We start from the raw sequence: 144179 nt of genomic DNA on the forward strand, positions 1-144179 counted from the left end.
CACATTTAGACTCAAGTGCAGAAGCTGTAGGTGAAAAAATCATATTTTATCTGGTGCTCTGAGGTAAAACTGTAGAAAAATCGCTCTTTGCAATTATGAATTGTTCTGCTAAAGGAACAAAATGAAAAAACTCCAGCAGATGCATGTTTTACTCGCAGCCATCTTCCAGAAAGGCATTATAAATAATTGAGAAAGTAATTTAGTTATGGTTGCTTCACCAGCGTTTGCTGCTGGCTGAAAACAGTGTAACTTTTCAAGAATGGAGAAAAGCAGCTTTGTTTGCAGCAAGTAAGGTCAAGGTGTGCAGAGTTCCCTCCGAGTAAGTAAATCCTTCAATTAAAGGAAAATTTTTAAAATCACTCTAATGAGAGGTTAACTAAGAGCAAATGATAATGAGCTGCTTAAAAGGCAAATAAGCTGTCAGGCTTAATTACTTGTTGCTTGAAGAGACTATTAAATGAGCAGCTGTAATTTGAAAACTCGCAAAGCAAAAAAGATTTGTCGCAAACGTGAGGTTACGCTTCCATCGCCAGGGAGGAGACATCTGTGGACACCACAGCCTCCAGTTTAGAGAACAACTCGGGGTTGCTGTGGTTCAGCAGATCGAGCAAGACATAAGCAGGTAGCTGGGGGTTCAATCTCTTGCTGTTCCAATCTGCATATTAAAGTGCAAGATACTGAACTACAAGTTGCTCTGTGATGTGTTCAGGTGGTACATAGGGGATGACAATGTTGTTGCGTCAACATTGTCACAACAACATTGTCATCCCTTATGTAGCCGGTGTATCAGAAAAACTCAGAAGAGTTTTCTCCAAGCATGACATCCCGGTGCATTTCAGACCCAGCAACACGCTCAGACAAAAACTGGTTCACCCGAAAGACAAAACTCCAAAACACAAACTTAACAATGTGGTGTATGCTGTACAGTGCAGCGAGGAATGCCCAGACCTCTACATTGAAGAGACCAAACAGACACTTCACAAGCGCATGGCACAACACAGAAGAACCACCTCCACAGGACAAGACTCAGCAGTCCATCTGCATCTTAAGGATAAAGGACACTCTTTCGAGGATGCCAATGTTCACATTTTGGACAGAGAGGACAGATGGTTTGAAAGAGGAGTGAAAGAAGCCATTTATGTCCACTGTGAGCGACCATCTTTGAACAGAGGCGGTGGTTTACGACACCAACGGTCTGCCATCTATAATCCAGTTTTGAGATCCCTCCCCAGATGCCTTAACGCCCACTCACATCCTGGGCCATCTGACCTCAGGAATTCGCATGATAAGGTGGGGCCAGGTTTCACAATGAGCTCACCTGAAACTCTGGTTGATTGGGACCCACACCCAGTTTCACACCTTGGAAACTGGGTGTGGGCGATTAGAGGATCATCGATTAGAGGATCATCAGGGGGTCCTTTTGTCCCTCTGTGGGGGGATACTCCCACTAGGTTTAAATCTGGGACTCTCCACCATTTGACCTTAGAACTAAAGAAGCTTCTCGGATGAGAGGTGAAACGTCTTCAAGCAACTTAAAGAAGTCCAGACGCTTTTCTTTGCAAGCTCCTTTGTCTGCATTTAATGAAAAGGGAACTAAGGGAAGTTACTTGCCAGTCGCACCTGCCTGTCCTTCCTCCAGTGCTCCAGGTTATCTGAGGAACCCAGTGCAGTCTCTCTAAAAACCAGCAAGAAGCATGATTAAGATGTTCTAATTACACCTCCGAATATTCTGTAAATAAACTTGTTGACAGCAGCCTGTCTGGTTGTTGGATTGTGAATTTAGGGTCCAAAACTTTAGAGCCAACTTAGGCTCATGACAAGCCTAATGTTTGTTTCATTGAGCATTAATACTTGCAGAGCAAAAGCTTGTAGCTGTTGCTTTAAATGCACTGGAAATTCTAGGAAATACACTTATCTCTCTTGCCAAGAAAAGAGTAAATAAGCGTCGTTATAAATAACAATTTGTCCTCGGTGACTTGCCTGGTTAAAGAAAATAGATGAGGAAACCACTTGTGTGAAAACCTCTAAATCACAACACTCATGGCAGGGATTTAATATGTCCTCAACAAGAGCCGACTCAGTGAATATCGCTGTATTAACTAATTAACAAATCTATAAGCCATGTGAGAGGACAATAAGCCACAAAATCCATAAAAAACTGAACATCACTATGTTGTGCAAGAGCACTTTTCAAGTACTGCTCAAAGTACATTTGTGCATGACAGAGAGAGACACCAAGTGTGAGAGAGGCAGCAGTAGCAACCTGGTGTGCCTAGTGTGAGGATACTGTTACAGGCTCACAAAGTCCACAATAGGAAGTCAGTGGCAGGTTTGTCAGTGTGACGATCCAGGTGTGCCTCTAGCTGTATTTGTATAGCAAACATTTATTTAAACAAATATTATAACATTTGTATTCTGGGATGATGAACTTGAGCAGCAAAGTTTGCAGTGAAAAGAAGAAGTCTGAAAACAAAATTCAAGATCCCGAAAAGTCCTGCATGAACCTAAAACAGTGGCTGCATTGAACAGGCCTCGAGCCTAGAGACGGGTCCTTGATTATCTGGAAACCACCAATCAGTGGGGGAGAGCCTACATTCCCCAGCTCATTGGTGAGTGGTCACTGGGGATGAATCACAGTCATTCTGAAATGAATTGCTAAAGCCCAGTCATGCAGAACTTGAGACCGGTCAGTGACCTCCTTTGAGCCACAGGTCACCAGCAAGAAAACTATATCCCCCAACCTGTTGGTGCAACTTTTACTTTGAAAGCGAGAACAAAATGCTGCTTCATCTCCAACTGAATGGTGGGGAATATTTGATTTCTTATTGGTTTGTTAGCCCTTTAGAGTCATTGAACTTACATGTGAGTCACTGACCCACCCAGCCATCATGTGATTCTTACTAGTCGTTGAAGTCCCATGTGAGTTGTTGACCTACTCGGTCATTGTGTTAGTCATTAGGGTTGCATGAGTCAAGGTGTTGATGGATGGTAAGCTGTCTGCTGAAGGATGCTTAGTGACAGTTGTTCCGGCTTGAGGTAGATGCCTTCTATCACTCCTCCTTTGAATCTGCACTTTTCTCTGGCCAGTTTGTGTCCATTATTGTACTCAAATGAATGTTCTTTTGTCCCTGAGATGTAAGTGGACTGACCCGAAGAGTCAGTCCACTTACAGAGGGTTTTACACATTTCTCTACTGAAAAACCATGGCCATTCAAATAGCTGAAGAATCAATATATTCTGATGTTAAGTCATCTGTTAGAAACGGATGATCTTGGTGGTGAAAAAATCTCAGGAAAATACACCTGTTTTATTACAAACATTCAATCATGTAAAATTAATTGTCTTTGAACTGCATTTTCCTTGCTTACTGCCACAGTGCCACATGCATAAATAAAAGTGCACACACACAGTCACATTCACTGACATCCAAATATATTTATTTTTTACTGTTATTCAAGTTGCTTCAGATCTGTCACATTAATTTCTGTATTCCTGTAACAAAAAGCTTGATCTGATACTAAAGGGGGAAAAGGAACTACATATTCACAATACATAAGAGCTCTGTGTACACACTGCTGTGCACAGACAAACATAGGATTTTGAGTTCGCTACAGTTTTTGTTATGGTCTGATCTCAGGTCAACTCTTTTTTATGAGTTGGTCTTCCAAGGAGGGATGCCACTCTGTTCTACCTCATCTTTTACCTGTGAATAACAATAATGCACAATGATTGCTTGTTCTTCCTCCCCACTATCCTTGTAGGCACTCAGCTTATTCTTCATTATCTCGCAAGAATAAAATACCTGAAGTTTGTCTATTTAACATTACCTCTGTCATGTTTCTCAAATGGACTCAGGTGCAAACCAGGAATCCTTTGCAGGGAAACAGTGATTTTATTTACAGTATAAACACCAAGTGCAGATATATAAAATGTGCGGGGAGGGATTGCGGGGAGGGATTCAGGGCTGGTCCACACACACGCCTCTCTTCTCAGAATTCCTCTCCACTCTCCTCTGCAGCCACTCACACTTCCACACACTTCACCACTCTTCGCTCACGGGACTCTTGGGTTTATGGGGACAGGTCTAGGGAAGATCTATATACACAGAGACCTCAGTTAGCAAGAGGTTCAGAAACAAACACATGGATTCAGATTACAAGTGACGGATAGACTGACGCAGATTACTCAACAACCCGCAATCTTAAATAGGGCTCAGGATTACAGGAGATCAGCAGCAGGTACAATGATTGGAAACAGGTGCGTGGGCCAGAGGCGAGAGCTTGTGATGAGCACCGCCCAGGCAGAGGAGAGAGAGAGCACATACAAAACAAAACAAAACATATTGCCTAGCACAGGGGCAAACTTCAATCAATTAACACTGTCAGCATCTCTCTTTTATATGGATTTGTTGCTAATGCTGTTATTTTTGTTCCAGCATTTAAACATTTAGATAATGTTCTCTAGCTTTTGCTAATTGTAAAAATGGCAACGAATAGTTCATTCAGCAACCATAAAAGAAAGCCTTAAGATGTGCCTCTGTCATCTTTTGGTTCCTTCCCACTTCTGTAGCTGATTTAGACATTATACTGTATGATATACTAGCTTATGTCAATAAACTTCCATCCATCCGCTTATCCTTTTCAGGGTCGCGGGGGGCGCTGGAGCCTATCCCAGCTGTCATAGGGCGAGAGGTGGGGTACACCCTGGACAGGTCACCAGTCTGTCGCAGGGCCAACACACAGGGACAGACAACCATTCGCGCTCACATTCACTCGCACATTCACACCTAATGGCAATTTGGATTTTCCAATTAACCTATCCCCTCAAGCTGAATGTCTTTGGACGGTGGGAGGAAGCCGGAGTACCCGGAGGGAACCCACGCAAACACGGGGAGAACATGCAAACTCCACACAGAAAGACCCCGGCCTGATGTTGGAATTGAACTCAGGACCTTCGTGCTGTGCGGCAACAGTGCTAACCACGATTTTACAAATATGGCCTGCATGGGGGGGTATATCACGAAAAAGCCTTTGCTGTCCAACAAAAAAATACAGTTTGCCCTTGAAGGTAAATAGCACGCTCAGGACAAATGGATCAGTAGAAATATATGGCTGTTTTTTGGGTGAAGAGCTGTGAAGCACAGAGGTGAAAATGAAATTGTTTGATGTGGCTTTGCTACCTGAGGGACAAGCCAGCTAGCAGCCACTGAGTCAGCTATGAATTCTGGATCATGTCAAAGAGTGCTTGAAAATAATGAGAAGCTATCTGTCTGAAAACTGAAGTTGAACTGGAAATGGATCTTTCAACAGGATAATGATACTAATCATGGTAGCAAATCCACCAAGGCACAGCTCATAAAGAAAAAGAAATCTGAAATGTTGTGAAGTATTATTGTGGGGGGATCAAATGGGTGCTACAAGCATATAATACGCGCAATATATATATATATATATATATATATATATATATATATATATATATATGTGTGTGTGTATTTTTTTTTTTTTTTTTCCTTCCTACGATAGCCCGACGGGCAGGGCAGAGATAGATTTTGGTAGCCCGACTGGAAAAATCGCTAGCGTCGGGCTAGCGATTTTGCGAGCCCTGTATCTGATTGAGGAATCACTCATCTTTGGAAAAGACAGTTTATTACAGAGAAATGGCTCTTTCCAAAATAAAAGCTATACTATACGCTTCTTCTGGGCTATATTCTCAGCAGCATATTAAACATATCAGGTCCCCATAAGGAGAATCATGTGCTAACGGCTGTCTAAATAACTCGGTTTGTAGTTGTAAGTTTGTAGCATGCGTGCTTGTTGTTTTTGTCTGCTTCCACTTGTCTTTGCACTACGATGATGTCGGCGTAAATGTGCAGTCATATTCGTTGTGTTCCCACTAGTGCTGTCAGCGTTAATCTCGTTGAAATGACGTTAACGCCACAACACGGCAAATCTCCGTTAACGAGCTACCGCGGATCGCCCCGTGCATGGGGCTGGACGGCCAACGCGTTAATGAGCCAACTGCGCTAACACACTAGCTCCCACCCATGTAATTGAGCATTGCATGGCACATCCAACATACTGTTTTACTTTAGTCCATCACGCGCTTACCTTCAGGGTCACATGAAAACCAAAATAGTTCCAAACGCCAGATCTGAATGAGGGTGGGGGAGGTTCAATTTGCCATGTTGCAAGGAGAGCTTAACTTCTGTCTCGCTAGCTTGCCCTGCGCTCAGTGAATCTGCGTTCGACTACTCCGCCTAGGCTGCACTGTCGAGTGCAGATCCACTTCAGAAGGAAAGTAGATCAAATAAATTAAAAATGTTGTATTGTTCAATACATATGCGTACCGAACCGAAAGCCCTGTATCGAACGGTTCAATATCGATACGAATATCGTTGCACCCCTAATATATATATATATTTATTAGGGGTCTGTGCTGTCTGTGTTGAGCGCTCAGTGAATCTGCGTTCGACTACTCCGCCTAGGCTGCACTGTCCAGCGCAGATCCACTGAGCGCTCAACACAGACAGCATAGTCAGAAGGAAGAGCGCAGGGCAAGCTAGCGAGACAGAAGTTAAGCTCTCCTTGCAACATGGCAAATTGAACCTCATTCAGATCTGGCGTTTGGAATTATTTTGGTTTTCATGTGACGTATGACCCTGAAGGTAAGCGAGTCATGGACTAAAGTAAAACAGTATGTTGGATGTGCCATGCAATGCTCAATTACATTGGTGTGAACTAGTGTGTTAGCGCAGTTAGCTCGTTAACGTGTTGGCCGTCTAGCCCCATGCACGGAGCGATCGGCAGTAGCTCGTTAACGGAGATTTGCCGTGTTGTGGCGTTAAGGTCATTTCAACGAGATTAACCTGAAAGCACTAGTGGGAACACAACGAATATGACTGCACATTTACGCCAACATCATCCTAGTGCAAAGACAAGTCGAAGCAGACAAAAAAAAGCAAGCATGCTACTAACTTTAGCCGAGTCATTTAGACAGCTGTTAGCACATGATTCTCCTTATGCTGCTGAGAATATAGCCCAGAAGAAGCGGATAGTATAGCTTTTATTTTGGAAAGAGCCATTTCTCTGTAATAAACTCTCTTTTCCAAAGATGAGTGATTCCTCAATCAGATACAGGGCTTGCAATATCGCTAGCCCGACGTCCCGGAGCTAGCGATTTTTTCAGTCGGGCTACCAAAATCTATCTCTTCCCTGCCCGTCGGGCTATTGTAGGAAAAATATATGTCAATGCTTTTGCATTCTTTCAGAAATGTAGCTGGGTAATTATGTCATTGGCATCGGTGAGCCACTGTCAATATGTGACATATTGAAGTTGCGTTTGAATTTGCGCTTGTTTTTTTGCTTTCACTTTGCAATCTTGCGAACTGTGTATAGAGAGCGACAGCACTGATCTGTGAGTGATGATAATTTGTGCACCAATTCCTCTGACATCGTCTTATTAATCGTTAGCTTACTATGCAAACATGACAAGTGAAATCTCCCGCAGCAAGCTTAAACATGTGAGAGGTTGATCGCGCAGAGAATCGCTGAGCTTATGTGAGTGCGTGTCTAAAAGCAAAATAAGACAGGTCAGGGTGAAGAAGTGACAGCCAAAGAAAAGCTTACCACAAAACGGAGAAGTTATGACAAATCAGACTATAAGGCAAAAAGAAAGTGCAGCTTTATGGTTTCATGGACAAAAGAATTTCTGTGGCTGCAATATGATGAGCTAAATAACCAGGGCTGCACATAAGTGGTCCGCAGGTGCGCATTCGCTGTCAAAATAAAAAACACGCACAAGGGTTAGGGTTAAATTTAAAAACTGTACTTTTGAGTTAAAATATATATTTATAATTTTAATAAATGACAAATTAAAAAGGCATGAACATTTTTTTTGTATCGAAAAAATATCGAACCGTGACACCAAAGTATCGAACCGAACCGTGAATTTTGTGTATCGTTGCACCCCTAATATATATATATATCAAGTGCGGGATCTACCAAGGAGATGCTCTGTCCCCACTGCTGTTCTGCATAGGCCTGAACCCCCTCAGTGAGATCATTAACAAGACTGGCTACGGATACCGGCTACGGAACGGAGCAGTTGTCAGCCACCTCCTGTACATGGATGACATCAAGCTGTATGCCAAGAGTGAACGAGACATCGATTCACTGATCCACACTACCAGGCTATACAGCAATGACATTGGAATGTCGTTCGGACTGGAGAAGTGTAGTCGGATGGTAACAAAGAGAGGGAAGGTAGTCAGAACTGAGGGGATTGAACTACCAGAAGGCAACATTGCAGACATAGAGGACAGTTACAAGTACCTGGGGATCCCGCAGGCAAATGGGAACCATGAAGAGGCCGCTAGAAAGGCTGCAACCACCAAGTACCTGCAGAGGGTCAGGCAAGTCCTGAGGAGTCAGCTGAATGGTAAGAACAAGATCCGGGCCATCAACACATACGCCCTGCCCGTGATCAGGTACCCTGCTGGGGTAATAAGCTGGCCAAAGGAGGAGATAGAAGCCACTGACATAAAGACAAGAAAGCTCCTTACCATGCATGGAGGGTTTCACCCCAAGTCCAGCACCCTGAGGCTGTACGCTAAGCGGAAGGAAGGGGGCCGGGGACTGGTGAGTGTCAGCACCACAGTCCAGGATGAGACAACAAACATCCAAGAATACATTGGGAAGATGGCCCCAACTGACCGAGTGCTCAGTGAATACCTCAGGCAGCAGAAACCCAAGAAAGAGGATGGAGACGAGGAACCATCATGGAAGGACAGAGCCCTGCACGGTATGTACCACCGGCAGATAGAGGAGGTGGCTGATATCCAGAAATCCTACCAGTGGCTGGACAAAGCTGGACTGAAAGACAGCACAGAGGCACTAATCATGGCAGCACAAGAACAAGCTCTGAGCACAAGATCCATAGAGGCTGGGGTCTATCACACCAGGCAAGACCCCAGGTGCAGGCTGTGTAAAGATGCCCCAGAGACAATCCAGCACATAACAGCAGGGTGCAAGATGCTAGCAGGCAAGGCATACATGGAACGCCATAACCAAGTGGCCGGCATAGTGTACAGGAACATCTGTGCTGAGTACAACCTGGAAGTCCCGAGGTCAAAATGGGAGATGCCCCCAAGGGTGGTGGAGAATGACCGAGCTAAGATCCTGTGGGACTTCCAGATACAGACGGACAAAATGGTGGTGGCTAACCAACCGGACATAGTGGTGGTAGACAAACAGAAGAAGGCGGCCGTAGTGATCGATGTAGCGGTTCCGAATGACAGCAATATCAGGAAGAAGGAACACGAGAAGCTGGAGAAATACCAAGGGCTCAGAGAAGAGCTCGAGAGGATGTGGAGGGTGAAGGTAATGGTGGTCCCCGTGGTAATCGGAGCACTAGGTGCGGTGACTCCCAAGCTAGGCGAGTGGCTCCAGCAGATCCCGGGAACAACATCGGAAATCTCTGTCCAGAAGAGCGCAGTCCTGGGAACAGCTAAGATACTGCGCAGGACCCTCAAGCTCCCAGGCCTCTGGTAGAGGACCCGAGCTTGAAGGATAAACCGCCCGCAGGGGCGTGCTGGGTGTTTTTTTTATATCAACAAAAACCTTTAAAATTTAGGAAAATATTTCAGTTTCTTTGGGATGAACTTTTATTAATACAGGTTAGCCAAAGTGATATGTCATATGGCCAAAAAGTAAAATGTATTTCACAAGGTAAATCTTAAAACCTTATAATACAATAAAAATTTAAAATGCTTTCTTTCATTATTCATATATATTCATTTATAATACACATCTCTTTCCATTTCAATAAATTTTAAATCTCACAATCTCATCCACATAAATACTGCAAGAGGAATGAATGCTTGGGCATTGAAATAAATCCACGAGATTCTCCAATGCGCCAAGTACTGGCAAATATATGGAAATCACTCATTGTCTCCTGCCTTAATTACAAAAGCACACACAAAGTGGATGCCGCCAAACCAAGCATTTACACGTAAAGCTCTCTCAGGGATTTTTGTGTGCCAATTGTCTGCCTGCTGAACTCACAACCACCTCTGCCGCGTCCCTAAACTGCTCGTGGACAGTGCTTGTGTCTGCAAATCTCAGTTGTCACCCATAAGCTATTGTCATTCATGTATTCATATGCCTCTGCACCGAAAGGGATAAAAAGCTGGGTGGTAAGTGGGTGGCAGGGGGAATGCAGGGACAGGGATTGCAAAGCAATGGGACGACATGAAAAACGGGCTACACTTGAAAGTGACAGGATGTGACAGTACTAAGCTGTCAACATGCACCATATATAGGACAAAGGTATTACATCATGCTGCTTAATACAAATACAGTTTATAAGCTGTGAGGCCAAGTGATACAATTAGGACTGAGCACAGTGTTAAATTATTCACAGCAACACATAATTTAATGTTACTGATTGAATTCATGAATAAAATTTGTGGAAATGTGGTTTGTTAATGAACAGCAACTGCAACTTCCATTCAGACAACTGGAGAAGTTCAGCTTATTTATACATTTTTAGTCAAACAAATGCGCAGATTATGCATTATGTGCAGGATTCTATGGCTAATTAATGTCCATGTCTGGGATGAGTTGGTTCTCCGGGTAGGGGAGTTTAAGTATCTCGGTGATGCAGACGCTGTACTGATCTGTTGTGGTTCAGAGAGAGCTGAGCATGAAGGCAAAACTTTTAATTTACCGGTTGATCTACATTCCTGCCCTGTTGGTGATGGGTATTTGCTACTAACTGAAGGAATGAGATCACAGATAAGCAGCGGAAATGAGCTTCCTTCGAAGGCTGTCTGGGCTCTCTCTTCAATATTGGGTGAGCATTTTGGTTAATTTGGAAGGGCTCACAGTAAAGCCTCATCTTCATCCAACAGAGCCAGTTGAGGTGGTTGGATGTTACTAGGATGCCTCATGGACACCACTTAGGCCAAGCTAATTTCTCCAACTCATTCAGGGAGACATCAAATGAGCTGGAGGAGCACAAGTAAGATAAGATAAGATAACCTTTATTAGTCCCACACGTGGGAAATTTGTTTTGTCACAGCAGGAAGTGGACAGTGCAAAAGTTATGAGGCAAAAATTAGAATACAATAAGAATAAATACAGTACACAACTGTACAGAATAGAATAAAATAAAATACTATATACAGTAGAATAAAATAAAATAAATATACAATAAGATAAAAATAGAATACAAATACAAATACTATATATAACTGAGAAGTAGCTGAGAACAAGGACGACAATAGTCTAAGTTTCTGTTTTAACTGCTGCAGTTATAACTTAAATGCCATGTCCCATTTTTGACCCAGGGGTTTTGAGTTTTTGTGGAATCATTATGGTTTCTTTTTGATATTTTATGCTTGAGATTTAGATTTAGTTTTCCCTTGTGCTTTGTAGTGTTCGCCATTATGTTGTGTGTTTCACCTTAGTCTATGGTAGTGTATTTCCATGCCAAATTCCAGTGTTTCTTAGTTTGTGGTTGCATTATAAGTCTTTACTGTTAGTGTTTACTGTGTTGTGAGTCCTGCATTTCAATTCAATTCAGTTTAATTCAGTTTTATTTATATAGCGCCAAATCACAACTACAGTCGTCTCAAGGCGTCGTATCCCACATAGCAGACAGGTCTGGCCCGGATCTGGTGTCAAGCTGGCACTGATGGCTGACTTCTGGCATGGTAAGTGGTATGCCATCCAGATATGGGCCAGGTCTGACAATGATGGCACTATTTATGTTCCTATTTTCCTATTTTAGTTAGAAGACCCAAATGCCATGTTGCAATACTATACTGCTATGGTAGCCAACATTTCAAATGCAGGTTTGACAGGTTTGTGATTGTACACTTTATCCAAAACCTAGTGAGGGTTTACTCATGTTTACCACCAGGTGACTGTAGCTCAGATGGTAGCACGGCTCATCTAGAAATCGGAAGGTTGGTGGTTCGATTCCTGGCTTCTCCACTCTATATGTCAAGAGCGTGGATGTGTATGAATGTAGTTTGAAAGCACTCAGTTTAGAGAGATTGGGTGAATGTGGCCTGTTGTATAGAGCACTTTGAGTAATCCGGGAGAGTAGAAAAGCATTATATGAGAATCAGTCCATTCACTGTCTGACTAGAGTTTCGTCATGTTACTTTTGCATTATTATGTTCTGGCACATTGTTATTACATGGCTTGATTAAAGTACACATTAAGCTGACATCTGGGGTCAGAGCTGAAACTGTTCTGGGCCAGCACAGTGCCAGCAGTGTGTCTGCAACTAGCCTTGTGCTGGCCCATGTGTGGGCCCCCTCTGGCAAACCTGATCTGGGCCATCAAAGGGCCGTCATTTTTAGCGGTATGTGGGCCAAGTGTAAGCTCATTGTGTGGGCCAGTTCCAGGACATACCAATTTTGCTATGTGGGATATTGTAAGGTAGACCCTACAATAATACATACTGAGAGAAACCCAACAATCATATGACCCCCTATGAGCAAGCACACAGCAAATTCAAAAGTGTTAAATGTTTTGGTGTTAATAGTCTTCTTGCAAAAGTAGAGTTAATTTTACTCTAAGCAGAGTCACATTCTTTTAATGTAACTCTGAGGTGTAAAATGATAGTAGTTAAAATCGAGTGTTAAAAATGAGTGTTTCTATGTCAAATCTGGAGGTGTTACAATGGAAACATTAACTCTTGACCTCTTAACTCTGAACTCCTAGAGGGGCTATGACACCAATAGAGTAAATTCACAGACTCCGCCCCCAGCACGGCTCCAATCGAAGCTGAAGTGAAGCCGTTTCAGAACATTTTGTTCTACATATTTGAGTTGTTTGCCATGCTTGGTAAGTCATTTTTTCAAAGATTGTTTCAATTATTATTATGAGCTTTTACTTCTGTGGCTCTTTGGAGTTGAGACAAAGCTGTGTGAAAGGCATTAGCCATGTTGCTCGCTGATAGCATAATATTCTGTTTTAGCTAGCTGAAAGGTATTGTTTGCGGGCAAATACCACAGCCTTGAAAAAAGCTTGCATGTGAATTTTCAGTCAAACTTTTGGTCAAATACACCTAAAACAATGTCTAGAATGTGAAATGTTGGTATAATGGTGCTACTTGAAGCCTGAAAACAATCGCCCGTAAAAAAAAATAAAAATAAAAATAAGAAACACGAGCAAACAGCAGTAGCAGGCATCCTGACTGGGTTCTACGTTAGCATAGATCCCTCCAGAGTTTTGTGCACACGGTTTAGGTAAAAATTAAAAAGGTTGCGGTTTTACATTTAGTTCAGTATTACCTGTTGCCTGTGTCCTTGTCTTTTGGGAAAATACTTTACACAAGTAATGGCTCAAAGAGGATTCCTTTTTTTTTTTTTTTTACTGTGCTGCAATTGTTTACTGGATTATTTGTGCCATTAATTGGCGTCAACTAATTTTTAGTCAATCTCCGCACAGGATATGCTTGTGAAGATGGAATATGGGGGAGAGCAGAAGTGCGTTGAAGTTCCACAAAGGGATGAATGAAGGACATGCATATTGTATTGAAGAAATAAGTGATGAGAATGCTGTTATTTGCATTTACCATGTCAGACCTTTTGATAAACAAAATTCTAATGAAAGTGAGAACATGTATACTGTTACATCTTTCAGAAAATGTTTTGAAATTGTGGTGCACAGTTCAGAATAAATGTTTTTCAAAAACCATTGCATCTTTTTAGTAAATGTTTATTTCCAAAATAAATTTCTAGAAGTTCAGAACAGTAAAATTCCCGCTTTTTAGAATGAATTAGAAGATAACTCTTACGTAGTTAAACTAAAATACTCTTTGAGAGTTAATATATAAACTCTTAACACCAAGTGTTAAATTATCAACTCCAGACAGATTTGGTGTTTAACACTAAATCAGAGTTAACGTACCAACTCTCCAAAAAGAGTTAAATTAACACTCTCTGGTGTGGACCCATATAGACACTTTAATAGTGTTGAAATCAAATCCGACAGTGTTAATTTGGACATGCTGGATTTGCTGTGCACTTTGACGACAGTGGGAAGGAAAAACTCCCTTTTAACAGGAAGAAACCTCCGGCAGAACCAGGCTCAGGGAGGGGCGGCCATCTGCTGTGACTAGTTGGGGAGAGAGAAGGAAGACAGGATAAAGACATGCTGTGGAAGAGAGACAGAGATTAATAACAAGTACGATTTACTGCAGAGAAGTCTATTAACACATAGTGAGTGAGAAAGGTGACTGAAGAAGAAATACTCAGTGCGTCATGGGAATCCTCCAGCAGCCTAATTCATTTGGGTCCTACCCTACCACAGTGGAACCTGACACTAAACCCATATAAGTTGTATTAGTTGTCTAATTAGTTATCTGCTTTAATTAGAAGTCTTCCATGTGAGTTAATGCAATACCTGGAGTTTCATATGATTACCTACACGATCCTCATGAACATCCCCAATTTGGAAAGTTGTTGCTGTAGTTGTAAATTTGTACATTTTTCATAACTATTAATTGTTGCTGACACATCCAACAGTAAATCACAAACTATGCTTTTCTCCGGGATGAGTCTGGACATATATCACAGCTGTCAGGACATTTTTATTGTTGACTGCTCTAACTGTCTAATCATATCACTTTAATCAGTCAGAAAAATGGTTTCTTTTTCCCAGGTAGCTAGGTAATGGTAAAAATACATTTATGGTACCAGAGTTTCATCAGTAGATATGCAATATATGCACATAGACTGATTCAGTTGTTGATTTCTTAATGCATTTCAGCACTGGTTTTCTTCACTCACCTGTATCACTCATTATGGGTTTATAAACCATTCTGCATTTAATCATTAGTTATTATTTATCTCTGGCTCTCTTCCATATCATGTCTTTATCCTGTCCTCCTAACCTCACCCCCAACCAGTCATGGCTGATGGGCACGTCTCCATGAACCTGGTTCTGTGGGAGGTTTCTTCCTGTTAAAAGGGAGTTTTTCCTTCCCACTGTCGCCAAAGTGCATAGGGGGTCATGTGATTGTTGGGGTTTTCACCGTTTTCTCTGTATTATTTTATCTCACAATATAAAGCACCTTGAGGCAACTGTTGTTGTGATTTGGGACCATATGAATAAAATTGAATTGAATAATAATGTAAAACTGCTGTTTTGCCCTGGGAAACACTTCTTTGCACATAAATCTCTTAAGCGGTCAAGCAGGGTTATTTTCTTTAAGAATGTCAGGAACCGAGGTGTATTAATTGAACGAAACTAATAATATAACTTTAAAATGCATTCTGGTCTCCCACTGCAGACCAGGTTATAAAGACTTACATGTAAGAACAATTGGGTGGCACAATGGTGTGATGATTAACACTGTGACCTCACATCATGAGAGTCTTTGCTTTGAAATTGCCAGCCGGCTGGAGCCTTCTTCTGTCCTGTTTGGCCATCCCCTGTTCCCTCCATGCCCGAGTGAGTTCTGTCCATGTACTCCAGCTTCTACTCATGGTCCAAAGACATCCATGTCAGGTTAATGATTCTAAACTGGCCATTTGTGTGAATGGTTATCTGTACCTCTGTGTTAGCCCTTTGACAGCTAGGATAGGCTCCAGCCCTACTGCAGCTGTGAAATGGAAAAAGAGAGTTTCAAGATAAATCTGAACAAGCAGCTAAAGAATGCATTCTCACATTAGAATGGGTTGTTTTGCTACAATTACATTAGGTATTAATCACATTATATATTTCTCTTGATTCTTATTACTCCAGTCTGTGCTCCTTTGTGTAGGCTTCATAAATCAAACTTGTTATGAAAGACCTGAATGATGTGCATTTGTCATGCTTTTGGAGGCATTTCTTATCAGTTTTCAAAGGCAAAAATATGAAATTTACACTGCAGGAGAAGATCCCTGAGAAACGCCTTGTTAGTCTCAGCCTGAAAACAAGAGCTTTATACTTAGGTAATGCTTACTGTAATTGGCAACATTGCCGCAGAAGGTACGTAAAAGATGCCACAGAGATAATGGAACTTTTTTCAGTGTTGCTCGTAGCAAGGGCAGGTTGGAGGATTCAAGCAGGTGAAATCTGCACTTCTCCTGCTAATTCACATTCTAATGTTAATGTTTGCATCAGTACCCAAAATACATTTTCAAGAATGACTACTGATTTAAGTTCCTTAACTAATCTTGGTTGATACCAGTTTTCTCTGCTGCATGGTAGATCAACACAAGAATAAAGCCAGATTTTATGTACCAGGCTTATTTTATACATATCAGCAAATGTTTAAGACAGAGTCGTCAGATGTGGCTATCTCATCTGCCTTAATCACAGGGTGATGGTGCAAAACTGTCCAGAGAGCTTGAGTTGGTGTTGGGAAAGGTGTAAAAAAAAAAAAAAACCCCGAATAAATGCATAAAATGTGCATAAATGTAGAAATACACCTGAGTCAATTATGTAGCAGATTAATTTTTGAAGTCAGCTGATTTGCAAAATGAAGCTCTACGTATTTTATATTACACACATTGGCCACTTTGTTTGGTAGTTGTTGGACCAACTCACTGCATTTAGACATTGAATTGGGAAGAAAATATAACTGAGTGTCTTTCAACATGACATGGCTATTGGTGCAACACAGGCTGGTCGTCAACTGGGATTTTCTCATACAACAACCTAATGACCAAAAAAGAAAAATATATGAGTGAGCTGCAGTTCTTTGCAGGATTTTTTTTTTTGTGTGTTGATGCCAGAGGTCCGAGGAGAATGGTCACAGATGAAATGATGAGTGTTGATTTGTACTGCAATATTTGGATTGTATGCTGAGAATCTGGTTTTAGTCATTTGGTTCAGTTATTCTTACCAATTTTATTTGTATGAACTTTGTGTTTCTTTTTTCACTTGTGTTTATTTAAATGATCTGTGTTTTCAAAGATTCCAAAGTGGGTGAATATCCAATATGCTTCATTTCATTTTCTGCCCACTGTTGAGTGCTTTAATTATATAAGATATTTCAGCTGACATCAGAAAAACGTAACACTGTAAATTTGAAGTGTTTAATATCGAGCATTTTTGCTCATGTGTTCTCCAGTATGTGGTCTTTTACCACACGTTTGGGTAGGCAGGCTATAATCTGAAAACAAACAACTCTTTTTATAATGATGTATAGAATAGCTTTGGAAGTTCAAAGTTAAATAGACAATGTTTAAAAATGACATATTTATCTGAATGCCATGAATCTCTCTCTAGTGGTTTATTATTGAAAAACTGTCATTATTGGCAACTTCTTGAGAAACTCTAAGAAGACAGAATGTATTGTGTTTAGTTTCATATGTAAAGCTTAGTTGAGTATGTTCCACAGTAAGAATTGTGTGGGAGGTGTGAAGGTTTAAAAATAAGCTGTGTTTTCTAACTAAACGGCTAAATTGAAACTGTTAGAATCTCTATGAAAATGAGCCGTTCATCTGCTAATATAAAGTTAAACTGGAAGATTGAATTCTATTTTTCAAAATTGTATTTAATGTTGTGGGGTTTTTTGTCTTGTTTTCCTTTATTAAACAGGTACTGGTATGCCATCTGGACCATCTGCCTTTCCAGTATTCATTTCCTTCATAGCCACCTTTATTTCCCTCCTTACTAATTAGCTGCTCTTCATTATTCACAAGTTTCCTTCCATTCATGCTCCTCTCTCTCATTGTCTTCATTCATCAGCTGCTCAAACTACTCCTTTCATCTTCTCAGCATATTAACTCGTTAGGAGATTTTTGTCTCTGTCCCTAATCATTCTAACCTGATGCACACTCTTTCCATTTTGGTCTCTCTACCTGGCCAACAAGCTGTTTTCTCCTTCTTTAGTGTCCAGCCTCACACACAACTCAATATGAGCCTCTTCCTTTGCTACTTCCCTCTTTGCTCTATGCCTCCCAGTATTCCTGTAGACTTTCTTCATCTCCTTGACCATCCCACTTCTTTATTTATTATCATATTCCTATCCTATATTCCTATTCCACCGAACACCTTCTTGGCAGTTTCCCTCACTTGAGCTGTTTTCACCTACCACTCAGAGTTTTGCCTTTTATTCTTAACACCATACCTATCAAACACCTTGTCACCTACACGTCTACTGAAATTCACTCCAATCACCAGTCTCTCTTCCTGGGGACAATCTCTACCACTTCACCCAACTTACACCAGAATTCCTCCTTTGAATCACCTTGTTGTTGAATTGTGCTATACAAATAAACTTGCCTTGCCTTGCCTTGCCTTGCCTTTTCTTCTGGCATCCAGCCTTTATTATCTCCCTTCAACAATCAGCATCAAACCTTGGGTTACCAGCTACCAGTGTTGGGAAGGTTACTTTTAAAATGTATTCCATTACAGAATACATGCCCCAAAATGTATTCTGTAACGTATTCCGTTACGTTACTCAATGACAGTAACGTATTCTGAATACTTTGGATTACTTAATATATTATCATGCTTTTTACAACAACGTGAATGTACTATTGCTGTGATTTATTACTATTACTGAAGGTCCGCGACTCCGAACTGTAGTAAAGGGACCTCTGACTAATACGGCGGGGTCCCTGTCGGCTCGTAGCCGAAAAATAGCTTTACTTTGTTGTGTGGGTCGACTTTGCTAGCGAGAGACAAAGAGAGGCGTTGAAAGACTGCTCCAACGGAACTTATTGTTTTTGGAGGAAAACACGAACACGGTGTACAGTCGAGTCTTAATAGCTTACTTACAACTGGGCTCGTCAGGCACTCTTATTGGCTGAAGTGGTTATTATTATATTTACATGCTTCCAGCTCCCGTTTTTCCTCGATGACAACTCGTACCTTTCCACTCCCCTTTTTCTCCCTCCTCGCGCTCAGAGACCCATAACGTGTATGGCAGTCCATTCTCCCTGCAACACGGACTACACTGCCCATGATGCTACATTCTTTAGAGCTATAAATGGTAAATGGCCTGTATTTATATAGTGCTTTACTAGTCCCTAAGGACCCCAAAGCGCTTTACATATCCAGTCATCCACCTATTCACACACTGGTGCTACATTGTAGCCACAGCCACCCTGGGGCGCACTGACAGAGGCGAGGCTGCCGGACACTGGCGCCACCGGGCACTCTGACCACCACCAGTAGGCAACGGGTGAAGTGTCTTGCCCAAGGACACAACGACCGAGACTGTCCAAGCTGGGGCTCGAACCGGCAACCTTCCGATTACAAGGCGAACTCCCAACTCTTGAGCCACGATCGCCCAGAATGCTTGTAGCATTCTGCCTGTTAGCTTAGCACAACAACAGCAACAACGAAAAGGTGCTCTCTCACCCAGGAAACACACAGTCGCAGAGAGAGAGAGAGAGCGTCGCCCTGTAACCATGGCAACCGTAACGCTGCCGCCTGGAACAACAGAACGTAGCTGTCAAACAAAACCCAAACAGTCCTGACCCGCGACAAAATGAAACAGGAAAGTGCCGCAGTGTAATTTATTTCAACAAAGTAACTGTATTCTGAATACCACCTTTTTAAACGGTAACTGTAACGGAATACAGTTACTCATATTTTGTATTTTAAATACGTAACGGCGGTACATGTATTCCGTTACTCCCCAACACTGCCAGCTACAAACTCATTACCCTATGTAACCTTCACCTCAACAACACAATTAACATACTCTTTCTTTAAGGTTGCTCCTACTGCATTTTGCTTTTTCTGCTTCCTACCATTGTAGAACAATTTGAATCCAATTCCAGTGCTCCTGGCTTGGCTTGCCTTCCACCAGATCAACTGCACACACAAATACCTCTACCTTTCTTCTCTCCATCATATTAGCCAGCTCTCTTGCTTTACCAGGCATAGTGACTATATTTAAAGTCCCCACTGTCACAGCTTCACTCCTTCCTTTTCTTCTCTCATGCTGCCTCCGAATAGCCCTTCGACTGCTAATGATGGAATTACAATGATATTAGTACAGTCAATTTCTTATATTGTAACATTATCAACTGAATGATAACAAAGTTTGTTTGTTAGTTTGTTTATTTGTTTGAGGTTTTTTGTTTTTTTGGGGGGGGGGGGGGGTAAATTAAGATTTACTGGGGAAAAAAAACATTTTAAAGGAGAAAAATAATCCACTCTTTGAAATTGTGAGGCATTTATTTTTTCATTTAGTTTTTATTTCATTTTCAGTTCTGGACATGACAGCATGACCGCATGTACAATACAACACTGAACGAAGAGGTTTCTAGAGTAATTTCAACACATAAACACACTTTGCAAACTTTCCAAGCTATTAACATTTCCCAGTCCCTCCTCTCCTGCTTCCAGTTGAACATGTTTCTGTTAAAAGGGGACCTATTACTCTTACCAATCTTTTTTTGTTATCCTCATGCACAGATATAGCTTTGCATTGTCCAAGCTAGATTGTAGGGCATTTTATCTCATGTTTCTTTATGCTCCCTCCTTTCCCAGTTTCCTCTGATTGACCAGCTTTCAGAAGCCTGCAAAGGGGCATCCAGTGCCTTGTAAACATCCTTATTGTTCCTTTTGGGCATCAGCTGCCAATTTTTTTTAATATAAATTATTCATTTTCTCTTCAGCTTACAGCTTGAGCATTCTGCTTTCAGCGATTAATTTTATGTATGTTTGCCTAAGTATTTGATCCTTTGCTATACATGAACAACAAGCATTAATACATTACACATATGACATAAAGTAAGGCAAAGAATAACAGGTCCCCTTTCATTCTTAGCAGGTAGGTAAACTTCTGTATTGAACAACTATCTCCGACCATCTCATACCTTTGTTTCCCTGAAGGATCAGCTTTACATTATAGCATTCTTGCTAGCTATTAGCAAGGTTTTCACCAAACATTTGTGCTTTCTCTCTCTTTTTCACCTTCTTGACAGCTGGTTATATATTACACATGTAAAGCTTTAGTTTAGTTAAACATGAGAATGGTTGACCTCTAAGGCGCCGCAAAGCCTCTAAAACTGCTGCTGAGTCGCTACAGTAGTTGCTTTTGATTTGGTGAGTTTAAGAAGAAACTAGCTAAATATTCCCAACTAAACTGTTGCACTTTGTGCTGCAGAGATTTCAGGCAGATTCACATTTTCTGATATGCGCTTACCACCAGGCCTCAAACAAGCAGAATAAGTGGATGAACAGTCCTCACCTCTTTCATTAAAGCTCTCACATTAGTAAGTATATGAAGAGATATGGATTTTTGGGCCATTTATTGTACACGTTGAGGTTTTTAATTACATAGAAAAATTAAAAACTTGTGTTCCTTTCTCCTTTCTGTAGTATAAGAAAGTGTAGTGGGGGGAAACATTTACCCAGTTTACCCAAAACAGCACAATAATTAATTAACCTCCTAGGACCTGGTGTCCACATATGTGGACATCACATTTTTTTGTTGTCTAGACCAAAATATAAAATTTTGCTCTACAAGGGCCTGATATCCACTTACGAGGACGTTAGACTGCCACTGTTCTATCAAAATTTAAAGCGAATGTGCTCGTATGTGGATCTCATTTTTCTCAGAAACAAAAATCAGGCAAAAAAAAATCATGTAATTCTTTGTTTTTACATTCATCAGGTCCCAATGAGCCCAAATAGCAAAGAGAAAATATAAATGCATGCCATGAAAAAGTTCGGGTCTTAGGAGGTTAATGATCAATTATGTCATCCAAAAAACAATATTATACTTCATTTCCATTAAAACCTTTACTTGTGGCCAAATACAGGGAGTGCAGAATTATTAGGCAAATTAGTATTTTGTCCACTTCATCCTCTTCATGCATGTTGTCTTACTCCAGGCTGTATAGGCTCAAAAGCCTACTACCAATTAAGCATATTAGGTGATGTGCATCTCTGTAATGAGAAGGGGTGTGGTCTAATGACATCAACACCCTATATCAGGTGTGCATAATTATTAGGCAACGTCCTTTCCTTTGGCAAAATGGGTCAAAAGAAGGACTTGACAGGCTCAGAAAAGTCAAAAATAATGAGATATCTTGCAGAGGGATGCAGCAGTCTCAAAATTTCAAAGCTTCTGAAGCGTGATCATCGAACAATCAAGCGTTTCAATCAAAATAGTCAACAGGGTCGCAAGAAGCGTGTGGAAAAACCAAGGCGCCAAATAACTGCCCATGAACTGAGAAAAGTCAAGCGTGCAGCTGCCAAGATGCCACTTGCCACCAGTTTGGCCATATTTCAGAGCTGCAACATCACTGGAGTGCCCAAAAGCACAAGGTGTGCAATACTCAGAGACATGGCCAAGGTAAGAAAGGCTGAAAGACGACCACCACTGAACAAGACACACAAGCTGAAACGTCAAGACTGGGCCAAGAAATATCTCAAGACTGATTTTTCTAAGGTTTCATGGACTGATGAAATGAGAGTGAGTCTTGATGGGCCAGATGGATGGGCCCGTGGCTGGTAAAGGGCAGAGAGCTCCAGTCCGACTCAGATGCCAGCAAGGTGGAGGTGGAGTACTGGTTTGGGCTGGTATCATCAAAGATGAGCTTGTGGGGCCTTTTCGGGTTGAGGATGGAGTCAAGCTCAACTCCCAGTCCTACTGCCAGTTTCTGGAAGACACCTTCTTCAAGCAGTGGTACAGGAAGAAGTCTGCATCCTTCAAGAAAAACATGATTTTCATGCAGGACAATGCTCCATCACACGCGTCCAAGTACTCCACAGCGTGGCTGGCAAGAAAGGGTATAAAAGAAGAAAAACTAATGACATGGCCACCTTGTTCACCTGATCTGAACCCCATTGAGAACCTGTGGTCCATCATCAAATGTGAGATTTACAAGGAGGGAAAACAGTACACCTCTCTGAACAGTGTCTGGTAGGCTGTGGTTGCTGCTGCACGCAATGTTGATGGTGAACAGATCAAAACACTGACAGAATCCATGGATGGCAGGCTTTTGAGTGTCCTTGCAAAGAAAGGTGGCTATATTGGTCGCTGATTTGTTTTTGTTTTGTTTTTGAATGTCAGAAATGTATATTTGTGTATGTGGAGATGTTATATTGGTTTCACTGGTAAAAATAAATAATTGAGATGGGTATATATTTGTTTTTTGTTAAGTTGCCTAATAATTATGCACAGTAATAGTCACCTGCACACACAGATATCCCCCTAAAATAGCTAAAACTAAAAACAAACTAAACACTACTTCCAAAAACATTCAGCTTTGATATTAATGAGTTTTTTGGGTTCATTGAGAACATGGTTGTTGTTCAATAATAAAATTATTCCTCAAAAATACAACTTGCCTAATAATTCTGCACTCCCTGCATGGTAGTACTCATTCAAAAGCCATAATATCAAGTGGGAAAATGGTCATAAATAAATAGGCTAGTGATTAATTAGCATTAATATTAATGATAAGATCAATGATTAATGAATATAAAAATAAAATAAAATAATAGTAATAATAATACTGGCACCAGAAAAAGATGCCCTGAATGACTGAAGATGAACAAAAATGGAACCGAAATCCTTCCATTCGCAGTAGGTTAGCGGGTCTTCATTATTTAGCAGTCTCCATCAAAACGTTCACCTTAAATAAACTTAAAGACAGAATAATATGTACACAGAATTTATATTTTCAACATAGTTTTCCCACTAAAATGTCCGTCCCAGCTAGCGAACAAACAAAGCCACACAAAGAGCACAGGCACTTGATGTTCTTTTCAGGATGCAACAAAGCAGATGCTGCTAGTTAAACTGGAGTAAAAGGATGTCACCAAAAAGAAACAGTATTTTCTCCACTTCACATTCTGCAACCATGCACGAAGAATTTAAAGAAGACCTTTGAAAAAGACCTCTAAGCAAGGGCATGGATATTACTCAGCACATGACTCACACCATAATAAGATGAAGAGTGACAAACAGAAGATTAAAAAAAAAAAACAGGGAAAAAATAAAACAGATGGCACATACACTGTAACCACAGCCACTGATGCGACCACCCGGCCCTCCTCGAGGCTTAGCAGGTGCCAGTGGTGCTTACAGTGGTGTAGCTGAACTTGGACATTGAGGTCGCCATCGATGTGCCCATGGAGGTGGCGTTGATGCCGTCTTCCCCACCTTCCCTCCCACTGCACCAACAGCATTTGCGGCACAGACGGTTGCGACTGCAGCAGGCAAAAGTGGACAGCAGAGCCTTGCGAAAACGTGTGTTCATGAAGCAGTAAATGATGGGGTTGACACAGGCCGACGTGTAGGACAGGAGGTGGATGAAAGAGATGGGTGCTCCTGAGAGGGCTTTGGTGACAGACTTCATGTCAAAGGCTTTCCAGGTATTGACTGTGAACAAAGGCATCCAGCAGATGAAGAAGAGTGCTACGATCACCATCAGCATGCGGATGACGCGCCTCTTAGCCTGCAGCTTAGCCTCGGAGGTGTTGCTGCGGGCGCGCTCAGTCTTGACCTGCACGGTGCTAGATGAGGCAGAGAGGGTGGGAAGCTCCACAGAAGAGGAGGGCTTTTTGGATACCTGGATGTAGCAGCCATCATCATCGTCATTCGGCCCTGTCAAAGGTCTGTCTACACCATTTTTCTGGCCTGTAGAAGTACAGGGGGAAAGCGTAAGTTTGAGTCACCTTAAATCACGTGTCATTAACAGAAACAGGTGACACATGATTACAATACATTTTGGCTTCCTGCAGCTGACACAGCTGCAGACAGTTAGAAACACCCCACCTTCCCTCACTAACAACTGAAGTGGTTAAATTTCATAACACTGAACAAACCCTTTAGGAGGAATTTCAGGGGTCGATAAATCTCCCGTTTGAACAACATTTAAGTATTAAACAGTTATCATAAATGCTATCCTGGCCAGCACACGTTAACATTAGCTGTTTAGCTATACCGATATTTTGACACATAGCTTCAGTATGTCCAGAGTTTGGAGAACTAATTTCACTATTTGTTTATTAGTAGGTTCTAAAAATATATTCTACCTCATGATCTTTAACGAAATAATCATCAAAATCAAAGTAATTTGTAAAATTAATAAAATTGTGGCTAGGATAGGCTCCACCCCTCCCTGCAACCCTGAATTGAATAAGTGGAAGAAAATGGATGGATGGATGGATGGATGGATGGATGGATGAAATAACATTTCTAAACTTAATCTTAAATACTTATTTTGTTAAATCTTACCCTCAAACACTCTCCGTATGTATAACCCATGTGAACAAGAACTAGTCAACGGCGGGGATGAAGAACTCCCTTTTAACAGGAAGAGATGTCAGGCAGAAACCAGGCTTTCCTCTGATCTTAATCATGGATTAGCAGGTGTGTTTGGGTTTACTTCACATGCAGTTCTTGGGTGTAACGTTTCCAAAGTTAAGCATTAATGACATTAGATTTCTCAGTAGTGTAACAATATAACAAATTGCTTGGAGCACTTTAGCCTTCATTTCTGTTTGTTCACACTTCTACAGTGGAAACAATGTGGCAATGGCTTTGAAAGGTTCATTTCCATTCTTACACGCTTTCATCTTTTTAGAACATCTGAATGAAACACATTTAAACAAAATGACTGTGATGCCAACCAAAATGTAAAACCTGATTTGCAACGCACCGTCTGCTAGTGTCTGAAAATTGCATAATTATCCTGTAGCTTAAAATAACCCTAACCCAACTCTAAATGATTCAACTCCATGTGGAATTCCATGCAAGGATGGAAGTTTATTTTGCTACGATCTATTTTCTAATTTTATTTCAGTAATAAATTACCATCACTACTGAATTCTGTTTCACATGTTCCCCACCTTGATGAATCACACTCAAGACTGGACTCCATGGAAACTGGTGCTGCTGATACACACAGTTATAGCAGCAGTTATAATTGACTTAAAGTGACCGTATTTCAGCTATATCAGATATATTTTTTTCTGGTTCTGTTTAAATGGAGAATATCAGCCGCAAGACAACAACCCGAGTGGTTCCAAGGACAGTGGAGTATATTTTTGGATGGAACAAGTGCAGAACCTCCAGGTAGCAACAAAATATGTCATTCTCTGCTTGAGGCAGATTACACAAATGTCCCTTTGTATATGTGTAGAAATATTTATTTGCTGCTGTTGCCTGGAAATGACAGTGTGCTATCTAAGTGCATAACAATAAAACTCAAGTAGGCACATGTTTATTTTCACAATAGCATATGTCTTATATTTACTAGCCATTTATAGTCGGGGAACATTTACTGGCCCTTCTGATTGTTTCCTGCCTTCCACATGTAATTTATGGCAGCCCCATTTGGGTCTGGAGAAAGTGATTTTTCATCTTCACTACAAGTTAAATCAATGCAAACAACAATCCTTTCACAATTGGATTAAATGTATAATGGATCTCACCAGTTGCCTCCTTGCTCTGGCCCAGCTCAAACTGAATGCCCCGGTAGAGCTCTCTGGAGATCAGACCATAGGCTATACTCATCACCACTCCCGGGATAAAGAACAGAATGAGCAGCAGCAGCACGTACCTGAAAACAGCCAGAATGGAATAAAAGGGGTGTAAAAATCACAGATTTGCAACTAAATCAGTCCTCAAAGCTGAAGAAATCCAGCTGAAAAATTTGCTTGTGAGCGTAACTGTTTTTCTCTTTGCCTCTGTATTGCCATGCACATCCAGGAGATGGGCTAAAGGCCCTACAGATGCTCCTCCCAACAGTTATCTTTACCCCCTTTGCTTCTTAGCAAAATGTACTGCAGCATCTCAGGTCAGTTCTGCAGCTCCTCTCTGCAGACCATGACCCCCCTCAGCACCCTGCAGTGTAACCCGCCTTTACACTCTGTTTTTCTTTGAGCTGTTTACCTCTGGTGATACTCTTGATGCTGCAGCGTTTGTATATATCACCAGTAGTGGGGTTTTTTTGGGTTTTTTTGCCGCAGCCTTATTGGAAGACCAGGACAACAGTATGAAGTTTTAACTTACTTACTGTACATGAAGACCAACTGGCATAATAATTACTACAAATTCTTTCCTTAAACACCTTTTTGAGATGCATGACACAACAGGGCTTTGCACCATGCTTTTTCCAGTGTCAATATCCCAACATATGTAGATTAGAAGATCATAGTGTAGAAAGTACTGTTTTTGTTTTGTCATCAATCAGTACAAGTTTGAGGATCTTAAGACATGTCTGAAAAACACTGGAAAAATACAATCCTTAGTTTGATAAGTTGGCGCTGAAGAATCCTGTCCATGCAGGACTATGTCATCTGCATAAAAATGTATTTTATATGTTTAGTTTTGCTTTACTTAGAAAAATGTTTGCTAACAAAAAGACTATGATCACCTCTCACCCAGTAAAAACTTGTTCAAAAGACAAATTTCTCAGTTTCTCAACATTTTCTACAGGTAAAAGGCAAAAATATCAAATATTACAAGTTATAAAACTATCCATCCATTCTTACGGCCATGGGTGGTGTCTAAAACATTGCCAACCACTATACTGCCAGGTATAAAATATAGTACATTTGAGTTAAATCTTTTTGGTAGCTGTCTTTTTTTGTAGCTTCAGCACTGTGAAAAGATATTTGCCTGCTTCTTTATTTCTTAGTTTTTTGCACATTAGCCACACTAAAATATAAATCATTTCCAAAGCATCTCAATCTGATTTGACTCTGACTTTGACAAGGCCACTCCAAAACCTTCATTTTGTTTTTCAAACCATTCACACCATTGCTGATGTATTTCAGATCATTGACCCACTGTATAAGTGGGAGCACAAGTGCACTTGAGCTTCAGGGCATGAACTGATGGCTCGGTATTCTCCTTCAGGAGAATCATTTATATCATTGTCTGATAGAGAGCACAAATCATGGTTCCATCAATTATAACTAATTTGTATCAAGTCCTGAAGGAAGAAAGCAGCCCCGGCCCACTAGCACACTGCCACCACCATGTCTGACTGTTGGTGTGAGTTTTATGCCAAATGATGCATACGTCCCAAAAAGCTCATTTTTGGTTCTGCTCAATTTTTGTCTCACCAGTCCACAGAGTATCCCAGATGTTTTTTCCCCTCAAAGATGTGATTGAGTTCTTTTCAGTCAGCTGTGTTTTTCTTCTTAGAACCCTCCCATGAATGCCATTTTTGCTCAGATTCTTTCGTATTATTGAATCATGACCCTAACTAAGGCAAGTGAGGCATGTAGTTCTCTGGATGTTGTTCTGAGTTCTTTTGTGACCTCCTGGATAAGTCATCAGCGTGGAGTTGGAGTAATTTTGGTAGGGTGACGACTCCTGGGAAGGTTAACACTGTTTGAATTGTTTTCACTTTTTGGATTAAAGCTCTGACTGTGGTTCACAGGACTTAGAAATGGCTCAACAAAGCCTTAGAGATGTCTTTCCCTTTCCTCACTAGATATCAGTGGCGTGCTTTTCAGTTGTTTCTTTAGATTATGGCATGATGTGTTGCTTTTTGACATTTTTAGCCTATTTCGCTTTGTCAGACAGGTCCTGTTTAAATAGAAATCGGGCCTGGGTGAGGCTAGTGAAACTGAATCTCATCTCTCAGGTTTCAAAAAAATAGTGGATAATAGCAGTTAATTTATGACTTAAACAGGAAGTTAATTACTTTACCACCTCGGATCAGTTTGGTTTGGATAGTTTTTTTTTTCCTTAATAAATGAAATCATAATTTAAAAACTGAATTTTGTATTTACTCAGGCTATGTTTGTCTAGAATTTAAATTTATTTGATGATCTGAAACATTTAAATGTGATAAAAGGCTGCAACTACTTTTTCACACTGTTTCAACTACCATATTCAAACAACAACATATACATAATTCGGGGTTAAATTGAGCACAGTGCCACAGTGGTTTGCCTCACAGCAACAAGAGTTCAATTCCACTCTCCGGCCGGGGCTTCCTCCCACAGTCCAAAGACATGCAGTTAGTGGGGATAAGTTTATTGGAAACTCCAAATTGCCCATAGGTGTGAATGTGAGTGTGAATGGTTGTCTGTGTGTTAGCCCTGGATACGCGGCAGAGCCTGTTCTGAGAGGTACTGTAGCTGTAAAGATGAGATCCAACCTGTAGATACTATAAGGATAAAAGGTAGAATTTAGTGAGTGAATCTAATCAGCACCAAACTGTCTAGTACAGTATTATCACAAAATGAGTTTAGACCTACTTCAATTTGTTCTGCAAAACATTTCACAAAAACATAATTCAGCAGCACAGCATGCATAGATTCAATATCTGACTTAAAAACTTTAAAACGAATTAGAACAATGGATTTGGTGTGCAGTCCTAACTTTTGAAAATAACCTCTCATCTTCCTCTCCTGTGCGCAACACTAAGAGTGGGAAACTCAACATTCGCTAGCAGGCACGCTGTGCAACAAACTGCACCGACACAGTTTGTGTGTTTGGTCATGTTTGTCAAGCTGTTTGAAAAGTTCCAGTGGAAAGGACTTGGCACCTAAAAAAAATCCATTTATGCTTGCTTGTCTTCAGTAGCTCCTATCTGGATGCTGAGTATCATAGCATGACTTAAACGTTGTTTTTTTTACATCTGCACCATAAACGCATCACTGGGAAGAGAAGGCCAAATGAATGCACTGAAGATGTAAGCAGCCCGTGGGCTAACAATATTTTCTTATTACTGTGCAAGTGTTTCCATACCGCCGCGGGAAGCAACAAGAGTCTGCAGCACAAGTAAGAACTGGTCCATTTGACAGTCATTCGCATTATTAACCTGTCTACAAGATTCTATTGCTCACTAATTGAAGGGGCCAGAATGCCATTCTGGATCATTTCAGCCCAGTTTAACACTTGTTTATAATTGCAATGGGATTAAAAAGTCCCAAACACACTTATGTCTCAATCATGTCTAATACTCAGTACCCCAGAACTGCTAAACACAAACTAGCTGGAAAGCTGTCTTAAGTGAAGGGTAAAGTGACCTTAAACAGCTTGAATCAGACCGTTGATGAGTCGAATGAAAATTAGATAAATAAGCTACTAATGCTGTCCAGGTAGAAGCGTGTAGTTGTAAATGAGCATTTAGTACACATCAGCTGTTTGCTGCAGTTAGATAACTTGGTCATTTGAGATCAATAGCAAGAATCTCCACTCAAACCACTGAATAACGCCAATGATTTTAATTGTGTTCCACTTTAAACCAATGTGCGAGAGTTAAATATTAGAACTTTCTGTGTGGCTCTTATGCTGCTGATAAAAAAGGCTGTAAACTATTAAACCCAGAGTGTCCGGTTTGTATGTAAATGTGCACATAACATTTACAAATACAGTTAAAAGATTATCTAATTATTGGGGATGTTTTCAACTGATTTAGACTGGGTACACGAATGTTTTCTATTCACAGACGACAAAGAATACCAATCCCAGCTTTCTGCAGTGCTTAGATTGGTGGCACATCAAAGAAAAAGTTATGAACTGAGTGTAGAGCAAAAAAAAGAAAAAAGCAGAGCAAAATGTTGACAGAGGAATTTCTGAGTAGTGCAAAAAGGTTCAAAGGGCTTAGAGCCTCTGTCAGCTCTGTCACAGTATCTGACGGAAACCCCTCCGCACATATTCTGTGGAAGTCCTTCGACGCTCTGGAGCTTTGTTTGAAAGCTGCTGAGTTTTCCCACCTGGGACTGGAAAACCAGAGACTGTATTAGTGAATCGAATGAACGAATGTGTGTATTAGAGAGAGAGGAGAAGGTGGCGTGTACAAGTAAAGCAAAACACGAGCACGCACAAGCAAGGTAATAAATAAATGGACCGGCGCTGAGTAGATGCAGCCAGATCTCCCATTTGATTGGTAGTAATGAGAGAATGCTCTTCTTAACTGCCGGTGTCTGCGGTGCATCAGTCAGCACATAAAAGCGACAGCACACAGGAAGAGGCCATGTTTCATTCATTGTCTGATATTCTAATGTCTGCTTGGGCAACTCTCTGAACTCAGCACTTCTCATTAAAAATAAAAAAATAAATAAAGGCGTCTATCAGCTGGCAGTTTAATACTGTGGAAAATCTGTTAGACAAAAGCTGTGTGGAAGTGACCACGCGGGAGTGTGGAAACAGCATTTAAAAACAGCAGTAGTGGATCTGCGCTTGTTTTGCCTCAAAGGGAAAACCCAGATGGGTAGAGCTGAAGCAGAGGGAAAAAAACATGTTGAATATTCATAGCTACCTCTTTTCCCACATCACCTGAAAGCAACATGATTATCAAGCAGGAAAGATGCGTTTGGCTCGCATTAATCATCAAAGAAAATGATGGTGCATATGTCATAAATTTCTTTTGCACTTTTAATTTCCAGTCCTGTTCAGTCAGAGCTGGAAAGCACTAACTCAGCTAATAGTGCACCTGCTGGAGGGTCGCCACAAAGCAGGAGGCTCTTTTTTTTAATGTAAAAGGCTTTATTATTCAGACCAGAAAGTAAATGAGCAAAGCATAGCAGTGTTCAGAAAATAAAACACTGATTGGATTAAGTCAGACTACAGGTGTCACTCGCCTCTGTCAGTGCGCCACAGGGCAGCTGTGGCTACAATGTAGCTTGCTATCACCAGTGTGTGAATGTGTGTGTGAATGGGTGAATGACTGAATGTAGTGTAAAGCACTTTGGGGTCCTTAGGAACTAAGTAAAGCGCTATACAAATGCAGGCCATTTACCGTTTACAGGTGTTCACGGCGCCAAAAACTTGAAGGTTATCAGAAACGAACACGTGTAACAGCAGCAAGTAGTCGAGTCAAAAGTTCTCCAACTAAACTAAACAACCGACTCTATAAAGGAAGATTCTAACCTACATTTTTCAGGGTTCAACTTTTTATTTGCTCTGCGTGGCGTTTTGAAACCAAAAACTCTGATGTTATAATGACAATAACCGAGGCAATTCAATATTAATAGAAACCATTTTCCTAAAATGTAACTGCAGGTCACTCTGGTGACCCGTGTGCCCTATCTCTTGCCTAATGACAGCTGGGAAAGGTTTCAAGCAGTTGAGGAATTGGTTGGATGGTTTGATGGATGGAGGTCATAATAACAGCTTGCATTAATGACTCATTCAGTTGGATTCCAGGGAAGGAAATTAGAGGCAATTTTTAAAAAAACAAAACAGATAAACTGTAGAGTTATTTGGGCCAATAGACCCTGGCAGTAAATCCTAAAACAGATTTACAATGAAACAAAGAGCCCTTTTGAAATGTTTAAATGTTGCATTTACAATGCAGCACACAGTCATAAATGATCAAGGATTGTCAAGCTAATTTAATATTTGTGAATGATGCAAAATATAGTTTAAAAGCAAACATTTTCCCTCAAACGCATTCTCGCCCATGTAGGCCAATGTGATCAGTGAGCTGACGCTTTAGACTGGCCTTACCCCAGAATGCTGAAGTCCTGGAGTCCCAGATTTTTACTCATAACATGGCGTACGGATTTTCTTCACCATCAGTTACAGTGAAATATGCTGTGTTAGGCAAAAGACACCTGCTGCAGACAGATTATCTACAGGCACAGCACCGATGATGAGGCTGATGATGATTACTGTTTTGAGTGCATGAATCCTTTCAAGTAAGCACACAATATTTAGTCATATAGCACTTCACAGACAAGAGTCAAAGAGTGCTTTACAGTTTGCAGTGTTTTAAAGGTTAGAGTCACTAAAAATGTCTGGTATCATTACCATCTTGAGGGCTGTTTTTGGCAGTTTTCCCTTTGGGAATATTCTTCAAAAATACTTAGCATATCTCACGGCTCTTTATTTTTGCCCATTTATATACTATAATCGAACCCACAGAGGCTGGTGCTCCAGAAAACTTAACAAGCCAAATTTATTGCTTTTTAATTAGCACAACAGTTTTCAGTTGTGCAATCATGATCAATTTGGTCTTTCACGTGATCAAATAGCATTAGGGAACCCAATGTGTCACTGAAAAAAAGGAGTGATGGCTGTTTCTAGGCCTACACAGATTAAACCATTCAGTCATTAAACCATTAATGATTTTATAATGATTGATTACATCTGTCTGTTTTCTTAGCCACTCACTCAATCCAGGGTTGTTGGGGGTGGCTGGAGCGTGTCCCAGCTGTCTCTGGGCAAGACCCAGGGTATGTCCCAGTCAGGTTGCTAGTCCATCACAGGGCCAACACAGACACAAAGAAACCATTACAGCTGATGTAGCAGTTACATGGATGTCTTTGGATTGTGGGAGGAAGCACACGGAGAAAACCCATGGAAGCGCAGGGAGAGCATGGACGCTCCACACAGAAAGGCCCGGCCAGCTGGCAGATTCAAACCCTTGCTGTGAGGCAACAGTGCGAACAACTGTTCCACTGTGTCATAATCATTATTTTCCATTCACAACAATTTTGGTCAATTTAATTTTAAATTAGAGAAAAAAAATATGCTTTTCTTTCAAAAATGAGGACATCTGAGAATGATCCCAAGCTTTCCAGCAGTAGTTTATGTTAAGATCAAAAGGGGGCTCTTCAAAACTCTTCAAATGGCTACAAAGGATATTTGTTCAGCTTTATTTATATCTCAGATTTTAGTTGGACGATAAGGTCGAGAACTTAATACATCTTCAAATTGTCTCTAAGGTTGTGGATTTTAGCTGTATGGTTATGCATCTGAAAACTACTAAAACAAACAAAAAGAAGAATTAACAAATTAATTGCAAGAGTCATCTTTAAATAAAATTGTAAAATCCAGCTATGCTTTGCTTTATTAAGTCTGAGATAGAAGCAGAGATTGTACATAAAAAGAAATCCACCATAGTTTCACTGAGTAGGAAGTCCCATGGTGAAGCCTCCAGCAGAATTTATGGTACCACATTAGTCTATGTAGTTTTTGGCTCCCAGAGTGATGCCTGTGTGCAGAACTTAATCTGCCATTGATAATGTTTTGCGTTGGTAGAATGCTAACTGGTTGAAGAAGTGCTTGAACAGGAAAGGGAGTGACAGCGCACACCTTCATGAGGAAGAAGTGCAAAATGATAATAACGATCAACATATTACACTGGCTATAGTGAAGAGCTGTCATTATTATTAATACAGTTTCACGATAGAGAAAATCTGTTCTTTCGTGACTTTTATTCTGGCTGCGGCAAGAGCTAAATTGAAAGGCCAACAACAGAACAACAAGTTTTTTTGCAGTTGCATTGAATGTTAGATAGAAAGCACTTAGGCATAGAAAAGAGTGCCTTTATGAATAACATGCTTTGAGTGCTCTAGTAGAGTAGAAAAGTAATGTAATGTGAGAACCAGTCCATTTACCAATCACCTAAGTCACCTACAGATAGCTATTAAAAGGAATGCAGATGTGCAACACTAACATAGGCTTCTGTTTTAGACCCAAATCTTGCACTCGTTTATCTACTGAAAATCAGAGCTCTGATCTGAATAGTTGATCAGCTGTAATTTAGATACGATTTAGATGTATTTTAGGTCTAAATAAAGGTCCAACGCTGATAATGAAAAATCGACAGAGTCAAAGACACTCCATTCATAATGTTAGAACCATACAGTTTCCTTTTTAATGCAAAATGTTATCTGCTCAGATCAAAACGTGGAGTGAATAATGAATAAGATTAGTCATCGTTTCAGAGTACTTTTTGCAACTTTGTCAGTGAACATGATGTGTAAGTGCAAATATATACTTTGCTTGACTTTGACTTTTAACCACTTTATGGCTCTTTTATGGATCTCAACCTAAAAATGGCTGCTTCGGTGATTAGGTGTCCATTTCATCTAGCGAAAGCTAGATTGTGTTATCTCTTAGGAAGCTTTAACCCCTGACAAGGAATTAAAAGTTGAAATGCGCTTGTACTCTGTGACATGGAAACTTTTGACATCTGAGTCTTGATTGTCTTCTCCTTCCTCCTCCACCTCCTCACTGAACAGGCTAATTAACTGCTCTCCCACTGCCTCATCTTTCTCAGTGAAGCTTAAGAGCTTGATAGACAGTCAGAGAAAAGAGAATTCGTCAGTGTTCCACCACAAAAGGCTGTCAAAAAGAGAGAAAAAGAGATGTACAAGTTCTGGCCATGTTCATCTTCTTCTTCACTTTAATTGCACCATCGTACAGAATCCAAAGTTTTCACAGACAGATCTATAAAAATCCCTGAGTAGTATATCCCAAGAGGATTTAACGTGTCTTCTCTGAGGTGGTATCCATCTATTTGGGGGAGCTTTTGAACAAGAAAGCTGGTTTTACTGGCCTTTAGAGAGCTATAGATGAATAGATGAATTTCCTAACGTGGAGCAATCCAGACTGTAACGGCAAAAATCGGTTCTCTCTTGACCTTCTCATAAGATTTGCTCTTCCCTCTTTCTAAGCAAAGAGTAGGGAAAGAAGAAATTATTGCATTAATTTAAAAAGACAGTGAAATGATCACACTGAGGGTAGACACATTATCTGCAGAATATTTGTGTAATAATGTAGTTATTTCCTTTTTTTCCTAGTGCCTCCATTTATTGGTATAACCCCTGCTAAGCTACAAAAGTGATCCATCTCATATTGGCTCTCAACAGGAACTGCCTGCTCACTAATTTTGTCTTATAAAACTTTCACCTACTGATTTCATTCATTTTTCAAACACCCACTCCATAGCCACCTTAGCAACTTCAGCCCGGGGGCTCATTTCTAAAATGACAAGAATTTAAGAGCCTTCTCTTTTTTCATCCCTCTCACATTTCTTTCTGGCCAAAGAGAAAATCCACCAAACGCTTGGACACAGCAGCATTTATAACTGTGAAACTGATCACCAAATTAATTTCATTTTAAGCACCCTCACATTCTGTGAATCTGTTCAAAGGGTTAAAGTAGATTTGTACAAAGTTATCGTGTCAAGTTTGACTTCATTTTAAAATTAACACTTGCAGCTTGAAAGAAGAAATGTTTAAAGACAGTTAGACCTGACGGTTTTTAACAATAATGCTAAAGTACTGTCAGATTTGCAAACAAGCTAAAAACAAACAAACAATCCAGTTAGCAAGCTAGGGGGACTTTTCAAAAAGCGATTAAATTGTAAAAAAAAGTTCAAAAAATGTAACACTGTACTTTCTTGGCACCATAGAAATGTACTATGCACAACACTGGCTTTGCTCATAGGAGAAGAATTGTTTGAAGATAGAAAACAGGAGTTTATAATAGAAATGTGTCTCGAGCAGTGTTGGTCAAGTTACTTGAAAAAAGTAATCAGTAACTAATTACTGATTACTTCCACAAAAAAGTAATCCCGTTACTTTACTGATTACTTATTTTCAAAAGTAATTAATTACTTAGTTACTTAGTTACTTTTTAAAAACACTATTTACAACCTGAAGAGGTGATAAAGTGATAGATCTTTCAGCCCAATTCTACGTTTTCTGCATAATCCATCATACAAAATGTAATCAAATGGAAAAGTCTCTTTTTAAAACTTGTTTTATCAGCTTTAATCTTTCAACTTTATGCATCAAGCAAAAATTTAATTATATGCAACATTCTCTGACTTGAATAAATTAGTTTAACATTTAAACCTATTTTCTGCACATTCCAGCACATAAAATAAAATGTTTTTTGTGTTTACACTCACTCTTTCAAATAGATGCAAGTAAAACACAGCAGAAAATAAATAAAGTCAAAGACTCAGCGGTCCTGTTGCTCTATTTTCACCTGTAAAGCAGGACTGCGGTAGGCGGAGGTTTACCCTGGTGCAGGTGTGCCGCGGTCAGTTGAAGAATCCACGAGTTTCTTTGTGAATTTCCCATTATGTCATAGTGCACTCGGTGCTTGCTTGGAAGTTTAGGGGTTATTTTCGCAGTAAAAAGAAGTTTTCTTCCCACGCACGATGGACGCTAATGTTTTTGTCACTTTTTATGGAATCAAACTCAAAGTAAGGTCAGTACTTCCACGCTTTAAACGCTGCACGCTCATACTCTCTCCCACAATCGATATATGATCCACTGTTGATCTGCACACAGCTGTTGTCACTAACGGCGCACTCACTTACGTCACTGTCGTGAGACATTCTCGCAAAAAAATCACGGTTTTAGTAATCTAATACGGTTCTGCCCAAATAGCAAAATCACATTAAATTAATGTTGTTTTTTTCATCCAAATCATCATTATGGTCAAGATTGAAATCTCAATGCTAAATACATATCAAATCAAAGTTAAAATATTGATGAAACCTGACAGTGTAATAGTAATGCCATAGGAAAAATATTGATTCAAAGTTGTCCTGTTATAATTAGCTACTGAAAAGACTTTGATCTATAGTTGACCAGATTATACTGACAGGAGATGGATTTGTAGTTGACAGGAAAATTGTATTGAAATGTCATCAATTTATAGTCGAAAACTTGATTCCCAAAAAGTTGATTCTGCTTATCTGGACGCAGCGTTTTCAGTAAAAGAAACTTTTAGTTACTTCTTCTTGGTCACAAATGACATTCCACTTAATGTAAGTGAGAATCCAAGAATTTCCACACTTTTGGAAGCAAAGCCATGGAAACTGTATTCCATTTCCATTGCATTCATATTTTACTCACTTATCCCTGTCAAGGTTGTGAAGACATCACACCAAATAATTGTAATGCATGTGAAGTCTTGCTTTTCACAGACGCTGGCAAGAGTTTATCTATTGAGAATGGTAGATATTATTGCTTTAAAATAGCTGGCAGTCATCATTTCCAAACTAGTCATCCAGCCCACACAGATATTTTTTTCTTTACATAAAGATATGTCTGATAAACTGATTACAGACCATGCTTTTTTTCACCTATCTTTTATATTTCTTTCTCTGGCGGCAAATAGTTTAACATAACATGTTAATAAGCACTTACCAGGCCTGCTCAGATTGTGGATTGGGCCAGTCCAAGCGGCACATGCGGCCCACAGTACCATTATGCCTTGGGAAAGACTTGAGAGTGCTAAACACCGGATAGGGCACCATGATTAACAATGACACCACCCAGGTAGCAGCGATGACGCGATAGGCGTGAGATCGGGTCTGCCATGCACGGGATTTCAGTGGGTTACAGATGGCACTGTATCTTTCGATAGCAATGGCCACCAGGCTGAAGGTGGAGATGCTGACGGAGACTCCTGGAAGAGAAAATAAATGAGACTAAGAAAACATTTGCAAAGCCAGTCGACTCACTTCTTATACACAAAGAGACACATTGTTGCAAAATTTACATTCTACGTTCGTACTTCTCAATAGATAAATCATTTGGTTATCCTTCAGTTTGGACTCTCCACAAGATTCTCCGGGTGCCACCCTGAGATACCGAAAAACATCTGAACTGAACTAAAAGCATAAAGTGAAAAAGAAGGCAGACATATTTGTTCATTCATTTGACTGAAAACATGCTTTACTCCTGACTTTTAAGTGGCACACCTGGCAAAATCGCTCTACATCATGTTAAAATTGCATTTAACATTTTGTATTGTGCTGCTTAATTGGATCCCCTGTGTCCACAAGAGGAAAACATGAGAAAGAGAATATTACCTGAATTATTTTTATGACATAACCCATCCCCTTGGAATATCTCACAAAATGTGCCATCACTTTTACTCAGTATAACAAATATCAACCTGTTGACAAGAAACATGTCTATGTACTAATGGCACATTTTGGAAATAGAGCAGTACTAAGCACATACATTTAAGTCTAATATTTGCTCATCTTTTAGTTAACACTAACAAACAAATTGTTTGTTTAAACATGTCATAAGCAGCCGTGACTATTTACAGAGGAGAAAAGTATGTGAAAGAACACACCCTTGCAATACAAGAGCCTCCTAGTTCAAAGTCAAATAAATGTCAGGCTGCTCCATCAACAGTAGCAATGTGGCCCTGTTTTCTCTGGACCAAAACTGACTGATGGCAACAGTTCAGCCACAGATCCAACAGGATACTTTTCAATGCTGTAACTAAGTGCCAAACATCGCCCAGATTAGGTTTAAAGTCTCTGCTATCTGGATATCAGTCAGACTAGAAAGCCAATTTAACTTGTGGGCTTTAAGCACCCTTTTAGAAATGTGAATGCACTATGCACTTTAGACGTGAAGCATACAGAGCATAATTTATGTGATAACAATGTTACCAGTGATGCCATCTTCACTGCCTGGAGAGTGACATCGCTACCCAGACTGCATTCCAATGTAAGCAAGAACTTTAGCTTAGGAATGAAAGGACCTTTACAAGTCTAACAGGTTTTTGGTATGAGTTTTAAATAGCTGGTGTTAAAATCCAGGTTATGGTCACATTTTGTTTTAGACACATGGGAAACAGCAAAAAAGGCTAAAGGATGTTACATTTCAATTAAGTCTTGTAACGAGTGAAAATCAGCTAAACTCAAACTTTACCACAAAGCCTAACCCAGGTCACCAGAGACCTGGTGGATGTTTAGAGTTTACAATTCATTTCAACTTTATTTATACAATGCCTAATCACAACAACAGTTGCCTCAAGGTGCCTTAAATTGTAAGGTAGACCCTATAACACAACAAAGAAAGGGAGGCGACCCCCACGTGGGGGTGGGAGGGAGGCCTCCCATATTCAACGTGCTGGGACATGATGAGTTTGTTGTTGTTGTTGTGTGTATGTGTGGCTGGCAGCTGAAAAGCTGCAACTGGGGAAAAAAAGTGTGTCAAAAGTGTGAACTATGTGGTCGGGTCCGTCCTTACTCCCACAGACACAAACCAAGGCCAAGTTGAATTTGCAATAATCAGCTGAGGGGGAATGAAATAACTTGTTGTGTGTCTGTGCTCGAATTGTGAGTCCAGATGAGGCAAAAAGCACACGCACATACCTGTGTGTCACAAGCAGGAATAAATTCCCTGCGCTGAACCTCTGTTGCTATGAGAGGCAGCAACCTCAATCCTCCATTTCTTTGTCACGCAGCATATTAATCCCCATTCATTGTTCCTCCAGGACGGAAGAACATATCCTGCCTAAACCAGGGCTTTACGTTATCACTCATGGGAGGAAGTCATTCTGCATTCTCCTGTGAGCACGGTGCAACTCAATTTACAGGAACAATACTAAGCTTTTGAGTGGTGGTCAGAAACTGTTTCCCTTCATCCTTTGGTGCAGGCTTTTCCTGCAAACCTGTGATTAAAAAAAACCAAAACTGTGTTCCTTTCTATTGTGATAAGCTTTTCTATCTTATCAAAAGGTAAAAGATTAAGGATGTAAGTATATATTGAGTGAAAAACGCAAGGATTGAAACCCCCAGAGAAAAAAAAAGGGGAAACAGCAAGGATAGTTGGTGTTGGATTTGATGTGGATCTGATGGGAGCAGGGAGGAGCTGTATCTTATTCCTGCGCCACCAGAACAAAGGAGCTGACTGGCAAAGATATTCAACAACAAAGAGAACATCAGCTGCACAAAAAGACGTCTGAATGCCTTTTCTGTTCCATGAGCTGTAGAAAAAACAGTATTTCAGTTCTTTGCAAGACGGGTAACCTTTTGATTGCTGCTTCACTTGCATGAAACCTGAAGGGATAACAAAGCTGCCCCTTGATAATCAGGCAATCATTAGTCCAACCAAATCAGTAAACCCAGTGCAGTAAAAAGTATTTTCCCCTCCTTGATTTCCTAGTTTCTTGGTATATTTGTCAGATCATCAAACAAATTTTAACTCTAGACAAAGATATTCTGAGTAAGTACAAAATGCATTTTTTAAATATTATTGTAGGGTCTTTGCCTAACAGTATAAAGCACCTTGAGTTGACTGTTGCTGTGTGAAAAAGTACTTGCCTTCTAAACCTAATAGCTAGTTTTGCCACCCTTTACCGCAATAACTGCAACATGAGTCCTTCACATTGTTGTGGAGGAATTTTGGCCCACTCATCTTTGCAGAAGTCGAGCATTAAAGGCCAGTTGAAGGCCGTGGAGAAGCATAAGTCCGGTCTTTGACTTGGCCTTGGACAGAAACCTTCCAAACCATCCAGCTTTTGTCTCGTCAATCCACAGAACAATTTCCCGAAAGTTGTAGGGATCATTAAGGTTTTGTCTTTTTTCTTGTGTTCTTTTAAGTCAGCAGTGGTTTTCTCCTTAGAACCCTCCCATGGATGCCCAGTCTGCCCACTTTCCTTCTTATTGTTGAATCATGAACACTGAGCGTAATTACAGTCAGAATCAGAATACTTCATTACTTACTTCAGGGCCAAAGGTATAAGATAAAGCGGATATTTGAAAGAATACTCATCATGCAAAGCTCCTCTAGCAAAATGTAATCTTCCTTTTAATACTTGAACTTGATTTTTTATGACCCTCGAAAACTATATGAATAGTGAAATTATTATCCTAAATATGCAATGATTATTTGAATACTTTGGCTTAGCACGAGTGGGGGCATTCAGACTATAAGGTACTCCTCTCCCGTGGGGTGTGCAAAAATACCGCAGTGTAAGAAATGTGCGTTGCTTTGTAAAAACTGCAGTGCAGCTTGTTGATTTGGCCCATCGCTAATACTGTCAGACTCACATTATAACTGTAGAACATCTTCCTGCATCCTTAATTTTGTGTATATCATGGTTTTTGTAACAAACTACACTTTTAGTTAGAAGTCCTGTTTTTTCTCGTTTTGTTTCTTTGATGGTTTTTCCCCTACTCTTTTATCTGTTTTATCTGTTGACTTTACTTGGTTCACCCTTTTAGTCTTGTTAGTTCTTGATTAGTTCTTCTTGTGGTTTTTTTACTTTTGCCTTCCTCTTTTGTTCTTTTTCCACCCTCATCAGTGTTTGAGTGAGTTCACCTGTTTTTATTGCCTCTCTCGGTCTATGGTGTGTATTTAGTGTGTCTCAGTTTCCTCAGTCTTGGTCTGTTTCCCATTCCTTTTGTCTCCACTTTGTTTAATTCTGGCTTGCACCTTTTGGTAGCTCTACTTCTCTTTTAGATTTCTTCAAGTTTTTTGTTTTTCCAAGCACGTTTGTATAAGACCTTCTGTTTAAATACACAATCTTTGAAATTACTGGCAGCCTGTTGCCCTTTTGTCTGCTTTTGGGTGAGTCAGTGTGTAAATGTCCAGTTTTGTTTATTGATCTAAGCCTGAACAGCTACGCGTAGTGTCCAGTAGAGGGCTCTGTTGTTTAGTTAGCGGCAAGCTGCACTTCCAGCTCAGACCGGTTTTTGTGGCGCACATGTCCCAGTAGGCAGCTCTCAATGAAGCGTGAAGCAGCGTGATACCGGACTCTAGCAAAATTAACAATTTGCAGCCCTTGGAATGCGGAGCGAGGTACATGTTTTAAGTTGTATTTGTTTGCTTAACTGATATTTTGTTGTATTTTCTGCATTATTTGAGTTCATATTTGTAATAAGCGTCTAAGAAAATGTATTTTGTGTTTCTGTTTAGTTTTCACGGTGCATTGGTGCACCTCAGCACTGTTAGATTCTGAATGAATCTCAAAGTAAAAATTACTGCACCCGTCGAGGCTCTCTCTATTTCTTCCTTGGTCCGAGGGACTGCTACAGTGAAAACTCGATCGCTGAGTGAAGGCTACTTGCTAGCTCCCATGCCAGATGAGTGCAGTCCGTGCCACGAGGTGGGTCCGTGTGTCAGCTGTGAGATATTTCTACACCAGTCAAGATCATCTTTGCTTCGTCGCCTACCTCCCCTTTGAACTCTGATGGTTACTTTACGAAGGTGCAGGTATTATGCCCATTAAGGACTTTGCTGATAACAAAGTTAAAATGTCTGCACACTAATTCAGAGTTACTTGCCTTAAATATTTTTGTGGTTACAGCCTTAAAGGTATACTGCATTGCACTGAGTAATTACAATCTTTAAATTGTATGGTTTTATTCTTCTTGAAAGTAACGTATATCAGCGGTATTTACAGTTACATTTTGTCTAATATGTGGGTGCTAATCTGTTTATTTATGTGATGTAAACGTCTGATGTGAGCATTGTTTCCAAAAGTAACACTCACGTAAGTTTAAGTCCAGATGTTATCGCATAGAGCAACATACACATTGCAGTAACAAAATGTTGAACCCTGCTGAAGAAGCCGACGACTCAGAGCAACAAGGAGTAAGATCCAGCAATCGTGAAAGGCACTTAACCGAAAAGGGTAAAGAAATGCAGGAATATGAGGCAAAGAAAAATGAGAAGGCATTTAACAAAGCTTATGACACTTGGAAGAAGGCAGCTAAAGAAATCAGAACAAAGCTGAAAACTTTCTGCTCACCTGAAGAGCTAAACAATGCCAGTCATGACATAAGAGACAAGCACGTTGTAGTACAACAGCATTATGAACCCATTCGCCGCAGCCAATCCATGACGCCAGACATTGTTAAGCGAATGGATGCTTGTGCAGTGCTTACAACTGACATTTGTGAAGTTGTTGCTAAACGACAGGAAAATATCGATCAGCTCTTTAACGATCGCCTTGAAAAGGAAAGAGTACGAGTGATGTTAAACAAAAGGGACTATGGTTCTGTGTTTGGTGATACAAAAACTGAAACGTCGTTCCCAGAGGGTTCAGTTGCACGCTCAAAGGCAGATTCTACTGGCAGTCGTGAGGTGGAAGCAGAAGCTGAACTTGCAGCCAAAGTGGAACAAGCAAAGGCCACACAAGAAATATTGGCACAGGAAACCAAGATCAGCCAAATGGAAAATGAGTGGAAAATAAAGGAAGTGGAAACAAAGGCAAAGTTGGAGGAGGAAAAGACTAAACTTCAACAGTTAAAGGCAGACAGTGAAGTGAAAGTAGCAGCTGCACGAGTAAGAGCCCTTAGCGCTCAAAATGACATTGAAAGCCATGATCAAGTGTCCTGCTACAACTTAGAAAATTCCGCAAATCTCCCCAACAGCGCACCACGGCTCTCTTTAAATCCACGAGCACCAACATTTAGACCTCACAATACTACTCCAGAACGTGAAGAACTTAGCTTAGTTCAAGCCCTCGCCAGCTCTCTTACCCTAAACAGGCTTCCTGTACCTGAGCCCACCATCTTTAGTGGCGACCCCCTAAAGTTTATGGATTGGAAGGTATCCTTTATGGCACTAATTGGTGACAAACCTTTACCTGTGTGTGAGAAAATGTTGTATCTAAAGAGCTATCTTGCAGGTGAAGCACGAAAGGCAGTAGAGGGATATTTTTTCCGCAACAGTGAGCAGGCATACGCAGGCATTTGGAGCGTTTTAGAGGAAAGGTATGGCAGCCCATTTGTTATTCAAAGAGCCTTTAGGGCTAAACTCACAAAATGGCCTAGAATAGCTGCCAATGATCCTAAAGCACTGAGGGAGTTTGCAGATTTTCTCCAAAGCTGTGCAGAGGCTATCCCTCAAGTCAAAGGCCTAGAGATCCTTAATGATTGTGAGGAAAATCACAAGCTTCTAAGAAAACTGCCTGAGTGGATAGTGCAGAGATGGAGCCGCATTGTGGTGGAGGAGCTAGACAAAAGCCAAGACTACCCCAACTTCGCTCGCTTTACAAAGTTCATACAAAATGAAGCTAAAGTAGTTTGCAATCCTGTTGCCTCACCATTCCTAATAAACGAAAGGGCATCAGAAGAGCGGCACGTTAAAAGAGCGAAGGCACTCAGTACTACCATCCAACCAAAGTCTCCACCAATCCCAGTATCTACTTCTAGACCTAAACCCCCATGTTTGTTTTGCAAAGAAGAATCGCACGGCATAGCTAAGTGTCCTGCTTTTGCAGCGAAAACTAGTGATGACAAGAAAGTTTTCATTCAAGAAAATCGTCTCTGCTTCGGGTGTTTGAGAAGGGGTCATGTAACCAAAGAATGCAGAGGACGTCACTCCTGTAGTAAGTGTGGTCGGCGTCACCCCACCTGTCTACACACAGAAAGAGTGAATGAACCTAAAGAAAGGAAAACTGAGGATTCTAAATCCCCAGATGAAGGTGCAAACAAGGAAGTGCATAATGTTATGACTCATGTACTAACAAGGAAACCATCTTCCACATCCAGCATAGTACCAGTATTTGTGTCAGTTGCATCTGAGCCTGAGAAAGAAATACTTACATATGCCCTGCTTGATACCCAGAGTGACTCATCCTTTATTTTAGAGGATTTGGCCTTAGAACTAAATGTAGACGCCCAACCAGTGCAGTTAAAGCTTAGCACCATGACTTCCGTCGACACAGTCGTTGCAAGTAAACTTGCCAACAACTTACAGGTGCGTGGGTTTGATTCTGAGACTCGTGTCCAAATAGAACAAGCCTACTCTCGTGACTTTATCCCAGTTGACAAGTCTCATATCCCTACCAAGGAAACGGCACTTCAGTGGCCACACCTTGAAGGCTTAGCTAACAAGTTACAGCCATTACAGAACTGTGAAGTAGGTCTATTGATTGGTTATGACTGCCCATCAGCACTAGCCCCCCTAGAGATCGTCACAGGCAAAATAAACGAACCTTTCGCACAAAGAACCCTACTAGGATGGAGTATTATTGGTTCTGGTAATCCTCACCTAGACAGAGAAGGTAACCAGAGTTACGTGCACAGGATCACAGTCAAAGAAATGCCCATACCATCAGCCACAGATGTACTCAAAGTCCTAGAGACTGACTTTAATGAGAGAAACTATGAGGATAAGTATGTATCACAGGATGATGTTCGCTTCATACAAATCCTCAGTGATACAATAAAACAAAGACCAGATGGGCACTATGAGATGCCGCTTCCCTTCAAGGGCAATGATCCACCAGCGCTTCCCAACAATAAGAAGCTAGCCACAGTCCGACTGCAACACCTGAAGAAAAGGCTAAAGGCTGATAAACAGTATCATGAACATTACTGTTCCTTTATGAGAGACATTATCAGCAGTGGTGATGCAGAATTAGCCCCCCCTTTGTCTGAAGGCAAGACTGCATGGTACATCCCACACCATGGGGTATATCACCCGAAAAAACCAGCCAAGCTAAGAGTCGTCTTTGACTGTTCAGCAAAATTTCTCGGTGTCTCATTAAACGACACTCTTCTCACAGGTCCAGATATGATCAACTCATTGGTGGGGGTACTCTGTCGTTTCAGAAAGGAAAATGTAGCCATAATCTGTGATATCGAGAGAATGTTCCACCAGTTCTCTGTTTGTCCAGACATGCGCAACTATCTGAGATTTCTGTGGTGGCAGGATGGACAATTAGACAAAGAACCCAGAGAATACAGAATGGCTGTACATCTATTCGGTGCCAGTTCATCCCCTGGATGTGCTAATTTCGGCCTGAAATATTTGGCACAACAGTACAGAGCAGACTATCCTAAGGCCTCAGAGTTTGTTGAACAGAACTTTTATGTAGACGATGGTCTAACTAGTGTCCCATCAGTTAAAGAGGCACAAGAACTCATCACCGAAACACAAGCACTTTGTAGACTTGGCGGTCTACATCTGCACAAGTTCAACTCAAACCAAAGTGATGCGCTTTCCCAGCTGGAACCCTCAGACAGAGCAGACACCACAGAACCGCTCGATTTCAAACCTGACACAACAGCTGAAGGCCATGTGCTCGGCATCCAGTGGTCAATCAAAAATGACACTTTCAGTTTCAAAATAAACACTAAGGACCAACCTCCTACTCGCCGGAGCATACTGTCAGTGATCTCATCCCTGTACGACCCACTAGGGTTCGTAGCTCCCTTCACCTTAAGAGGCAAAGGTATCCTACAGGAACTGTGTCGCAGAGGCATTGAATGGGATGACCCCCTTCCTGACAACTTACGTTCACGGTGGGAGGACTGGAAAGATGGGTTGGAAAGACTAAAATCGGTTGCAGTGCCTAGATGTTACCACCCACCAGAACTAACAGACATTGTAAAGGTGGAACTGCACCACTTTTGTGATGCTAGTGATTTAGGATATGGTGCATGCTCCTATATTAGGTACCTCAGCAACGAGAAGGTCCACTGTAGTCTTGTTATGGCTAAGGCAAGAGTCGCACCTACCAAGGTGACAAGTATCCCACGATTAGAACTCTCAGCCGCAGTCACATCAGCCAGAATGAGCAGCATGCTAAAAGCAGAGCTTCAGATGTGCATTAATGAAGAGTTCTTTTGGACTGACTCCCAAGTAGTCTTAGCCTATATTAACAATGAGGCACGACGGTTCCACGTCTTCGTTGCCAACCGTGTTCAGTTAATTAGGCAAACTACAGATCCCAGACAGTGGCACTACATTGACACAGCTCAGAATCCTGCAGATTACGCCTCTAGAGGGCTCAGTGCATCAGAAATCATGTCAACATGTTGGTTGTCTGGTCCAAAGTTTCTGTGGGAACATGACATTTCATATGCACCCAGCCCCTCAGCTGTGTTGTTAGTAGGGGATCCAGAAGTCAAAGCAGTCAAAGCTCTCACAACTCAAACAAATGAACAAGACAATATCCTCAGCCGTTTGTCAAGGTTTTCAAGCTGGTCAATGCTCCTTAAAGTGGTTGCAAGGATAAAAAGATTGAGATCCAGCAAAGCCCAGTATGGAAACTTTGTAACAGTAGATGAACGGAAAACAGCTGCTGACACAGTAATAAAGCTCCTTCAGCAGCAGGCCTTTTCTCAAGAGATGGAAGTGTTGAAGGTGGGAGATAACCTTCTGAGTTCAAGTCCCCTGTTTAGAGTAGATCCAGTACTAGATCAAGGACTTCTCCGTGTTGGAGGAAGACTGAAGAAGTCAACACTCTGTCAGGGACTTAAGCACCCCATCATCCTCCCGAAAGACCATCACATTACAAAGTTGATCATTGCTCATTTTCATGCACAGATTTGTCATCAAGGTAGAAGCCAAACTCTCATGGAAATCAGATCGAACGGATTTTGGGTGATTGGTGGGAGCAAGGAAGTTGCAAAACTAATAAGTAAATGTGTTCAATGTCGAAAACTAAGACGTTCACCAGAAGAACAACGCATGTCTGAACTTCCAAAGGAACGAGTTGAAATCTCAGATCCTTTCATGTATTGTGGAATGGACTGTTTCGGACCATTTGTCACAAAACAAGGTCGCAAAGAGCATAAAAGATACGGACTCCTCTTTACATGTCTTTCCTCACGTGCAGTCCACATTGAGATGCTTGAGGATCTTTCTACTGACTCTTTCATCAACGCTCTGAGATGTTTCATCAGCTTAAGAGGAGCTGTTTGTAAGTTGTACAGTGACCAGGGTACAAACTTTATTGGAGCCAAAAATGAGCTAAGAGAGTCTCTTAAACAATGTGACATGGATGCCTTAGAAGCATTCCTTGCCAATAAACAGTGTGAGTTCGTCTTCAATGCCCCATCTGCTAGCCATGCCGGAGGTGTGTGGGAACGACAGATTCGAACCATCCGCAATGTTCTCAATGCCACCATTGCTCAATGCCAAGGCAGGCTGGATGACAGCTCTCTAAGAACTCTATTCTATGAGGCGATGTTTATAGTTAATGGTCGACCACTGAGCGTCGATGGAATCAATGATCCTAAATCTCCTGAACCTCTAACTCCAAATCACCTCATATTGATGAAATCAAAGGTTGCACTGCCTCCACCAGGAAAGTTTGTGAAAGAGGACTTATATGCAAGGAAACGTTGGCGCAGAGTCCAGTATCTCACTGAGCAGTTTTGGAGTAGATGGAAAAGAGAGTACCTTCTGAACATATCTATGAGACAGAAATGGCACCTACCACGTCGAAATCTTAAAGTCAATGACATAGTCATTATCAAAGAAGACATGCTTCCCAGAAATCAGTGGCAACTGGCTCGAGTGGTTGAAGCACCAGAAGAAGATGACGGTTTGGTCCGCAGAGTCAAGCTTCAAGTTGGCGATCGAGGCTTAATAAAGAAGCAGAGAACAGCACACAAACCTCACGTAGTTGAGCGACCTGTTCAAAAGCTTGTAGTTCTATTAGAAAATAACTAATTGATGTTTCAATCAATACTTTCACATCAGGCGTCTTTTGCGAAAGTTTATTGATGATGTATTTGAAATTGTGTTCGTTCTTGTAGTAATGTCCATATGTTAAAGCTGGAAATCATGTAAAGAATGTTGTTTGTTATACATGATTTGGTGGGAGTGTAAATGTCCAGTTTTGTTTATTGATCTAAGCCTGAACAGCTACGCGTAGTGTCCAGTAGAGGGCTCTGTTGTTTAGTTAGCGGCAAGCTGCACTTCCAGCTCAGACCGGTTTTTGTGGCGCACATGTCCCAGTAGGCAGCTCTCAATGAAGCGTGAAGCAGCGTGATACCGGACTCTAGCAAAATTAACAATTTGCAGCCCTTGGAATGCGGAGCGAGGTACATGTTTTAAGTTGTATTTGTTTGCTTAACTGATATTTTGTTGTATTTTCTGCATTATTTGAGTTCATATTTGTAATAAGCGTCTAAGAAAATGTATTTTGTGTTTCTGTTTAGTTTTCACGGTGCATTGGTGCACCTCAGCACTGTTAGATTCTGAATGAATCTCAAAGTAAAAATTACTGCACCCGTCGAGGCTCTCTCTATTTCTTCCTTGGTCCGAGGGACTGCTACACAGTGAGCTCATTCAACAGGGCCAGGAGCATTACAAAAAGAGTTGCTAACAGGCAATTTGATCCCAATTGTAATGGTGCCAGTTTACCAAAATATGTAGAAACTGCATATGCTGCACAATGTGCAAACATAATGTATGTTTACAGGGTACCCTGTATTGTGTCCATGGATTTTTTTTCTATTAATCAAGAAGAGCAGTATGACCTGTTACCAGAGTGCTAAATATGCTGTTACACTTTTTGTCAAAGAGACTCTGACTGTGCCAGCCTGTTTCCATGAAAGAATCCTGACTGCCATCATTGTTGTCCACTGTCCACTGCATGTCTACGCAGAAGGAGGTGGGTGGCACAGTCAGCACATGCAAATCTTAACACAGAGCACAGACACTGTAAGTCGTCTCACACTGTAAGTCTCTCACGCCCACATGTCTCTTTCAAGTGCTAAGCACAGACATGGAGAGAGATCAAATCGCACACAGGGGTTTTCTTTTGTTATTGCTTGAAGTCGGCGATGCTCAGCCACGGCACCGGCTTACACTGATTGCAGAGAAAGGGAACACGGAAAGGGAGGAATGTTGTTATGTTCATTCTTTCACCGCAAGGCAAAGAAGAGGTATAATCAAATAAACAATGCAATGATGGAGAAATGCAAGTGTTATTTATATAGCACATTCAATGGTGCATTAGAAAGCAAACAAACAGCAGGATTAAAAGAAAGGGCAGTAAAAATCATTTGAAGTCAAATGTATTAAGTTTGTATTATGTTGTGTGTGTTTGTGGATGTAAGTTATAAATGAACACATGGTTGGGGACCAAGCCAACAAACATGGAAGATGCAGGTTTTAGGAATGAATGACTGCAGCAGTGACACTTTCATATATAGCCTGTAAACTGCATGAGGACTTCTGAGGACATATTAATAAAGATAAGTAGGTTTATAGTCATTACTGAGGCCTGTAGAGTCACAAGTTCACATGAGTGATGTTTTTAAACCCTACACTTATAGTAACTGATGGCCGTGAGGCTCTGTAGATCCATACTGACAGGAAATGCACTTTCAGGTGATGTACAGCACTGATCCTTCAGTGATTTAAACTCATGACACTGTTACACAGACAGCACAAGGAAATTCAAACCAGACTAATGTGCTCTTAGTCGGAAAGTTTGGCCCTAATTCTTCAACCCTTTCAATATTTCAGAGAAAAAAATATCAGACCATCTGTTTTATTACAGCCACTAGAAGTCAACACTGAGATGAGATCAGCACCATCGATGGACCGATTTATGAAACCTCTAAAGAAAATTAAACTCCAACCAATACTGAAGGGGTTCCCCCACACTGGCCTCTGAGGTGTATTTTTCATTTAGCATTTTTCAGGTTTTTGACAGGACAAAGCTACCTACAGTGGCCCCCTCTTTCTTATTTTTAAAGTTCAGTCCCTCCTAACCAGGTAGAACTGCTTATATTGGTTTCGTAATAGCTGGCTTGTTAGCCAGGTTTTAGCTGTGCTCGGTATCATTCAGCCAGGCACCCTACTCCAGAGAGGATCTGTGCTATGAGTTGTAGAACCTGCAGCAAATAGCAAAATGGGTAAGCAGAGTTGGGGAGTAACGGAATACATGTACCGCCGTTACGTATTTAAAATACAAAATATGAGTAACTGTATTCCGTTACAGTTACAGTTTAAAAAGGTGGTATTTAGAATACAGTTACTTTGTTGAAATAAATGGATTACATGGCGGTCCTCTGTAATTTTGGTCATTCCACGCCGCGCATTGCGGCTCGAAACCCAAACAAAACACGCGAGAAGAGGCTGTAAAAAAGAAAAAAAAGAAAAAAAAGAAAAAAAAGCGTCCTGTTGGTGGCGTTAGTCAAACAATGGAGCCAGAGCCAGCCGGAGCCAGCCAACAGAGTCAGCAGTGCACGTTGGGCAGGATTGCGTTTCAGAGTTGGAAGTTCCAACACCATTTCATATTCAAAGAAGAAAGGGATGGGCGGAATTTCACAGTGCAATGCAAACTCTGCTTGCCAGCAAAGAAGATGCTCTCTGCGTCAAAAGACTCCACCTCCAACCTAAGAAAACATCTGAAAGTAAGTTATTTTAAAAAAACTAAAGTTAACATACTGCAAATATCTTATTTTAGTTGTGGTAGCTACCTAGGCTATGTGCCACTTCAGTAGCTTCGATATAATATTGCTGTGATTTTAGCTAACATTGTTAGCTGGCGTTAGCTAACGTTAGTTCATAGACGGGTAAACTTGATGGATAGCATTAACGAGCTGTAAATTATGGTGTGCAGTTGTGAAAGCCATCCCAAAATGATTAACAGTAGGGTGGACATTAAGGTTGGGCGAGATTAAAAATTTTTCCAACCGACAATCGTCAGTCAAACGATAACCAACATAATCGTGCAGGTGACTTGTTAATGGGCGGAGCAATGTAATAATGCACGGACTGATTTGCGCATTTAGAACATAAATAGAAAGTTTAGTTTTGGGGGGATATTTTTTCTTTTTTTCTTGTTGGAGTTTCTGTATTAACATAGCTACTTTTTGGATTATTCATTTATTTATTCGAGATGCACCAAATTGCACAAAAAACGTAACTTTACCTCTGATATTTTTTTATGGTCGCTGGAAGTGACATTTTGGTTTTTAACTTATTTGTTTTTTGGTCGAGTATCTAAGGCATAAACACTGGAACACAGTTAAAGTGGAAAAAGAAGTCAGTTTCTTGGTATCCCTCCCCACCATTGTGGTTTGTTTATTTAAATTAAATGTTTTGTTTTTTTCTGAAGATAGACTACTGCTTTTCTTTCATTCTGTTATGAGTTTGAGTAAATGAATCGCTGCATTTGTTTATGCCGTTAAAACACCGCTATTATATTTTCCATTGACTGCTTCTCTTACCTTCAACCAACATTATTATTATTATACTTACTCATGGGCAAAAAAAATTAAAAAATTCCTCTTGTAAAAACAATTGGCGAAAGGCTCAACTTATTGTTGATAGTCGAGATATTCGTCCAGTTGCCCAACCTTTTTGCAGTGATCTCAGATACAAAACAATTTCTTCATCAGTAATATTTTATTTTTTGGTTGGTCTCTCTTTTTTTTTTCCAGAGGATGCATCCCAGGGTTATACACAGTTTACCCAAAGCAAATACATCAGATCATGTTGATGATGGCAAAGACACAGCCCCTCCTCCTCTCAAACAAGCCATCCTTAGCACTCCAGCCATCACCCAAAGGAGAGTAAATTCCTTGATATTTGACTTCATAGTCAATGAAGTGCAGCCCTTTTCTACCGTTGAGAACACCTCATTCCGTAAGATGGTTGAAGGACTAAGTGGGGGCAGGAGTCCTGTTTGCAGAAAAACATTGATGACTCACATTGAGAAAACCTTTCCAAAAATGAAGGAAGCAATAACTGAAATTCTTCTACATACTCAAAATGTGTGCACAACAGCAGATATCTGGACTGCGCATCACAGAAGTTTCATTGGCATTACATGTCACTGGATCGAGTCAGACACATTGGATCGCAAGTCTGCTGCACTGGCATGTGAGAGGATAAGAAGCCATCACACTTATGATGTTATTGCCGCCAAAATAAGTCAGGTTCATGCTGAATTCCAAATCCAAGGCAAGGTTAGTGCTACAGTCACAGACAATGGGAGCAATTTTGTAAAAGCTTTCAATGAATATGGAGATTCAGAAACAGAAGATGATCTGGAAGACACAGATGATGTACAATTTAATGATGTCACTACAGTACTTGAGGAGGAGCAAGAACACGAGGAGGTGAACTTCTTTTTGCCACCACACCATCGATGTGCTGCGCACACACTAAATCTCATTGCCACGACTGACCTTGATAAAGCTGCTTCACAGCAGGGTGTTTCCAGAAAATTATATAGGAGTGCAAAGGCAAAATGTGCAGCCATCTGGAATAAGGCTCATCGCTCATCAGGTGCTTCTGATGTAATTGAAGAAATTGCCCAAATGAGATGTGTTGTGCCTTCAGTGACTAGGTGGAGCTCAGAATACCATGCAATCGAGAAGCTAATGAATCTACCTGAAAGTCAGCTCAATGAAATCTGTGAACAACTGAAGGTGGCAAAACTGCATCCTCAAGAGACAGTGTTTCTCAAAGAGTATGCAGCCACTCTGAAACCACTTGCCTACTCAGTCAACCTGCTCCAGGGGGAAAAGAACTGCTATTTCGGATATGTGATTCCCACCCTTCTCAGTCTGAAAGCAAAGTTATCTGAAAAGTTGACACAAGTGCAATTTTCAACTCACATCCTCTTAGCAATCATCAAAGCAATTGACACTCGATTTGCAGCTGTATTAGCCTCCCATGAAGCAAGGATGGCAGCATCCACCATCCCAAAATTTCGACTCTGGTGGCTTGCTGATGATGAGAGAGAATCCATGAGAAGAACAATGGTCCAAGAGGCCCGTCTCCTCAACACAGAACCTTCTAATGACACCAGCACCACTGGACATGCCTCAGTGGGAAATGAGCCGGAAGATGATGACGACAGCTTCTTCAGTTTTCAGAGTACACAGGTGACCTGTTCTACAGCGGAGGATGAGGTACAGAGGTATCTTCAAGATTCAGATAAGACATTGACCTCATTAAAGGGATATCCATTGATCAGAGCCCTCTTCTTAAAATACAATACAACTCTGCCGTCAAGTGCTCCTGTCGAGCGTCTCTTTAGCCACGGAGGACTTGTTTTCACCCCACACCGTAACCGCATGACAGACAAACACTTTGAACAGGTGCTCTTGCTGCGTTACAACCGCCTTTACTGGACTGTAGACTAGGCGAAACAGATGTAGGTAGTCTGCTGAAACTATCTTGATATTCACAGATAGGGCTCGAAACCTCAGTATTTTGTAGTCTTTAGTATTTGTTTTTGGCATGCATTCAAAAAGCAGCACCTCATATGTTTACTGCAATTGTTCGCCAATTATTTGATTTTTGTGGCCAATTAAGGTTTTCAACCAAGCAGTTCAGCACTGACACCTTGGACAGTTCTTTGTTGCATGCCTTTGTTAAATGGCCATAAGGTAATGTTGCTGAGTTGCATTAAAACATATGTCTTGTTTTAAAAATTATATCTAGGGGTAAGGTTTAAAATGTAATTTCTCATTGTTACATTGAGTTTGAGTATCTGAGTTGTATTGAAAAATCTTTTGTAATTTAAAATTATTGGTGGAAGAATAATATTGACAGTAAATGCCAAAATAATATATTTTTCATTTTTGAGTATAATTTTATATATTGCCTTTTTTTGTCCTAATAAGAAAACAGTCATTGAAAATGCTGATATTTTTTCTCCTTGTGCAAGGCTACTTTTTGTTTTAACTAAGTGATGTTGGTGACCATAACAGTAAATACTTTTCAATGGCATATTTTATGTTTGTCTTCCACTTGTCAGTTTTATAAATAAAAAAAATGTTAAGGAAAGACTGTGCTTTTTTTATTATCTTTAAGAAGACAAAACAGCTTATACAAACATACCCAAGTCTTTGCTCCTCTACATTACATATATTATCTTAAGTTGGGCCTAACAGTTAATTGGTAAAGAAAAACAAACAAGGATTTGCAGGATGTGATAGCAACATTCATGTAGTTGTAAAAAGCATAACAATATATTATTAAGTCCTTTGAAAAGACATCAACACACCCACACAGGAGAAAAACCATTCCCCTGTGATGAGTGCGGAAAAAGGTTCACTCACTCAGGTAACTTGAAAAGACCAGTGTACTCACACGGGAGAAAAACCATACTGCTGTGATAACTGTGGCAAAAGCTTCACCTAATCAATTCATTTACAGAGACACAAGTGCATGCCACAGGTGTAGGAAGCGTCCCCCCTACATCGGCATTTCCACAAATGTTTATCAAACTATTTCATAAAACCATTAACATAATTTGCAAGCGTTGTCATGGTCCGGGTGTGTGCTAGTGTGTCTCCCTCTGAACTGGCATCTCCACCCCTGGGAGGGGCCTCTGTGTTCTGCTGATTGCTCGCATCGGTGGGTGATTAAGCCGGGGACTCATAAGGCCAGCGCACTCAACCTCTCTTCACCAGATTCTCAGCTAACCCTACTTAGTGCCGGCCACCACAGTGATTTTGTACACGCCTTGAAAACTACCATGTCTCATCGTGTATCTTTCTTTCATAGCCACGCACCAAGTTAGTTAGTTACTGCTTCTTTTGATAGAGTTTTCAGATGCACTGATCAAAGCTTCACTCTCTGCAACTTGGCAGAATTGTGAGGATTTTGTTTGACGAGAGGATTTTCTGCTGCAATTCTGGATGAGGTGCTGACAAATTAATTACTAGACAACTAACCGAACCAAATGTTTACATTTCCCCCCTGCACTGTCTCTGCTCCAAATGAAGATGCTCTAATCCTTTTTTTTTTTTTTCATTAAACCTGACTCGAGTCAACACTCACAGCCTGATAACTGGCTTTTGAAGCTCTGAAGTTTGTTGTTGCAGATCTCTCGGTACACCTGAGCCTGGGAGAAAAGATTTGCATTCCTCGGGTGAAACCATGCCTGTTTATTCTAGTAACACCTATGTTAGGTTTTGTATTGTTGATTGTCATTTATGCTTAGAAATATCTACTTATATAGGCTTAGAGTTTTATAATTAGTTGTAGATTGGTAGAGGTTTGATCCTTAATAGTCTGCAAACTTTGTGTGCATTCCAGAGCACTCTGGGAGCATGGGAGAGGTCGTACCTTGTCTTATTGTTTTATGGTAGGATAAACGTATCTATATCTGTTTTAGTCTAAGTGCCTTTTGTATAGATGAACTGCTGGACTTCCAGACCAGCAGGTTTAGGGAAGTCATTTATGGGGTCACACTCTGACCCCACACACACACACACACACACACACACACACACACACACACACACAAAGGCAAGGTACTCTTTGTGTGTATGTATACGTCGTACGTTAATGAACCTATGCATATTCATGTAACCTCAATAAAAGAGCAGTGTTACGGGGGAGCAGACGAGAGCAACTGGGGTCAAGCGAAGGAACGGCGTTTGTCCGGTTCTCTCCCGTGCACGAGAAACATGAAGAACTTTGCCTACTTCGTGTCTTGCTTGCTGTGTAATTATATTGTCTTCAACGTTCCAGCGAATAGGTTCAAGCTACAAACCTATCAACCTAATTTTCTGCTTAAGGATGGCCTCAAGAAGTACAAAGCTCTTAAAACTGTACCAGTGGAATTAGTGTGTTACAGGTGCCAGATATCCTTACAGCTGTTTCTGTTCAGAAGTTTACTGTAAGCCACGAACCTCCCAAACTCTAATGCATTAATGCAAAGTGCACCTCAGAGGAATTGCATCACACAGCCAGCAGCAAAAACACAAACATGGATGCCTAAATATGATTGAAGATTGTGCTCGTACATGAAAGCATACTCTCTGAATATTACAACATCAATCTCATAACTGCCATGGAAACAGCACAGGGGCTATTATTCATATGATTACCGAGCTGGGGCAGATCGGTGGATGCTTAGATGAATGGGCAAGTAGAAGGATGAATGGTGTATTATACGTCTAGTGTGTGGCTGTGTCCCAATTAAGAGACCGCACGCTTGAAGTACGCATTTTGAGTGCGATTACGTCACCGCCACGCGACGACAGCTGTCCCATTTCGAAGTGTACTTCAAATGCATACTCCAAATGCGCCGTCAATTTCCCCAAATATCAAGCGTGGTCCGGTGCATGCGTCGTGGTCCCATATATCCCACAATCCATAGCGCGGCGGTGGGTGTGGATAATTTTGCCGCAAAATACGGCAGACAGCAGAAGGGAGCGGCCGAAGAGTGAACTGTCAAAAGTAAGTACTGAATATGATGTCACTTATTTATGTGCGAATGTTTAATAATGAAGAACATTAAAACATTGCTGTTGGCCACATGTCGGCAAAGTTATGTGACAATAGTGATGTTTGTACTTTCAGCGTTAACTTGGTTTTAAAGCCTCTACTTCAATATATATATATACATATATATATATATATATATATATATATATATATATATATATATATATATATAGTTGACCTTAATCTTACAGAGAATGTGATGATTTTATGGATAATTAAAACACAACAAGCTGAAAGTCAGTGATGCTGCTCAGTTTGCAGTCCTGAATATCACAGCACAAGCAGGATTCACTGCACTGTTAATGTTAGCCATGTTATATTGCTGCCTCTGTTCGGTGGTGTCGAGCCAAACGGACTTTAACGTGTGTTTGAACGAGCTGACGGTTCACTCGTTAAGCTGAAAGTAAGATGCTTTAATCACAGGAGTCACACATGTGTCCACTGTACCATCTGGGAACTCTTCTTGTTTAGCACTCGTAATAACACAAACACTAAATCCTCCTTCTCTTGTGCTGTTGTGTAGCAGTGTATACACCTGACACTGTCACCTGTCACCCAGCTGTATATAAACTCCGTCATGCTAGCTAGCACGCAGTACGAGTTATTGTAACTGACTATAAAAAGTCAGCAATATATGAAATATGAAAATAAACTACACCTAAACTTGGTTTATATCTGACCCAGATAGACTGCAGGTCATAACTTCTTACCTGGAGTTCAGTTCACCTGACACTTGCACCGGTGGCCGCCTTGAGCCTCTCCTCCTCCTGCCTCCCCTTTCCCTCATCCACATGCTGGCCTCTGTGGAAGCTCTACCATGGTTACCACCAAACAACTGAGTTATTTTTACACATCGGCCAGCATCTTGCCAATACACCACCTTTCATTGTTTATACAGTTACAGAAAAACCAAAACATCGGCTCATAAAAAGAAAAATCACCACCGGCCCGGAGCTGTGGCACGCGTGCCCAGGGTTGCTGACCCCTGGGCTAGATAGAAGATGTTGCTCTTGGAAGTAATGGATCAGATGCTCGTGGGGAGTTTGACAGGAGATGTTAATGTTTGTATATGAACATTGTGAGGAGGACGTGAGATTGTTTGGGAGAAGCTCAGGGTAGAGCTGCTAATCTTCCACATGGGAAAGGAGCCAGCTGAGGCGGCTGACTAGGATGCCTCCTGGAGACCACCTAGGTGAGGTTTTTCAAGGATGTCCAGCAGGGAGGAGACCCCAGGGTGCACGCAGGACATTCTGGAGATACATCTCTCGATTGCCCTGAAAACAGCTTGTTTATCCTAAATGATGGGTGATTGAGGAGAAGGAGGCATGGGCAGCTCTGCTTAGATTGCTGCCACTGGGCCTCAGAGATGAATAGAAAATGAATGGATTCTAACCCTCAGTAAATTGAAAACCATTCTTGCCTAAATACAGGGACAGGGTCAGAGCACTTGCCATCTTCTTAGACATTGCAGGGTTCAGAATCTTGGTTTAAGAAATTATTCAATACAACCATAGGTCAAACACATGACCCAAAAATGGCAGAAAAATCAAAGGTTTAAAACAAACAAACAAAAAAAACCTACAGCTCTCAATATGACAAGCAACTATAATAGGGGGATAGAGGAAATGCCAAAAAGAAAGTTGACTGTTAATAGGACTCTTTAAGACAGGAAATTATGAATAACACTTTGTTTTTCAAGACTGAGCTCAGGTCCTTCCTCTCCTTTTCTCTCAATATCTGTTCCCATTTTCTAACTTTCACTAGTTTCTGATCTCACTGCCTGATGAGACCAGGGCTATGACTGCTGGGATTTCAATTGTACTGCATGAAATATGAACTGGCCTGACAGAAGTTTGGTTTCTTGTCAGTCCAGTCATGTGTCTGTGGCAATTAGGGATGGGTATCGTTTAGGTTTTATCCGATACCGGTGCCAAATCTGTACTTTTGAAATGGTGCCAGTGCTTAAACGGTGCTCGAACCGGTGCTTAAAGAATGGAGAACACAAACTTTGTCCAAAAACCTCTCATGTTCAGCTGGGTTTTTTTTGTAAAAAGATAACAATGTGTGCCTTTTCTGCAGCTATGTGGCATATAAGGCATCACTCTTGGCTGGAAGCAGTGCTTAAACAATGGAAAAAACACAAACTTTGTCCAAAAACCTCTCATGTTTACCTGATTTTTTGTAAAAAGATAACAATGTTAGCCTTTTCTGCAGCTATGGGGCATATATGGCATCACTCTTGGCTGGAAGCAGTGGTTAAACAATGGAAAAAACACAAACTTTATCCAAAAACCTCTCATGTTTAACTGTTTCCCACTTTTTCTTTGGTCATTTTAGCCTTTTTGGCCAGGGTGAAGCGAGTATCTGCCATCAAACAAGAAGACAGCCGCATGTAGCTATGATGATGTTTGCTAGTTCACCTTACATGCATTAATGTAATAACGTGGTTAGCCTACTCAACGTAAATTACACACGAACAACATGAAGCTACTCATGCAGAGAAGAACGGCTGCTGCTGCATCATCATCCTCATCATTTCTGCTACACTGGCAGGGCTAGGGGCCAGGACTCTATTCTTCGGGTTTTTGGGGGATGTTGCTCCGGGTCCGATAACTGGCAACCCACCCGACGTGCACGGTGTGAGGTCTCGCAGCAAGCTATCAAATACGGCGCATTTCTGGGCTTTTAAAAAAAACGCTATGCGTCGCCAGCTGTTTCATCGGATTCTTGGTGTTACCTCCTTTGACAGTATCACAGTATCAGCTTAAAGCACTTGTTGCAGGCTGCTGAGTTTGCATCTTTTGCTGTGAAGTACAGCCAGACTTTTGACCGCTTCGCCTTGGACATTTTTAATCTGTAGCGCTGCTCTAACAGAACGTACGTACCTGGCCCCGCCTACTATCCTCGGAAACGTAAAATGATTGGCTAGAAGTGTATCACAGCTCAGGAAAAAAAAAGCACCGAAATAAAGCACCGAAATGTGCGCTGCTTTTCGGTCTGGTTACTACCGTTTATGTCAGAACCGGTGCCATCATGGCACCGGACACCGGTACCCATCCCTAGTGGCAATAATCCAAACAGACCACAATTTAAATGGAGAGATTAGGTGCTGAGTTGGGGTGTCGGGTTCGTTGAAAAATGAAAAATCATCCCTTCAAATACAATGTTCTGATGAATTATTGTTATCTTTTATTAAATTCATATTATCCAATAAAATACTTCCTTGAGTTTCCAAACACAAAATGAGAGGCAGAGCTTTCAGCTATCACACTCTTCTCCTGTGGAACCAGCTCTCAGTTCTAATTTTAAAATCAGTCTTTTGATAAAGATTAATTAGTTTAGATAGTTGGGCTTGAAGCCGGTGGCCTTAAACTACTCTGCAGTTATGCTGCTACATTATGAATATTAAATCACCTATCCATGGTGATGGGTGTTCCCATCACTTCCATGGCCACAGGTGTATAAAATAAAGTATCTAGGAATGCAAGCTGCTCCTACAAACATTTGTGAAAGATTGGATTGCTCTCAGGAGCTCAGTGAATACTGTCATGAAACTGTCATGAGTCATAAAATTTCCTTGCCGTTAACTATTTCACAATCCACTGTTAGTGGAATTATAACAAACTGGAAGAAACTGGGAAAGACTGCAACTCAGCCACAAAGTGCTAGGCCATGTAAATTCACAGAGCGGGCTCAGCAGAGGTCACCAACTTTCTACAGAGGCAATCACTACAGACCTTCAAACTTCACGTAGAGTTCAGATTAGCTCAAGAACAGCAGGTAGAGTGCTTCATGGAACGAGTTTCCATGGCTGACCAACTGGTACAAACCATGCTGCCACTGGACTCTAGACTCTTGTCCAACATCAGTGTCTGACCTCATAAATTTGCTTCTATAAGAATGGCCAGAAATTCTCATAAACATACTCCCAAACCTTGTGGAAAGCGTTCCCAGAAGAGCTGAAGCTGTTATAGCTGCAAAGGGTGATGTGGCATCATGTTAAACTCAATGGATTAAGAATGGGATTTAACTCGATTTCACGTGAGTTTGAAGGCAGAAAATACTTTTGGCGATAAAGTGTATTAATAAGAGATGGCCTCTTGGTGTGCCAGCAGTTACTTTACTGTTGGAGGTCTCTTCCTCTTAAAAGGGAGTTTGTTTTTCCCCACTGTCTCTAGTTTTGGATTGTTACAGTTATGCTCTTATATTTTATGGTCTTCACCTTTCAATAAAAAAAGCTTGTGCTGTACTGATCAGCAGCAGAAAACTGAATATGTATCAGGATGATCACTGTATTTCAGTTCACCTGGTTCTAATGTTGTGTCTGATCGGTGCATTATAATGAGCAGTATTCTGAAGGATGGGTGTACAAACGTGTACACAATACATATTTTTTGACTAGGTATAGTGACATGTTAGCAACCATGTCCAATCCAGAGAATAGAAAGACTAGTGGTAACTCTGTAGATCATTTGAGGTTATCTCACCAAGAGTGACTCCTTCAAATGCATTACCCTGCTAGAAGAGTTCCCTCATCATCTTTTAAGACATCTTAATCATTTCATAGGGAGAAAATGAAATGCTTTGACAGTTTTTTTGCATAGATGCAGCAAAGAATGATCAACATCTGCAGAAGAAGACACCATGCTAATTCCTGTGGTTCAGTGCTTCATCATTTCACTCATTCATTATGAGACTACTTTGTAGCTTAACTAAAACAAGCATAAAATTAAAGAAAAGTGATCAAAAAACCAAAAAGTTTGTATTTTAAGTCCAAAGCAGCTGCCCCTCCTGCTCTCTTCCTCCTTATCACAGCTGAGAGAGCCCAGTAATTGAAAAGGAGATTCGGCAAGCCTGTCCTCACAGATGGTACGTTGCATTTCTGAAACAATAATAGGATTGCGATCCTGACCGCTCGATATCGTTTCTCGACCATTCAAAAGCTCAAAGTGGAGCAAAGAGACAAAGTACTGCAGTCTATCTCAGTTTCGTGGCACTCTCTTTTGCTTTCAGTCTGACTCAGGCCTCACGTGGCACCTCAACTCTGGCCTGATGAGAGCCAGCTCATCACTAAGTCACACTCCTGAAGATGTGTGACTGTTCGAGCACTTTCAGAGTGATGGTTAAAAGAAGCCAAGAGAAAAGCCTCTTTGCGAGACAGACCCTTGTTAAATATCAAGCAATTTTCGGCAGGGGGATCACAGGGTCTGATCAGCTGTGAGTCACAAAAGAAGGCCAGATTTCTCTTTTAGAAGAATAAAACACATAAAGCCCAATGACCAAATGGATCTCATATATTTAATTTTAAAAAAAGAACATGATAATAATCACATTAATGTAAACTCTCCCTTATTCTGGTTGTGCTAGTTGTGTAAGATTTCTGAAATAATGAGCCCAATCCGTATGTAACCAGGTCATAAATTACATATTGTTATATTTACACAAAATGTGTTCTAGACAAACCGTTCCTTTTATACCTGATTTTTAGGACCTCCAAGCCTGTGGTTCATTATCAGTTAGAGCCCCTCCTCATTCTTCTTCTTCGGTGCAACCCTATAAATACAGGGTAACCCTTTGGCCTCTCCCCTTTTCTACAATTCCCCTGTGGGAGAGGTTGGTGTCATTTCTTTACCAGCACTGTAAAACACACATATAATTTATATTTAGCCACCCTGATGTTTCCGATTGTGTTTTTAGTTCAATTATTGTCATCACTGTGCCTGTCTTTGCTAGATGCTGTAAATGTGTAGTACATGTCTGCCACATACGTGTTATAGGCACAGTCTATGCTAGCATGAATAGATCCTTCTTGCTGGCTTGGAAGTTGTGGTGGGTTAAGATAACCCTCTTCCATACTGTTTGTATTTTGTTGTAGGAGCTGGAGCGGGCAAGTTAATGACTTGGAGGTCTGTGTTTCTTTTACCATTCATTGTCAGACACAGAGCAGGAACACAACAGTTACACGTACAAAAGTGGCCTTTTTACTTTTCTTATTCCATGCAAAAATACATAAATCAATAACGTTTTATTTGCATAAAGTAATTGAATTCATGAATTGTTTATACCACAGCTTTTCACGCTGTGTTATTAACCTGACTTTCTGTCACCATTTGAAACTTGATCAAAATTCTGTTGTGTGAATCAATGGCCTGAAGTTCTCCTCTAAAAGAAGAAACAGACATAGAAATATGTATTCAATATCTCCTCCTGTCCTCTCTTTCATACATCTTTCTTTCCTGAAACATAAAGCAACCCTGCTTGAGCTACTTGATCACAATTTTATTGGTGTCTGTATGAATGCATGGTAGGGATGAGAAGGAGAAAAAAAGAATGTGTAGAGTATGCAGGTGAGACTGTGGGGTGACATTACTTTCTGATTTGTTGGACGAGTAAGTGCATGGGATTGCCCGGAAGGAATACCAATATTATACAACAAACTGGCTGATTTAATAACTCTTAATAAGGGTGTCAGATGCCGTTCAGGATCATCCCGGCCCACTTCATCCCCTGATTACCAGCTGTCACATTAACATCAGGCTCCTTTTCTGTAGTGCACCTGAATTGCAAATGAATGGATGGATGGATGGATATATATATATATATATATATATATATATATATATATATATAGTGCCTTTCAACTCTAACTGAGCACTCAAACACTTTTTAGACTACAAACCACATTCACCCATTCATAAAGTCTGGGGTTTATTATTTTGCGGAAGTACACTTCAACATGTAGCCTGGAGGAGCTGGGGAATAAACCACTGACCTTCCAAGTAGCACACAATGGCTGACGCATCCAAAAAATTGGCAGCAACTCTGGAGCATGAGCAATGAGTATAGAGCCAAGGCCCACCTGTATTCATATTTACATAAAACAACTTCTTTGGTTCTTTTCCTCTGCTTTTGATTACACTCTGCTAGCATATGGCTTGCTTCCATCTTGTAAACCCCTTTTTCAAGTTACTCTCAGAGGGTTTGTTTGGTTTCCAAGCTCCACTCTGCCGATAGATGATCATCACAGGCAAATAAATGTCACATCTCCCATTCAGCTAAATCCATTAAACAGGTAGCATTTATTGTAGTGACCACAGTGGGTTTTGTTTTTACTAATTTCTTTAGAGTGTGAGACTTCTGCACTGGTGTTTAGCTGCTGTTGTTTGCTGCACACAAGACAGTGATCCATTTTCCCTTCCTACAGCAATCCGCCTCACTGTCAATCATGGCTTTTGATGTGTTGTGCTCTTATAATGAGCCAGCTTTGCAGTTCAGTTATGTAGCACCAGTTTATAAAAACAGTTGCTCAGAGCATGTTATACTGTAAGATAAAGACCCTAAAATAGTCCCTACAAACACACAGGTCAGATGATCCCTTCTTTGAAAAACAGCACAGGAAGTGGATCTCTTTAAATGCCTCATATACTAAGAGTGTACAGTTCAGCTCAGGTTTGGTATCAAAAGTCTCATGCTCACCCATTAAGTAGGTGACAATCTTGCACATGGTGGCTCCAAAGATGAAGTCCTCTAGCATGTTGGGGATAAGTGTAAAGGGCATACAGAAAATGGCCATCATCAGGTCGCTGACCGCCAGCGACAGCAGGAAGGAGTTGGTGACCGTCCGCATGCGCTTGTTCAGCATCAGGACCACGATGATCAGGAGGTTGCCGAAGACGCTGAGCAGGAAGATGAGCGAGTAGAGCAAAATACGCAAGGAGTCCATCTCTGATAGACACAAAGAGACACAGGGCATTTTCAGTTATAGGGAGGAATATTGTAAGCTTCTCTTAACAAAAACCTCAGTTTCCAGGAGGAAGTATTTTGTGCTACTGTAGTCCTGGGAGAGAAGAAATTGTACTTGTAACAGTAATAAACAAAGAATAAGAAGTGGAAAAGCAAATAAAAGCAGCATAAGATGAACACGGGTGCATTAATTGAACTGGCTGGCTGACAAACGTCTTTCACCAGGATCTATACACCCAAATTAATCCAAAAGCAGTTTTATTCATTTGCATGCAAATGCAAGTAACACTTTAATTATTCATGCAACCCTTGTATTAAATTAGATATGAATTAATAAAAAGAAAACATCAAGATAAGAAAATTTAAAAGGAGATAGTTGCATCAATACATGAAGACAACAGCCTGGATCAGGTTGTTCCCCTGGGAAATAAGACTCTGAGCACATAAACAACACCAAACTCTATTACAAGGCAGAATAACTTGGCTTAATCAACATCTTAAATCGTGCTAATGTCAATATTCCTCTCCTCACCCTGTGAATGGAAGCATTAGTAGTAATCTTCAAGAAAAAGATGAAGACAATATCACAAGCACAGAGCCGACCGTGTCAGGTGGCTCACTTGGGAATACAACCCAAACTGGAAAAACAAGATCAAAATTAAACAGTTCTCTTTTCATCAACAATAATATCCTTTCAGTTTGTAGGGGCAGGAGGAGGAGCAAGATTTGAGCAACAGCCAGATGTAATTCCAGGCCACAGTCATCAAAACGATTACAGTGAGACGCAAAAGCGACTAAGAAGAGATACAACTGACAAAAAAATCATAAAGAGACATAAATGACTACAAATTGATGCATAATGACTGAAAATAGACACAAAGTCACTGATTAGAAGGTAAATGACAACTGAACAACACTAACAAAGTTACAAAAAAAAACAGTTGAGAACTACAAATCAAAGATAATGACTACATGCTTATGAAAATAATGACACAAAGACCCAAAATGCATAGTGACTACAAAGGCTCCGATACAGATACAGGGTTAAGCAAAAACATAGACTGGTTTAATTATACAAATTGATCATACAGACATGTGGTGGCATGCACTGAGATCTTAAAAAAAGAATATAATGAAACAGTCATCTACAGTGTGTTTCATAAGATTTCCTTCTTTCAGCGCTGCCATACAGCTAAGCATCAGTGGGTGCTGGATGGCCCAGCCAGAGGGTTTTTGGGATGCTCCCTTCACTAACACCGGCCTGCCACAGCGAGTCTGTTTGAGAATGAGAGTATCTGACAGGACAAGGCCGGGGCTGGCCATGTGCTGACTGAGTCCTCTGATTAAACACAGAGACATGCGAGAAGTCCGGAGGTTTACAGCAGAGCCTGCGCACAGAATGTAGCACATCACCTTTAAGGCAAGCATTGCTCATCAGGAGTAGAAGCAGGACTCAAACAGCGCGTGTTTGTGGGGCTTAAAACGCATCTTTGTGCCACAGTGAACACTGAGACAGCCCTTACTGAATCCTGTTAAAAAGAGAGGTTTTCCTTCCCACTGTCGCCATCTGATTGTGGGGGTTTCTTTCTAATATTTTAGGGTCTTTATCTTGCAATTTAAAACACTTTGAAGTGACTGTTGTTGTCCTCCCATACAGATGCATATTTTGAATTTCAATGTTTGCAAAACTTAAAGACCCACATAAATGACCCAGTTTTTAGAATTTGACTCAGTGCTTTTAATAATAAGGTATGTTTGATAGTATTTAATTTAACTACACACTTGAAAGCCTATTGCCAGAGCTGTTGAGCCGCAGCTGCTACGGTTATGTGACTTCAGTGTGCACATTAAAATGATGTATTTTTGATCTTTTGTCATTATTGTTTTGGTATCTTATTACCAACTTGCCCCATGTCCTCTGCTGTTTGCCTAATAGCTGTGCTTGTCTCTGTGTGGGTGTATTTACAAGTATTTTATGAAACACTGTGGGATAAATTGTGCCTTATGAGTGTGTGCAGCATGACATTACGTTTTAGTGTGAGAAAAAAAGCTCTTTGTATCGTTGCTTTTATCCTGCTTCTGTGACTTAACTCTAAGCTTAATTGGCTGGAGAGCATCTTGCCAAAGGAGTGAAGATGAAAGTTGATTCAAACTGGCATATTCATAGTAATGTCCTCCCTATAAATAGACAAATTAAATAACATTTTTAAAGCAAACTATGAAAAAAGTTTGTCTGCAGTAACAAGTACAGAGTGATTAGACGGTCCGGTTTTGAACCGAAGACATTGCAGGTTAATGCTGATCACCTCTGCCACGTGAGAGATTCTGTCCCCCTTAACTGCAAGTATGAATTATTCCTTTGATGGAGAAGAGTCCTCTGCTTTTTGAAGCTGTTTCATTAGCCAAAGATTGCCCCATTTCAGAGATGTGACAGCATTCTGCCATGCTCTGCCATGGGCTACTTTTACGTTAATGTTCCTCATAATAACAACTTTTTAACTACAGGAGGGTGAGCATACCTTTAAACATTCTATTCCGTCCAAACCTGGTTCGCCCAGAGTTTTCTTCCAGTTCAAAAGGGACTTTTTTCCTCCTTCCAACAAGTCCTTCCTCATAGGTCTCATCCGATTGTTAAGGTTTGTCTCTAATATTTTAGGGTTTTTGCCTTACAATATAAAGCACCTTGGGGTAACTGTTGTAGTGATTTGCTGCTATATAAATAAAATTGATTAGAGTTGAGTTGAGTTAAATTCCATTCTTTTCATCATTTGAGCAATGTGTGGATGTCGGATGCTGCAGATGTTGCTATGCCCCTCTCACACAGGGTCAAAGGGAAAAAGCCTTCTTCTGGATCACAGAGGATTGTTTTAATCTTATTGCATTTTTTTTACTTGATTTGACAGGTGAGGCATGGATAGTTGTGATTGCTGTCATGACCTTTAAAGCAGGGGTGTCCAACTCCATGCCTCAAGGGCCGGTGTCCTGCAGGTTTTAGATGTGTCCTTGATCCAACACAGCTGATTTAAATGGCTAAATTACCTCCTCAACATGTCTTGAAGTTCTCTAGAGGCCTGGTAATGAACTAGTCGTTTGATTCAGGTGTGTTGACCCACGGTGATCTCTAAAACCTGCAGGACAGCGGCCCTCAAAGCCTGGAGTTGGACACCCCTGCTTTAAAGTGTTCAGTCAGACACAAAGCTAACGCATTCAGATCCCATCACATCAGGGGAACATATACTCAGGGAAAAAAATTATTTGAACCCCTGCTGATTTGGTACGTTTACCTGCTAACAAAGAAATGATCAGTCTATAATTTCAGTGGTAGGTTTATTTGAACAGTAAGAGACAAAACAATAGCCAACAAAAAAATGCATTTCAAAAAACTTAGAAATTAATTTGCATTTTCATGAAGGAAATAAGTATTTGACCCCTTTGCAAAACGTGCTTCAGCACTTGGTGACAAATCACAGAGGTCAGATGTGTCTTATAGTTGGCCACAAGTTTTGCACACATCTCAGGGGAGATTTTGTCCCACTCCTCTTTGGAGATCCTCTCCAAGTCATTAATGTTTCATGGCTGATGTTTGGCAACTGTAACCTTCAGCTTCCTCCACAGATTTTCTATGGGATTAAGGTCTGGAGGCCACTCCGAAATCTTATTATGCTTCTTCTTGAGCTTCTTCTTCAGCCTTGGCCGTGTCATGTCACGCTGGAATACCCACCCACAATGCATTTTCAATGCCCTGGCTGAGGGAAGGAGGTTCTCACCCAAGATTTGATGGTACATGGACCCATCCATCCTCCATTTGATGCAGTGTAGTCCTGTCCCCTTAGCAGAAAAACACCCCAAAGCATACTGTTTCCAACTCCATGTTTGACGGTGGGGACAGGGTTCTTGGAGTCATAGGCAGCATTCTTCCTCCTCCAAAGTTGAGTTGATGCCAAATAGCTCAATGTTGGTCTCACTTGATCACAACACTTTCACTCAGTCCCCCTCTGAATCATTGAGATGTTCAGTGGCAAACTCCAAACAGGCCTGTGCTTTCTTGACCAGGGGAACCTTGCAGGCACTGCAGGATTTCAGTCCTTCACGGGGTAGTGTGTTACCAAATGTTTTCTTGGTGAATATGGTACCAGCTGCCTTGAGATCATTGACAAGTTCTTCCTGAATAGTTCTGGGCTGGTTCCACACTGCTCTTATTATCTCATTATCATGAGATCTTACATGGAGCTCAAGACCGATGGAGATTAACAGTTATTTTATGGTTCTTCCACTGGCGAATAATGGCACCAACTGTTGTCACCTTCTCACCCAGCAGCTTGGCGATGGTCTTGTAGCCCATTCCAGCCTTGTGTAGGTCCACATTCTTGTCACTGACATCTTTGGAAAGTGCTTTGGGCTTGGACATGGTGCAGAGTTTAGAATCTGAATAGATACCTGCGTAAAATAAACCTGTGAGCCAGAAATCTTGCTGATTGATATTGAGGATCAACTACCTATTTCCTTCATGAAAATGCGAAGAAGTTTGTAACTTTTTTGAAATGCATTTTTCTGGATTTTTTTGTCTTTGTTCTGTGTCTCACTGTTCAGATAAACCTACCATTGAAATTATAGACTGATCATTTTGTTGTTAGTTAGGGCAGACTTAACAAATCAGCAGGGTTTAAAATAAATCTGGCGGGGGGCTAAAGACATCCACTTTCAGTAACTAATAAGATGTAACTGGAACATGCGTTTCATTTTCACATTCAGAATCAGCACTACATTGTGAGGCTTTCATCATTAATTCCAAGCAGTAAGCTGTCACTGGCTCAGCAGCCTCTATCGTGTTAGATTTTACGTGATCCAGCCAAATGAAAATGGAATTATGTCTTCATTGAGCACCAGCGGTATACTGGCTCCCTTGAGCCTTATATCTGCAGGACAATTCACTTTGCTTCCTTTGACTCCCTCAAGCGTGACAGCTGTGCACAAATCAAAAGGCATCTAAAAACATGTGAATGAAAGGACAGGGTTCACCTCTCAAATGTTCAAGCCTTGACCCAGGGCTGGGTCTGTTTCTTTAACCTTTATATTGCTCTATTTGCATCCTATTGGCTGCTGCAATGCAAACTGTAATTATGTTTTCCCACAAGGTTCATTTAAGTTTCATCACATCACTTCACGTTGTCTTATCTTTACGAGAGGATTAGCACAACTTCATAGGCACAGCAAGCCATTTAAAAGTGTTGTCATTTTTTGGCTGTGGATTGTGCAGTGAGAGGAGTATTTTTTTTTCTCCTTTCACTTGAGTGATACATGAATAAATCGCCACAAAGTTCATGAATAATGGATGCTAATAATCTGCAGGTCTGCGGTTTTGAACTATCCTTTTAATCACAACCTTACCGTAAGGCTGCAATTCATGTAGAAAGTCCCAGTGAGATGATGAAATAGTCCAAATTGTTAGAAATTGCTGTCATCTCTATCGAAATATGATGTTTCTCCTAATTACAAAGGGGTAGAAAACCCTTTGGAAGTGAACCTGAGAACCACAGACATGAATAAGGAACTTGCGGCAATCAGCAACAACAGGATTTGCAACAATTTGCAACACTCAAAAAAAAGCAACAGATTTTGTTATTTCAGTTGATTACTTGAGCATTCACTGAGCATTAAATTCGTTAATTAACGTCTACTGCTCATCAATTATTGGACTAATCTTTCCTGCACTAACATAAGCTCCTCTACTTTTCCCATTCCCATTTTTCTGTTTAGCCACATATATGAAAAACCAGCAGCCCTCATGTAAAGGTCTTCAATAAGTGGGTCTCTGTTATGTTTGTATCATTCACTAAAATAGCACAATTCACATCCTGCCATGTTCACGTAGCTTTATTGAGGAGTGCTCGCACTGCATGCAAACAACACTCCATCTCTGCTTGTGATTGCAATGCTCTGAAAACCTGAAGGCATCATGGGAAGCACACCAACAACATCCGTTTTGATGCACTATAAATAAATCAATATTGAGCGCACAGCTACACATATAATAGAATATCTATAGCAACTGAAAAAAAAGTAAGTTTACCTCCAGTAATATTCATCTCGTGTCCTGTTTTCTGACAAATACCCACAAAATGCAAAAGAGACTCTATGACCACACCTGTAGAATTACACAATTACACAATTAGTTTTTATATTTTGGTTTAATTTCTGTGTTATAAACATGTAACATCACAGTTACCTTCAATACCTATCATAGCTAGAACAACAGAATGACGGACAGAACGTGTTTCTACCAGTTTTCTCAAATTTTCAGAGCATTTCAGTGCATTTTGTGGAAGAACTACCTTATTGAACTCCAGTGCATATTCCATGGGAACAGTCACTGACTGCACTAATTAATTAAGTCATTAAGTAATGTGTCATTAGGTTGTAGGGAAAAATAAAAGCTAGCAAGCAAACCCAAGGGTTCAAAATTAGTTTTGGTGAGCAGACACTAATAAAAACCCAATAATACTTCTTTAACATTCCTACGAAGGATCTGATCACAGTGTATCTGGTATCTGACTGAGGACATACATATATCCATAGGTTGCCAGTTGACGTCTTGGTCCCTCTCTCTTCTCTCCTCACTGTCATCAACTTTTTCTTTCTGTAGCTTTTGCAGTTTTGTTTGTTAATTATGAGTTGAGTTGGGAGACTCTGCCAGTCCTGTTTTCAGTTTTGGTTCTATTAGTTTAGCTCACTAATATTGATTCAGGGAAAAGCCAGAATCTGATGGCCTTTCATGTGATTTGTTAATTGTCTTCTTCCTCTTTTCTTTGTTGTAGCGAGGGCTCTCATCTCATTATTTCGCTGTGTTCTTTATAAGTAACTGTACTTTCATTATACAAAGTTTGTTGAACTGCAGCAGCATGGTGGCGTCTCAAATGTTGGGTTCCCTTTGAGCCAACATTATGAAATCATAAGGGTGCGCTCTGTGCTCACTGTAACATTAGAGAAACTGAAGAGGATTCTTGGCCCTGTCATTTTGCATTTAGTTCCTTTACATTCATGCAGTACAAACAAAATCTGATTTGATCATTTTGGCAGGAAGTCAGATACAACCAAATCAGTCAATGTAACCTTAGCCTCGAATGAAGAGCCTTTCTCCATTCTTTGCTGTTATTTCCCATTTATAGTGTTCCTACACTAAAGACTGCATGAAAAACAAACTGACTGAATTCATGTAAGAAAAGGCTGTTTTGAAATTGATCCATGTTGGTCTGATAGGCTTTCCAGGCACAAGACCCTATTGGTTATCACATATAAATTTCCTTTTCCTTATAACCAAAAGTGGCCGTGTTTTGGCGTCATTTCGCTGTTAACTAGTAAACACTCCACACTGTGAATAAACTACTACAAGCACACTTGGCGTTTAAGCTTTAGAGTGCTTCCTTCTAATGCCTCGTTTATTGTGTCCACGCAGCCAGTAGGTCAGCATCTTACATCACTGACTTCCTGTCTCTTTAATCTGCCACCTTGAAATTGCAAAGGTTGCTTCAAAGAGTTGACAGCCTGTCTCGTATCCAAAAAGATTCACTAAAGAGATAGGGATCAGGGCAGGGTGTCACACTCCACGCTTCTCTTTACCAACAGAAGAAAATCACTGAATCCCCAGGACTGATTTCACCCAATGACAAGTATGTAATTCTCTTTTCGACTTGTCTGAAATGATAAAAATGGATTCCTGCATTTTGGTGCACATTATCTGGTGGATGGATTTTAGCTTTACACAAGCCTGACTGATTTCATATTTAACCTCTGCACTACACATTACCACACTGTGATGCTTAGCTTTAAAAAAAAGTGGTAGCAGATGAATCCTTTCACAGTAATTTAGCTCAATGTGCAGAAATCAGTCGACGTGTTGCATTTTACCACTGTAATGAGGTGAGTTACTGTAGCTGTCAGCACAATTCAACTGAATTAGTCTTTCCACTATGGCTCCCCATGAGAGAGGAATATTGATCCTACATTACTTAGATTTTTTTTCAGAAGTTGGAAGGATCTTGTTTGTACTGCAAGAACAAACTCAGCATGTATTCAATTACCCACAATGCTCTCTGTCTCTGATATTTTCATTTGCTTCTGATGCCACTGATTCCTTTTTTCATCACTAACATGTTTTATTGCCATTAATTGAATGTTTTTGCTTAGAATCATCCAAGCAAACCAACCCACAGATGAAATATTTATTACAGCGGAATATGTAAAGTGTGAGAAAAACTTAATGGAAACAGCACATCCATAGTAGCAGTATGTGTGTATTTAAAGAAAAGCCGCTAACAGGCAGACAAATGTTGAGTACTACACAGTACCCAATGATGAATGAACTCTTTATTAAATTACTTTTTTTTTTAAAAATGAGACTTTGGAGGTTTGACATTTTCAGCTAATGTTCAGTGGCTAGCTAGCTTATTAGAAAGGTCACTGTGGTACTGGGTGGGTTGCTTGTTCTGGCTAGTGAAAAGCAGCTAAACTCCTTCTTAGTTTGCTCATCTAACTGCTCAAAAAATGAGAATAAGTTTATTTCCTCATACTTTACATTTGAGACCTACTTGCTTCACATAGCTTTCTTTGATTGATTAACATTTCTTGAGTTTAAAAAGTGTTTCCATATAAGGTAGTTTTTTTTGGTCTCTTCTTGTAAATAGGCTCTTAAAAACTGATTTGTGTGGTGCTATATGAATACGTGTTTCTTTGTGCTCTGGGTGAATCTAAAGCCCTGTCCACAGAACCGCTCATCAGGCATCACTGTATCTAGCACATGGCTGGTCGCTAGGCAACATTCCAGGATCCTGTTGGCTAGTCAACAGTCTAATGTATTTACCAACCATATATCAATGAATGGTATGTTTCATTCTCTTCAGTGACTTGTATGCATGTCAATTAATTGCATAAAACCTCATATAAGTTTTAAGGCACAGTAAATCATTTTTTGAGGCTATTTAATAGAAAAAAATTGTTGTACTCAAATATACATTGTTTACTGTGTAACTACAAATTAATGTATTCTCATAATCTTTTTTTATGTATGTGGCTAGAGACCGACCACATATGTAATACGTCTTATAAGTTACTTTTAGTTTAAATTTAAAGATTGCAAATAGCTTTTGATTGATTGATTGAATCTTTATTTTGAACATGTTGAAAAAGTACAACAAAATAGAATTAAAAAAGACAAATGAACAAAGCAAAACAAAAGGAAAACGAGCAACCACAACTCCAAATAACGTTCATGTTCAAAAAGGAGCAGGAAGAAGCATAAGCTTATTTAATCCCACCCCTTTTCCACTATCTAGTATAAATAGACTACAGAAATACCTCCTTGCAATTACATTACATGTTATGTGTAACATATATATATATATATATATATATATATATATATATATATATATATATATATATATATAAAAACACCCAGCACGCCCCTGCGGGCGGTTTATCCTTCAAGCTCGGGTCCTCTACCAGAGGCCTGGGAGCTTGAGGGTCCTGCGCAGTATCTTAGCTGTTCCCAGGACTGCGCTCTTCGGGACAGAGATCTCCGATGTTGTTCCCGGGATCTGCTGGAGCCACTCGCCTAGCTTGGGAGTCACCGCACCTAGTGCTCCGATTACCACGGGGACCACCATTACCTTCACCCTCCACATCCTCTCGAGCTCTTCTCTGAGCCCTTGGTATTTCTCCAGCTTCTCGTGTTCCTTCTTCCTGATATTGCTGTCATTCGGAACCGCTACATCGATCACTACGGCCGTCTTCTTCTGTTTGTCTACCACCACTATGTCCGGTTGGTTAGCCACCACCATTTTGTCCGTCTGTATCTGGAAGTCCCACAGGATCTTAGCTCGGTCATTCTTCACCACCCTTGGGGGCATCTCCCATTTTGACCTCGGGACTTCCAGGTTATACTCGGCACAGATGTTCCTGTACACTATGCCGGCCACTTGGTTATGGCGTTCCATGTATGCCTTGCCTGCTAGCATCTTGCACCCTGCTGTTATGTGCTGGATTGTCTCTGGGGCATCTTTACACAGCCTGCACCTGGGGTCTTGCCTGGTGTGATAGACCCCAGCCTCTATGGATCTTGTACTCAGAGCTTGTTCTTGTGCTGCCATGATTAGTGCCTCTGTGCTGTCTTTCAGTCCAGCTTTGTCCAGCCACTGGTAGGATTTCTGGATATCAGCCACCTCCTCTATCTGCCGGTGGTACATACCGTGCAGGGGCCTGTCCTTCCATGATGGTTCCTCGTTTCCCTCCTCTTTCTTGGGTTTCTGCTGCCTGAGGTATTCACTGAGCACTCGGTCAGTTGGGGCCATCTTCCCAATGTATTCTTGGATGTTCGTTGTCTCATCCTGGACTGTGGTGCTGACACTCACCAGTCCCCGGCCCCCTTCCTTCCGCTTAGCGTACAGCCTCAGGGTGCTGGACTTGGGGTGAAACCCTCCATGCATGGTAAGGAGCTTTCTTGTCTTTATGTCAGTGGCTTCTATCTCCTCCTTTGGCCAGCCTATTACCCCAGCAGGGTACCTGATCACGGGCAGGGCGTACGTGTTGATGGCCCGGATCTTGTTCTTACCATTCAGCTGACTCCTCAGGACTTGCCTGACCCTCTGCAGGTACTTGGTGGTTGCAGCCTTTCTAGCGGCCTCTTCATGGTTCCCATTTGCCTGCGGGATCCCCAGGTACTTGTAACTGTCCTCTATGTCTGCAATGTTGCCTTCTGGTAGTTCAATCCCCTCAGTTCTGACTACCTTCCCTCTCTTTGATACCATCCGACTACACTTCTCCAGTCCGAACGACATTCCAATGTCATTGCTGTATAGCCTGGTAGTGTGGATCAGTGAATCGATGTCTCGTTCACTCTTGGCATACAGCTTGATGTCATCCATGTACAGGAGGTGGCTGACAACTGCTCCGTTCCGTAGTCGGTATCCGTAGCCAGTCTTGTTAATGATCTCACTGAGGGGGTTCAGGCCTATGCAGAACAGCAGTGGGGACAGAGCATCTCCTTGGTAGATCCCGCACTTGATGGTGACTTGTGCTATGGGCTTGGAGTTGGCCTCTAGTGTTGTACGCCACATCCCCATTGAGTTCCTGATGAAGGCTCTTAGGGTCCCATTGATCTTGTACAATTCTAGGCATTCCAGTATCCAGCTGTGGGGCATTGAGTCATAGGCCTTCTTGTAATCAATCCAGGCAGTGCACAGGTTGGTCAGTCTTGCAGTCTCGGCTGATTGTTCTGTCTACCAGTAGCTGGTGTTTTGCGCCTCTGGTATTCTTGCCAATTCCTTTCTGTGTCCCGTTCATGTATTGACCCATGTGCCTGTTCATCTTAGCCGATATGATGCCTGACAGGAGCTTCCATGTAGTACTGAGGCAGGTTATTGGTCGGTAGTTGGAGGGGACCGGTCCCTTCTTGGGGTCCTTGGGGATCAGGACCGTCCGGCCTTCAGTTAGCCATTCCGGGTGTCTCTCGTTAACTAGCAGCTGGTTCATTTGTGCTGCCAGACGCTCGTGGAGTGCAGTCAGCTTCTTCAGCCAGTAGGCATGAACCATGTCGGGCCCTGGTGCTGTCCAACTCTTCATACTGGAGACTCTTTCTTGGATATCTGCCACTGTGATGGTTACTGGACCCTGTTCAGGGAGGTTGCTGTGGTCTGCCCTCAGATCCTCGAGCCACTGAGCATTGCCGTTATGGGTTGCATCCTTCTCCCATATCTTCCAGTATTGCTCCGTCTCCAGCCTTGGTGGTGCTGTTCTCTTATTGTTCCCTTGCCACTGAGAGTACACCTTTGCTGGTTCTGTGGAGAACAGCTGGTTTATTCTCCTGCCTTCTATCTCTCTGGTGTACCTCCTCAAGCGGCTGGCCAAGGCTGTGAGTCTTTGCTTGGCAGTTTCCAAGGCCTCAGGTATGGACAGCTTGCTGTATTTCTTAGGCACCTTATTTGTCGCACCTTTCTGCAACTCCGTTAGTTGGCTAACCTCCCTCCGTGCTACTTTGATCTTGCCCTCTAGCCTCCTTCTCCATGGAGGGTACTGCCCCTTGTCGCTGTTCAACGTGTAGCCAAGCATCTCACTGATCACTGCTGCCGTATTGTAGATCAGCTTGTTAGTGTCGGTAATCGTGGTTGTAGGTATCGTCCGTAGTGCTACATTAACATCATCTAGCAGACCTTCTGAGGGTACTTCACGTAATCTTGGTAACCGGCTACGGGGGATCGAGGTTTCAAGCTTGGCCATGATCCTATGTACCTCGTCAATCTCTAGCTGTGAGAGCAGTCCCTTCTTTCGAATGTTGGAACACTGAGCTACTATATATATATATATATATATATATATATATATATATATATATATATATATATATATATATATATATATATATATATATACCCATACCAACATACCTGTGCACCCGCACACACATGAAAATATTAGACAAGAAAACCCTATCAAATCTCTACCTTTTCCCTGTACCCTGTAAAAACCATATCCTTAAACCGCTTTTTAAACTGCACCATGCTTGGACATTGCTTCATATCTTTACTTAGTCTGTTCCACAGCTTCACTCCACACACAGAGATGCAAAAACTTTTTAATGTTGTACGGATACGAGGATGTTTTAAATTTTATTCCCCCCTCAAATTGTATCCCCGTTCCCTTTTAGAAAACATTTTTAAAATATTGTCAGGAAGCAGGTTATTTATTGCTTTATATATAATTTGTGCAGTGAGAAAATGAACCAGATCTGTGAATTTTAGAATTTTTGATTTTAAGAATAGTGGATTTGTATGATCTCTGTAACCAGTTTTATGGATTATCCTTATGGCCCTTTTTTGTAATATAAAGACTGATGATAGCGAACATTTGTAAGTATTGCCCCAAACCTCTGCACAGTAATTCAAATACGGTGCAATCAGGGAACAATAGAGAATGTGGAGTGATTTGTGGTCCAGAATGTGTTTTACTTTACTCAAGATTGAGACACTTCTTGAAATTTTGTTATGTATATGATTTATATGAGACTTCCAGTTTAATTTATCATCTATAATCACACTAAGAAACTTATGTTCAAGTACTCTTTCAATTTCCACACCATCTAAATGAATCTGCACCTGTGTATTTCTAAGGGAATGCCCAAATAAGATAATTTTAGTTTTACTTAGATTTAGCGATAGTTTGTTCCTGTTAAACCATTTTTAAATTTTGCACATTTCTGAAGTAATTGTATCCAGCAGCTCCTTTAGATTCCCCCCAGAACAAAAAATATTTGTGTCATCTGCAAATAATACTAATTTTAATATATCAGATGCCTTACAAATATCATTTATATAAATAATAAATAATTTTGGACCCAGTACAGAGCCTTGTGGAACACCACAAGCAATGTCCAAGCATGATCAGGAACGGACACCCAGCTTCACAAATTGTTTCCTGTCACCTAAATAATTTTTCACCCATTGCAGTACAATCCCCCTGATCCCGTACTGTTCCAGTTTATTAATTAATATGTCATGATTGATTGTAGGGCTGCACGATTTTGCATAAAATGAGAATCACGATTTTTTGGCTTAGAATTGAGATCACGATTCTCTCACGATTTTCTTTTCCAGTACAAATATTTATTGCACTTATTAACTGCACATCATCTTCGTAACAGTTGAGACTGAACATGAAAACAATAAATAAACATAAAAACAACAAATGTCTCACAAGTTTTGTTGTTGCCGCAAAATGTTGTAGTGCTTGAAATTCCGTCTCCACCGTTGCTCGACACTGTGTGTATAGAGCAGGTAGTGCAGCAATAGAAAAATAGTTGCAGGACGGCACTGTGTAGCGTTTGTCTAGGGTGTTGATCATTTTCCAAAATCCCTCGTTTTGCACAGTGTTGATGGGAGCCATATCTTTGGTCAGGTGATAAGTGATAGCCTCCATAATTTCTTTGTGCCTGTGGGAGTTCGACGTGTATAGGGAAGCGCTGTATAAGGTTCCCGTTATTGATGTTTGGGTGGTTGACCGGGACGGATTTTCTCCTGTCACTTTCCTGTCATCCCTGACGTGCTCTCCGTTGTTTTTTCCCTGCTAATTTTAGCATCACACAGCTTCTGTACCACGTGGTATAAGGCTCCGTAAACAGGCCTGTAATTTGTGAAGTGGCGTCTATCCCCGGTTTTATACAGCGGCACAACTTTGGCTATTTTCATTTTGTTTGGCACTTTTCCCGTCTGAAATGATAAGTTGCAAATATATGTTAGAGGTCCTACAATTCCTTCAATGACCTTCTTGACGATTTTCATGTCAATATCATTACAATCAGTAGATGTTTTATATTTATACATGTGTACAATGTCAATTATTTCTTTTTCCTCCACTGATGTGAGGAACATTGAGTTAGGGTTCCTATCAATCAGGTTTTCACTACAGTCTACTGATGGCAGTGACTCAGGAATTTGTTCTGCCAGTTTTGGTCCAATATTTACAAAATAATGATTAAAGCTGTTGACCTTATCAGCAGTGTTTTCCATAATATTGCCATTGTCGATAAAGTATTGAGGATAACTTTGTTGTCCAGAATTATTTTTAATGATACCGTTTAAAACATCCCATATTCCCTTCATATTATGTTTATTGTTGTTCAATATTTTACTATAATACTCCTTTCTACATACACGTATAATATAATATATATATTTTTGTATTTTTTATATTTATTTTCAGCATCTTTTGTTCTTTGTTTTAGGAATTCCCTATAGAGTGTATTTTTCTTTTTACATGCATTTTGTAAACCCTTAGTGAGCCATGGTCTATCTGAATATTTGTGCTTTCTGTTGTATTTTATTGTTGGACAGTTTTTATCGCACAACTCCATGAATATTCTTAAAAATATGCCATATGCAATATCAATATCAGCTTCTTTGTACACATTGTCCCAGTCCTGATTTAATAGATCGTTCTTAAGTGCATTCACAGTTTCTTCTGTCCTTACACGTCTGTATCTCAGTTGTTCTTCATGCTGATTTTTCTTATAATTAGTGTCATAAACTGCAAAAACTGGTAGGTGATCACTGATGTCATTAATTAATATTCCACTCACAATGTTGTTTTCCATATTGTTAGTGAAAATATTGTCAAGTAAGGTGGCACAATCTGGTGTAATTCTGCTAGGCCTGGTTATTTTAGGATGTAAACTCAAACTGTACATAGTGTTTAGGAATTCGTCGGTCATTGTATGCTTTTTCGGATTCAACAGGTCAATATTAAAATCACCATAGATAAACATAACTTTTTGATTTGTTTTAGAGAATATTTCCTCTATGAAGTCATTAAATACTTGAATACTAGAGCCAGGTGTTGTATATATACAGCTAATTATTACATTTTTTCTCTTTTTCCTTATAAATTTCAATTGTTATACATTCTAGTAAATTATCAATTACAGTTGTCATACTTTCTACCACCTTGTAGTTTAGGTTTTTATCCACATACACAGCTACTCCCCCTCCACTCTTGTTCCTTCTATTTACAAAATTCACTTCATATCCCTCCAGTCCAAAGTCCATTCCTTTCTCCGCATTGATCCATGTTTCAGAAATGGCAATAATTCCAAATGGATTTGTCAACTCATTTAGATATTCCTTTATATTGTTGAAGTTGGCATACAGACTTCTGCTATTAAAATGGATTACTGATAATTTATTTTCCGTGTTGATGGTGTGCTTAAACTGTTCATCAGTGAAGTAGCAGCAGTTACTGCTAATGTTGTAGAAGAAATTATTTTCCGGGTCTATATCCTTTTCTAAGTCTAGAGCATTATGGTCTGTGTATCGAAATGTTCTCAGTTCCAGATTATCATAAAGAGAATTCCAATGAGTTATATTGATATTGATATTGTTGCCGGATGCAGATGAAGTTCTTTTGGACTGTGCCATGTGTTGTGTTGTGTGTCACGTCACATGTGTATTCATACCTCCAGAGTAAGTTGACCTCAGTATTTGTCCAGCTCCTCCATATTTCTGATGACCAACACTTTGGCTTGTTCCGGTGTTCCATTGAGTTTAATGAATACTTTGCAGTTGGTGGTCCATGTATTTTGAATTTTTCCCTGTTTCTTCAAGTAACGTGCTTTCCTGGCAATGTCCGCATTTCTTTTTATCAGATGTTCGTTCATGAAGACATCGGATCCTTTCAGTTTCTTTCCTTGTTTTAACAGTGCTGTTTTGTGTTTTCTGTTTGCAAATCTCACAATGATGGCTGGTTTGTCACTGTCATTTTTTCGGGGTAGAGGGTAGCAAGCCTCAATGTTGTTATAATCCACTTCCACACCTTTGGACCGTAGAAAGGTAACCACTTGATGCTCCGTGGAGTTGACATCTTCCTCTAGCTAGTTGATGCTAGCATCCTTCCTCTCTCTCACCGCTACGGTTCAAAAACATCAACTTCTGAGTTTTCGAGAGGTCGCAAATGACGAGCCACCACTTCTGGACGGTTTCCCACACACGCTCTCAAAGATTAGTATCCACCAAACTATATATGACTATTTACGTATATAAATCTTGTAAACGTTTATGTACAAGTTACTTATAAACTTGGACCTATTCCATTACAAATACATATGAGCAGGCTGTTCATAGAAGCCACCATGTTGCCGCGTTGGACCGTGGCCAAGCTGGGCGTTGCCTTCTGCCTAATCACATTTTATGTAAGTGGTTAGAGTCGGCCACATATGTAGTACACCTTAGGAGATTATTTTAATTCAAAGATTTGAATTTCACAAGTAGCTCTTGCAAGCTAAATATGACCATTTAACATTCCTGCATTTATTTTAATTGTCTCTTTGTGGTTATGTCTTTCCCTTCCTTTTGCAATTGCTTATTGTCAGCAGATTAGACATGCAACCCTCCCGTTGTTAAGTGTTAGGCTGAGTGCCCTGAAAATCACACATTCCCTCTGATAAACAGCTTGATAACATTCTTAAATTGTATGAGAATTTAAGTGTCTGTGTAAAAAAATATTACATCCACTTCAAAGAAAATGTTACTAATGCCAGCTAACAATGCTCAACAGCAGCTAGCAGAGCTAAAACAAACAAACAAACAAACAGCTGCAACCCCAGTATCACTGTCATCAGTCAGAAGTGAGCACATTGACTCATATCGGACTCCTTTCACAAAAATGTACAGCTTTCTCTATAGTAAATAGATGTGACACTCGGGATACGGACGCTGCAGTCATATTGACAGCTGAGGTAAACAGCAGACTTACAGCCTGAACTCACTACAGATGAACAGTGACCAGAGATGTTTGTCCTTCAGCAGCCACCATAGCTGGGATTATGAATTTGAATTGGGAGGGGTACAAAACCAGAATTAAATTAACTGCAATTTGTAATCTACTGACATCTAATAGTGAGTTTTTTGGAGGTAGTTCTCCAGAAGCAATGTATGTTTTGGGTTGTTGTCATGTTGGAAGACAAAGCGATGACTCGGAATCAGTTTTGCTACAGACTGCTGGAGGTTTTCTTTAAAAAAATTTCACTTATCTTTCTTTTCTCATGATTCCTTCCACCTTGACAAGATTGCTAGTTCCAGAAACACTGAAGCATCCTCACAGCATAGTGCTCACGCCGCCGTGTTTCACTGCAGGGACAGTTCTTCATGTTGCATGCCCCTTCTTTCTCCAAACATAAGCAGCATTTCTACGGCCAAAGAGCTCTAGTTTCATCTTATGTGACCAAAGGACACACTTTCAGTATACATAATTTTACTCCAGGTTGTTCTTAGCGGTTTGAAGATGTCTCTTCTGCAGAAGTAGAGATTGTCTTGGTCTGTAGCCTTGCAATCCAATCCTGTGCAGGATTCTAGTGATTGCCTTCTTTGGCTAAGTCACTCACTAGTGTCTTGGCAGTTTTTCTGGGGTCTTTATACCCATCTCTCACTAGTTTCTTTTTGCCAGGCTTGTTCTAAACTTTGTGACCCTCTTTGAATTTCTTCATACTTCTCACTCCAGGTCTTGACACTCAGAAATGCTCTGATAACTTTGTATATCTGTCTCCAGCTTTCTTTCTGGCATTATGCTTTCTCAAGTGACAACTCAAATCCTTGCTGAGTTTTTATACTATGTGTAAATGAGAAGAAAAACCTCTGTTTTAACTTGATTTTAAAAGCTTTGAGCGTTGAGTTAAAGCACATCATTGCACAGCAGTGGTTTTTGTTATGGCTCAATAAAAGGGGGCTAATGATTCTTGCTTTTTCTAAAATAATGCTGTTCTTGTGTGCAAACAGAAAATTCTAATGGAAGCTAGTATGTTTAAAAATGCTATATTAAAAATCCCTCACTCTGCAGAAAAAAGCACTTGAGAATTTTTTTGACAGAAGCTTTAATTCATATGTGGCCTGATAACTTTATTCTCATCTGTATGTGCTGTTTTAATGGAGTAACCTGATGAGAGGGCAAAGGCAGGAACTGTTTACTAAGAGACCAGGATTTTATCAAGATGCAGCTTCTCATTATCAGGATGATTCAAATCTTTATACTCACAGTGCATTCATGCAATTTGTTTCACCTCAACAAGTTGCTTCAAAATGTTCCAATTATTAGCTCTGATTACTGTGATCGCGTTATGACAGACAACACCACTATGTAAACACCCCAAGGGGACAAGATTCTAATTTCTTCCACAAGATACAACATTGTAGAAATGGGTACAATGTTAGAAACTCCCAGCTCTTTTACTGTGTATACTGTGCACAGCTGACTCTGCAGCAGCACGTCTCTTGTCTTGCTCTCCGGTTTTTCCACTTTTGCTCAGTGCCCAAGGCGACTTATTGGATTCCTTCTAAAAACAAATGTTCATTTAATGCTCATGAGATCCACTTCAAGATAACTCATCGCAAGACAGGGTGAGCTCAGCAGAGTGCCACTTTGAATCATCTGGAGAACGGAGAGTGTCTAAGCATAGCCAAGGTGCAGCTACAGATATTCCACATAAGCAGCACCGTGTCTGAACTGAACTGCTCTCAGGAGTCCAGAAGGATTATTTTTGAAATGATGCATGTCCGATGTTGTTTTAGTTCTGTGCAGTCGGTATTTTACAGCTGCTCTATCTGTTAAGCAACTCTTCAGACAAGCGGTAAAAACATGTCAGTCATCTGCAGAATGTAAATTTAAAAGAAAACCATACAAAGAAATCAAAATCAGAAAGAAAAAGGTGCAAGTGAATGAAAGCAATATATTCTTCCCACTGACCTCAGTGTGGACATCCTGAATTTCTTTCTTTTTCTTTAAAATCAGGTATAGCATAAGTCTTTCACATCCTGCCGGTTACTTAAATAGGGTAGGCTGGTTAAGATATATTAACCTACTCACAGTTTCTGTTCAACTGTCGCTTTGCAGCCCATCTCGACCTGAGGGCCTCCTTCTTTGCTGCCTTTGACACAATCACTGTCACATCTCATGTCACTAACGCCTGCTCTGTTCTGTGTTCCAGCTTTTCTGTTGCACTCGCTGACTTATGCACATCCACATGCATGTCTAATCCAGGACAGAGACACATAAATGACTGCAGATAACAACAGAAGTCTTCTTTTGAGCTGCCCTAACTGAAATCTGTTGGTTCTTCTGTAGTTAAAAAAGAACAAAACATTAAATACACCTTCTAAGTGCGTTTCAAGATGTTTAGTTTAATAATGAGATCCCTGCAAAGCTTACGCCATGTGATTTCCAAAAATACATTCATCGTATATTCATGTTCAGACCTGCCTGAGTGAGTGTGGAATCTACTGTACGCCAGTTTTTTAGAACAGCAGCATGCTCCCATTCCTTTCACGTTGTACAGTAGTTTGTGTCACGTCTCTCTTTTTGCTCATGCTTTAAACTTCCATTCCAGCCCAGAGAGGTAAACCTCACGACTTGAAGACTTCTATAGTAACTAAGAGAAAAGGAAATGCTTAACAGCGCAGGCTGCAGTTGTGATATAAAGCTGAATACAGCACCCTGTAATTGTTAGAAATACAGCTATAAACCACCCACCCATCACTTCTGACTGTTCATTAGACAAAATAATTTATTTAAAGATCCCATTCTGGGCTACAGAAAGCTGTGACTGGGATCTGTCACTATACAATGATGTCTTATAGGAGAAACAAGTGGGAGAGGAAATGATCTGCTCATTATTCTATAGTGAAAACATAGATTTCAGGAGTTCAGGAGGGATGCCAGGGACAAAAAACATAACTGTCAGCACAGTGACTGCAGATTTCTGTGTTTTCTTTTACATAAATAACATTAATAACAAAGTAAACAAAAGATAAATGAAGCATTCAAATGAGTCAAAAGTCTCCATAAAGTTTCCAGGGTGAGCATCCCTCTGGTCCTCGCTTAATGCCCAACCTCCAAATGTGCAAACAAAACCTTCACCCATGGCGGAAGACAGTTACTAATTAATATGAATCTACAGCTACACTGTATAAACTAATGTGGCTTTATTTGAAATGTTCTCCCATTTTTGAGTTGATGAAACTGATTGTTGCTAAATAACTGAAGCTACTTTGTAGAGTAAATGAAACCCACTTCAGTGTGTGAGAATATATTTGCACTGTGTTCATCTACTGTAATAACTTTTTAAAATGAATTTCACCTAAACTACTTTTGATGTGGAATTTAACCTTAAATTTAACACTTTATGTTGAAAGCTATCATCAAGGTCCATTTATAATATTAAATTGATTTCTTTGTTTCTCCCCAACATCAAAACAAACCATTTCTGTTCCTTTTGCATCAGGAATTCAAGTGACGGGGTGGGGCTTTAATTTACTGCCCCAGCTGTGGATATCTGAGAGTAACAATACACATTCATATCCATCACTGTCTTATGGCCTGAGGAGACCCTGAAGGATGAAGATGAATAAAAAGAAGTTTATGTGCCAGCCAGCCATGTGAGGTGGACGTAGCAATGTGACCACAATTCTCACAGTGTTAGATTGCTCTCTGGGTAGATCACCCCACTGATGTTGATGCCTGCCTCACATATAAGGTCAATAAAAGTAATGCAGCACACAAGGAGGAATGGCTCTGAATTATTTAGCGAGGAAAGATTTGAAATTTTCTCGATACTGCAGCAGAGGCGGGGGGTGGGAAAAAAAATTTAAAAGAGCCTCTCAACCTCATTTTCCAAATCAGCCTGTGTGCTCAACTGGTGTCCTGATAGACTTATTGTGAGAGCCTTATCTTCTCTGGTGTTGGGCTTAATCTCCTGCCCACTTTGAGAGCGAGAAGAACAAACACTCGGAATTAGAGCTGCTTTTCACTCTGCACAAGGCTGCCGCTGCTGCTGCTGCTGCTCATTCTGATTGGGGCGTTATTGATGCAGAGAGAAGCAGCAGTAAATTGGAAAGCTGGGTGATTGGTTACATACAATGAGGATGAGGAGAGCTGATTTAAAAAGAAGAAGAAGAAGAAGAAGAAAGAAAGAAAACAACTCCTGATTGCAAATGGCTTTCTTTTAAAAATACAGATCTGACACAGTGTGGGGGGGAAATGATCTGTAGGTAAAACATCATTTGGTGTTCTACATATCTGAGTAAGGAGAGGAAATTACATGAGGTCTATTGATTGCATTTTTGTAACCAAGGAATTAGTCATTTGTCTGTTTGTAACTTGGAGGGAATCACCACTGTTAACAAGAAATGAAAGCTGTTTTTTTTTTTAATCACTCACATTTAGTTTGTATGAAAAGATGAATATTGAAGAACAATGTTGGCAATTTAAGCCAAATCAGACTAATAACAACAACAACAACAATAATAATAATAATAATAATAATAATAATAATAATAATAACAACAACATTAGGGTTTAACACCTTATCTGTTTATACCGGGTCTGGGGCCAGGTGTTGGTGCCATCTGTAGCGGTTTAACACCTCAGCCTGGATGATTCATTTGTGGAAAACTGTGTGCTCTTACCTCTGGCTCTGGCCGGTCTGCTGGGGACGGAGCGGTTCGTGTTGCTCACGTTGTAGTCGCTAACTTCCACGCTGAGGTTCCCCCACTCCGTCACAGTCCCGTTCCCCGTCCGTAGAGCCATCCTCTCTTCGCTTCTGGTTTCACACCTGCGCTGAGTGACTGAGCCGATCAGCCCGCCACCTTTTCCTTCATAACAGCCGGAGAAGGGGCGTTTAGGAAACTTGGAGGCGGCCCAGAGTTCTGTTTGCTTTTCTTTTCCTTCTTCTTCTTCTCTTTTTAAAATCTCGAGCACGGTGGAATAAATGGAGACCAGGCGGAGTGTGACAGGGTTAACTGATGGGGAGCCGTGAGGGAAGCCCCGGGAAGCGCGCAGTACAGCGGACTGAAGCCCGACTGTGGAGGAATGAGGCTGCGCTGCTAAGGCAACTGAGGAGCTCTCACACTCTCTTCCTCTCTCTCTCTCTCTCTGTTCACACCACCGTCACTGCAACAGTTTAGAGAAATCATACACAAACTGGCTGCTGCTCATCCGTAGGTGGACTGACTTCAAGCTCGATCAGCTCCAGAGCTTCCTTTTCTAAGTGACACCGCAGCAGTGGTGGAGACACCGTTTATATGAGGGTGTCCATGCAGGGCTACGTGCTTGGGGTGACGTTGGATCTCCATCCATTTTAATAAGATTTATTAAGAATTTGTGATAAATCCACCTGACCAAACCAATCATTTTCTTTATCACTCACTAGTTCTGTGCCATACTTATTCACTTGGTATTGATCTGATGCCAAGTAAATATGAGTATCTATCGCCAATACAGATATCGATATTTTCAGCTATATAGGCAGATTATGTAGGGGAGAGTAGTATGTCATGATCTGTGAGATGAATCATCAATAATTTGAAAAGGTTCAGACGTTTTTCACAGTGTGTGTTTGAAGGTTTTTTTTTTCTTTTCCAGAAAAATAATTTGTTGAACACAGATCAGTGGGCTGCACGCTGAGGACAGAAACAAAGTAATCAGATACCAATACTGATTACTGATATTTGGATCGATCCACCCACATCTGTGTCTCACATTTGTCATTTGAATTGGCCAAAAAGCAAAAGGACTCATGTAGAGGAGGTACTGCTACGCTTGCATCCAGTGCTATATTTTCAATTCTGGACTCTATAGATTCACTTTGCATGATTCACAGCCCATTTTTCTTAGATGTGGGCCTTGGTGCAGCAATGTCAGCTCATCCTCTGTCTGAAACCAGCTGTTTTAGCACCTTCTCTTTAAGCAAGTTTTTTTTTTCCTGATCTACTGTCCCTCATAGGTAGAAGGTTTAAGCATCAGGTGTGAACCAGCATGGCAGCGTTTGGCTCAGCTGCATCACTTGTACATACACTTGTCTCACTCTTTCAATATGGCCTTGTTTGATATGAGCTCCCATAAGTACATCTGTATAATAAAAAATGGGGAAACACCATGCATCTGCTTAATTATTATAATTTAAAAAGAGTGTTTTCATTGTTAAAATGTTTTTGGAGGAGACTGAGAGCGGTGTACCCCAGGAGAGGCCCAGGCGTTGTCCACATCCCTGGGGCTGGGCCTGTGGTCAAAGCACGGGCAGACCAACTGCAGGCCTCCACCATCATTCCCATCCCCAAAAGGTCTGAAATAGACCATCTCAATGACTACAGACCTATGTCCCTCACGTCTGTAGTCATGAGGTGTTTCAATAGTTTCTCACCACATCAGAGACTGCTTACCTTCCTCTCGGAGTAAATCGGTCCACGCAGGATTCCATCACCATCACATAGCACTGAGCCATCTGGAGAACTGGAAGAGCTACATGATGCACGTCATGCACTACAATTCAGAGTTCAACACCATAGACATCCTCACCACCAAACTGGACCACCCTCAGGTCCCCTCTGCCACATTCTCCTGGATCAAAGATTTCCTGACCAACAATCAGTACTGCCACGAGCAGTAGAAGTAAAAGACACCTTTTCTTAAATGAACTGGTTGTAAAGCAGAGGTGCCAAAGAACAGATAGCTCAGTAGGTAGAGTGGTGGCCCCATGATCGGGAGGTCAGGGGTTCAAATCCACTGAACGGCTACCCTGAAGTGCCCCTGAGCAAAGTACTGTCCCTACACACTGCTCCCCGGGCGCCCACTGAGTGAATGGGTTAAATGTAGAGAGGAATTTCCCCACGGGGATCAATAAAGTATACGTTACATGTTGCACATCCTGTGTTCGTGATGAGAACATATTACTGTGAATGTTATTGTCTTGGTTACATATTAGCTGTTATAAATGATTGTTTAAAGCGAAAGAGTGTCTCGGTATTTTCTCGTAGCCTGTGGAACAACTTTAAATGTTCCATTTAGCTGTTTGGCTAACAGGAGAAAGGTGAGACCCTCTGAGACCCCTGATGGGCAGCGTGATGGCTTTGTTTATGAGGAACAATCTATAAGCACCTCTGGGTTTCTTTTATTTCATGTGCTGCTGCTTGAGAAATGATGCTTTGAAAAGTGTCTGGAGGTAGCGGGGGAGGAGGGGGACTTAGTTTGCACTGTGGGGGAGGAAGACTACACTATTTGTGTTTGTGATTTGTTATATGGTTGCTGTCAGTCCTGGGGATGGTTTTACAAGTACTCTTATTGCTTTTGTGCTGCTCCTATGTGTGGGTGGTGTGTGTGTGCTCCAGCTTGGCTAACACGTGTTGGTGGTTTTCCACATTTTGTAGGATAACGGCTTATTACAGTAATGCCAAAAGTCTCTCCCTTCCTCTTCCTCTGGAGCCTTCAGTGTTGAGAGTTTGGCAGCTGCTCTGCATTGATTTTCACTAGATAAAGGTCTTCACGCAGGTCATGATCAGCCTGTCTGATGAGATGGGGAATTTGCCTTTTGATACACGGGAGTGTCAGAACCTCCTCTTCCTTTTTGTAAAACTGGTGGAGTGAAAATTCACTGAAAGAAAATGCAGTTCAGCTAAAGCACTCAAGCTCCTGAGAAATTCAAACAGGCCTCTGTCATTCCACCTATTGTAAGATTTCATAAGTAGCTGAAAACACCGTAGTGAATATTAACGAGCATAGACCAATCTTCCCTAAAGCTAAAAAAAAAAGATGAAACAAACTTTGCATGAAGTATGATTATGATGTCATAATACAATCCCAATTTGAAAAAGTCGCTTTGCTGTCTGTTACGCCCCTCTGCAGCCCCTAACCTCTTTGCAGTGTTCAGCTGTTGCTAATTGACCACACCTGGTGAGGTATGGATAAAGGCATACCTGAGGCAGGCTTTCAGGAAGGCGCACCAGTCTTTGTCTTAGTGGTACCAGCTGTTTAAGCTAACTTATTATGTAATTTAAAATAAAACCTCTTCTTTGTGGAATTCTGGTGTTTATTTATATTGCAGCTTTTAAGCCAGGTCATAACATGTCTAAAATGTAAATATAGCCAAACTCATGAACTCATATTTTATCAAAAATAGAACATAGAAAATATATTAAATTAAAAAAAGGTCACTCTGAATTTGATGGCGGCAAAAAGTCTCATAAAAAGGTGGGACAAAGGCAACAAAAGGTAAGTAAGTGGTACTAAAAAGAAACAAATGGAGGGACATTTTGCAGCTAACTAGGTTAATGGAAATGGATCAGTAACATGCCTGGGTGTAACAAAAAGATCTTAGAGAGGCAGAGTTTCTGGTAAGTAAAGATGAGGAGAAAGACACCAATTTAAAAAGAAATCCATTTACAAATTGTGCAATCTGGAGAAATATTTGTGTGGCTGACATAAACGGTAATAACCAGACCGAAAAGCAGCGCACATTTCGGTGCTTTTTTTCGGTGCTTTATTTCCCCTGAGATGTCACACACTTTGAATTCTAGCCAATCATTTTACCTTTGCAAGCGTAGTAGGCAGGCCCAGGTACATAGTAGGGGTGCAACGATACACAAAATTCACGGTTCGGTTCGGTTCGATACTTTGGTGTCACGGTTCGATATTTTTTCGATACAAAAAAATGTTCATGCATTTTTAATTTGTCATTTATTAAAATTATAAATATATATTTTAACTCAAAAGTACAGTTTTTAAATTTAACCCTAACCCTTGTGCGTGTTTTTTATTTTGACAGCGAATGCGCACCTGCGGACCACTTATGTGCAGCCCTGGTTATTTAGCTCATCATATTGCAGCCACAGAAATTCTTTTGTCCATGAAACCATAAAGCTGCACTTTCTTTTTGCCTTATAGTCTGATTTGTCATAACTTCTCCGTTTTGTGGTAAGCTTTTCTTTGGCTGTCACTTCTTCACCCTGACCTGTCTTATTTGGCTCAGCAGAACTGAAATGCTTTTACACGCTCACTCACATAAGCTCAGCGATTCTCTGCGCGATCAACCTCTCACATGTTTAAGCTTGCTGCGGGAGATTTCACTTGTCATGTTTGCATAGTAAGCTAACGATTAATAAGACGATGTCAGAGGAATTGGTGCACAAATTATCATCACTCACAGATCAGTGCTGTCGCTCTCTATACACAGTTCGCACGATTGCAAAGTGAAAGCAAAAAAACAAGCGCAAATTCAAACGCGACTTCAATATGTCACATATTGACAGTGGCTCACCCAATGACATAATTACCCAGCTACATTTCTGAAAGAATGCAAAAGCATTGACATATATTTTTCCTACAATAGCCCGACGGGCAGGGAAGAGAAAGATTTTGGTAGCCCGACTGAAAAAAATCGCTAGCTCCAGGACGTCGGGCTAGCGATATTGCAAGCCCTGTATCTGATTGAGGAATCACTCATCTTTGGAAAAGAGAGTTTATTACAGAGAAATGGCTCTTTCCAAAATAAAAGCTATACTATCCGCTTCTTCTGGGCTATATTCTCAGCAGCATAAGGAGAATCATGTGCTAACAGCTGTCTAAATGACTCGGCTAAAGTTAGTAGCATGCTTGCTTTTTTTTGTCTGCTTCCACTTGTCTTTGCACTAGGATGATGTCGGCGTAAATGTGCAGTCATATTCGTTGTGTTCCCACTAGTGCTTTCAGGTTAATCTCGTTGAAATGACCTTAACGCCACAACACGGCAAATCTCCGTTAACGAGCTACCGCCGATCGCTCCGTGCATGGGGCTAGACGGCCAACACGTTAACGAGCTAACTGCGCTAACACACTAGTTCACACCAATGTAATTGAGCATTGCATGGCACATCCAACATACTGTTTTCCTTTAGTCCATGACTCGCTTACCTTCAGGGTCATACGTCACATGAAAACCAAAATAATTCCAAACGCCAGATCTGAATGAGGTTCAATTTGCCTGTTGCAAGGAGAGCTTAACTTCTGTCTTGCTAGCTTGCCCTGCGCTCTTCCTTCTGACTATGCTGTCTGTGTTGAGCGCTCAGTGGATCTGCGCTCGACAGTGCAGCCTAGGCGGAGTAGTCGAACACAGATTCACTGAGCGCTCAACACAGACAGCATCGTCAGAAGGAAAATTGATAAAATAAATTACAAATGTTGTATTGTTCGATACATATGCGTACCGAACCGAAAGCACTGTATCGAACGGTTCAATATCGATACGAATATCGTTGCACCCCTAGTACATAGGTTCTTTTAGAGCAGAGCTACAGATTAAAAAAGGCTGAAAATCAGTGTTGAATGTCTGTGATCTTCAGGCCCTAAAGTGGCACTGCATTGTAACAGACATGATCCTGTCACATACATCATCACATAGGCTTAAGAACACCTCCAGAAGTCTGTGAACACAGCTCAATGTGCTACCTACAAATGCCGGCTATCATGCGAAGAAGAAACCATAAGTGAACATGATCTACACATGCTGCCTTCTTTTCTAAACCAACCTCCTCATTAAAAGTGGACTGAGGCAAAACTGTTCTGTGGTCAGAAAAATCAAAACCTGGCATTGGCAGTTTGCACAACTGGAAAGGTACTATCGATGCTGAACGGTATACATAGGTTTTAGAGCAATACATGCTCCAGATGGGTTCTTTGTCAAACCAAATACTACAGCTATTACAAAAGCATGGGTGCAAAAGCAAGAATTGAGCCACATTCCTCTCCCAGAAGTCCAGGAGCTGGTCTCTTCAATTCACAGATGTTTACAGACATCTTCAAAGAAGGGGGGATGCCACAGAGTGGTAAACAGAGAACGCGTTACTGTAATCGGATTACTTTTTTCAAGTAACGAGTAAAATAAGGGATTACTATTGCAAAAACGGTAATTAGATTACCGTTACTTTCCCGTAGGAACGCTGCGTTACTGCGTTACTAAAACCGTGATTTTTTTGCGAGAATGTCTCATGACAGTGACGTAAGCAAGTGCGACATTCGTGACAACAGCTGTGTGCAGATCAACAGTGGATCATATATCGAGTGCGGGAGAGAGTATGAGCGTGCAGCATTTAAAGTGTGGAAGTACTGACCTTACTTTAAGTTTGATTCCATAAAAAGTGACAAAAACATTAGCGTCCGTTGTGCGTGGGAAGAAAACGTATTTTTACTGCGAAAAAAACCCCTAAACTTCCAAGCAAGCACCGAGTGCGCAACGACGTAATGGGAAATTCACAGAGAAACTCGCGGATTCTTCAACTGACCGCTGCGGCACACCTGCACCAGGATAAACCTCCGCCTACCCCACTCCTGCTTTACAGGTGAAAATAGAGCAACAGGACCGCTAGTCTTTGACTTTATTTATTTTCTGCTGTGTTTTACTTGCATCTATTTGAAAGAGTGAGTGTAAACACAAAAAAACATTTAATTTTATGTGCTGGAATGTGCAGAAAATAGGTTTAAATATTAAACAAATTTCTTCCAGTCAGAGAATGTTGCATATAATTAAATTTTTGCTTGATGCATAAAGTTAAAAGATTAAAACTAATAAAACAAGTTTTAAAAAGAGACTTTTCCATTTGATTACATTTTGTGTGATGGATTATGCAGAAAAAGTAGAATTGGGCTGAAAGATCTATCGCTTTATCACCTATTCAGGTTGTAAATCGTGTTTTTAAAAAGTAACTAAGTAATTAATTACTTTTGAAAATAAGTAATCAGTAAAGTAACTGGACTACTTTTGGGGGGAAGTAATCAGTAATTAGTTACTGATTACTTTTTCAAGTAACTTGACCAACACTGGTGGTAAACATGGCCCTCTGCCACCTTTCAGAGATATGTTGCTGCCATCAAATTGTAAATGAGCCAGTATTTTTGCTGTGTGGGATCAGTGTGATGTATTAAAATGGAACCCTGTATAGCTTGTAAAGCTTAGATTACCATTATCGTAGCGCCTGAAATTTAAATTTAAATTTAAATCACAGCAGTTTAAATAAAACCATGTAACTAATCTTCAAAACCTCCTGTACAGTACATAACAGTAGTCATATAAGCATGTCATAATCTTGTTTTTAAATGAGTAAAAGATATTTATTTAATTACTCAGTAAATAAATGTTAATGGTACCTTTTAGATCCAAGAGTGAGCTGGTGTTCCACTTGGATCAATCCTAGAACCATTTCTCTTCCTGCTGACCATTTTCCAGTTGATTGTTGGCTATTTCTGCTGGTAGATCCGTTATGTTTGCAAGTTCAAAATATATGTTTCATAGAATGCATGCACGAAGATATTTTAGAGAAATATCAGCATAGACCAATATAGCCTTTGTTGATACCAGCATATCAGCAAATATAGTGGTATTTACCAGGATCAGTGACCGAAATGTGTTATGTTACACAAATTTTGTGCTGGCAAAATCTTTAAAAGCTAAAAGAGTTCAAAACATTCTAATTATTTTGTTACACTAAAGACTTCTTTGTATCCCTCGGATAAAACAAAAATAAGAAAAATGAAAAAAGTATCGACTATCGGACAGATTGTTGTAAATACTGGTATCAGAACAGGAATTCACAATCACTATTATGATACTGAAAACATCCTGTCAACTCAATAAAAACCAAAAGTTCATTTAGATCTAAGCCCTTTCAGTTTTTGGTGGACAATGTTTGGAATCTGTTTAAACACCTAACACCAAATTTTTTTCAGCGTTTTTTTTTCTACTGATTATCTATTTATAGCTGTCTGGCAAGTGATCAGTTAGGAAACCCTGTCATAGATGATGTGAAATGTATTCTCTGCACTCTGCTTCTCACATTCACAGGTCTGAGAAGGTGTCTTAGCTGCCAAAGCTAGCTACAACACCAGCTGAAAGTAAAATCTCTTACACTTCCAGGATCCTTAAAGGGTTTCAGATTCTCTCCTCAGATTGAATTTAATCACTATGGCCGCCATAGTGATATAATTACTGATTTCATTATGGCCAGTATTATTTCTTCCATCGATGTAGCTGACAAATAACGACCGACTTAATCCCTCTTATGTAACAGAGCATCTATCTAACAGGTGTACAGGTGTGCATTGCCTTAGGTGTGTGTATTTCAAGGTTATTAACACAAAAAGTGTTTTACATGTTCTTTACTACACTTTCTTTTTCACCCAAAGGTATTCTTCTTATCACAATTACCTTAACTTAAAACGGACAGAGACTGGCTTCTATCCAGAAACACAGACCAAAACCTTTAAACTTCATCAGTTAGACGGAGCACTGCAAATACCCCTTTGAATATTCACAAATATAGCAAATACAAAGAAGTACTGAAAGATATACGGTACATTTGCTGCTGCCTGTGCACAATAGTTACCATTTCTGTTTTAATAAATGTTGTGTCCAGTGTCACAGATGCCTGCTCTGTTCAGGGAAGGGATAACTGCAGATGGAAAAACAATCTTATTTCAACTAAAGTGGTCCTGACAGCAATTTACTAAGTTTATGTACAGACTATGTTACCTTTTTATAAACTCTCACTAGCTGTTTGTCTTTTCTTTTCAGTCTTTGCCAAGCAAATAAAACCATTTTGTTTTTCTGGGAGATTCCCTTCTTTGTTTTCTCTCAAAGTACATAACCACCTCCCCTAACAGGAAAAAACATACTAATGGGGGCCCATTGCTAAAGTAATGAAGCCTTAAGTGTTTCACAGAATTAGAGACAAACACATACTTGCACAAATGCGAGTGCAGCTTGAGCAGGCACTTCACTTCCTAAAACTATCTGACCTATAAGAACCCTACGGCGTCCAGGAATGTGCATCAAAAACTTGCCTGTCTTCTCAGCTTTTGCAGGCTGCCCAGATGTTGACACAGCTTTTCTTCCCCACATGCACGCTCCAAATTTATTCCCCCACATAAAGCAAAGAGTCCAAGGCTGAGATAAACTGTTGGAGTGACCAGAAAATGTTTGACAGAAAACTGTCAGGCAGTGCAAACTTTGGCTGAATGTGCCTCCTGAAACGAGTCCCAAATACCCTGAGTGTTTTAAGCATCCAACTTAATGCAGCTCTAATCCTCAAGATTCATCTTTTTTCTCATCTCTGCACAAGCCAAACTTTGACATATCACTGGACTTGAGGTACTGTGTGTTTGCACACACACAGTGTATTTAAAATGCTGAGGCTTGTGTCTGAGTCCAACTGAACTGCCTGCCTCGCTCATCCAAGAGTAGTACTTTCATCTATGATAATGAAGAAAGAGAGCATAAAGTGAGCTTTGATTCTCTATCTGGGACACACACACATACTGAGTTTGAGGCCAGAGCTCAGACAGGTCTTGTCTCTACATCTTATGAGCAGTAGCTCCCAAATAGACATGATGCACTTGTCAGCAAAGGCGCGGGAACAAAGGCTGGGGTTGCTGGAGTGTAGTTAACATGCAAACATTTTGCTGTCAGTGTATAACCACACAGCAGACAGACTGAGACAGAGAGAGCTCAGAATAAAGAAAATACGGCATTCCTACTCTAATTAATCTCAGCGGGCTTAAAATTGAATTAAAAAAACACATTGGTGAGCATTATGCAACTTTAGTTCTTTATGACAATATAACAATTATAAACACTCAGGAGACCCTGTTTGAGAGACCTTTAACTTTTGAACTTCAGATGGTGAGTGCATCATTCTGTACTGGGTGCACAGGTGCTGTTGTTTGAAAGCACTTCTGCCTCATCACATATAAGCTTGTCATAGAAACTGTGTTCTATAATAAGTATCTTAGCGACCTCTGCTGGTCAGTATCAGCATGTATGATAAGTGTTTTGTGTAAAGAACAGACCATAATTTCAAAATGTGTCTTATTTTAGTCAGAAAAACTGTTCATTTAGAGTATTTTATCATTAGGTGAACAAAATTTAATGTACATAGCCTAAGCCTTTTGCTAAGTTGTTATCGTTAAATAGAAAATTCTGTTCTCACACGCCAAAATGCCAAACAGCTAATATGTCATCTTCAACATTTGACATATAAAGTAAAGAATGCTTGAAAAAAAGTTTTTAAAAAATGTAAATATCTATTCAATTACTCAATTTTTAACTCTGAAACAAAGTTACATTTAGTCATTTTTTGTTTTGTTTTCATTTTGTCTTTTAGATTTGTAAGATTTAAGATTTAGATTTACTGTAAAGTATAAATTATCAACTGCACTATTATTATTTATGATTCTTAGGTTTATTTTATTGTTAATATTTATGCGACTGAGCCAGACCCCACACGAAGCTCAGGTGATTGTTTACATTTGCTTGATTGAACACAGTGCTCTTTGGTTCGGCACCCGTTCTCAGTTAGGCCAGCTGTCCAGCAGACCTCACGTTCAACATACCTCCCTCTTCAGGTCCCCGGCGTCACTGAAGACTGGAAGAAAATTACTTCCACCTGCCCCCTCAGCCTCCCTGGCAGTGCCCCTTGAGCCCACTGCACCACCCCTACCCTGCAGCAGCGCCTGAAGACCACATGTTGTTTTTATTTTTAATGCTGATAACATACTCATTTTGAAATAACAGCTAAAGTCAATCAGGTTATGTTCAAAGTTTAGTTTCTCATTTTCACAGCATAATCTTCATGGATGATATTTACCAAATATCATCCATGAAATTCGGGATGGGTATCGAAACCTGGTTCTTGTTGAGAATCGGTTCCTACTGTTTCAATTCCTTGGAATTGTTTGTCATTTTTACAAATGATTCCCTTATCGATTCCAGTCGCCCGAATGATGTCACCACATTGCGGAGCGTCATTTACCTGGCAGGAAACATGGCGGCTCAAACGCTCAAAAGTTTGGTTATACTTTACGAGAACGGATGACAACAGGGCAACTTGTAATACTTGCAAAGTAGATATTTCATTTAAGGGAGGAAACACTACGAATATGCAAAAGCATTTGCTCACAAAACACGCGATAACCTCGTGAATCTCAACCCAGCAGCGGTAACGTTTGCACGTCCTCTCCCGGAAGGTAACTAATCAACTAACGGTGCATATTATGTTAGCGCGATCTGCCTTATTACAAAACCTTCCATTACTGTGCATTTAGGTGACCATGATGAGAGAGACAGACAGAGTAGGGGTGGGTTTTGATTATCGATTTATCGATTAAAATCGATTCTGGATAACGTGATATCGATTCATTAAAATCCTGAATCGATTTTTTAATATAAATTTATTTTGCCCGAAATACCAGAATATCAGGCTAAACCTTACTAAATTTCAACAACCACCAAACAGCTAAAACAGTAAATGAGAGCAGGAACACGGATTCTGCACAAAGACATAAACACAAAGCACGGACTCGCCGACACATCAGAATCAGATGTCGCCTTTCTCACCCGACGGCACGGACACGGTCGGGGCTGAAAGCCGACAGCTCGCTGATTCTGATCCGTCGGCGGGTCCTCGCTTTGTGTTTACGCCCTTTTTTAGATTCTGAAGCTGCAGGTTTTAACTCTCTCCAGACAATATTGACTGAACGAGCAGCAAAAGAAGATCCAAACTTCACATAAACATCATCATGAATTCCCTCTTACTTTTGTTTTTTTGCTTCCACCATAATCACACTTCATGCACAGCTCTCTCTCTCTCTCTCTCTCTCTCTCTCTCTCTCTCTCTCTGTATACTTCAAGAACAGTTTCCCGTCTAAAAATCTGTTTTCTGCATTATTCGCTTGCTTGTTATGCACAAGTCGTTGTTTACAGCGCTGTCAGCCGCTGTTTTTTTCCTTTTACTTACTTCCGAAAAGAAAACCTAATTTCTGCCATTCAACAGGCTACTGAACAAATTTAAACTTTTTGAAATTATGCAAAATTGCAAAACGCTTAGCTGTGTCTCTAAAACCTCTGTAACTTTGCTCTGCTTCACTTGAGCAGCATCAGGTACTGTTCATATGTTGATTAATGACTTTGTTTCATTTTTGATCTACTGCAGAATATTTTTATAAAATCCCAGGCCAGGAAAATCACCTTCATGTTTTTCTGTGTTCTATCCTCAGCTACTTTGACACAAAGGCATCTGCTGTGATGCTTACACCTTTGATTAAGTCTCGCAAGTGTCAGCTTTCTTTTATAAATATAAAATTATGGAAATGTAATGATGCATGATCTGAATTATAGTATTTCTGACTGTCTGAGGCAAAATTTTCCCGAATCGAATTGAATCGATTCAGGACCTTGTGAATCGGAATCGAATCGATTCTAGAAATCAGTGACGATACCCAGCCCTAAGACAGAGTCTGGCTCAGATGCTGGCAGTTCTCGCTGCAGTCTACCGGTAGCGTCTCCTTTCAGGCCAGGATTGACGAATGTCACCGAGCAGTGACTAAGTTTGTGGTCAAAGGCTTGCACCCATTTGCCGCAGCAGATGATTTTCAGTAAGTGAATGTGTTTAATTGTAGGCAGGGACATTACTGGATATTCTTGTGTAATTGCTACAGAATAATTTATGTTATACTTTGTTATTGCTACAGAAGAATATTTATTTTATTATTTTACATTTACAATTTTTTTTCCTGGGGACCCTGTGACACTCCATTGAAGAGGCTGTGGATCTCTTAAGATCTCACTGTTGGGTTTGTAAGGCCACGTTACTCCTAAATTTCTATTGTGTTCAAAGAGAAGATATAAAACAAAGTTCTAAGCTAATGGACCTTAGTGTTCTCCTTTTTTAAAAAGAATCGATAAGAGAATCGATAAAGAATCGAATCGTTAAACAGAATTGAAAATGGAATCGGAATCGTGAAAATCTTATCAATACCCATCCCCCACTACTGTGATGTAGTGATCAACACTGAGATGAAAGCACTGAGCAACATCGTTAACATAACATTCACTTTACAAGGACAAAATGACTTAACCCTTGTGTTCCCCTTTGGGGCAGCCCCAGACCCCGGGGGTCCCAAAGTACCCCACCCTCAGTAGAGACAGGTGAATGAAAATGAAAAAAACAGAACGATCATTTGGGGTCGAAGAGTGCCCCAGAGCAATTCTAATGGGTTCGTCAGGGGATCGGGAAAGAAAACGTAGCACTTGGGGGCCATGCACAGAAGCTGCTGCGGCAGCGTGGGAGTCATTGATACCCCAGTACATAAAAATGAAGCATAATCACAATAATGATAATAATAATAATAATAATAATAATAATAATAATAATAATAATAATAATAATAAGAAGAAGAAGAAGAAGAAGAAGAAGAAAAAGAAGAATACAACACACAGACGCTTCTGAGTTTTATTTTATTTTATTTGAAATTACACTCACGATACAACTGAGGCAATCTGGAAGGCCATACCTTTTAGGGACATGCGCAATAGGGAGGGTGCATTTTTAAAATGCCTCCCCCCCTGTATTTTTGATTACAATATCAACAAACTGTCCGTGTTTCAGGTGCTCGGTGCTGTACAGTGCCTTTGGTGGCTGTGAATACATGATCAGGAGACGTTGAATGGAAGGTATGAAACTCGGCGTGAGGAGTCTTTTCCTGATGCTGTAATAATGTTCAGCGTAAAAGTCATCCTCCAAGTGTCACAGCGGGATGGAACGGACACACGCGCAGGCTCTGAGTTGGGAAACACAAGAATCTTTATTACAGCACACCAGGTGATCTATTTACAGAGGTGAGAGGGAAGCCGGGCTCCGGGGCTCCACACACAAAGGGAAAAGACGCTGAAAGTCCACACGCACTCCGTCCACTCCTCACGCTCCTCTCCACACTCCACAGAAAATACGATGATGTACTCCACTCCTCGCACACTCAATCAGTCAGGAAACACAGGGGTTGGTCCAGGGAATGCGGGTCGGCAACGGTCCAGCGACGAGAAACACAGAGATGCCATCTTATAAAGGAGCTGGAACCCTCTCGTAACGAGCCACAGGTGCGTGATGGCGACCAGGTGCATGGACCAAGGGCAGAAGCTCACAGATGAGCCGACCGGGTAGGCACAGGGACCCTGACACCAAGACTCGCAGACACTCATGTTGTCTCTGGCTGGGGTGATTGGTCTTGCACCCGTTGCATGCTTCGGTGCGGTACTCGTTGATCACTAGGTCGAGTAGGTGATACACCTGCGCAGTTTTCACGGTATCGACGAGTAAAGAAGACGCCCAACCGTCAAGCTCGGCGTCTTTAACTGAGAATATCCAAGGGCTCCACCGAGCCCCACGAGAACATAAGATGTAAAGTACACTCCTGTGCCAAATAATCCCAGGGAAGCGAGGCGGAAAAATTTACACCGCTCCTTCAATTCGATCCTCTCCTCTTCTTCCCTTTTTCTTTGTTCTTCCTCCTTTCTCCTCTTCAGCCTTTCTCCTTCGAGTTTCTTCTGGGCCGCCTTATACATCTCGTTGGTGTAGTGGTTTCCTCCATTGAAATCCACCATTTCATCTATTTCATCCAAAAGACAGCCCCAGAGTGTCAATCACAGCGATATTTCTTCTGTCTTTGCCCTCTGCCTCTTTTCTGAGACAGCCGTCGGTGACAGACTCAGGCGAAATGGTGTTTCCGGATGCACTCTTTCCCGATCCTGTTTTACCGACCAGGAGGAGTCTCAGTTCTTCACGGGTCGCAGAGCCTGCGGGGTTGGGGAAATGATGGTAAATGGTAAATGGCCTGTATTTATACAGCGCTTTTACTAGTCCCTTAAGACCCCAAAGCGCTTTACATATCCAGTCATCCGCCCATTCACACACACATTCACACACTGGTGATGGCAGCTACATTGTAGCCACAGCCACCCTGGGGCGCACTGACAGAGGCGAGGCTGCCGGACACTGGCGCCACCGGGCCCTCTGACCACCACCAGTAGGCAACGGGTGAAGTGTCTTGCCCAAGGACACAACGACCGAGACTGTCCAAGCCGGGGCTCGAACTGGCAACCTTCCGATTACAAGGCGAACTCCCAACTCTTGAGCCACGATCGCCCCTCGCCCTGATAGTAACATTTGAATCATTCTAGAAAAAAATAAAATAAAACACTACGTTACACTAGGCTATTCTTTTGTTATCTTTGTATTGATGTTGACAGCAAGCAGTTTGTCCACATAAAGCGAGTACCACAAGCAGCACACAACCCTGGGATTGCACTTTACCTTTGTATCGATGTTGACAGCGAGCAGTTTTCCCACATAACGCCAGTAGCACAAGCAGCACACATCCCTGGATCCGGCCTTTGGTCGCCAACATTTTCAGTAAGCTAAGAAAAGAAGAAAGAAAAAAGAGGTGAAAGTATTTCAGATCAGATTAGCAAGTTAAACCACACTGAAAATGCACGTTGAATAAACCATGGCCCCAAACTGCACGGTTGTCCCATGTGTTTCCCCCGTAGCTGCTCCAGGCTCACACACAATGAGCCCTGGTTTTGCGACGCAGGCGTAGCAACAACCTCCTTCTACTCCTCACTGCCTCCTGTGTGTGTGTGTGTGTGTGTGTGTGTGTGTGTGTGTGTGTGTGTGTGTGTGTGTGTAGGGGGTACTGGGTTCCTCACAGACGGTGGTGTTCGTGAAACCCACCCTCCCCAAAGCTAAGGGCTCGCCAGCGAGGCGCGTGAGAGCGAGGAAAATGTTTTTAAAAAGGGAAAGGAGGATGAGGAGACACTGAGGGTCCGAGGTCTAAACGGAAGGCTGTGTTCAGGTAACCCGCCCTCCGCAGACATAAGCGTACGCTAGCGAGGCTCTTGAGAACGATGTAGAGGGAGCAAGGATGAGGATGAGGCAAGGAGTGTCTGAAGTCCAAACGGAGGGCGGTGTTCGCGTAATAGGCAGGCCACATAGCTGCTCTTTCACTAGCGAGGCAGATGAGAACGAAGGCGAGGGAGCAAGAAGGACGAGGGGCATGGAGAGCCCCAGGTCCAACTGGAGGGTGGTGTTCACATAATAGGCAGGCCAAGTAGCTGCTCTTGCACTAGCGAGGCGCTTGAGAACGATGTAGAGGGAGCAAGGAGGATGAGGAGCAACGGAGAGCCCGAGGTCCAACTGGAGGGCGGTGTTCGTGTAATAGGCAGGCCAAACAGCTTCTCTTTCACTAGCGAGGAGCATGAGAGCAATGAAGAGGGAGCAAGGAGGACGAGGAGGCATGGAGAGCCCAAGGTCCAACTGGAGGGTGGTGTTCGCGTAATAGGAAGGCCAAACAGCTTCTCTTGCACTAGCGAGGCGCATGACAACGGTAGAGAAGGAGCAAGGAGGATGAGGAGCAATGGAGATCCCGAGGTCCTCACCGAAGGGGGTGTTCGCGAAACCGGCCCTCCACAGACCTAAGCATACACTAGCGAGGAGCATAAACGGAGGGCGGTGTTCGCGTAATAGGCAGGCCAAACAGCTGCGCTTTCACTAGCGAGGCCCTTGAGAACGATGTAGAGGGAGCAAAGAGTACGAGGAGCAACGGAGAGCCCGAGGTCCAACATGAGGGCGGTGTTCGCGTAATAGGAAGGCCAAACAGCTTCTCTTTCACTAGCCAGGCACTTAAGAATGATGGAGAGAGAGCAAGCAGGACATGGAGGAATGGAAAGCCTGAGGTCCTCACCGACGGGGGTGTTCGCGAAACCGGCCCTCCGGAGACCTAAGCGTATGCTAGCAAGGAGCATGAGAACGATGTAGAGAGAGCAAGGATGAGGAGGAGGCAAGGAGTTTCTGAAGTCCAAACGGAGGGCGGTGTTCGCGTAATAGGCAGGCCAAGCAGCTGCTCTTTCACTAGCAAGGCACTTGAGAGCAATGTACAGGGAGTGCAGAATTATTAGGCAAGTTGTATTTTTGAGGAATAATTTTATTATTGAACAACAACCATGTTCTCAATGAACCCAAAAAACTCATTAATATCAAAGCTGAATGTTTTTGGAAGTAGTTTTTAGTTTGTTTTTAGTTTTAGCTATTTTAGGGGGATATCTGTGTGTGCAGGTGACTATTACTGTGCATAATTATTAGGCAACTTAACAAAAAACAAATATATACCCATTTCAATTATTTATTTTTACCAGTGACACCAATATAACATCTCCACATTCACAAATATGCATTTCTGACATTCAAAAACAAAACAAAAACAAATCAGCGACCAATATAGCCACCTTTCTTTGCAAGGACACTCAAAAGCCTGCCATCCATGGATTCTGTCAGTGTTTTGATCTGTTCACCATCAACATTGCATGCAGCAGCAACCACAGCCTCCCAGACACTGTTCAGAGAGGTGTACTGTTTTCCCTCCTTGTAAATCTCACATTTGGTGATGGACCACAGGTTCTCAATGGGGTTCAGATCAGGTGAACAAGGTGGCCATGTCATTAGTTTTTCTTCTTTTATACCCTTTCTTGCCAGCCACGCTGTGGAGTACTTGGACGCGTGTGATGGAGCATTGTCCTGCATGAAAATCATGTTTTTCTTGAAGGATGCAGACTTCTTCCTGTCCCACTGCTTGAAGAAGGTGTCTTCCAGAAACTGGCAGTAGGACTGGGAGTTGAGCTTGACTCCATCCTCAACCCGAAAAGGCCCCACAAGCTCATCTTTGATGATACCAGCCCAAACCAGTACTCCACCTCCACCTTCCTGGCGTCTGAGTCGGACTGGAGCTCTCTGCCCTTTACCAATCCAGCCACGGGCCCATCCATCTGGCCCATCAAGACTCACTCTCATTTCATCAGTCCATAAAACCTTAGAAAAATCAGTCTTGAGATATTTCTTGGCCCAGTCTTCACGTTTCAGCTTGTGTGTCTTGTTCAGTGGTGGCCGTCTTTCAGCCTTTCTTACCTTGGCCATGTCTCTGAGTATTGCACACCTTGTGCTTTTGGGCACTCCAGTGATGTTGCAGCTCTGAAATATGGCCAAACTGGTGGCAAGTGGCATCTTGGCAGCTGCACGCTTGACTTTTCTCAGTTCATGGGCAGTTATTTGGCGCCTTGGTTTTTCCACACGCTTCTTGCGACCCTGTTGACTATTTTGATTGAAACGCTTGATTGTTCAATGATCACGCTTCAGAAGCTTTGCAATTTTGAGACTGCTGCATCCCTCTGCAAGATATCTCACTATTTTTGACTTTTCTGAGCCTGTCAAGTCCTTCTTTTGACCCATTTTGCCAAAGGAAAGGAAGTTGCCTAATAATTATGCACACCTGATATAGGGTGTTAGACCACACCCCTTCTCATTACAGAGATGCACATCACCTAATATGCTTAATTGGTAGTAGGCTTTCGAGCCTATACAGCTTGGAGTAAGACAACACGCATGAAGAGGATGATGTGGACAAAATACTCATTTGCCTAATAATTCTGCACTCCCTGTAGAGGGGGCAAAGAAGACGGGGAGCAACGGAGATCCCAAGGTCCTCACCGAAGGGGGTGTTCGCGAAACCCGCCCTCCGCAGACCTATGTGTATGCTAGCGAGGATGTAAAGAGAGCATAGATGAGGAGGAGGCAAGGAGTGTCTGAAGTCCAAACAGAGAGTGGTGTTCGCGTAATAGGCAGGCCAAGCAGCTGCTCTTTCACTAGCGAGGCGCAGGAGAATGATGGAGGAGCAAGGAGGACGAGGAGCAACGGAGAGCTCGATGTCCTCACCGACGGCGGTTTTCGCAAAACCCACCCTCTGCAAACCTAAGCGTACTCTAGCGAGGAGCGTGACAAGGATGTAGAGGGAGCAAGGAGGACGAGGAGGCTCGGAATGCCCGAGGTCCAACTGGAGGGCGGTGTTCGCGTAATAGGCAGGCCAAGCAGCTGCTCTTTCACTAGCGAGGCGCAGGAGAACGATGGAGAAGGAGCAAGGAAGACGAGGAGGCAACAGAGAGCCCGTGGTCCTCAGGTCCATTTACGCGTAACCCAAGGCCCATCCGACAAAGCGCTCACCTGCGAGGAGCAGGAGAACGGAGCAGAAGGAGGTCGCAGGACGGGGAGACAGGAAGAGTCCGAGGTCCTCACTTAGGCCGGTTTACGCGAACACTACATTGTCTTTATCTTGGACAGCATCCGCCTCTCCGACACAACCTTGAGGGAGTCCAGCTCCATCCCCACAACATTGCTGGCCTTACGGATTAGTTTGTCAATGTGTAGTCCAAGGTATTTATAGTCCTCCACAATGTCCACACTGACCCCCTGGATTGAAACAGGGGTCAAGTGTTTCCTGGTCTTCCTGAAGTCCACGATCAGTTCCTTGGTCTTTGCCACGTTGAGCTGCAGATGATTCTGCTCACACCACGTGACAAAGGAGTCGACCACAGCCCGGTACTCTGTCTCATCATCCCTGCTGATGCATCCAACCATCGCAGAGTCATCAGAAAACTTCTGAAGATGGCAGGTCTCTGTGCAGTGGCTGAAGTCTGTGGTGTAGAGGGTGAAGAGGAAGGGGGAGAGGACAGTCCCCTGTGGTGCCCCTGTGTTGCTGATCACCTTGTCAGACACACACTGTGGGAGACGTACATATTGTGGTCTTCCTGTCAGGGCGATCGTGGCTCAAGAGTTGGGAGTTTGCCTTCGGAAGGTTGCCAGTTCGAGCCCCGGCTTGGACAGTCTCGGTCGTTGTGTCCTTGGGCAAGACACTTCACCCATTGCCTACTGGTGGTGGTCAGAGGGCCCGGTGGCGCCAGTGTCCGGCAGCCACGCCTCTGTCAGTGCGCCCCAGGGTGGCTGTGGCTACAATGTAGCTTGCCATCACCAGTGTGTGAATGTGTGTGTGAATGGGTGGATGACTGGATATGTAAAGCGCTTTGGGGTCCTTAGGGACTAGTAAAGCGCTATATAAATACAGGCCATTTACCATTTACAGGCCAGGTAATCAAGAATCCAGGACACCAGAGAAGCATCCACCTGCATCGCTGCTAACTTATCACCCAGGAGGGTCGGCCTGATGGTGTTGAAAGCACTAGAAAAGTCAAAAAACATGACCCTCACAGTGCTCGCCGGCTGGTCCAGATGGGTGTAGACACGATTGAGCAGGTAGATGATGGCGTCCTCAGTTCCGAGACGAGGCTGATAAGCGAACTGAGGGGGATCCAGATGTGGTCTTACTAGGGGTCGCAGCTGGTCCAGGATGAGCCTTTCCAGGGTGTACAGTGCCACGGGCCTGTAATCCTGGGGGCCACTGGGACGTGGCGTCTTTGGTACAGGGACGAGGCATGATGTCTTCCACATCACTGGGACCCTCTGCAGACTCAGACTCAGCATAAACAGTTTATGAAAGACTCCACTCAGCTGGGGGGCACAGGTCTTGAGGACGAGGGGACTCACTCCGTCTGGTCCAGCAGACTTGCCTGAGTGAAGTCTCCTCATTTGCATCTCAACCTGGTATTGAGTGAAGGTGATGGGTGGGGGAGGGGTGTCAGGAATCTCACAGGAGGCAACATGTGAAGAGAGAGGCTGGCACAGTGGTGTGGCTCTGGATTCCAGGCTGACTACAGGTGAGGTTGTGGGGGTGGGAGCAGACACTGTGGTGTCGAATCTATTGAAAAACAGATTCAACTCGTCGGCTCTATTCTCACCTCCCTCAGCTCCCCTGCTGTTGGTTGGCCTGAATCCAGTGATGGTCTTCATGCCCCTCCACACCTCTCTCATGCTGTTCTGCTGGAGTTTCCACTCCAGCTTCCTCCTGTAATTGTCCTTAGCCTCTCTGATCTTGTCCTTTAGTAACACCTGGATCTTCCTCACCTCCTCTTTGTTGCCCCCTCTGAAAGCCCTCTTCTTGTTGTTGAGGAGGGCTTTGATGTCCTTAGTCACCCACAGCTTGTTATTTGGGTAACAATGAACAGTCTGAGCTGGAACAATGGAGTCGGTGCAGAAAGTTATGTAGCCTGTGATACACTCAGTAAGCCCATTGATGTCCTCGGCGTGAGGCTCACAGAGTGTTTCCCAGTCGGTCACCTCGAAACAGCCCTGTAGTTCCGCTATTGCCTCCTCTGACCACCTCCTAACAGTCCTGGTGGTCACAGGTTCCCTCTTCACAATTGGCACATAGCGGGGGGTGAGGTGAATCAGGTTATGATCTGACCTACCAAGTGGGGGGAGGGAGGAGGAGCTGTATGCATCCTTAACGTTAGCATACAGTAAGTCTAAAATTTTCTCTCCCCTGGTGGGACAGTCCACATATTGTTTGAATGTTGTTAGTGTATTGTCCAGTGATACATGGTTGAAGTCACCCGAGATCACAATAAAGGCACTCGGGTGCTGAGTCTGTAACCGAGCTATGGCAGAGTGGATAGTGTCACATGCAGCTGTGGGGTTAGCAGAGGGGGGAACATAAACAGTCACTGACCTCTGCATCCCCGATGTGTTTTCCTCCAAATTTCAGCTGGTACTTCTGCGGGCCTGGCCAGCGAGCCGGCCGGCATGAGGGTGATCAGCTGATCTCTGGAGTAAACAGTCCGTGCGTGTAGGAGATGTGCCGCGGTCCCGCTCCTTGATAAAAGTAACAGTTCCACGGCCACCAGAAGAACAAAAACTCTCTCAATCCACATGATTGAGTAAGAAATAATAAACGGATGAAAATACAAGTCAGAAAAAAAAAGAATACGTAAGAAAAAAGAGCTAAACTAAGAGAAAAGCAGGAGCGACTGTAACAGGCTGCACGCTGGTTGGCGCATGCGCACATTGGGGTTGCGAAATACCCCATCGTGGGTACACTTTCACCCCATAGTAATTGTGGAGTAGAGAGCATCCCCGGTCCTCGTGAAGGCCGGTTTACGCGTAACCCGAGGCCCATAAGGCTAAGCACTCACCTGCGAGGAGCAGGAGAACGGAGCAGAAGGAGGAAGGAGGACGGGGAGGCAGGGAGAGGTCCTCACTTAGGCCCGTTTACGCGAACACTGCCGAGAAGGAGACGACAACGATGATGATGATGATGATGATGATGTGAAGTTGAGAGTTGTTTCCTCCGGCGGTTCGGGGTCCCTCCAGACCCCAGTGTTTGCCATCGTAACTTACGAATGTGCATTGGGGTTGCGAAATACCCCATCGTGGGTACACTTTGACCCCATAGTAATCGTGGAGTAGAGAGCATCCCTGGTCCTCGCGAAGGCCGGTTTACGCGTAACCCGAGGCTCATAAGGCTAAGCACTCACCTGCGAGGAGCAGGAGAACCGAGGAGAAGGAGGTAGGAGGACTAGGATGCAGGGGGCGTCCCAGGTCCTTACTTAGGCCGGTTTACGCGAACACTGCCAAGAAGGAGACGATGATGATGATGATGATGATGATGATGTGAAGTTGAGAGTTGTTTCCTCCGACGTTTCGGGGTCCCTCCAGACCCCAGTGTTTGTCATCGTAACTTACGAATGTGCATTGGGGTTGCGAAATACCCCATCGCCATTACTAAGGGGTCACAGTGTACCCACGGAGTAGAGAGCACCCCCATTCCTCGCGAAGGCCGGTTTACGCGTAACTTGGGGCCCACCCGGCTAAGCGCTTGCCTGCGAAGAGCAGGAGAATGGAGCAGAAGGAGGTAGGAAGGCGGCAGGGAGAGTCTGAGGCCCTCAAGGAGGGCGGTTTACGCGAATTCTGCCCTCTGTAAAGCCAAGCGTCCAACAGCGAGGCCCAGGAGAACTGAGGAGAGGGCCGGTTTACGTGAAGACTACCCTGTGTAAAGCTGAGCGTTTGCAAGCGCAGGGTAGAAGGAGCAAGGAGAAGGAGGAAGGAGACGATGATGATGATTATGTGTAGTTGAGAGATGTTTGCTCCGGTGGTTCGGGGTCCCTCGAGACCCCAGTATTTGCCATCGTAACTTACGAATGTGGTGTGGGGTGGCGAAATACCCCATCATGATCACTAAGGGGTCACAGAGTACCCACGGAGCACGGAGCGCCCGCGGTCCCCACTTGGGCCGGTTTATGCGTAACCCGGGGCTCATCCGGCTAAGCGCTCGCCTGCGGGGAGCAGGAGAACGGGGGAGAAGGAGGAAGGAGGTCGAGGAGGAACGGAGAGTCCGAGGTCCTCACTGAGGCCGGTGTACGCGAACACTCTCGAAAAGGAGACGATGATGATGATGATGTGAAGTTGAGAGTTGTTGCCGTGGCGCCTTGGGGTCCTTCCAGACCCCAAGGTTTGCCATTGTAACTTACGCAATCGATGGAGGGTTACAACCAATTAGGTGCCTTTGTCCGACGCTGTGACGAGACCCGCTGTAGCCGGGGGTCCGCCTGACCCCCATCTGCCCCCACCGCGAACCTGGGCGCACATGGGTTAATATAGCCACGGAGTGATGTCGGGGTCGCGGTGGAGCTGTCCGTCCACGTACAGCCGGTCCACAGTGATGACAGCGCGGGAGCCCTTCTGGATGAAGCCGCATCGGATTGGGAAGAGGACCCTGCATCGTTCCAGAATCTCTTTGGGGAACTGGTCGTTCACGCTGAAGTCCGTTCCTTTTAATTCCCTGCCGCGGCTTTTCACAATGCTTTTGTTTTCATTCTAATTCTACTCTTTTTATTCAAATTCCATTGTTTGTTCTCAAATTCTGTTCTTTTCAGGCAAATTCTTTGGTTTTTGATCAAATTCTGTTGTTTTCGTTCAAATTCCATTGTTTGTTTTCAAATTCTTTTCTTTTCATTGAAATTCCGTTGTTTTCATTGAAATTCCGTTGTTTTCATTCTAATTCTACTCTTTTTATTCAAATTCCATTGTTTGTTCTCAAATTCTGTGTTTTTCATGTTAATTCTGTTGTTTTCATTCTAATTCTGTTGTTTGTTTTAAACTTCCATTATTTTCATTCTAATTCCATTGTTTTGATTCAAATTCTGTTCTGGGGCCTGTTCTTCGTACGTCGCTTACTACATCCAAGATCAAATGACACATCCAAGACCAAACCATCGTGCTAACCGTGAGCTTGCTAATCCGGTTCCCCGAACACACCTGCTGTTGACGATTAGTACAGCTGGACGCAGGAATGTGACATCACTGGGTGTCGTAAAAGGGGCTACGCATCGATAGTAGAAACATTGATCGGCAACCCGCTGATTGGTCGGCGAAAATGTCGAAGGGGCGTGCTCGGTATTTTCCGGCAGCAGAGCAAGAACTCATGAGTGAGGGATTTCAGGAGTTTCAGAGTTTAATTAAAACGCAAGAGAACACTGCAAAGGCTGCAAAAGCAAGGAGAGAGGGCTGGCAGAAAGTTGCTGACAAATCAAACTCGTAGGTAATTTAATAATAATAATAATAATAATGGATTGGATTTATATAGCGCTTTCCAAGGCACCCAAAGCGCTTTACGATACCACTATTCATTCACTCCCACATTCACACACTGGTGGAGGCAGCTACGGTTGTAGCCAGGCTGCCATATCGCGCCATCGGCCCCTCTGGCCAACACCAGTAGGCGGTAGGGTAGATCTATCATATGACACTATATTGTCCAATATCATATGGCATTATATTATATTATAATATGTTATATTATATCCCCTTTCACATTAGAGCCACAACAGGACCCACAAGAACATGGGAACAAGTAAAAGTGGAATACAGGAGTATTCTACAGAATGGTAATATTTATCTCTTAGATTGCTTTGCGTCTCTTGGCAAGGTAATACTGGCCTGTAATACTCTGTTAGTTTGTTCATAACAGCAACCAAGAAAAGGGCAGAGGAAAAAAAGACAGGTGGTGGTCCTGCACCCCCTCGTCAACAAGTTGGTTAAGTAAATAATACCCTCACGGGAATATCGATATCTCTCTATGAGCACACTGTCGCGCTGAGCTAAAGGATCCTGTCTATCCCGCAATATACGCTGAATTCTGAGGACTCTCCTTATCAATCTTGCACCTTCCGCAATGGGTTGGTCGCGTATACGGACAGGACATGGCTGCGACAGGCTTCCCAAATCCACCTTCGCTTTTATAGCCGTGGTCTCTCATCTTGATTACACGAAGTAATTTACAATTACTACACTGAAATATGAATTACATCTGTAATAATCACATACATGTAATAGAATGTTAATAGTTCATTTCCCTTTTTTAGGAAATGACCTGTATGTATCTGTGTGACATCAATAAAAGGATCAAGTGCTGCATTATCTTTAGTTACATTGATGTTATTTATTTATGGTGAAACAGTGGTAAAATATCGCTGTTGCTTTCGTATAAATGAAGCGGACATACCTGCGTGGCCGCGATCTAATCCTGTTTACATAAAGTAAACCTGCTCCCGAGCAGGTTTACGCTTACGGCTCTGTTGCTATGACAGCAAGTCCCAGATCAGCTTCGGAGAACCGAACGATCCAAGATCACACGAAATCGTCAACAATCAAATCCAGCTAACTTACTTAGCGAGGTACGAAGAACGGACCCCAGGGGCCTATGTCCGCTTCATTTACACGAAAGCAACAGCGATATTTTACCACTGTTTGTCCAAAAATAGATATTATCAATGTAACTAAAGATAATGCAGTATTTGATTCTTGTATTGATTTCATACAGATACATACAGGTCATTTCCTAAAAAAAAAGGGAAATGTACTATTAATCATTCTATTTCATGTATTTGATTATTTCAGATGTAATTCATATTTTAGAGTATTAATAGTAAATTACTTCATGTGATCAAGATGAGACCACGGCTATAAAAGCGAAGGTGGATTTGGGAAGTCTGTCACAGCCATGTCCTGTCCGTATACGCGAGCCACCCATTGTGGAAGGTGCAAGATTGATATGGAGAGTTTTCAGAATTCAGCGTATATTGCGGGATAGACAGGATCCTTTAGCTCAGCGTGACAGTGTGCTCATAGAGAGATATCGATTTTCCCGTGAGGGTATTATTTACTTAACCAACTTGTTGACGAGGGGGTGCAGGACCACCACCTGTCTTTTTTTGCTCTGCCCTTTTCTTGGTTGCTGTTATAAACAAACAAACAGATTATTTCAGGGTCTCTTTTCAAGAGACTAAAAGCAATATAAGTGATAAATATTACCATTCTGTAGAATATTCTTATATTTCACTTTTACTTGTTCCCATGTTCTAGTGGGTCCTGTTGTGGCTCTAATGTGGAAGAGGATATAATGTAATATAATATAATGTGATATAATGTAATATAATATAATAAATTTACCCTACCGCCTACTGGTGTTGGCCAGAGGGGCCGATGGCGCGATATGGCAGCCTCGCTTCTGTCAGTCTGCCCCAGGGCAGCTGTGGCTACAACCGTAGCTGCCTCCACCAGTGTGTGAATGTGAGAGTGAATGAATAGTGGCATTGTAAAGCGCTTTGGGTGCCTTGAAAAGCGCAATATAAATCCAATCCATTATTATTATTATTATTGAATTACTTACGAGTTTGATTTGTCAGCAACTTTCTGCCAGCCCTCTCTCCTTGCTTTTGCAGCCTTTGCAGTTTTCCCTTGCGTTTTAATTAAACTCTGAAACTCCTGAAATCCCTCAATCAAGAGTTCTTGCTCTGCTGCCGAAAAATACTGAGCACGCTCCTTCGACATTTTCGCCGACCAATCAAAGGGTTGCCGATCAATGTTTCTACTATCGATGCGTAGCCCCTGTTAAGCCACCCAGTGATCTCACATTACTTCATCCAGCTATACTAATCGTCAACAACAGGTGTGTTCGGAGAACCGGAATAGCGAGCTGAAAGTTGGCGCAATTGATTTGATCTTGGATGTGTCATTTGATCTTGGATGTAGTAAACGAGGTACGAAGATTCCGTTGTTTTCATTCTAATTCTGTTCTTTTCATTGAAATTCGTTGTTTTCAATCAAATGCTTTTGTTTTCATTCAAATTCCATTGTTTTGATTCAAATTCTGTTCTGTTCATTCTAATTCCGTTCTTTTCATTGAAATTCGTTGTTTTCAATCAAATGCTTTTGTTTTCATTCAAATTCCATTCTTTTGATTCAAATTCTGTTCTATTGTTTCAAATTTTGTTATGTTGATTCAAATTCTGTTCTGTTCATTCAAATTCCGTTGTTTTCATTCAAATTCTATTCATTTCATTCTAATTCCGTTCTTTTCATTCAAATTCCATTGTTTTCATTCAAATTGTATTGTTTTCATTCAAATTCCATTGTTTTGATTCTAATTCCGTTGTTTTGATTCAAATTCTAATCTTTTTATTCAAATTCTATTGTTTGTTTTAGAATTCTGTTGTTTTCATTAAAATTCCGTTGTTTTCATTGTAATTCTGTTCTGTTCATTCAAATTCCGTTGTTTTCATTCAAATTCCATTGTTTTCATTCTAATTCTGTTGTTTGTTTTAAACTTCCATTGTTTTGATTCATTTTCTTTTGTTTTCATTCAAATTCCATTGTTTTGATTCAAATTCTGTTCTGTTCATTCAAATTCCGTTGTTTTCATTCAAATTCCATTGTTTTGATTTAAATTCTTTTGTTTTCATTCAAATGCTTTTGTTTTGGTTCAAATTCTGTTCTGTTGATTCAAATTCTGTTATGTTGATTCAAATTCTGTTCTGTTGATTCAAATTCCATTGTGTTCATTCAAATTCTATTGTTTTGATTCAAATTCTGTTCTGTTCATTCTACAGTTTTTTTAATTGGTTTGTTACTATTTTCATAACTAAAGTGTGCATTTTCAAATCTCTCAGTACAAAACTCACATTTGATCACATTTGTAACATCACTAGTCATTCTTTCAAATCTGATGTCATGATTTCATTGTATTTGCACATATTTTCATTCCACTTAATCATTGTTGCAGAACATATGTTCATTGTGATATATTCTGAGAACATTTGCTTTAATCACCCAAGCAAAACCGTAAGCTCTTTTTTCAACTTAGTAGTTTTACCAATCATTTCATTCAGGAGCAAATAATACAAGGTAAGCGTTTCAAATTGTCCTTGGTGATGAATGAGTGTAACTGAACTGTAAAACTTTACACAACAAATTATTTACATAAGCACAATATATTTTTATTTTATTTTTACCACTGTTACACAATTAATCAAGCCGGTCATTAACATTGGGCCATAAATTTTCATCAACATCACAGTGGATGTCTTCGTTGTTCAGGCACCGTGGGAAAAATCTCTTGCCATGACGAATCCAGGCTTGACATTGCCCAGCAGTTATATCACCACAAGCTTCACACATGGCTTGAAGAAGGGAGACATGCTCATGGGGATGTCGATCATACACCTTCCACCTCCATGTAGAGAAGAATTCCTCAATTGAGTTGAGGAAAGGGGAATATGGTGGAAGATAGAGTGTCCTCTGTGTCTAGTTTTTGCCAGATTGAAACCGGCCTCATCAACAAAAATATACTTGTGATGATTCACAGCAGCGTCCAGCTCCATCACCCTCTAAAATGATTATTTAGTTAGTTTTTTTACAACTAGTAGTTGTCAGTACTGTCACAGTAATGCATGCCAGTTTAGTGTTGTACCTGAATATATTCTGAACACAGTTGTTTCACCCGGACATTGTTCCTCTCAAAAGGAACCAAGTAAATTTGTTTCATGGAAACCTGGTGCTTCTTCAAAAGCCGGGCAATCGTTGGAAGGCTAATTGATGGCACATTGGCAAAGGTGTCATTGCTGTTCTCAATAGCCTGTTTGATTTCAGACAGCCGTATGTCATTCCTTGCCCTGACCATTTCCACCACAGCCAACACCTGCTGGTCAGTCAAAACACGTGGGCGACCACCACCAGGTTGTCTCCTGTTAATTCTGAGGACAATCATATACTGTCAATATTGAAGTATTACAAATTACATTACTGTAAACTGACAATTACATGTTGTTCATCTATACAATAGAGTACTATATTTTAGAAGTGAAGTTGCTATAGCAGACATACCGGTTTTCTTGGCGAAAAGTTCTGATGATAGAGCTGACAGTTGACCTTTGTAAATTAGGCTGTACCAACCTGGCAGCCTCAGCCATGGTAAAGCCTCTGTTAACCACATGGTCAACAATGATGGCCCGGACTTCATTAGAGATGATGGTGCGTTGTCTTCTGCCTACATTTCTCTGAAGACCACCTCTCTGTTGAGGAGCACCACCACCTCTTTCTCTTTGTCTGTGCCCACCTCTCTGTCGAGGAGCACCACCACCTCTCCCTACGAGTCTATCCTGCTCCATATTTGAACAGTGCAAAGTCTCAAACAAAGTTCTACTTATATGGTAACTAATTGTGATCATCAGGGGGAAACAATTAGCAATTAGTATTTCTCGATTGAAAGCTCCTGCAGCAATGTGTAACTTACAAATGACCAGACAACAATCAGTCAAGTTGAAAATCCATGGACATAATGAAGGATTCATTGATTAAACATTAAGATCAGTTGAATTAAATGATAGACAAATGTATTAAACTGAATAATAAGAGATGCAAATCAAAAATTTGATAGTGATAACATTATGAAAGGCAGTAACTGTGAACAAAACATTTATTTAGATGAAACATTTATTTTGTGTAGTGAAAAGGATATTTTGTCATAATGTGTATTGTACTGACACAATTGAAAATATGCTGAAATGTTTGAAAAACGTGCACTTTTGATGATCTGTTGTGATATAAGTACTAAGAGTTTTGAAAATGTACCAATTGCTTCAGCTTCTTCAGGCAGAAAAACAAGCCCTGGTGAAATGTGGATGGTTTCGGACAACACCACAGGCCCGCGTGTAATGTGGATGGCCCCTGACAGTAACACAGGCAGTGGTGTTGTGAAGATGGCCTCACAGGAAGCACTGGTAGTGGTGTAATGTGTATGGCCTCAGCCAACAACAGTGGCCCTGGTGAAATATGGATGGTATTGGTCAGCACCACACACCCTGGTGTATCGTGGATGGCATCAACGAGCAGCAGAGGCCCTGGTCGGGTGAAGATGGCCTGACAGGAAACACTGTCCGTGGTGTAATGTGGATGGTAGAAGCCAACAACAGTTGCCCTGGTGAAATGTGGATGGTATTGGCCAGCACCAAAGGCCCTGGTGTAATGTGGATGGCCTCATCCAGCACCCCAGGCCCTGGTGTGGTGATGATGGCCTCACAGGAAGCACTGGTAGTGGTGTAATGTGTAATGTGGAAAACTGCGCCAAACCAATTAAAAGAAACTGTAATTCCATTGTTTTCATTCAAACTCTGTTGTTTGTTTTAAACTTCCATTGTTTTGATTCAAATTCTGTTCTGTTCATTCAAATTCCCTGCTTTTCATTGAAATTCCATTGTTTTCATTCAAATGCTTTTGTTTTCATTCAAATTCCATTGTTTTGATTCAAATTCTGTTCTGTTGATTGAAATTCTGTTCTGTTGATTCAAATTCTATTCTGTTCATTCTAATTCCGTTGTTTTCATTCAAATTCTATTCATTTCATTCTAATTTAGTCTTTTTTCATTGAAATTCCATTGTTTTGATTCAAATTATTTTGTTTTCATTCAAATTCCATTGTTTTCATTCAAATTCTGTTCTGTTCATTCAAATTCTATTCTGTTCATTCTAATTTCGTTGTTTTCATTCGAATTCTATTCATTTCATTCTAATTCCATCTTTTTTCATTGAAATTCCATTGTTTTAATTCAAATTCTTTTGTTTTCATTCAAATTCCATTGTTTTCATTCAAATTCTGTTCTGTTCATTCAAATTCCGTTCTGTTCATTCTAATTCCGTTGTTTTCATTAAAATTCCATTGTTTTCATTCAAATTCTATTCTTTTCATTCTAATTCCGTTCTTTTCATTGAAATTCCATTGTTTTCATTCAAATTCTATTGTTTTCATTCAAATTCTTTTGTTTTCATTCAAATTCCATTGTTTTCATTCAAATTATTTTGTTTTCATTCAAATTCCATTGTTTTCATTCAAATTCTGTTCTGTTCATTCAAATTCTATTCTGTTCATTCTAATTTCGTTGTTTTCATTCAAATTCTATTCATTTCATTCTAATTCCATCTTTTTTCATTGAAATTCCATTGTTTTAATTCAAATTCTTTTGTTTTCATTCAAATTCCATTGTTTTCATTCAAATTCTGTTCTGTTCATTCAAATTCCGTTCTGTTCATTCTAATTCCGTTGTTTTCATTAAAATTCCATTGTTTTCATTCAAATTCTATTCTTTTCATTCTAATTCCGTTCTTTTCATTGAAATTCCATTGTTTTCATTCAAATTCTATTGTTTTCATTCAAATTCTTTTGTTTTCATTCAAATTCCATTGTTTTCATTCTAATTCTGTTCTGTTCATTCAAATTCCATTGTTTTGATTCAAATTCTGTTCTGTTCATTCTAATTCCGTTGTTTTCATTCAAATTCCGTTATTTTCATTCTAATTCCATTCTTTTCATTGAAATTCGTTGTTTTCATTCAAATTCTGTTCTGTTGATTCAAATTGTGTTCTCTTGATTCAAATTCTGTTCTGTTGATTCAAATTCTGTTCTGTTCATTAGAATTCCGTTCTTTTCATTGAAATTCGTTGTTTTCATTCAAATGCTTCTGTTTTCATTGAAATTCCATTGTTTTCTTTCAAATTACATTGTTTTGATTCAAATTCTGTTCTGTTCATTGTAATTCTACTCTTTTTATTCAAATTCTATTGTTTGTTTTAGAATTCTGTTCTGTTCATTCAAATTCCATAGTTTCGATTCAAATTCTGTTCTGTTCATTCAAATTCCGTTGTTTTCATTCAAACTCTGTTCTGTAAATTCTAATTCTGTTCTTTTCATTCTAATTCCATTGTTTTCATTCTAATTCTGTTCTTTTCATTGAAATTCGTTGTTTTCATTCAAGTGCTTTTGTTTTCATTCAAATTCTATTGTTTTGATTCAAATTCTAATCTGTTCATTCTAATTCCGTTGTTTTCCATCAAACTCTGTTCTGTGCATTCTAATTCCGTTGTTTTCATTCTAATTCTGTTGTTTGTTTTAAACTTCCATTGTTTTGATTCAAATTCTGTTCTGTTCATTCAAATTCCCTTCTTTTCATTGAAATTCCATTGTTTTGATTCAAATTTCGTTGTTTTCATTCAAATTCTTTTGTTTTCATTCAAATTCCATTGTTTTGATTCAAATTCTCTTCTGTTCATTCTAATTCTACTCTTTTTATTCAAATTCTATTGTTTGTTTTACAATTCTGTTGTTTTCATTCAAATTCCGTTGTTTTAATTGTAATTCTGTTCTGTTGATTCAAATTCTGTACTGTTCATTCTAATTCCGTTGTTTTCATTCAAATTCTTTTGTTTTCATTCAAATTCCATTGTTTTGATTCAAATTCTGTTCTGTTCATTCTAATTCCTTTATTTTCATTCAAACTCTGTTCTGTACATTCTAATTCCGTTTTTTTCATTCAAATTCTATTCATTTCATTCTAATTCTGTTCTTTTCATTGAAATTCGTTGTTTTCATTCAAATGCTTTCTTTTTCATTCAGATGCATTTGTTTTGATTCAAATTCTGTTCTGTTGATTCAAATTCTGTTCTGTGCATTCTAATTCCGTTGTTTTCATTCAAATTCTATTCATTTCATTCTAATTCCGTTGTTTTCATTCAAATTCCATTGTTTTGATCAAATTCTTTTGTTTTCATTTAAATTCCATTGTCTTTATTCAGATTCTGTTCTGTTCATTCAAATTCCATTGTTTTGATTCAAATTCTGTTCTGTTCATTCTAATTCCGTTGTTTTCATTCAAACTCTGTTCTGTACATTCTAATTCCGTTGTTTTCATTCAAATTCCGTTGTTTTCATTCTAATTCTTTTGTTTTCATTCAAATTCTATTCATGTCATTCTAATTCCGTTCTTTTCATTCTTATTCCATTCTTTTCATTGAAATTCGTTGTTTTCATTCAAATTCTTACTTTTTCATTCAAATTCCATTGTTTCTGTTCTGTTGATTCAAATTGTGTTCTCTTGATTCAAATTCTGTTCTGTTGATTCAAATTCTGTTCTGTTCATTAGAATTCCGTTCTTTTCATTGAAATTCGTTGTTTTCATTCAAATGCTTCTGTTTTCATTCAAATTCCATTGTTTTCTTTCAAATTCCATTGTTTTGATTCAAATTCTGTTCTGTTCATTGTAATTCTACTCTTTTTATTCAAATTCTATTGTTTGTTTTAGAATTCTGTTCTGTTCATTCAAATTCCATAGTTTTGATTCAAATTCTGTTCTGTTCATTCAAATTCCGTTGTTTTCATTCAAACTCTGTTCTGTAAATTCTAATTCTGTTCTTTTCATTGAAATTCATTGTTTTCATTCAAGTGCTTTTGTTTTCATTCAAATTCCATTGTTTTGATTTAAATTCCATTGTTTTGATTCAAATTCTAATCTGTTCATTCTAATTCCATTTTTTTCATTCAAACTCTGTTCTGTGCATTCTAATTCCGTTGTTTTCATTGAAATTCCATTGTTTTCATTCAAATGCTTTTGTTTTCATTCAAATGCTTTTGTTTTCTTTCAAATTCCATTGTTTTGATTCAAATTCTTTTGTTTTCATTCAAATTCCATTGTTTTGATTCAAATTCTCTTCTGTTCATTCTAATTCTACTCTTTTTATGCAAATTCTATTGTTTGTTTTAGAATTCTGTTGTTTTCATTCAAATTCCGTTGTTTTAATTGTAATTCTGTTCTGTTCATTCAAATTCCATTGTTTTGATTCTAATTCCGTTGTTTTCATTCAAATTCCGTTGTTTTCATTCAAATTCTGTTGTTTTCATTCTAATTCTGTTGTTTGTTTTAAACTTCCATTGTTTTGATTCAAATTCTTTTGTTTTCATTCAAATTCTATTCTTATGATTCAAATTCTGTTCTGTTGATGGATGGTATTGGTCAGCACCACACACCCTGGTGTATCGTGGATGGCATCAACGAGCAGCAGAGGCCCTGGTCGGGTGAAGATGGCCTGACAGGAAACACTGTCCGTGGTGTAATGTGGATGGTAGAAGCCAACAACAGTTGCCCTGGTGAAATGTGGATGGTATTGGCCAGCACCAAAGGCCCTGGTGTAATGTGGATGGCCTCATCCAGCACCCCAGGCCCTGGTGTGGTGATGATGGCCTCACAGGAAGCACTGGTAGTGGTGTAATGTGTAATGTGGAAAACTGCGCCAAACCAATTAAAAGAAACTGTAATTCCATTGTTTTCATTCAAACTCTGTTCTGTACATTCTAATTCCGGTGTTTTCATTCAAATTCCATTGTTTTCATTCTAATTCTGTTGTTTGTTTTAAACTTCCATTGTTTTGATTCAAATTCTTTTGTTTTCATTCAAATTCCATTGTTTTCATTCAAATTCTGTTCTGTTCATTCAAATTCCGTTGTTTTCATTCAAATTCTATTCTTTTCATTCTAATTCCGTTCTTTTCATTGAAATTCCATTGTTTTCATTCAAATTCTGTTGTTTTCATTCTAATTCTGTTGTTTTCATTCAAATTCTATTCATTTCATTCTAATTCCGTTCTTTTCATTCTTATTCCGTTCTTTTCATTGAAATTCGTGGTTTTCATTCAAATGCTTCTGTTTTCATTGAAAATCCATTGTTTTCTTTCAAATTACATTGTTTTGATTCAAATTCTGTTCTGTTCATTGTAATTCTACTCTTTTTATTCAAATTCTATTGTTTGTTTTAGAATTCTGTTCTGTTCATTCAAATTCCATAGTTTCGATTCAAATTCTGTTCTGTTCATTCAAATTCCGTTGTTTTCATTCAAACTCTGTTCTGTAAATTCTAATTCTGTTCTTTTCATTCTAATTCCATTGTTTTCATTCTAATTCTGTTCTTTTCATTGAAATTCATTGTTTTCATTCAAGTGCTTTTGTTTTCATTCAAATTCCATTGTTTTGATTCAAATTCCATTGTTTTGATTCAAATTCTAATCTGTTCATTCTAATTCCGTTGTTTTCCATCAAACTCTGTTCTGTGCATTCTAATTCCGTTGTTTTCATTCTAATTCTGTTGTTTGTTTTAAACTTCCATTGTTTTGATTCAAATTCTGTTCTGTTCATTCAAATTCCCTTCTTTTCATTGAAATTCCATTGTTTTCATTCAAATGCTTTTGTTTTCCTTCAAATTCCATTGTTTTGATTCAAATTTCGTTGTTTTCATTCAAATTCTTTTGTTTTCATTCAAATTCCATTGTTTTGATTCAAATTCTCTTCTGTTCATTCTAATTCTACTCTTTTTATTCAAATTCTATTGTTTGTTTTACAATTCTGTTGTTTTCATTCAAATTCCGTTGTTTTAATTGTAATTCTGTTCTGTTCATTCAAATTCCATTGTTTTGATTCAAATTCCATTGTTTTGATTCAAATTCCATTATTTTCATTCAAATTATTTTGTTTTCATTCAAATTCTATTGTTTTGATTCAAATTCTGTTCTGTACATTCGAATTCCGTTCTTTTCATTGAAGTTCCATTGTTTTCATTCAAATACTTTTGTTTTCATTCAAATTCCATTGTTTTGATTGAAATTCTGTTCTGTTGATTCAAATTCTGTACTGTTCATTCTAATTCCGTTGTTTTCATTCAAATTCTTTTGTTTTCATTCAAATTCCATTGTTTTGATTCAAATTCTGTTCTGTTCATTCTAATTCCTTTATTTTCATTCAAACTCTGTTCTGTACATTCTAATTCCGTTGTTTTCATTCAAATTCCATTGTTTTGATCAAATTCTTTTGTTTTCATTTAAATTCCATTGTCTTGATTCAGATTCTGTTCTGTTCATTCAAATTCCGTTGTTTTCATTCAAATTCTATTCATTTCATTCTACTTCCGTTCTTTTCATTGAAATTCATTGTTTTCATTCAAATGCTTTCTTTTTCATTCAAATTCCATTGTTTTGATCCAAATTCTGTTCTGTTCCTTCAAATTCTGTTCTGTTGATTCAAATTCTGTTCTGGTCATTCAAATTCCGTTTTTTTCATTCAAATTCTATTCATTTCATTCTAGTTCAATTCTTTTCATTGAAATTCGTTGTTTTCATTCAAATTCCATTGTGTTGATTCAAATTCTGTTCTGTTCATTCTAATGACATTCTTTTCATTGAAATACCATTGTTTTCTTTCAGATGCATTTGTTTTCATTCAAATTCTGTTCTGTTGATTCAAATTCTGTTCCGTTGATTCACATTCTGTTGTCTTGATTCAAATTCTGTTCTGTACATTCTAATTCCATTATTTTCATTCAAATTCCATTGTTTTCATTCAAATTCTATTCATTTCATTCTAATTCTGTTCTTTTCATTGAAATTCGTTGTTTTCATTCAAATTCTGTTCTGTTCATTCAAATTCCATTGTTTTGATTCAAATTCTGTTCTTTTCATAGAAATTCCATTGTTTTCATTCAAATGCTTTTGTTTTCATTCAAATTCCATTGTTTTGATTTAAATTCTGTTCTGTTGTTTCAAATTCTGTTCTGTTGATTCAATTCTGTTCTGTTCATTCTAATTCCGTTGTTTTCATTCAAATTCTTTTGTTTTCGTTCAAATTCCATTGTTTTCATTCAAATTCCATTGTTTTGATTTAAATTCTGTTCTGTTGATTCAAATTTTGTTCTGTTCATTCTAATTCCGTTGTTTTCATTCAAATTCTTTAGTTTTCATTCAAATTCCATTGTTTTGATTCAAATTCTGTTCTGTTCATTCTAATTCCTTTGTTTTTCATTCAAACTCTGTTCTATACATTCTAATTCCGTTTTTTTTTCATTCAAATTCTATTCATTTCATTCTAATTCCGTTCTTTTCATTGAAATTCGTTGTTTTCATTCAAATGCTTTTGTTTTCTTTCAAATTCCATTGTTTTGATTCAAATTCTTTTGTTTTCATTCAAATTCCATTGTTTTCATTCAAATTCCATTGTGTTGATTCAAATTCTGTTCTGTTCATTCTAATGACATTCTTTTCATTGAAATACCATTGTTTTCTTTCAGATGCATTTGTTTTCATTCAAATTCTGTTCTGTTGATTCAAATTCTGTTCCGTTGATTTACATTCTGTTGTCTTGATTCAAATTCTGTTCTGTACATTCTAATTCCATTATTTTCATTCAAATTCCATTGTTTTCATTCAAATTCTATTCATTTCATTCTAATTCTGTTCTTTTCATTGAAATTCGTTGTTTTCATTCAAATTCTGTTCTGTTCATTCAAATTCCATTGTTTTGATTCAAATTCTGTTCTTTTCATAGAAATTCCATTGTTTTCATTCAAATGCTTTTGTTTTCATTCAAATTCCATTGTTTTGATTTAAATTCTGTTCTGTTGTTTCAAATTCTGTTCTGTTGATTCAATTCTGTTCTGTTCATTCTAATTCCGTTGTTTTCATTCAAATTCTTTTGTTTTCATTCAAATTCCATTGTTTTGATTCAAATTCTGTTCTGTTGTTTCAAATTCTGTTCTGTTGATTCAATTCTGTTCTGTTCATTCTAATTCCGTTGTTTTCATTCAAATTCTTTTATTTTCATTCAAATTCCATTGTTTTGATTCAAATTCTGTTCTGTTCATTCAAATTCCATTTTTTTGATTTAAATTCTGTTCTGTTGATTCAAATTCTGTTCTGTTCATTCTAATTCCGTTGTTTTCATTCAAATTCTTTTGTTTTCATTCAAATTCCATTGTTTTGATTCAAATTCTGTTCTGTTCATTCTAATTCCTTTGTTTTTCATTCAAACTCTGTTCTATACATTCTAATTCCGTTTTTTTTTTTCATTCAAATTCTATTCATTTCATTCTAATTCCGTTCTTTTCATTGAAATTCGTTGTTTTCATTCAAATGCTTTTGTTTTCTTTCAAATTCCATTGTTTTGATTCAAATTCTTTTGTTTTCATTCAAATTCCATTGTTCTGATTCAAAATCTGTTCTGTATATTCAAATTCTGTTCTGTTCATTCTATTTCCGTTGTTTTCATCCAAATTCTATTCATTTCATTCTAATTCCGTTGTTTTCATTGAAATTCCGTTATATTGATTCAAATTCTTTTGTTTTCATTCAAATTCCATTGTTTTCATTCAAATTCCATTGTGTTGATTCAAATTCTGTTCTGTTCATTCTAATGACATTCTTTTCATTGAAATACCATTGTTTTCTTTCAGATGCATTTGTTTTCATTCAAATTCTGTTCTGTTGATTCAAATTCTGTTCCGTTGATTCACATTCTGTTGTCTTGATTCAAATTCTGTTCTGTACATTCTAATTCCATTATTTTCATTCAAATTCCATTGTTTTCATTCAAATTCTATTCATTTCATTCTAATTCTGTTCTTTTCATTGAAATTCGTTGTTTTCATTCAAATTCTGTTCTGTTCATTCAAATTCCATTGTTTTGATTCAAATTCTGTTCTTTTCATAGAAATTCCATTGTTTTCATTCAAATGCTTTTGTTTTCATTCAAATTCCATTGTTTTGATTTAAATTCTGTTCTGTTGTTTCAAATTCTGTTCTGTTGATTCAATTCTGTTCTGTTCATTCTAATTCCGTTGTTTTCATTCAAATTCTTTTGTTTTCATTCAAATTCCATTGTTTTGATTCAAATTCTGTTCTGTTCATTCAAATTCCATTTTTTTGATTTAAATTCTGTTCTGTTGATTCAAATTCTGTTCTGTTCATTCTAATTCCGTTGTTTTCATTCAAATTCTTTTGTTTTCATTCAAATTCCATTGTTTTGATTCAAATTCTGTTCTGTTCATTCTAATTCCTTTGTTTTTCATTCAAACTCTGTTCTATACATTCTAATTCCGTTTTTTTTTCATTCAAATTCTATTCATTTCATTCTAATTCCGTTCTTTTCATTGAAATTCGTTGTTTTCATTCAAATGCTTTTGTTTTCTTTCAAATTCCATTGTTTTGATTCAAATTCTTTTGTTTTCATTCAAATTCCATTGTTTTCATTCAAATTCCATTGTGTTGATTCAAATTCTGTTCTGTTCATTCTAATGACATTCTTTTCATTGAAATACCATTGTTTTCTTTCAGATGCATTTGTTTTCATTCAAATTCTGTTCTGTTGATTCAAATTCTGTTCCGTTGATTTACATTCTGTTGTCTTGATTCAAATTCTGTTCTGTACATTCTAATTCCATTATTTTCATTCAAATTCCATTGTTTTCATTCAAATTCTATTCATTTCATTCTAATTCTGTTCTTTTCATTGAAATTCGTTGTTTTCATTCAAATTCTGTTCTGTTCATTCAAATTCCATTGTTTTGATTCAAATTCTGTTCTTTTCATAGAAATTCCATTGTTTTCATTCAAATGCTTTTGTTTTCATTCAAATTCCATTGTTTTGATTTAAATTCTGTTCTGTTGTTTCAAATTCTGTTCTGTTGATTCAATTCTGTTCTGTTCATTCTAATTCCGTTGTTTTCATTCAAATTCTTTTGTTTTCATTCAAATTCCATTGTTTTGATTCAAATTCTGTTCTGTTGTTTCAAATTCTGTTCTGTTGATTCAATTCTGTTCTGTTCATTCTAATTCCGTTGTTTTCATTCAAATTCTTTTATTTTCATTCAAATTCCATTGTTTTGATTCAAATTCTGTTCTGTTCATTCAAATTCCATTTTTTTGATTTAAATTCTGTTCTGTTGATTCAAATTCTGTTCTGTTCATTCTAATTCCGTTGTTTTCATTCAAATTCTTTTGTTTTCATTCAAATTCCATTGTTTTGATTCAAATTCTGTTCTGTTCATTCTAATTCCTTTGTTTTTCATTCAAACTCTGTTCTATACATTCTAATTCCGTTTTTTTTTTTCATTCAAATTCTATTCATTTCATTCTAATTCCGTTCTTTTCATTGAAATTCGTTGTTTTCATTCAAATGCTTTTGTTTTCTTTCAAATTCCATTGTTTTGATTCAAATTCTTTTGTTTTCATTCAAATTCCATTGTTCTGATTCAAAATCTGTTCTGTATATTCAAATTCTGTTCTGTTCATTCTATTTCCGTTGTTTTCATCCAAATTCTATTCATTTCATTCTAATTCCGTTGTTTTCATTGAAATTCCGTTATATTGATTCAAATTCTTTTGTTTTCATTCAAATTCCATTGTTTTCATTCAAATTCCATTGTGTTGATTCAAATTCTGTTCTGTTCATTCTAATGACATTCTTTTCATTGAAATACCATTGTTTTCTTTCAGATGCATTTGTTTTCATTCAAATTCTGTTCTGTTGATTCAAATTCTGTTCCGTTGATTCACATTCTGTTGTCTTGATTCAAATTCTGTTCTGTACATTCTAATTCCATTATTTTCATTCAAATTCCATTGTTTTCATTCAAATTCTATTCATTTCATTCTAATTCTGTTCTTTTCATTGAAATTCGTTGTTTTCATTCAAATTCTGTTCTGTTCATTCAAATTCCATTGTTTTGATTCAAATTCTGTTCTTTTCATAGAAATTCCATTGTTTTCATTCAAATGCTTTTGTTTTCATTCAAATTCCATTGTTTTGATTTAAATTCTGTTCTGTTGTTTCAAATTCTGTTCTGTTGATTCAATTCTGTTCTGTTCATTCTAATTCCGTTGTTTTCATTCAAATTCTTTTGTTTTCATTCAAATTCCATTGTTTTGATTCAAATTCTGTTCTGTTCATTCAAATTCCATTTTTTTGATTTAAATTCTGTTCTGTTGATTCAAATTCTGTTCTGTTCATTCTAATTCCGTTGTTTTCATTCAAATTCTTTTGTTTTCATTCAAATTCCATTGTTTTGATTCAAATTCTGTTCTGTTCATTCTAATTCCTTTGTTTTTCATTCAAACTCTGTTCTATACATTCTAATTCCGTTCTTTTCATTGAAATTCGTTGTTTTCATTCAAATGCTTTTGTTTTCTTTCAAATTCCATTGTTTTGATTCAAATTCTTTTGTTTTCATTCAAATTCCATTGTTCTGATTCAAAATCTGTTCTGTATATTCAAATTCTGTTCTGTTCATTCTATTTCCGTTGTTTTCATCCAAATTCTATTCATTTCATTCTAATTCCGTTGTTTTCATTGAAATTCCGTTATATTGATTCAAATTCTTTTGTTTTCATTCAAATTCCATTGTTTTCATTCAAATTCCATTGTGTTGATTCAAATTCTGTTCTGTTCATTCTAATGACATTCTTTTCATTGAAATACCATTGTTTTCTTTCAGATGCATTTGTTTTCATTCAAATTCTGTTCTGTTGATTCAAATTCTGTTCCGTTGATTCACATTCTGTTGTCTTGATTCAAATTCTGTTCTGTACATTCTAATTCCATTATTTTCATTCAAATTCCATTGTTTTCATTCAAATTCTATTCATTTCATTCTAATTCTGTTCTTTTCATTGAAATTCGTTGTTTTCATTCAAATTCTGTTCTGTTCATTCAAATTCCATTGTTTTGATTCAAATTCTGTTCTTTTCATAGAAATTCCATTGTTTTCATTCAAATGCTTTTGTTTTCATTCAAATTCCATTGTTTTGATTTAAATTCTGTTCTGTTGTTTCAAATTCTGTTCTGTTGATTCAATTCTGTTCTGTTCATTCTAATTCCGTTGTTTTCATTCAAATTCTTTTGTTTTCATTCAAATTCCATTGTTTTGATTCAAATTCTGTTCTGTTCATTCAAATTCCATTGTTTTGATTTAAATTCTGTTCTGTTGATTCAAATTTTGTTCTGTTCATTCTAATTCCGTTGTTTTCATTCAAATTCTTTAGTTTTCATTCAAATTCCATTGTTTTGATTCAAATTCTGTTCTGTTCATTCTAATTCCTTTGTTTTTCATTCAAACTCTGTTCTATACATTCTAATTCCGTTTTTTTTTCATTCAAATTCTATTCATTTCATTCTAATTCCGTTCTTTTCATTGAAATTCGTTGTTTTCATTCAAATGCTTTTGTTTTCTTTCAAATTCCATTGTTTTGATTCAAATTCTTTTGTTTTCATTCAAATTCCATTGTTCTGATTCAAAATCTGTTCTGTATATTCAAATTCTGTTCTGTTCATTCTATTTCCGTTGTTTTCATCCAAATTCTATTCATTTCATTCTAATTCCGTTGTTTTCATTGAAATTCCGTTATATTGATTCAAATTCTTTTGTTTTCATTCAAATTCCATTGTTTTCATTCAAATTCCATTGTGTTGATTCAAATTCTGTTCTGTTCATTCTAATGACATTCTTTTCATTGAAATACCATTGTTTTCTTTCAGATGCATTTGTTTTCATTCAAATTCTGTTCTGTTGATTCAAATTCTGTTCCGTTGATTCACATTCTGTTGTCTTGATTCAAATTCTGTTCTGTACATTCTAATTCCATTATTTTCATTCAAATTCCATTGTTTTCATTCAAATTCTATTCATTTCATTCTAATTCTGTTCTTTTCATTGAAATTCGTTGTTTTCATTCAAATTCTGTTCTGTTCATTCAAATTCCATTGTTTTGATTCAAATTCTGTTCTTTTCATAGAAATTCCATTGTTTTCATTCAAATGCTTTTGTTTTCATTCAAATTCCATTGTTTTGATTTAAATTCTGTTCTGTTGTTTCAAATTCTGTTCTGTTGATTCAATTCTGTTCTGTTCATTCTAATTCCGTTGTTTTCATTCAAATTCTTTTGTTTTCATTCAAATTCCATTGTTTTGATTCAAATTCTGTTCTGTTCATTCAAATTCCATTTTTTTGATTTAAATTCTGTTCTGTTGATTCAAATTCTGTTCTGTTCATTCTAATTCCGTTGTTTTCATTCAAATTCTTTTGTTTTCATTCAAATTCCATTGTTTTGATTCAAATTCTGTTCTGTTCATTCTAATTCCTTTGTTTTTCATTCAAACTCTGTTCTATACATTCTAATTCCGTTTTTTTTTCATTCAAATTCTATTCATTTCATTCTAATTCCGTTCTTTTCATTGAAATTCGTTGTTTTCATTCAAATGCTTTTGTTTTCTTTCAAATTCCATTGTTTTGATTCAAATTCTTTTGTTTTCATTCAAATTCCATTGTTCTGATTCAAAATCTGTTCTGTATATTCAAATTCTGTTCTGTTCATTCTATTTCCGTTGTTTTCATCCAAATTCTATTCATTTCATTCTAATTCCGTTGTTTTCATTGAAATTCCGTTATATTGATTCAAATTCTTTTGTTTTCATTCAAATTCCATTGTTTTCATTCAAATTCCATTGTGTTGATTCAAATTCTGTTCTGTTCATTCTAATGACATTCTTTTCATTGAAATACCATTGTTTTCTTTCAGATGCATTTGTTTTCATTCAAATTCTGTTCTGTTGATTCAAATTCTGTTCCGTTGATTCACATTCTGTTGTCTTGATTCAAATTCTGTTCTGTACATTCTAATTCCATTATTTTCATTCAAATTCCATTGTTTTCATTCAAATTCTATTCAATTCATTCTAGTTCAATTCTTTTCATTGAAATTCGTTGTTTTCATTCAAATTCCATTGTGTTGATTCAAATTCTGTTCTGTTCATTCTAATGACATTCTTTTCATTGAAATACCATTGTTTTCTTTCAGATGCATTTGTTTTCATTCAAATTCTGTTCTGTTGATTCAAATTCTGTTCCGTTGATTCACATTCTGTTGTCTTGATTCAAATTCTGTTCTGTACATTCTAATTCCATTATTTTCATTCAAATTCCATTGTTTTCATTCAAATTCTATTCATTTCATTCTAATTCTGTTCTTTTCATTGAAATTCGTTGTTTTCATTCAAATTCTGTTCTGTTCATTCAAATTCCATTGTTTTGATTCAAATTCTGTTCTTTTCATAGAAATTCCATTGTTTTCATTCAAATGCTTTTGTTTTCATTCAAATTCCATTGTTTTGATTTAAATTCTGTTCTGTTGTTTCAAATTCTGTTCTGTTGATTCAATTCTGTTCTGTTCATTCTAATTCCGTTGTTTTCATTCAAATTCTTTTGTTTTCATTCAAATTCCATTGTTTTGATTCAAATTCTGTTCTGTTCATTCAAATTCCATTGTTTTGATTTAAATTCTGTTCTGTTGATTCAAATTTTGTTCTGTTCATTCTAATTCCGTTGTTTTCATTCAAATTCTTTAGTTTTCATTCAAATTCCATTGTTTTGATTCAAATTCTGTTCTGTTCATTCTAATTCCTTTGTTTTTCATTCAAACTCTGTTCTATACATTCTAATTCCGTTTTTTTTTTTCATTCAAATTCTATTCATTTCATTCTAATTCCGTTCTTTTCATTGAAATTCGTTGTTTTCATTCAAATGCTTTTGTTTTCTTTCAAATTCCATTGTTTTGATTCAAATTCTTTTGTTTTCATTCAAATTCCATTGTTCTGATTCAAAATCTGTTCTGTATATTCAAATTCTGTTCTGTTCATTCTATTTCCGTTGTTTTCATCCAAATTCTATTCATTTCATTCTAATTCCGTTGTTTTCATTGAAATTCCGTTATATTGATTCAAATTCTTTTGTTTTCATTCAAATTCCATTGTTTTCATTCAAATTCCATTGTGTTGATTCAAATTCTGTTCTGTTCATTCTAATGACATTCTTTTCATTGAAATACCATTGTTTTCTTTCAGATGCATTTGTTTTCATTCAAATTCTGTTCTGTTGATTCAAATTCTGTTCCGTTGATTCACATTCTGTTGTCTTGATTCAAATTCTGTTCTGTACATTCTAATTCCATTATTTTCATTCAAATTCCATTGTTTTCATTCAAATTCTATTCATTTCATTCTAATTCTGTTCTTTTCATTGAAATTCGTTGTTTTCATTCAAATTCTGTTCTGTTCATTCAAATTCCATTGTTTTGATTCAAATTCTGTTCTTTTCATAGAAATTCCATTGTTTTCATTCAAATGCTTTTGTTTTCATTCAAATTCCATTGTTTTGATTTAAATTCTGTTCTGTTGTTTCAAATTCTGTTCTGTTGATTCAATTCTGTTCTGTTCATTCTAATTCCGTTGTTTTCATTCAAATTCTTTTGTTTTCATTCAGATTCCATTGTTTTGATTCAAATTCTGTTCTGTTCATTCAAATTCTGTTCTGTTCATTCTAATTCCGTTGTTTTCATTCAAATTCTTTTGTTTTCATTCAAATTCCACACTGTAAACCCGAATCAGTTGACTGAACTTAAAACATTTGTGGAAACTGATTACCTCAAAAGTTTTAAGTACACAAACTCATCTTTTCTAAGTATGGGGTACTCAAAATTTGTATTTATTGTTAACTTAAAAATTTTAAATTATATTTTTATTTTATTAATTGAGCTTTACTTAAAAACTATATACTTTAATTTTAATATTTTTGTGTTTTTTGTAGTTTACTATTTTGATCCAACACAATGCAATTATATTACAAACTAAACACAAATTATATGATTATTAATTAAAAGATATTTATTTTTAAATGTTTGAGTGTAGACTAGTAAAAAAAATTAGAGAAATTCATTTACTTTACATTTTGTTTATTTAACATTTTTTATGGAAATGTAAAAACATCACTTAGTGTTTTTATAAAACCACTAACATGGACATTGGCACCATAAAGTGAGCATTATAAATTCAATGTAGAACATGTCTTTTTATAAAATCACAAAGGACAACATCAGTCCTAATTGCATCTTTCTCAAAATACATAAATTCAAAATAAAAAGTCAAATACTAATCACTTTTGTTTGAAAAAGAAATGAAAAACAATTTTATAAAATGGGTACAAATAAAGATGATCATCTTCCAAATAACCAGAGCAAAGTTAGGTAAACTGATGGAGTTAAATCCACCCAAAGTCTGTAGTAAACTTAAAGTGCTTTAAATAAAGTGCTTAAAACAAAGTGCTCAGTAACAGAGTGCATGTCCTAACAAACATTGCCTTATATTCCTTCCAGAACTACTCTTTCAGCAACAAATCATTTTTAAGAGCATGTAGGCAGGGTTTCAGAGGTTTGCCGTCAACAAGCCCCATGAAGATTTTTTGGTCAAAGGTAAATGTGTGAACGAGCTTCCTGGGGTAGTCTAAATGCAGAGCATAGATCAAGCCAAACAATAAGGCAAATGCATCTGCAAATCTGGGAATATCACGCATCACCAAGTCGCCTTCCACCACAATGGCCATGCTTGAGGAAGTAAAATGGACTGGTCTGGGAAGCGCCGTCGGTAACCACTGTGAGAAGAGCAACTGGAGTGTCAATGAGGGTCGACTCATCCAATGTGTCCGCCTGGAATAGACACAGTATCAATAAGTAAGGTTGGTTTGAGAGAATGTGACAAGCAAGACCTGTAATCTAGCAAAAAATTCAGCAGTGTAGTGGGTTACTTTGTAACGGGTTAGGGTACTCTACTTTTTTGAAAAATGTACATTAACGCGTTAGCTTCTTGCATTACATAATTAGTATGTTTGTTATTTTTCTAAAAAAAAAAAAAAAGAAAAAAAGAAAAAAAAGAAGTCATTTTTTATTTTATGACTTTATCTCAAAAAGAAACTAAATCTTGACTTCAGCCTTGTTTTTGGGGCCACCTGCAGCGTAGCCGAAGTGCTGTGATACGCCTGTGCCCTGCTCCTGACCCTGTGTGTGTGTGTGTGAGGGTTTTCTAAAGAGAGGGTATTTTGCTTGTACAATTTGGTAGCTGCTAGGGTATTAAATTGTATTTTAAAAAATCCATGGTGTTTTATCTCACTGGCAGAATTTAAGTGATGCAAAAATACACTTACATTACATGTCTAAAAGAATTCTGGGTCCTCCTCCCGCAGGTATACAGGAAGGGCACGAAGCACTGCAGTGCGTTTCACGTTGATATCAGGCGCCTCCTAAAAAGGGAAAAGAAAAGTTCATTGAACACAAAGTTTTCAGGTGTCATTCTTTGGGGAGAATACATGTTTATGAAACTGCATGACATGTGACTCTACATAATTTTGGAGACATTTCTTTTAAGACACAACCTTTCTGTCTCTTATGACAAAGAGTCTGTATCTTACTCATTTGACAAAAATCCTACACAGTATTTTAAAGTAACATACCAGATCAGAGCTGTAATCTGTATAAAACACAAATGTTCAAAGCAAGGAAAAATTGAGTTTTTATCAGTGAAACTTTTAATTTGTGTTAATTTTATCATTATCAATATTCACCTGAAGATCATAATGATTCAGGATGGTTCGCAGAGCCTCTGATATCTTGCCAGTCCGTGCAGCCTTCTGTCTGTATAGAGCCATAAGTCGTGGTGTGTGTCTGTCAAGTTCAGCGTAGAACTGGTTCCGCAGGTTAATGTTTGTGACTCGGTGGAACTCCGCACAAATCTAAAATAAAACAGGACAAAAACATCCAACATGAAGCCAAATTACTGACCAAATTTACATCTTATCATTAAAGAGGAATTGCCCAACTTCTGTCTAACCTTGCTTTATAGATGTCCTATGAATTTTTTTTTCTTTAAATTGGACCCGAACCACAAGCACAAGTGTATCACAAAGCTGAAATATATTTTTGTTTGTTATCCATTATTTATTTATGTGTTATTTATTTATTATCTGGATCTGAAGAGATCTGCTGAACTTGCATTGTTTCATGTTAAACTGAAGAAGAAAAAAAAAATCAAAGCACAGATACCTGAGAGTCAAATCGCAGAGCAGGCCATTTCTCTAAGAAGTTCTTTACCATTGGGTTGTCTTGAACAATTTCATGGCGACGAAGTGCGAAGGTAGTCTGCATCAGTTTTTCAATCATTACTTTGTTGGGCTCAGTCTTCTCAACCTCATTTTTTATCTGGACTCTCATATCCTCCAAACTGACCTGATCTTCTCCTCTTGGAAAGTTTGGGAGGTAGTTCACCTCAGCTCTTCTGGCTCTTTTTATGTTTGAGTGGGGATGCTCTCCTTCAGGGTTGTTAACACTCCTCCTACCAGCATTGACAGACACCTCCACACATCCAGATCTGGCTAGCTTGGTGCGATAATTTCCCATCTTGAATTTTAAACTGGTCTTCCAACCATAACTTCCATTCCTACTTCCAGGCTCTTTAAGACATGGATGAGTGGTAACAAGAGCTTCTGCTGCCAAACCGACATCTCCATCACTCGGATAGGCTTTGAAGGTGTGCATCACTGAAGCCATGGTCTCCAAGATGTTGTGCTTTTGGGCTCGAGTCAACTTCAGATGTTTTCCAGACATCTCAAAGGCTCTATTTCCCTCCTCAAGGAGATGTTCAACTTCGTAAGAAAAGGTAGGTACTGGGAAAGTGTCAGGCCAACACTTCAGACGCTGAGCTAAAGGCACATGAGGAAGGATGTCTGTATCAGAACTTGCACAAGAACTGACATCACTTTCAGATCTCACTACTTTTAGTGTGCCCTTCTCCGGCAACTCTTGAATATCCAGTAGGCAGGTAAGTTGCCCATCAAAGTCGGAGTCTTCGTATTGTAAGGTAAACTCAAAGTCCAGCCTTGGGTTGAGCTTCTCACGGAGTATGGTGATTAGTTCTTCCACCGACTCAGGCCGCTTAGTTAGAGAAACCTTCACAACAACATCTGTGGTGAGGTGAACTCTCAGCAGGAACTTTTGGGATACTGCCATCATCCTATGAATAAAACAAGGAATGGAGATGATTTTTAAAAAAATGAATCGTCTCATATATAAAAACACTGTACATCATACCATTAACCTTATTATGGTCAGTGATAATTATATACTCAGCCATCATTACAGCTTTCAAAAATTTCAAAAGTACACTGTACATTTCATGACAAAATAAACACTTAGCATGGTAAAAAAAAACCTTACAATTACTGCTGTTTACTTTGAGTGCAGTCTTGAATTCTATGGCCGATCATCCAACAATCCAAAACATAGGTAAGAATTTCAGATGTTACAAAGTCACAGGCCATCATTCCATTTAGTCATGGTAAACAGTAACCCTCTTTTAGTTTTAAGTTTTTACCATATAATCAACATTGTCTCACCATGTATAAATTCTGTTAAGTTGGAAAAAAAAAAGCAAAAAAAAAAAAGCACAGAATACATATGAATTTACACTGCAGTTATTTTAAAAATCCAAGCCAAACTGCGGGATAAATCTTTGCAAAGACACATTGTTATGCAATAGTACATAATACATCAGTGAGATACATGTAATATTACACAGAACTTCTACTTACAAACTACTTCTTTTACAGGCTGCTGCTTAAGATAGAAGTTGCCACTGCTAGCTAAGTCACTTTTGAATGATGCTAATGAGAAGAAGAAAAAAACCCGGCCGAACAATGAGGCTGCTGTTGTAAAAACGCCAACTTTCTTGCGTTGGCAATGGGTCGTTAAAATATCACTAAGACACTTTCTTTATGTGCAATTCTTATTAAAACTGTGTTTTAATCGGTTAAAACTGTAAAACTGACGATATCATCGGTTTGAAAAAGAGCGCGAACAACAGCGAACAACAATTCACTACCTGGGTCTGTGCTGTTTAACACAACGGCGCATTCAAAAACAAGTTAATGGCTGCAACATATTAATATACTTGCTTTTTTACGGAAAAAATAAACATAACGAAGGTTCCGTTTTACTTACAAGTTTCTCCAAATGTGCTCTCCGGTCGCTCGAGAAGGGCAGCCATATTGAACAGAATTTTCTGTCAACGTCGTTCAGGTTAGAGAGAAAACGTCATGACGTCATGACGTACAAATGCGGAGCTCGAAAAAAAAACATTTACTCAAAAATCATAATTAAAAAAGCAGTATTTACTCTTAACTTCTAAGCCATGTACAATTATAACTGTTTGAATCGTTAAGAGAACAGAAAAGTTTTAAGTTGTTTCAACTTTGTGACGCATTTCAATTGTTGTATCCACAAACTTTATAAGTCAGGTGGACTGTTGGGGTTTACAGTGCATTGTTTTGATTCAAATTCTGTTCTGTTCATTCTAATTCCTTTGTTTTTCATTCAAACTCTGTTCTATACATTCTAATTCCGTTTTTTTTTCATTCAAATTCTATTCATTTCATTCTAATTCCGTTCTTTTCATTGAAATTCGTTGTTTTCATTCAAATGCTTTTGTTTTCTTTCAAATTCCATTGTTTTGATTCAAATTATTTTGTTTTCATTCAAATTCCATTCTTCTGATTCAAAATCTGTTCTGTATATTCAAATTCTGTTCTGTTCATTCTATTTCCGTTGTTTTCATCCAAATTCTATTCATTTCATTCTAATTCCGTTGTTTTCATTGAAATTCCGTTATATTGATTCAAATTCTTTTGTTTTCATTCAAATTCCATTGTTTTGATTCAAATTCTGTTCTGGTGATTCAAATTCCGTTGTTTTCATTCTAATTCTTTTCTTTTCATTGAAATTCGTTGTTTTCATTCAAATGCTTATGTTTTCATTCAAATTCCATTGTTTTCATTCAAATTCTTTTCTGTTCATTCAAATTCCGTTCTTTTCATTCAAATTCCATTGTTTTCATTCAAATGCTTTTGTTTTAGTTCAAATTCCATTGTTTTAATTCAAATTCTGTTCTGTTCATTCTAATTCTACTCTTTGTATTCAAATTCTATTGTTTGTTTTAGAATTCTGTTGTTGTCATTCAAATTCTTTTGTTTTCATTCAAATTCCATTGTTTTCATTCTAATTATGTTCTGTTCATTCAAATTGCATTGTTTTGATTCAAATTCTGTTCTATTTAGTCTAATTCCGTTGTTTCCATTCAAACCCTATTCTGTACATTCTAATTCCATTATTTTCATTCAAATTCCATTGTTTTCATTCAAATTCTACTCATTTCATTCTAATTCTGTTCTTTTCATTGAAATTCCATTGTTTTCATTTAAATGCTTTTGTTTTCATTCAAATTCCATTGTTTTCATTCAAATTCTATTCATTTCATTCTAATTCCGTTCTTTTCATTGAAATTCCATTGTTTTGATTCAAATTCTTTTGTTTTCATTCAAATTCCATTGTTTTGATTCAAATTCTGTTCTGTTGATTCATATTTTGTTCTGTTGATTCAAATTCTTTTCTGTTCATTCTAATTCCGTTGTTTTCATTCAAATTCTATTCATTTCATTCTAATTCCTTTCTTTTCATTGAAATTCCGTTGTTTTCATTCAAATTCTATTCATTTCATTCTAATTCTGTTTTTTTCATTGAAATTCCATTGTTTTGATTCAAATTCTTTTTTTTTCATTGAAATTCCATTGTTTTGATTCAAGTTCTGTTCTGTTCATTCAAATTCTGTTATGTTGATTCAAAATCTGTTCTGTTCATTCTAATTCCGTTGTTTTCATTGAAATTCGTTGTTTTCATTCAAATTCCATTGTTTTGATTCAAATTCTGTTCTGTTGATTCAAATTCCATTGTTTTGATTTAAATTCTATTCTGTTCATTCTAATTCCGTTCTTTTCATTGAAATTCGTTGTTTTCATTCAAATGCTTCCTTTTTCATTCAAATTCCATTGTTTTGATTCAAATTCTGTTCTGTTGATTCAAATTCTGTTCTGTTCATTCTAATTCTGTTCTGTTCATTTGAATTCTGTTGTTTTCATTCAAATTCTATTCATTTCATTCTGATTCCGTTCTTTTCATTGAAATTCGTTGTTTTCATTCAAATGCTTCCTTTTTCATTCAAATTCCGTTGTTTTCATTCAAATTCCGTTGTTTTCATTCTAACTCTGTTGTTTGTTTTAAACTTCCATTGTTTCGATTCAAATTCTGTTCTGTTCATTCAAATTCTGTTTTTTCATTGAAATTCCATTGTTTTCATTCAAATGCTTTTGTTTTCTTTCAAATTCCATTGTTTTGATTTAAATTCTGTTCTGTTGTTTCAAATTCTGTTCTGTTGATTCAAATTCCGTTGTTTTCATTCAAATTCCGTTGTTTTCATTCAAATTCTATTCTTTTCATTCTAATTCCGTTCTTTTCATTGAAATTCCATTGTTTTCATTCAAATTCCGTTGTTTTCATTCTAATTCTGTTGTTTTCATTCAAATTCTATTCATTTCATTCTAATTCCGTTCTTTTCATTCTTATTCCGTTCTTTTCATTGAAATTCGTGGTTTTCATTCAAATGCTTCTGTTTTCATTGAAATTCCATTGTTTTCTTTCAAATTACATTGTTTTGATTCAAATTCTGTTCTGTTCATTGTAATTCTACTCTTTTTATTCAAATTCTATTGTTTGTTTTAGAATTCTGTTCTGTTCATTCAAATTCCATAGTTTCGATTCAAATTCTGTTCTGTTCATTCAAATTCCGTTGTTTTCATTCAAACTCTGTTCTGTAAATTCTAATTCTGTTCTTTTCATTCTAATTCCATTGTTTTCATTCTAATTCTGTTCTTTTCATTGAAATTCATTGTTTTCATTCAAGTGCTTCTGTTTTCATTGAAATTCCATTGTTTTCTTTCAAATTACATTGTTTTGATTCAAATTCTGTTCTGTTCATTGTAATTCTACTCTTTTTATTCAAATTCTATTGTTTGTTTTAGAATTCTGTTCTGTTCATTCAAATTCCATAGTTTCGATTCAAATTCTGTTCTGTTCATTCAAATTCCGTTGTTTTCATTCAAACTCTGTTCTGTAAATTCTAATTCTGTTCTTTTCATTCTAATTCCATTGTTTTCATTCTAATTCTGTTCTTTTCATTGAAATTCATTGTTTTCATTCAAGTGCTTTTGTTTTCATTCAAATTCCATTGTTTTGATTCAAATTTCGTTGTTTTCATTCAAATTCTTTTGTTTTCATTCAAATTCCATTGTTTTGATTCAAATTCTCTTCTGTTCATTCTAATTCTACTCTTTTTATTCAAATTCTATTGTTTGTTTTAGCATATAGGAGGCCATCGCAGATTGTGTAATGTGAACAGAGACAGAGGGGAAGAGACTGTGAGAGCTCCTCAGTTGCCTTAGCAGTGCAGCCTCATTCCTCCACAGTCGGGCTTCAGTCCGCTGTACTGCGCGCTTCACAGGGCTTCCCTCACGGCTTCCCTCACTGCTTCCCTCACGGCTCCCCATCAGTTAACCCTGTCACACTCCGCCTGGTCTCCATTTATTCCATCGTGCTCGAGATTTATAAAAATCTGATAAAAAGAGAAGAAGAAGAAGGAAAAGAAAAGCAAACAGAACTCTGGGCCGCCTCCAAGTTTCCTAAATGCCCCTTCTCCGGCTGTTATGAAGGAGCCAGAGGTAAGAGCCAGAGGTAAGAGCACACAGTTTTCCACATCTGAATCATCCAGGCTGAGGTGTTAAACTGCTACAGATGGCACCAACACCTGGCCCCAGACCCGGTATAAACAGATAAGGTGTTAAACCCTATTGTGTTTAATGTTATTATTATTATTATTAACTTCGTTCCTCTTCAATATTGTTCAATATTGATCTTTTCATAAAAACTAAATATGAGTGATTATTTTTAAAAAGCAGCTTTCATTTCTTGTTAATCGTGTTGTTTCCCTTCAGTTTACAAACTGATTAGTGACTAATTCCCTGGTTAAAAAATGCAATCAGTAGACCTAATGTAATGTAATGTAATTTCATCTCCTAACTTAGATGATGCAGAACACTAAATAATGCACTTTTACCTACGGATCATTATCCCCACACTGTGTCAGATTTGTGTTTTTACCACAAAGCCATTTGCAATCAGGAGGGTTTTTTTTTTTTTTAAATGTCCTCATGTGTTTAATTAATCACCCAGCTTCTCACTCAGTTTTCCATTTTTTTCTCTCTCTCTGTCTGTATAATTAACCCACCTGTGACTAAATGTGCGATCAGACACTTACAGCCAGACAGCCAGTTGATGACTGATTGTTAAACTGGAAACTGTTAGTGGGTTTGGTGCTGATTGGTGCTTGGTGTTTGCATGTTTGTATGCTTTGGCTCTGATTCTAACTTACCTTCTGTTCCTTTCTGCGCAGGAAACCAGACCTCGTGAGAGAGTTGTCTTGTCTTTGATCAGAAACAAAGGCCCAGCTAAGGGTTTAGTCAAAAAGGGTTTAGTCAAAAAGAGGATGATCGCTAATGGAGATAGCAGTGACTGAAGCTCCAAGCAGAATGATCGTCGTGCATTTTGAGTCCACCAGCTTACATCAAACATGACACATTTTGAGCAAAAACTCTGTTGTTCAGTGAATAAACTATGATATTTAATCTTTAATTCCACACTATAGGAAGTTGAAGGGAAATGCATTTAAAAAGCTGAAACGCTACAGTGCAGTTGATGCACACAGTACAAATACATTCTCTGAAGTCACACATTAAAGTGGGCCTTGTTTACTCTACAAAGTAGCTTCAGTTATTTAGCAACAATCAGTTTCATCAACTCAAAAATGGGAGAACATTTCAAATAAAGCCAAATTAGCTTTTACAGTGTAGCTGTAGATTCATATTAATTAGTAACTGTCTTCAGCCATGGGTGAAGGTTTTGTTTGCACATTAGGAGGTTGGGCATTAAGTGGGGACCAGAGGGATGCTCACCCTGGAAACTTTATGCAGAGTTTTGACTCACTTGAATGCTTCATTTATCTTTTGTTTACTTCGTGTTAGAAAATGTATTTATGTAAAAGAAAACACAAAAATCTGCAGTCACTGTGCTGACGGTTATGTTATCTGTCCCTTGCATCACTCCTGAAATCTGTTTTCAGTACAGAATGTCTATTTTAATCATTTGTGCATTCCTTTAGACTTAGTCCCTCAATGAACAGAAAATATGATACATGCATGAAGGAGACAGAAAGAGCTTGGAGCCTCTTAATATATGTAGATTAATTGTATATCTTCTATATGTCATTTTATAAAACAATATCCATCATCAAGAATAATTACAGGCACACTGTTTTAAAACTGTTGTTGTCTCAAATGTCCCTCCTTTGTCTGAAAATATCATGTAAATATCAATGTTGTTAAATAAGTTTTATGTAGTTTTATTTTGTTTTACATTCTTTTTATATAAGGCATTCAAAAGACTTAGATGGACACAAAAAAAAAGTCCTGATAGTCTTGGGAATATTTCAACACACCAAGTATTGGCAACTAATTAAAACTGCTATAACTTCTAATCATTTTCTTTAAACTATGTGAAAAAGTACAGTGGCTGAGGAGATGCTCTGCAAGTACACTTCATGGATTAGAATTTTTGAGTACAAAGAGTTGTACATCAACTGCACTTTTTTAGAAAGCAATGAAACTTTAAAACTCTATTTCTGAAAAATTACTTGAAGAACTAAATATAAGTGCCACAAATTGCAGAATGACTGAAATCAAACAGCTCTCATCTCAGGGTGGCTCCAGTGACACCTGCTGCTAACAGTATGCCGGAAAGGGTCACAGCAGTGTTGGCTACAGCACCGTTAAACGTCTTGTCGTGGGCGTAGGTGATGATGTACAAAACTCCTCTGTAGGCCTCCTCGCATGTAGGCTGGATCTGATCCTCAGGAAGCTCAAACCTGTATGTCCCATTGTCTCTCAGCTCAAAGATGTAAGTTAAAGGGATCCCCTGCATCCGAGCCCAGTCAGTGGCTGAACCAGTTATGGGGTCTGGAGAAAGAAAAGCAGCAGTTATATTTTTTTAAAAACACAGAGATACTGGCAATAAATTTAACTGGCTAGCAATTGATATATAAACCCACATAATACATCGGGCGGGGTTCCTACAGTGTAGTTTGTTCGGTGAACCTTCCACATTGCTTCTGTTGCTCCCTGACCAACCATCATCTGAGGAATCACAAAGAACTTGTCATACAGTCAATAAAATATGGATCCAGACAACCTTGTTCTTGTTCTGTATGAAAAATTTAGTGGTGATATGGAGATTTCAGTAGGCAATAAATACAGATTTAAATGTTATCAGTTCCTTGAGTATCCCGTTGTCTTAGTAGTTTTCCATCTTCCAAAAAATTCCAAAAAGCTGATTAGCTTTTTGGAATTTCTGGACTGCTCTGTACATACTTATTAAAGGCACTGGTTATGTTTTCATCCTGCTGTGTTTTGGTCCACATGCACACTCAAACATGATTGCACTAGGCCTTATGTATATTTTAAACTCTGTGTGGAATCTTGTTATCGTCATTATTGAACGTCCATTTACCTGTTTGCCATTCCACTTTTATCTATTACTCTTTTCAAAGTCAAAGTCAAAAGTCAAAGTCAACTTTATTTGTCGATTCTGCCACATGTACAGGACATACGGAGAATAGAAATTGCGTTACTCTTCAATCCCTAGATAAATAGCAAATGAACATTTAAATATATTTAAATATAAAAGTGATTAAAAAATGCAAGTAAAATAATTAAAAAGTAAAAATTTAAATAAATACAATTTTACATATAACAAGAAAGCTATACAATATACAATATAATGGGTAAGTGACATTGAGTGTAAACCAGGCAGAGTAGTGCAAATAGGCTAGATACTAGATACTAGATACTAGATACAAATACTAGATGAATTAACAATAATTACTCATTCTGCTGGCTGTTTGCCTTTTTAATATAAATGCATGCACGATTAGTCATTGTCAGGCTATAAAGATGCATATGTGTGTGTATGTTAATTTTTTTTTTAAAAAAGCATTATTGCATTTGTTGGCATAAATACCAGTTCATCATAGTTGGGAGCGGTGTAGTTGGGGTGTCCGTAGGGAATCAGGAGCATCTGGCCATAGGAGTGGATGTTGAGGAAACACAGGAAGCTGTCCTTTCGGCTTCTTACAAAGTCAGTTACAGCCCTGGTCTCGAGCTCAGACATAGCTTTGCTTCCAGGGTAGAATTTTGAGCAGCAGTTAAATGAAACCCCAATAGCTGTGAATAGAGGCCAAGGAGGATGATATGAAAGACATATAACAATAATACCTCTGTTTTCAAATTCTTTTAACAAAGGTTAACCTTTTTACATAGTGTGACCTGTTAGGTTGTAAAATTTGGCCAAAAGC

General features: G+C 39.4%; 3 protein-coding genes and 1 pseudogene across 3 annotated transcripts in view; 1 reads left to right on the plus strand and 3 right to left on the minus strand.

Moving 5' to 3' along the window:
* Positions 1-20592: 20592 nt before the first annotated feature.
* LOC146547689 (cholecystokinin receptor-like) lies at positions 20593-87491 on the minus strand. The gene is made up of 5 exons (XM_085264607.1): positions 87101-87491; positions 64842-65090; positions 37803-38064; positions 26370-26497; positions 20593-24570 (listed from the first exon to the last, which is right to left on the minus strand). The coding sequence occupies exons 1-5, from the start codon at positions 87219-87221 to the stop codon at positions 23993-23995; spliced, it is 1338 nt and encodes a 445-aa protein (XP_085120733.1). The 5' UTR covers positions 87222-87491; the 3' UTR covers positions 20593-23992.
* LOC146547690 (uncharacterized) lies at positions 42793-49430 on the plus strand. The gene is made up of 2 exons (XM_085264606.1): positions 42793-49195; positions 49313-49430. The coding sequence occupies exon 1, from the start codon at positions 42957-42959 to the stop codon at positions 48819-48821; it is 5865 nt and encodes a 1954-aa protein (XP_085120732.1). The 5' UTR covers positions 42793-42956; the 3' UTR covers positions 48822-49195; positions 49313-49430.
* A 45315-nt stretch (positions 87492-132806) lies between the features above and the next one.
* On the minus strand, positions 132807-136004 carry LOC146547691 (uncharacterized; annotated as a pseudogene).
* A 5450-nt stretch (positions 136005-141454) lies between these two features.
* The window catches only part of LOC146547692 (carboxypeptidase O-like), a 16360-nt gene continuing 13635 nt past the window's right edge, over positions 141455-144179 (minus strand). The window contains exons 7-9 of the mRNA XM_085264713.1: positions 143846-144048; positions 142878-142962; positions 141455-142785 (exon numbers count right to left, since the gene is read on the minus strand). Of these exons, the coding sequence (XP_085120839.1) occupies positions 142520-142785; positions 142878-142962; positions 143846-144048 (554 nt within the window). The 3' untranslated portion in view covers positions 141455-142519. The remainder of the gene's footprint in view (positions 142786-142877; positions 142963-143845; positions 144049-144179) is intronic.

This window comes from Mchenga conophoros, linkage group LG23, assembly GCF_057382185.1.
Source record: "Mchenga conophoros isolate Kocher_MC1m ecotype Shallow Benthic linkage group LG23, M_conophoros_male_GT1.1, whole genome shotgun sequence".
In the NCBI taxonomy this organism is placed as follows: domain Eukaryota; kingdom Metazoa; phylum Chordata; class Actinopteri; order Cichliformes; family Cichlidae; genus Mchenga; species Mchenga conophoros.

Excerpts from the sequence above, each read along its gene's own strand:
- LOC146547689 (XM_085264607.1), bottom strand. The coding sequence starts at position 87,221 with ATGGCTCTACGGACGGGGAACGGGACTGTGACGGAGTGGGGGAACCTC. Across the intron at positions 38,065-64,841 it reads GATTGTCACCTACTTAATGG|GAGTCTCCGTCAGCATCTCC; the intron begins GTGAGCATGAGA and ends TTTCTCTTCCAG. Across the intron at positions 26,498-37,802 it reads CCACAATCTGAGCAGGCCTG|GTACGTGCTGCTGCTGCTCA; the intron begins GTAAGTGCTTAT and ends GGCTGTTTTCAG.
- LOC146547690 (XM_085264606.1), top strand. The coding sequence starts at position 42,957 with ATGTTGAACCCTGCTGAAGAAGCCGACGACTCAGAGCAACAAGGAGTA.